This window comes from Gossypium arboreum, chromosome 5 (assembly GCF_025698485.1).
Source record: "Gossypium arboreum isolate Shixiya-1 chromosome 5, ASM2569848v2, whole genome shotgun sequence".
NCBI lineage: Eukaryota > Viridiplantae > Streptophyta > Magnoliopsida > Malvales > Malvaceae > Gossypium > Gossypium arboreum.
This window is the reverse complement of record NC_069074.1, coordinates 19,935,864-20,057,759: the sequence shown is the minus strand read 5'-3', so window position 1 is coordinate 20,057,759 and position 121,896 is coordinate 19,935,864. Positions and strand designations below refer to the sequence as shown.

Here is a 121,896-nt window from a genome sequence, read left to right as displayed (position 1 = left end):
TATGATATTATATTTATTTTATTTTATTTTGCTTTCCAAATATTAACTCTTATAGAATAAGAAAAGAATAAATAGATAATTTTGATTACTTGAGATTAATTTTAAATTTTCATGCCCATAATATAATACTCTTATAATTGGACTAAAAATTGTTGGCAAAACAAAAAGCAATTACAATAAATGGAAAATAATATTTTTTATAGTAAAACTAAAGTCATGACTCCTCCAAGGAAATCCCTCGATGATACTGTAAAGCGATAGCATTACATCAACTTACATTATCGCTTATATAGTTTTCTTAACAATTTCTTTCATTATATAGTCAATATAATTAAATGTTAAATAAATTAACCAGTATAAATATTAAGCAAAATTATCGTTTTTATTTATAACGAGATTGAAACTTGGTGTCTCAATTCCTTAAGCTTATTGGCTAAATATGTTTTTAATTATGAAAAAATGTTGGCAACACAAAAGAAAAAAAAAATGACAGGGTCACGTATAAGATTGACCTCATAAAGAAAACGTGAAAAAATTTATTTATAAAAAATATTTTAATTTATATTATTGGTAAATTAAACTCATAAAAAATTTAAAAATTATATCATCAAATTTTTAAAAAAAATTACTTTATTTCTAGATTTTTTTTTTATTTCTTAATGTATCCACTTGAGCAATCCCAATAATTAATTCTTTGCGTTCTGTAAACTTATTAAGAGGGTAGAAGTTGGCCACAAATTTTAAAGCTGTTCTATGTCCAAGAAAAGGATCGAATCCTCGACCATTGGTTAAGGTAAAAGAAACCCTTACTATCTCACCTAACCCTCGTGGTTTTATTTTTAGAATTTTTACAAGATAAGTGATCAATCTTTTAATACTTTTTTTTGTAGATCTCCCTAATTTGATAACAATTTTTTCAAGCTTTATTGATTAATTTCTAAAAAAATTAAGATTATAGCATTTCTTGTGATAGATGAAATTTGTATCCAAGATTTAATTTTTATTGATTGAATTGTTTTAGAATATTGATTTGTATGAGATTAATTTCCAACATATTAACGGGTAATAATTTTTAGAGGTTGATTAATTTAAATCCTTGAAAAATTATGTGGATTGCCTTTATAATTTTGAATTCTTGAATATTGAATAAAAATTTAATAGTTTTATTTAGAAATCGCTGTCGCTAGTGTGATTATCGTGTTTGTGTTCATATTGTGATTGACATATTGCCTTCTTATTACTTCAAAAAGCACTAAAGTAATTTTTTTTTTGATGGATGAAAATTTCTATTTATATGTTGCCTTTTGAAAAATAATTTAAAAGAAAGTCTCATAGTGAAGTAAAAAAAGAATAATAAGAAAAAAGAGTGAATAGGCAAAGCGAGATACAAATCAATTCAAAAAACAGCTAAAAGAATCAGATTGAGTTTAGTTTTAATACCTTCTAGCCAATCATTCACTGAGAACTAAGATTATAAATTATCATTCAAATGATAGATACAATATAAGAACGTATTTGCAAAAACTATACTATCAACCTTGCAATCACAACTTTATAAATAACTTCAACAATTTTATAATAGTCTTACATTTAACCATATTTAGCTTTATTTATCATGAGTTGATATTATGCATACATTTATGACTTTTATAAATATTTTAATTTTTCAAAATTTGATCCACAATCTAAATTTCCTAACTTTATCTTGGAAAATAGCAATGGGTAAACCCCTTGTTAGCACTCTAAAGATGGAGGTTTAAAATTTGTTATCTCATCCCCTCCCCTAATTTGCATTATGGATCAAACAAAAATTTTTCACATATTATTTTATCTATATTACATATAATTTTTTTATTTAATGTCACAAGTTTATCACACCAACTCAGTTATTTAATTTATGAAAACAAGTTTAACTTTTAAAAATAATTCAAAATAAAACATATGTGGGACATAATTATGTCATTTAAATTTTTATATATTATATTTCTTCTAAAATAATCGACTCTCTTACAAGAACTGTCTTAGAAAAAAAATATTTTTTTAAAAATCACATTATCTTTAAAAATAGTGTTTTTCTTAGAAATTTGATCATATATATTTTGTTTAAGACTTTTTTCACCCACCTAAGGGTTGTTACACAATCTAATTTATATAATTTGTCAATGTTAGAAAAATTAGTCTCAAAAAAAAAGTTACAAGTTAATTCAGTTTTATATATATAAATATCATCACATGAAACTATGCCAAAAATTTGTGCTAGAAGATAAAAGGTAAAATTATAACTTTTTAAAGGATTAAAAATATTTTCTATTAAAACAATCTAAATTAAAGTATTAATTGAAAAAAAAGTAAAAATGTAATTTCTTAATTTTTAAGTGGCCAAAATTTTTGTTTGCCGTCTTTTGTATTAACCGTATACCACTATACAAATTATTAGTTAAAATCTTACACACATGTAAATATAATATGTTTGTTAAAAGTGTGAATCGTATTCATTGTATTTAGATACTGTGTCATACATCATTGTATTTATCAATATTGCAGTATATGAAATTTATCCATTTTAAGTTAGAATTTAAAATTGTGTGTGCATTGTTAATGAATTGATCTCATCAAATATAATTATGATGCGTGATTCTTTAGTCTTAATATGTGCTTATGTAATAAATAAATTTTATTCGATTTCCATTAAATGCAATTTTATTGATTTGATTTTACGTTATAATTGTTTGAGTATAAATTTACATTTGTTAATGATAATATAATAGCGTTTTATATTTGGATTGATATTTTGAGTTGTTAAAGCAAGAAAAGGTTGGACTGATACTACCATTTTCGTGGAGGACAACAATTTTTTGAAATCTGTAAAGTTTTCCTTTTCTCAACAAGATATGCATGACATCTTTGCACACTCACGTGACCTAATCTAATCTAATGGATTAAGATTTTTTTTTAATAAAGTAATTAAAGAAAATTGATTCAAAAAAATTTTGGGATAATGGCATATTTGCCCCTGTACTTTGGCAAAATGTTCAATGTAGTAACTAAAATTTTTAAATGTCCAATGTGGCCTTTATACTTTGCTTCCATCTTCCAAAAAGGCACTTGAGTCTGACGCCGTTAAAATGCAACGTCACAGTACATGTGGACCTGTTAATTATTGACACGTGGTATTTTCGCAGGAAAAAGTTTGGCATTAGGCTTGCTAACAATTTGACCATTTTATTAATGAAGGCAAAAAAAAAAAAAAAAAAGAAAAGAGGCTGACAACTCTTAGTTCTATTTAGCATGTAGATATTTTCTTCTTTAAAAGCCTAAATCACATTCAATTTTTTCTCTGTTCCCTTCTTCTTCTTAAAAAAATTACACTTCTTCTTTAAAATAGCCCTTCTCAGAAAAAGGGCTGACAAAGGATTTTAGGTTTAGAATGGCTAATTTAAAGAAGTATAATTTTCTTAAGAAGAAGAAGAGAACAGAGAAAAAATTGAATTTGATTTAGGGTTTTAAAGAAGAAAATATCTATATTCGTAAATAGAACTAGGAGTTGTCAGCCCCTTTTTTTGCCTTCATAAGGTCAAATTGTTAGCAAGCCCCTAGGTTTTAATGCCAGAGTTTTTTCCACTGTAAAAATTGCCACGTGTCTATAATTAATAGGTCCACGTGTATTGCCACGTCGCATTTTAACGGCCTCAGAATCAGGGGCCTTTTTGGAAGACAGAAGCAAAGTAGGAAGGAAGCATTGGATAGATAGAAACTTTAGGTACCACACTGAACAGTTTATCAAAGTACAGGGGGCAAATATTGTATTATCCCAAAATTATTTTATAAAAATTATAATTTGTTTTTGTAGAATTTATGTAATATACATGTGTTGAATGAATGCCCTAACACCGGTTCATATAAAATTTTGGCCTCATCAATGCAGTGTCTCCTTGGTCTCGCATTTCTAATTCTCTATTTATTTCCAAATTCAGAAAAACTTATGATAATATATATATATTCATTTCAAAAAGTGTTTATTCTCCATATGTTTTTCATGAAGAAATGTTTCAAATATTATTTTGGGATTTTGAATAGCTGGATTGACATTCATATGAGAGATTTTACATTTAAACACTTCAATAATTATTTACATTAGTCAATTTCTGTATACTTTTGAAGATATCAATTATTCATTTTGCATATTGTATTTATTTTAATGTAAATTTAAATTTATGAAAGTACACTTGAGAGTGACAAAATTTTAAAAATTTATAAATATTTATGTAAAATAATTTTGATATTATATTTGCATGACACGGTTTATACCTTAAAAATTGAATTTGATTTTAAATTTTGACAATGACTTTATTTATCGAGAATAGATTAAATCATGATTCACATCCACCCAGAAAAATAAAAAGAAATTAATAGAAATGAGCTCAAGACGCTAGGCCACTAATAGAGGAGTTGTATAAATACGACAAGAATGAATACTTTTAGAGACAGTGATGAGAGCATTTAAGACCTAAGTTACTAGCTTAAGAAATAAATACTGATATTATTTGTAAGTATGCTACATTCTAAATAAGAAACAAAGCATATGCAAAGTTGAAACTTTTAATTTGTCTACAATATCTGAAGGAATCATACTAACGACAATTGATTGTTGGTATAGATGCTCCTGTATAAAAAAAAACAGGAGCATATATGATAATGGAGATATTAGAGCCTGAGCTGAAAATGTTACTCCACTATAAGCCGATTAAGACGGTAAAAAAGTATAATAAAGATCACACATTTTGATTGGTTTATTAATGGACAAAATCAATGTTATTTATTTTATTCGAGTTAGTATTGACTATTTTCATCAAACAATTGTTTTGCTTAGTAATTTAAATGGATTTATTTGGTTTTGCAGTTTTCTTTTTATTTGTTAAATCAAACTGAGTAATCCATAATTTAATCTATCACATATATATATTACTATAAAGACACAAAATTGGTAACTTGTATTTGTTGTCATAATTTAATGGTTGCCATTTGGCACCAGAAAATTACATTAAAATCTACCTTAATATAAAGTTTCCATTTTTCATTATTCTTTACCTAAGGACAAGGAAATTATATTAAACTTAATTAATATCCAAAATGCAATTAAGTTTTACTCAGTTTTTTAAAAACTATTCTATTATAATTGCTATATTAATATTTCTTTATAACTTAAAATTAAGAATAATGTATGACCTAATTTTCAAAAATAATATGCAAATATATTCAAATAAAATTATAAAAATAATCCTAGAATATTTATAGAATATACTATATATCTTTTAAAATTACCTTTGAATAAGAAATACCATATTAAAAGAGTTTTCTAAAATAAAAGAATAAGATATAATAAATGAAATAATGAAATTTTAAATACTACTACCTTAATGTTAGACAAATAAGTAATTAATTTTATAATACAAAAATAATATGAATTCATAATTGAGAATCCAATTTTAATAAGTAGAATAGATATTGAACCTCATAAATATCATATTATATATATAATAAAACAAGAATTTCTTGTTTTTTGGAAATATTAAATTCTGAAGCAAGGTGATATAGTATTTTTACTGTACTAAAAATATTATTTAAATAGTGCATATTTTACAATATTTTATATAGTATTTAAAATACATTATTTAATATTATTTGTCAAAAGTATTAATTTTTAAAATATATATAAATAAATTTAATATACATTAATTAATACATACAATCAACTGTTGCACGAGATAAAACAAACTAATTAAAATAAATAAATAAAACATAGTACATTTTTATTCATATTAACCATATCTAATCCAATTATCCTACCCACAAGAACGTTACAAATTGATGCATTAAGCCAAATCCAGAATGAACCAAAAAAAAAAGTGATTCAGATACAACCATGTTTGCCACCACAAAAGAAGCAATGCCTATGATTACTTGAACAAAGTGAACTGCAGAATAGATAGGATCCGATCCAATGCCTAAGATTATTTTTAATGTTCAAATGGCATCACAAGGATAGTAACTTTCACATTTATTTCTATTCCAATATATATTATTTAAATGTATGTACAAAATTATAGTACTTGGTAGCTCGTATAATCTGTTAATATTTTCTACCCAACCTACAAAATTTATGGATTTGAACCTGCTTCAATCACTTGGTCAAATGAAGCAGATGGTCGTAAAACAACAAACATGATCTAACCCAGCTTTCAAAGATCAATCACCATAGACTACAAGGGTACATCATCAACCAGTACCTGCACAGTCAATAACCAAGCAGGCATACCTTCATATTTCTCGAGCTCGGTGTTCTTCAACCATCTTTTTTTTTTTTGAAGATCAGAAACGAGTCTGTCTTCAAGCACTGTTACATTTTAGCAAAAAAATGCGGTTGCTTGTCATCAACGCTCTGAAGTAATTGGGCACATATTTGCGGACTGCATACTGTTTGCTCCATTCAAGGCCTAAGAATAATACTGTCATTTGATGAGAGACGAGTCTATTCATGAAAATCCTCATATGGTGAGGATCCACTAGAAGAGTCTGTTTCAAATGAAGTGATCTCCAACTCCATCGGTGATGATGGAAGTGATTCTCTCTGTTGAGAAGATGAACCTGAACCTGAACCAGAACAAAGTCAAGTTGGTCTAAAACTATATCCCTCAATGCCTGATAAGGAAAACCTCCAAAATTACTCAAGTGTTTGAACAATACTATAAAATGAGGAAATGCCACTTTTTTTCTTCTTTTTTTTTTCCATAAAAAAACAAAAAGAAAGGTGAAGTTAAAAGGGAGATAAACTCGTACATACCTTTTTGTCCCCTTGAACGGAACTTCTTTGTGTGCCGCCTAATAAGTCTCTTAGCTTTGGTTATGGTCAACTGCCTAGCGAATGGAGAGAATTCAGCTTCACTCTCACTCCACTCTCCATGGAAATCATTCTCCGCTTCACCTCTCATAGTTCGTAGCACGAATTGTTTGGCTTTACGCCGTTGAGTGTTGAAGAGGCCCCTAATGGAAGTAACAAATCCATCACCTGCTCCATCACTTGGACGCTTAAGAAAAGTTATCGGGTACGGGCCAGGTTTCTCAACCTGGTCATTGTCACTGAGATTGAGGTCACTATCAGGAACACCAGTTCCACTTGGCTGTTGAGTATGTGCCTTGTCTTTGAATTTTTTACCCTTACCAAAAACCAAATAATTAATAGGGAAGTCAGCAGATGTGCATTCAGCCAGCCTAGTGGTTTAACAAACAAATTAAGCTTCACCATACTTGCAAATGCAGTTAAGAACTATAAACTCTAGATACTAACAATGTTTGCCATCCCATGTTATTGCAATTATTATGATACTTTTAATTGTGAGATGAAGCATTACAATTTCCAAGTCATAAGCCAGGGAATAGGAGGGGGAACATGGAGACCAGTTACCGTAAAAGTAAGAGAAATTTATGATTAGGGAGATTTGCAGGTAGGTTCACATCCATATTCCTTACCTGCATTCCTGTTACAGACTTTAGGACTCCCCATATAATATGCTTCTTAACTCGAGAGAACAGTCTTCTCCAAGTCCCAGTGAACTCCACACGGTGAAATGTATCCATCAGCAACTTGAGATCATTTACAACAAATCTGGACCCTTCATATGTAACTAGCAGTTCAACCTAATGCACAACAGAAATATACAGGAATAAAAACCAAAGAACGGAAATACAGAACAAGAGATGACCAAATTAAAATTAACCAAAACTAAACCAACCTGACTTATCTTGATATTGTGAAATTCCATCATTTTCCGAGGCCTAGATTTTTTCTCTTCATTGGATTTTCCAACCTTCTTCTCTTCCTGAGATGATCGACCAGACTTAACAGATTTTGTGTCTTTCATTTTATTTTTAGAGGATTCATCTTGTTGCTCAGTGGAAACAAGTGGCCCACTTTTAGTGGAAGAAACGCTGGAAGAATGAGCCTGTAGGACAAGTTCATCAGCCACTGATTCTGCAACAGTCTCTTCCCATGTTCTGTCAAAAGAAGATGTTCTCCTCAACTCAGGGCCAGAACCAGAAACATGTGATTTTGGGTCTTGTATCTTAGATGCCTGCATGCAGGGTTCAAAAATGAAAATTAAAACAGAGAAATATAATGATCCAAAGCTTAATATAAGAATATGACTTAAATAAATCACTAAGTTGACAAAATACTACAAGGTAGGGAAACGATCCTCACTTGGGCAGAGCCAGCAGGAGCAGACTGAGTGGTAATGGATGTACAAGACACACTTGGCTTGGATGGTACCTCAGATTCCTTTGTTGAGTGGATGCCTGACGCAGAAGCATCATGGTTTAAGGCACCCTTCTTTAGACGTCTTGCAACAGATGTTGTGGAGCCCTTCCAAACTTCCTGCATCTCCAAAATTCAAGCATGAGGACATTCGCTAATTGTACCAGAAATATGCTTATGGACTTGATGATCTGAAGCCCAAAACTAACCTGCCGTCTTTGCGAATCTTGTTCTTCTTCTGGGAAGAAATACCCCCACATCATTCTGTACATTGTCTCTGTCAAATGAATCTTAAGGGGGTATATCTCTACCTACAGGGTAAAGAAATACCTCATCGTAATTTTTATAAATAATAGTAGTCACAAATGCTTCTAATATCTAATATAAAAATACGCACCCTAGATTCTCAATCATTAAACAATCAAACTCATTTGAAATATATGCTCAAGGAATCAAGGGCTGACAAAAAGAAAATAAGAAAATTGAACTTTACCTGAAAAAGATCCAGAGAGGAGTTTCCATCTTTCGGAGCACCCTGCTTTGCATCCACACGAAGCATGACTTTTCTGCAACACAGAAAGTTGATATATCAAGATTTTGTGGAGAATTATTACAACATAAGCTGAGCTATGTAGTCCAAACTCTTCACACTGAAATGTCCAAATGAAAATATATCGGAGGACATAATCCCTATTACACAACCACATGAAAAACCACAAGGAAATATTGGTGAAGTAAATAAAATTTATTTATAAAGAAACCATGTTCACAAAAAAAGTCAAGTTTCTGATAGCAGAAAGGTAAAGTACAGATTGGTGGCAAAACCAATCAACCATAAGATAGAAGTGAATATGTGACTAGGTTCCGTTGGCAGAGAACCACCAAATTAGGTTTAAGGAGGTTGAAATGAGGCATGTTGCAACTAAAACTATAATTAGATAAAACAACTAAAGCAACAGAGTCAAGCAAATAGTTTGTACTTTCCCCTTTCTGGAGGAGGATTCCATGCTGATAAAAGCATATCAGGTTTGTCATTGAGCAGGCAGTTTCTCACAACAAAATACTTTGTTGTAAACTGAGCAACACCAACATCTTTGTAATCGCGTTCAAAATCATAAATCTGCATGAACAGGAGAAAAAATAAACTGTAAGATACCAGCCTCAAAAGTAAACAATATTTAAGTGCAAACCCATATGGAAATTAAAAGTTTAAACCTCAATTAAACCATGATTCAACAAATAAATAACAAGAAAAAATCTGAAAATGATAATAAAAGCAATGGACAGAAAAACCAATATTGACTCCTAGCACTCAAAAGTGCAAGCTGCAGAAAAGGCAGATGCCTATGACAAGCAAGGCATTCAAGGCATTTCTAAAATGAGAAATCAATCAACAACTTTATATTTAATATGTCAAATATATAACTTTGGTTATACAAGTTAAGAAGTTGATTCCAATCAATTTCTAATGAAATTCTAAATACAGGCACTATCTGACCTAATCAAGAGTCCTCATCAAAATCAAAAGCTCTAAGTTCCCTTCACATCTATCTTCAACAAAATTATAGTATTTCACCCTTTTCTTATTCCTATAAACGATACATGTATTATCTCACCATCAAATAAAATTACAGCTCACAAAAATTCAAAAAGAGGAGGCAGAATTTCTAAGCAATGCCTTTTGCCTTCCAAGATCTCCATCTAGGCATAAAAATGAAAGTATACATTTCAAATAAAACAAATTTATTTTGGCTTGTTTTAGGCTTTCTTGATTTGATTCACTATTGTAAATGAGTTTCTAAAAACTTTTCTTGCAGATGATATATACAAAGAGGTCTGCATATCTTTCCAATGAAAAATTTTATAACAAAATGAATTGATCATATATTTCTTGAATTTAATATTTCATATTTTTATGATTACAGCTTTCTATCCTGATGCCTTGTTAAAACTAATATTTCTTCATTTCTTATGTAAAGACACCGCACCTGGAGGAGGTGCAATGAGCTCTTTATTTACTCTAGATTACATTTGGGAGTGCGGGAGTTTGCTTTGTGCCTAAGCACATGGCTTGAATAATCCTGATTACTGTCAGTTCAGGGCAACAAATGTATTTGGGAATATGGCCTCCATCAACAGATAAAAGCAGATATCAATTGATACTTCACTAGCATATCAAATCTTCAGGAACTCACCATGTCATTTATCTCTGCCTCAGCAAATGATTTACCATCCACAAGCATACTCCATACAACTTTGTTAATTTGCAAAGAAATTCGCATTGCATAGGATGGACTTTTGTTGTTTTCTTTCTCCATTAGCCGTAGCTGAGCTGCTTTCTGCAAAGCAACCCGTAAGGATAGAGATGCAGCTTTCCTCGATTTTTTTGCATTAATAAGTTCTCTCTTCAGTCCTTGCACCTATACATATAAAGTTCATGCTGCTTAAAATTTGTTGCGCGCAAGTGAATAACAACTAATCCACATGGTATCTTAGAAGACAAATAGGCATATGGAATCTTAGAAGACAAGTACACAAAAACAAAATCTATGCCCAGACAGTAATATGAAACCATGAATAAAAGATGTAACAAAAGGAGCAGATAAGAAGAGATTTAGTCATAAACAGAGAGCCTGCAGCATTTACTGTAAAATGCCTTATCAGAGTGCACTCTTTAATGTCCAAAAAGCATTTTTGAAATAAATGCCAGATCACAGAATTAAGTAAATGTAAATCGGTCTTTTCTAGTTTTGATGATACAGTAAGGGTAGGTGGAGTATCTTCCTACATTCGTGAAGTTATACTGACAAAAAAATAGCCCACCAAAGGACAATAGATTGCCCACATTGAATTTCACTTTCTAGTAAATTATCCTCAGTTCGTACCATTATAGTTTCAGATACACATGCTTTGAGTGATAGGTATAAACAAGCTGAGAGAACTTCATACAAATTGGATTTGGCAAGAAAGGGATGTTAGAGGAAACTTAAAATTCAGTCTTAAACCAGAAAGATAGTGTGCATCTTCTTTGAACCGCGTATTACTGATAATAATTTCCAATAATCACTGCATTTACTGCAGAAAGAAATTTATGGGATCCATAAGTTCCAAATCCAGTTTTTTTCACATTGCATATTAATATGTTGTTGATAAAGTAAAGCACAGAAAATTGCAGCTCTCCACTTTTCTTATATGAATTTGCTTATAATTTAGGCCCACTAACAACATTAATCTTTTAAAAATTCAACATGAGAGTAACTCCACAACCATGGAAACTTGATATTTAGAGATTGTTGACAAGGTTCTCTTTCTTACCAATATTGATCTCTCGCCATTTACCATCCAACAATCACCTTCCTTTTCCAGATGGTCTCCTGAAGTATCACAATGAAGAGACAGCTTCTTAATGTCATTCAGTAGCAATTTCTGCTCCCGCTCTTTCTGTTCAAGGGTAATTTTGGCAAGTTCCACCTCTTCAACACCATCAGGAACCACTTCATCTGCCTCCTCTCCTACATCTTCATCATCTTCACCAGGACAAGAGAGACTGCTTTTTCGAGGCCTGAATTAAACATGTTACTTGCATTAAATTTAGAAGAATATACCAGTATTAAATACCAAAAAAGTCTTTGGTGCAGTGCAAAGATCACACAACTGATTTCATTAATAAACTAAGTGATCATTGCTTCCATACAATATATGGTGAATGTTGAAGAATAGGTTACATTTAAAAAAGATCAATATAAGACTGTTAGGTAATAGGTGTAAAGCAGCTTTGAGTGACATATTAATAAATAATAATAAAACAATAAGTACAATTATAGCTTTTAATATGGTTTGAAAAAGAGGCCCAGTAAGGTTAATAAAACCCAACTGCAGATGGAAAATAAAAAGAAAATTTCACTATCATCAAGGTTAATAAAACCCAACTGCAGATGGAAAAAAAAACGAAAATTTCACTATCATCTAAGCACATGAAAACAAACACCAGAAGAAAGGAAGTAGAGTAGCTCGTCTAAACAAGGCAAAATTGCTTTACACATGCTTTTTAAGCAAAAGATGGCAACCCATGGTCAAATTGATCTTATCAAGCCAAATGCAACTGTTGGATTTGGATCCATCAAGGGCGTTTGCACACAGGTAGGCCCCACATTTGCAAATGAAAAGAAAATGCTATCTATCCAGAAACACTATTATAATAATGCCCATTTATCAAACTACTTGTTTCAAAAGATAAAAATGGAGAAACAAATATAATTTTTAAAGACTAGTATCTGCCAACAAATAGATTCAACAGGCCAAAGCAGATGAACATGTGGAAACTCCTACAATTAATTTCATTAAAAAAATACATTATTCTGAAAAAAAAATCAAAGAAACAGAAGGAAAATACTGTGGAATGTACTCACTTGGGAAGTCGAGCAAAGAGAAGATTGGTTAATACATCCAGCATAACCTGAAACTGGCGAGATGTCATGCTAGCTGTTATGTTGTCAGAGTTAAAGGTCAGTTCCTTTAATGGCTTCACCTGCAACAGAATTAAAAAGAAAGACATGGAAAATTAATGGAAGTCTACAATTCAATAAACTGCCAACCAGTAAAGTGATTAACTATAAAAGACAGCAACTTCTATGATGTGCATCAAATAAACAGTACTCTCCCGTTATTTCTCCTCATTATCTTTGGTATTGTTTTAAAAATCAACATTTTCCTTTCTTCATGAAATGTTTAGTTTAAATGCTTCACAATTAAATTACATCTCTTTTTACTTATGTTCAAATACTTGGAGATGGACATAGAAATCCTTACAGAAACAAATACCTCAAGAATATTACATACCTTCAAGTCTGGGGTTCCACCTTTATGTCTTGTGTACCGGAAGTACATATCACAAGGCATAAACACTCTTTCAAGTAGAGCGCCAGTACGTTTGTCCTTTGGGGAACTTTTACGAATTTTTGGAAGCCACTGTAGTCCAGCCCCAGGATCCACATCAGTTGGTGCAACATGAGCCTGTACATGCTCCAGCATCACAGAAAACTCCATGCGCTTCAATGTCATGTCATGCCCACCTTCGGGAATATGAACATTTCCAGTACCAAGTGCTTGCTCAATCAGCTCAGAGCCAACATGAAGAACTGAATGAAATGATCGAGCTAAAACACGACCACAAACAGCAGCAAGAAGAAATCTCCCCTGATAGGCATGAAAGGAGTAACTTTACTGAAAACATGACTAACATAAGATGACAACCCCCAACAAATCACTACGAGATGCAAAAATAAGATCATGCATGGTGAACTCAGGCAATGATTCATAAGTAAAAGAAATCTTCTGAATGTTTGCAAAAAGAATGAACAAGCATATAAGATGCAAAAATGTCACAACTTACATTGGCTTCTTCAGAGTGAAGATTGAATTGAGGTTCAATAACATTCACCATAAAACGCCGAGTCCCTTCCTCTTCCGAATCATTGACCTCATATTTTGCTAGTGCTACAGTAAAACATACTGTAATTTAGCAACATGATGATAATTATAACAATGTCTTTGATGCAGCTAACATTTATGGCGGTTGATGAATGAATTTGTAATTGCAAAAGCCACAATAGCATTAAATGGAATGCAAGCATCTCAAACTTAATGTGAAAAAACAAAATCTCAAAATCTCATACTAAGCTTGAGACATACCAACTGCAGCAGTAGATGAACTTTCCAATCCAACCGCATGTGATAGAAATGAATGTGATCCTGATGTCTCTATGTGCTGAGAAGGAACACCTTGATTGGTAGAAGGGGACTTTGAAGCATCCTCTTGAGGCATTTCAGGTTCACCAAGTTTCTGTTTCTCCTCAACTAACTTCCTCTGTGCATACTGCCGAGAAGGTGAAGGCTTTTGAGGTTCAAATGCTTTTGATATTCCACCAACAAATGACCACACAGCATCTCTATTTTCTATGGTCCACAAAAGTTTTAGGCCGTAAACAAAAATTCGCTGACAATTATCGGCTATAACCACATTGTAACCATCGTCATCACTAGGATCTGACCGAGCATGCTCATCACCCTCACTCCCGTTCTCAAATTCAGATCTGACATATGTCATTTCAAGATTTTTTCTTCCAGCCTCCTGCCATGCCAATAACCTTGCAGGATCAGCCTTTGGGGCCTGCCTCCTGATAGTAAAATAATCAGATGACAACAAAAATCCTTCATCACGATGCTTCTCTGTGCAAGCATTCACATATTTACTTTTTTCACTAGGAACTCGTTCCATGGATGCAGACTGAGAAGTTTTCCTCATTATTTTAACTACTTTCGTGACACTAGTGCAGTCTTCTTTGTTTAAATAAACCTTAGGCACATGAAGGTCAAGCCCCTGGTACACAAGATCAAGAGGATCACGCTTGCACTCAAAAGTATATTTTTGCTTACCCCTACTGTAACAGATTTCATATTTAAGCTTTGTCATATTAAATGTCAGTCCTTTTGCTGGATCATCATCGTCTAATGTCATATGCTTTATGCAAGTAGGTGTAGCATCTAAACGGAGCATAAATTCTGTCATCACCCTATCTAAGGACAAGTTTCCTGATCTAGGAACTCTTGGAACTCCAAAACGAGGCCAACGAGAAAATGAACGCAATTTATGAGGAGGAATATAGTTCATATTCCAGAACTTAATTATCCAAGCTAGATCATGTGCACCGACATTGAATGTTGGTGAAGCAATCGAAACATTCCCCGCCTTACACTGTGCCCCATTTACAGCTCCATCTAGAATAGTGCAATCTGAGGCTGAGGCGGATGGGGATTGTTTGTCTAATGGGGCAACAAGGGGTTTAAGAGAAAAGTTCCATCGGAGGGAAAGAGAAGTAGATCTGAAAGGATCGAATACTTTCTCCCTAGGCTTCCCTTCAATAGGAACTGCATATAAATAATGATTCATGGGATTGCCAGACTCACATTCCCAATCCATTGTAACCTCAAGGCTGAAGACTGGAGCTTCAAGGAAAGCACCAGATGAAATGGTGGGAAGTTTTAAGCTTCGACTATTTACCAAACTCTCCAAACTACTCAAGAAAAATTTAAAATCCTTAGCAGAAACATACACACGACCATCTGATTGCTGGATCTCCATAGAACCAGAAACAATTTGAAGCTTGTCAAGCTTTTCATAAGGATCAGTAGTCGCAAGAATGTTCCATTTACTTTCAGAAAAGAATAAGGTGATATTTCCATGGATGTAATTTCTCATTTCATCCCACCACGGTAAGCTCCGCTCCTTTTTTGGAACCTGTGGAAGACCAGGACTCCTTTTACTTAAATTGGCCCTACGAAGTGCAACGGTGAAAGCATAGCTTATGTCAGCAAAAACTGGTTCATATCCCACCCCAAACGACACTTCTGCTTTTTTAAAATGTATGGGCAAATCAGAGTATGTTTTCATCGGTGGAGTTGTACCACTAGCCGAACGAAGCATGCGGACCTTTCTCCATCTCCCAATGAAGACATCATGGGAAATTTGGGGCTGAAAACATGTTGCCTAATTTTCAAAGAAAATAATTTCAATCAGAGTAAGATCGGCAACGTTCCACCTTCCTTTTTTTTTCTCCAAAAAGGACATATAAAAGATAAAATTCAAAATATGATTATCTTTGCATTTAACGGGACAAGTAAAGAAAAAAAATTGGGTTGGGTTGTGGGGGAAGGCATTAAGCTTATGAGTTTACCTGCTGTGCTAGCACAACACGTCCTTCGCATCTACCAGAAATTGCAGAAAAAAGAGGAAATGTATAATCTCTTAACTGAACAACAAGACTGCCAGCATTTAAGAGAATATTACTCCCATATAGACGTGAAAAGGGTATATTGCTTTCACGACATACCGGATCAAGCTGCTTTAGGACCTCTATCATCCCGTCATCTCCACCATCAATCCTTGTCAATGTCACATCTAACTCTGTAGCAGAAACTGCAAGAAGAGAAGTTCTTGCAGTGCTTGGCTTAAAACCAGCCTGAAAACCTTCTCTGCAGGCACCTGAGCCTTCTGATTGTTTTAGCCTCTGACATGCCAGGTAATAGGATCGGAAAGACTGTTTATAGATCTCTTCTTGCATTTTTTGGATTGCTGAAGGATCTTGCACATCAATTTCAGCTCCATTATGGTGAATCCTTCTTTCAGAAGCAGAATCATTACTTTCTGCTGTTTTAGGACACGGGTTGGCGAGGACATAATCATCAAGAAATTTCAACCGAACAGCTAATTCAAAGGCCTCATTCTTCATTAAATGGTAATGCTCATCAAGCCAACCCTGGATTGGCTCTTCCTCAATATCAGCAGTTAACTTGCGTATGCCGAACTTTACACGTCCAAATTTTGTTGAACTAGACTTCTTAGGTTTTGAGCTTTCCTTTCTCATGGAAAAAATTAGCTCAGTTTTAGCTTTAGTTATAAGCTTTAAAGCTCGCAACATCTCCTCAACAGCATCATCAATGGCACGCAACTCCAGCCTGAAAGGCATGCAAATATGAACATCAAGTGCTTGAACCACCCAATCCCACAAAACAGCCGTTGATACTTTTGCATCAGATGAGATGGAAGTAGAGGGAATACGAGAAATCTGCATTCGGCTGCTTCTGAGTATCCGGGCCCCATTGAAACTAAGCATCAGCCCTTCAAGAAGTACTCCTATACGGGCATTCTCAGAGAAAATTGACTGAACCTGCACAAGTGCATCAACTCCATCTCCAACTTCAGCAGATATACTCAGCATCTCTACATCAACAGCAAATATAGATTCTTTTTTCTTTGTTTTATCAAGATTACCCACCTCAATCACAGAGACTTCTTTCTTCTGCTCAGTATCTTTTATACCAGAGATATTATCCATGTGTTCATTTCCAAGTCCCTCGAGCTTCTGATTGTGAACTAGTGCTTTCAGTTGCAAAACAAGTTCAAACAAAGACAGATGCACATCAGGCTCCCATCTGACAGAGATATCAGTAGCACTGAACAGAGAGCAAACAGCTATCTCCTTAAGGCCACCAGAGCGTCGTACAAATTTTGCGTTCTGCATGTCAAACAACGAAACTTTTGTCTCTGGTTTATCTTCTCCAAGACGTTCCTGATAAATAGATCTGGCCCTTTCAAGTTCCACCTGCGTGGATTGTTTCTCCTTGTTCACACACAAACTGAAGTGAAAGATGTCAAGCAAAACAGAGTATCTCAATTTCTTGCTCTGATCAGAAACTGTGGACATTATATTTGCATTACGTGGTGTACCATCAGCTGAAACACTAATAACAACTCGACCGCCCTGAGACCCATAATTTACACGCTTGGGGTCCTCAACAACAGAGTTTTCCAAGTAAGTGTCACCACAGAAACTAACTGAACAACGTTCAAGATTAAAGTTTAAAAGCCGAGTGCCCTTCCCTGATGGTTTTGAAGAACGTCCTGTCCGGCTCTGTGTTGCTTTCTTACCAGCAGAAAGATTTTTTAAGAGTGCTTGAAAAGACAAAGCTGTTACTATGAGTGATTCAACACGCTTAAAGGTTAAATAAATGCCCATTCCAGTCACATCAGCAGAAAGAGCTAATTTACATCTAGGGCCATCTTCTTCAGATGATTCCATGTCCTTTTTACCCCAATCTAGACTAACCTTTGCTATATGCAGTAACGAACCTGAATTGGATTCCACAGTGAAAAGGCTTTCATTCAAGCATTCTTGATATTCATCTGCCATATGCAAATTCACCTCACCAAGTTCCATGTGTACTGTGGTTCCTATACTTGAAATGTTGTTAGCAAACAGATGTGATGACTGTGAGCATCCCTGCATTTAGAAATCAAAGTCAAAAATTGGAGTCTCAGTGGTTGCTTCGTTCCAAAAGTCAAAACATAAACCAACAAAGGCATATTAAGTGAATAACAACAAAAAACAAGGAAACAAATTAACAACAAAAAACAAGGAAACAAATGAACATAGTCCAAACAGAAGATCATGCTACTCAAAATAGCAAATAAATTATAGATGTGACCATAGAATGTCCTACACCCACATATATAAAGAACTTCTTATGTCTGAAAACCAGCATAAAGAACCACCTGTCCATATTAAGAGTTTCATAAACAGTTTAAGTGGGATTCTTCTTTTAGCAATATGCTGATTTTAGTTGGCCTAATTTCAAGCGAACACAGATTGTTCATTATATAGACTGCCACCATGGTTCCCACCACCTGGTAGCAAAAAATTGGCTCCACAACACAACCACCCAGAAGAAAAAGGAACTTGACTAATGCTTTAGAAGTAATGTGCTAATGGCATGATCATCAGGCAAAAAACTTTCTGTTGGTGAAGAGCTGAAATTAAAACATAAGAAAGAACTAAAGACTACAATACCAACTATATTGGAAGAAAAATATTACAAGCGAATTATGCACCTTCAGATATAGAGTCATGTGCTAGCACAGCATGAGCAGCAAGATGAAGGCTCAATCATTTCCTAGATACCCAATATAAATGAGACACAGAATGTTGCTTACATGATACAGTGGCACACCACTTATACTATAAAGCACAATCGTCATCTCAGGGGCTGAGACAGTACATGTCCACATGATAGCTTTGGATCCAGTTGATTGTGGCTTCTCCAGAGTAGAATTTTCCTCTTGAAGAACCATTCCCTTCTTTTTGGAGAACTGCAACCTCAACCATGGCTTCAATCTACTCATTATAATGTTAAATTGAGTCCCTCCAAGTTTAACATCAACTTCAGCTCTAATAGGTGAGATTGGCTGAAAAGCAACAGCGCTAAAAAGAATAAGCCAATAAAGCAACCCGATAAACTATAACCACGACACTAACAATATATTTACCAAATCCACCTATTTTCGAAAATATACAGACACCAAACAAAAGTGAGATAAATTGGTATTAGAAGTAGATTGAAAAAAACAAAACTCCTCTTTCCCAAACAAGGTGGTGGTAAGAGTTAGTCTGTGTGCCAGGCAAGGTATCAGATAATGGGAATGAATAGAATAAGAAAACTAGAGAAGTTGGAATCAGTAAAGGTAGCTCTACTAGCAAATTTTCTTTTCCAATCGCCAGGAATCACTAAAAGAACCATAAACCAGTTAGTCCAACCAGTTCAATAGGGGGAACCATTCAGCTATCCAGGAAATTCGTCTCCCTTGTCCTGTATTGGGCCTCAAATGATCAAAACTAGTCCCTATTTAGGAATTGATAAGTTTTTTTTACTTCCAAAAAAACATTTCCTGGCAGGGTAATTATATGGTTTTTTTTTTTTTTTTTTTTTATGAAGTCATTACCTTTTAAAGGCAGGTCAAGTTGGGTCAAATTTAAATTTATCTTTTCTCGGCGAGCATGAGAGAGATGCTCAAAATTGTAAAGACTAAAGACCACAGTTGGGTTAATTGGGTCAGGTTTAGGTACATTGTGCATTTTCTATTTGGCTTCAGTACCTTCAGGTTAACCAAACAAACTTTGGAAGATGCACCAAATCACCCACACAAGGCCTAGCCATCCTAATATAAATGATTCAACCACCAATACCCAAAAAGAGCATAACAAGACTATATCAACTACTATTCATTTTCTACCGGTCTACAATGCTAGACATATGACCACATAAAATGCTGATGCCAGGTGGCCCAGGACAAATCCATGAATTTCTTATAGACAATAAATATGATAGTTTCTAAATTCATACTCATCTGAGATCACTTGGTAAAAGGCAGGAAGCCAAGTAATACAGAATAAAATGAAAACTTGATGCAGTGTTGTCAAGGCATGTCTGTGCGCCTGCCAGTGCCTGTGCCTTGCACCTTAGCATACGACAAAAACATCTCAGACCGTTTCAGGCGAAGCCCATTTGATCAGGTGCATGCCTGGTGCGCCTAAGCACACTCTTCTGTAAGGCAATAGGCATAAAAAAGAAACAGCTGCCTAATTAAATTTCTATTTAATTTCTTTTATTTTTCAATTTTTTCATTTGATATACCTTTACAAGTAAGAAAGGGAAAATATCAAACTCTATACTTCGCAATATTTGAGCATTTGACACAACATTGACCATAAGAAAATCATGCATATTGACCAATAAAAGAACCGCATGCTTTGTAGATAAGCTATACCGCACTTCAGAGTTTATCATATACCTTAAGCTTTATAAATATACACATAGACCTATAAAAACTCATATATAAATATATAGAGCTTTTTTTGCGCCTTGCACCTGAGGCGATATAAGGGTTCTAGTGCCCAGAACACACCTTGCACCCATGACAACACTGACTTGATGATTTGCTATTAAAACATATTTTACCTGTTGTACCACACTGAAAAAGTAAAGGGTAACAACCTGACAAAGACACCAACCTGCCATGATTGCACAGGACTTGCCTGTATCGGAATGTAGACAAAAGAGACAACATCCACTTTCATTATCTGCAATACGGAAGAGCCAGCTTCTCTAAGAAGCTGAAACAGAAAAACAAAAGTTAATAATGGGCCAAGTTGCAAGATTATGATTCACATTATAAAACAGAGAGCTGCAACATAAATAGTAATGGCTATACATGTATCTCACTGAAATCCAACTGAACATCAAGACGCGCACTCTCCCCCAAATCCTCAGTTGATCTTGATTTGATGCATTTCAATTGAATGCCCATGATGTTATTCTCAACAACAATATCATGTTGCAGATGCATAAATTTCACGTCTAGTTTTGGCAAGTTGAAGCAAATCTGTCTCAAAAAAAAAAACAAATGAATGAAATAAAATAAAAGTTCCCACCAATGCATGCAAATAACTGGACCACCACCTATCTTCTTAAATTTTAGCAAACTATTATCATGCATTCTAATAACTTCAGAATTGTCTCTGAGCTACACATCCAATTATTAGTTCTCACTGATCAACACAAGAAAATATGGGTTCATCAAATAAACATTCATCCTCTTTTATAGGGTTTAGAATCTCTATAATGCACTTCTTTGTCAGAATTTGTTGCTTATTTAGTTTCTTCCATTAGCTTCATTGTTACCTAAGGATGCTGGCAGTCTGTCCATAAGCTTGCCAGCACAAATGAAAAGCGCCATTTCAAGCAGGTTGGAATTACATCTATAATTGCTCAATCCAGTGGAAGATTAAAAATAACAATTTTCTTGATAGCTAAGGATGTAAAACAATCACGACCAAGCCCAAAAATAATATTTTACACACTAATAATGAAGTTGCCAGTGGATGCTTCTAATCTTTGAATTCAATAGTAACTTAAACAGATAAGGGCAACCAACCTTAGAAGACAGGAAAACACATAGCAAGCTTATCTCTATCAATGAGTAAAAGCACAAACCTTTTCTGGAAACATAGAAGTATACTTTGCCAATGCTAAAATTGCAGATTGTTTTTTCTGAGGCTTTTTAGTGGTTACAAAATCAGCAGTCGGCCCTGTAACTTTATCGGTTTGAGTAAAAACATCTGGCAATTTTTTATTCTTTGAGAGTAGCTCCTCATTGAGGTTCACAACAATCTCTCCACAGTTAATGTCCACATTTCGAACAACTACACCGGCTTCCCTGAACGAAGATGATACAAATAGAGGAGCATTTTAGCGCATAAAGTAAAAGCCAAAACAATATATATATGATTAAGCAGATAATATGTGTATGAGACAAAAATGCAACCCAAGGAGCGTAAAACTTACCATCATTAACAGACCAACAAACTTATGTCAAATATAATGGGTTGCAATGGTTTTGGCCACTGTAAAGAAAATTCCAGAAAGAAAAGAAATACCTATCATGGCCAAATTCACAAGAGAGAGAGAACTCTTCACAGCTAAAAGAAGCAGAAGGCTTTTCCATAAAGCCAGAGAGCATCTGAATAGCATAGACAGAAATGGGTAATATGTGTAGCTTAACAAACAGATTGTGTTTGGAGCCACCATCCTTAGATATGTCTACTTTAAGTTCCTTAACTTCAGCAGTTGCTCTGGGCGTCTGCATAGTTACAAGATACAATTGAGCGTAAGAACGTAAAAGAAAAAGGGCAACAGAAAAATACATAATTAATAAAAGCATACATTTGTCTAGGATCTATGTGAACTAGGGCATTCAGAGATTGTTGAACCCTAACTAGATGATAATGCACATATGATATTAGGTGTATGAACAAGATCAAATGAAGTAACAAATATGTCAATCAGAATCATACTCTAAGATGAATTGACTTCCAAACCGTGCAGGTGTGTGAATCATGCAGCAGCATAGGAACCAACAAAAAGTTATTACCGGATTTCCTATTCAGTAACTTACAATCAGAAGAAAGGTAGCAATCAAAAAGCATTAACAATATACATCATCCCCCACCACTCCCTTAGCTCCCCATTCAACATTACTCCAGAGCACACATGACAAAGACATGTCCCCCAAACCTTAAAAATTATGTGCTGAAAATGAATTATGCAAAAGTCAGATCACTGTTTAAAAGGGAGGAGAAAAAAAGGCCAAAGATCAGTTACCTTCATAACCAAATCTGTGACAGACACTGAAAAATATCTTGCAATGTTAGCTACAACCATCCACTTCCCCCTGCCTGAACTGCGAGGTTTCCGGGGTCTAGATTTCTGTGAACTTTTACTTGAAGGCCTTAGTACAACTTCCAAGTCACATATTAACACCTGCAGCTTTGGATCCTTAGAAATAATGCCAGCCCCAAGTTTAACCAGGGATTGGCGTAAACTAAGCTTGATTTCACCCACTAATATGGATTCAATAGCACCCTGAAAATTTTCCCAAGAAACAAAATATGTTCAACACCATGAACAGGCACATAGGTACCAAAATAGGAACTGGAACAAAAAAGCAATAAATTATAAAAAAATTAATACATACTGAAATAAATTCAAATTGTTCAGATAGCCTTCATGATTTTCAAAGGGGATTTTAAACTATTTCTAATGTGTTGGACTGGCTTCAAAAACAAACCTCCTAATCCACTTAAGAGTAGAAAGGTCAGTAATCAGAGTAAAACTACATACCAGGCCATAACTATATCATCCTACACATTATTTAACCCTATATTATATATATAAATATTCCAGTCAAAGAAGTTCAACTTAATGGCACACTTATCTCTTGCACGTGCCTCCTGAACATCCATTTAGATTTAGTTCCAAGAAACACGACTCACCCCAACTTAAAACAAAATAAAAAGACTTGGGATGGCAAGGTTCTCCGCAAACTAAACACAAAATGATTTTACTGAGGTAAAATGTCACCTCACAAACCAAATCCATGACAAAGTAATGCTTAAAGTTGACAGCAAGAAAAAAACCTATAGTTGCAGTAATCTGCCAATTAGTATGGCCCATCATATAAGAAACAAATACCAAGAACTTACCCAAAGACACAAAATGAGAGGAAACTTCAACTTATAAAGGTCCATGCTACTATTTAGGTGAAATTACTCCGTATTATTCTCTTAAACAAATCTAGATCTACTTTGTGCTTGATTGGAAAAGAAATGGAATGATAGAAAGGTGCAAGAGAAAACTGGCAAGAAAAGTAAAGACACTTCTGAGAAATAGGAGAGGTAATCTACTGGAAGCATTTGTGAATGAACAGTTTTTTCTATCCAATTTTAACTGAATTGCCAGGATTCTAAGTACTTAATCTCCCTTCCCCCTCTTAGATTGAAAGGAACATGGAATGGTTTTGGTAAAACATTGGATTATGGACTGACGAAAAACTCATGTAAGTGCAATAACTTTTCACTTTTCCCCCCTTGTCATTCAATCCTACCAAGCAAGTATGAGAAATATTTTATCTTTGCATCCACTTTTCTCTCCTTTCCAGGGAGGAAATTACTTGTCTTTCTCGCAAGTAATTTGATAAACACCAGAAGGAAAGTCAAGTTGTTCAAAAATATGACTCCTCTCGTATTAGTGACTAGCAGAGGCTTTAATACCTAAATTACATGTATGGACCCTAATTTAACAGAACATTGAATATGAAAACAACCAATTGAAGTACAGGAAAAACCTTATTGAACTTCACAACAACATCCTTCAAACATTTCCATCCACCAACACGGAATCCAACAGATGCTCCAACTATCCTGCTTAGAATCCAAGCTAGCAACCTTGACGCAAATCTGCAAAGAGAATAAAACATATGACAGAAGCTTGAACTATCCCTTGGGGATCATCAGCTCCAAAGTTCGAACAGAAAAGATGCAATAAATTGAGGAATAAAAAAGCAAGGTAATATGAAAACAGTTCCGATACATAAATATGTCATTGGAATTATTCTGCTTAAGAGAAGGATAAATACATTGACAATGCCAATTACAAGTCTGTAACAAACTAACCACGTATGAGACAGCTTCGTCTTAGAAACTAGAAATAACATCAAGAAACACTAAAGGCTAACAAAAGGAAGCCAATTTAAAAAGAAGAAAAAATCAAATGCATAAGCAAAAAGCTGATCGAAATAACATTCCAAAATTCAGATAATACACTAATAAAAGCATGCGTGCCGACAATTAGATAAACAACTTAAAACGCAACAAGTGAAAAGCAGGGGGACTTACATGAAAACCATCCACAATGTGATGGAAATCATAAAGAATCCGAAGAGAAACTTGACAGGAGAAGCCGCCATTTTTTTTCTAGCGACAAAATTGTAATTCTACGGAGCCGTAGAAAATCCGATCAAATCATCCAATTCAGAAAAAGAATACGAAGCAACGGCAAATGTAACAGCGTCCGAACATAATAGCATTACAAAGTAGAATAAGAAGGAGAAAAAGAGGACACGAAACCCTAAAGAAATTGAGTTTCCAAAAGATAGAAAGCGATCTGAGAGTTCAGTTGAAGCAATGAGAGCGACTCTTCGAGGATCAGAGATCGGAGAGGAGAGTGTCGACGTGAAAGAAGATCCGATCCATGATTTGCTCGATGATCAAATGAACTGACTGCTCCTGTTCTTTGTTTCCGGTTTTCTATTTTCTTTTTTAATTTGATTTGGTGAGTAGTGAAGGGTAGGATCTAGTGGTGTGAGGGTGCAAAAGAAGATGGGTGTGCTGGGGTGTTTTCTTGATAAACGTGAACGGGATGCCAATGCCGAAATTGTCCTCGGGAGATGAGTGGGGGACTAAGGAGAGTCAACGCCGCAACGGTGCGTTTTTTTGCGTCGGCAACTCAGCATTTTTTATTGGGCTAAATCACTATTTAGGGCCTGAACTTGATAATTTTTCTCATATTGGGATCTGAACTTTTTGCTGTTCAAGTTCAGTCCTTAATTTGGCAATTTTTTCCACATTGAGGCCTGAATTTTTTTGGGTCCAATTTAGGCCCTAAACTTGGCTATTGTTTCCACATTAGAGTCTGAACTTGGAATTGTTCCCACATTCAGCCTTGAACTTTAGGGTTTTTAAGGACTAACTTAGATAAAAAAAAAGTTGAAGCCTCAATGTGATAATATTTGCTAAGTTCAATGCCTAACTTAGACCAAAAAATTTCAAGCCTCAATGTGGGGATATTTGCTAAATTCAAGGCCTAACTTGGGTAAAATAATTTCAAGCCCAATGTAAGAATATTTATCAAGTTCAAGACCTAAATTGGACAAAAAAATTAGACCCACTATGAAAAATTTGTCAAGTTCAAGTCCCAAAACGTTATTAGTCCTTTTTTTATATGGTTGAGGATGAATTAACGTGGATCTGGTGCCGTGGCTGAATTTGATTGGTCCAGTCCAACAAGGTAGTTTACGATTGCAATTATTTCATGATCTTTTATTTTCTCTATGTATGAATACCATGGAAAGTTCAAGGGAATTTTCTTTTAAAGGATAATTTGGATAAAATCAATGACAATTTTTACACAATATTAAAATTTTGGATTTTAGTTTACCTTTCACTTGTATCAATTAAAGCCTAGAATTTTAATATTCTCTCAACTCAAGTTATATTTCATTTTAGTATTTTGTTTCATAAAAGTCACTTTAGTAACTTTAAAAAGTTCTATTGTAAAATTAAAATCAAATTGTTCTTTTGGAAGTTGATATTAGACCATACATGATTAGTACTAAAATATTTTGTTCGTTTAATACGAGTTCAATCACTTCTATTTTAAAAACAATATGTTTTAGTAACTATTTACTTTTAAAATATATTTCCTTAATAAAATTACTCAGAAAAGGATAATATTAAATTTACATTTATAATTAAATTATAGATGAAATTGTAAAATGCCTATAATTAAGCATCTTTTTAGGCTCGTGTTCAATTCTTAGAATTGTATGTTTAATTGTTTTATTTAAGCATTTTATATACCAATAATAAATGATAAAAACATCGTTATATTAATATTAAATTTTTATTAAAAGAGAGTTTCTAAGTAGTCTCGCATTAATTTAGTATCAAGTTAACTTGCCATACCTATAATGTGGGTGAAAGAAAATGTTTTATGTTAAAAGTATTTTTTTAAATTTATTCAATAATAAATATGAGTGACGTGATAATGAATTTGTATTTTAATACTATTGAATACGTGTTCAATGATATTTTAGTTTCATAAAAGTGACACAAACTTGATATAAATAATATAGGTATAGATATTTTTCCCTACACTAGTTGAATTCAAACTAAATCACTAATCCATAATATAATTAACTTAAAGAATAAAGTAACAAATCTATCTATTTAAAGAAGATTCCATACATTTATATAAGGAAGATTTTAAAGTTCAAGATTTTAACCTTTCCATTAAATCAAATTTTCATCTATTTAATAATTATTAATTAGGACAATGGTGAAGCACAAATAAGACTTATAATAATGCTTTTATAAAACTTCCATCCTAGCTAGTAAATAATCTCCTTTCGAGGAAAAAGAAAATCCTAAATGTGTCTTGCTTGTTATTAAATAAATGCAAGCGATTATGACTATGATAACTTACAAACTATGCATGAAATTTAAATTAAATGGTTTTATGGATCAAAATGGGGGATCACCATAATATTTGAAAGAGACATCATCAATCATGGATTTAGAGGATTTAATGAGTTAATTAATCAAAAGTCTTAATTTAAAAATTAATATCAAATATCATATTAGTTTTCTTAATAGAAGCACCAAAATTTTGAGCTAACAAAGTTAAAATTTTCATTAAAATAAGAGAAAAAGAACAAAGCTAAAAAATTAAATAATATACCATAAAGCACATAAACGCAAAAGTGATGACATTGGGAGGGCTAAAATATGTAACAGCAATAACACTGTTAAAAAGCTAGGTTAAATTATTAAAAGAGAAACTAGTTTTGAAAGATAACAAACTAACAGCAAGTGGAAAAAAACTATAAATAATAAATAATTTAATTAAATGAGAGTGGGCCAACTAAATCTGTCTATAAGTTGGGTTAAGTATGGTTCAAGTTAGGTTTTATAAAAAATTTAAGTCTGTTAGATAGGTTTGAGCCCATTTTAGTCTAAAAGATTGGCTTAAAATATTGTTAATGCCTTGTCATGATAAAAATGTTAAAATACAGACTTGGCTCGGCCCAATTGTATTAATTTTTTAATATATTTTTTTAAATATAATACATAAAAATACTAAAAAATTAAAATAAATATTTCCCAACAAATTAAAAATAATTTTAAAAAATTTTATACTTAAATAACACCAATATAAGTGCAACTTAATAATCAATTGCCTTTTAAAATAGTAGCAAATTTAACAATAAAATAAGAGTTATACAATATTCAAACAAAACAACAAAACAATAGCAACATAATAACAAAACTAACAACAAAACAGTGAGAAAACAGCAGGAAAATAACAAGAAAACAACATTTTTTTTTTTGCAAAATCGGACTAGGTTGGGCAAAAAAATCCTTACACGAGGCCCGACTCATTTTCTAAACAAACATTTTTTTTTTTTTGCACCAGCCTATTTTTTAAATTTATATTTTTATTTAAACATTCAAATTTTTTGAACAAACCTCCAGACAAAATAGATAAATCTAATGACAACAACAATCTAATACAATTTTATAGTTGAAAATAAAGTTAAAAAGACGATCACAAATTACCAAAAATTCAAAAATTATCAAATAGTGACGAAATGATGGGAATAATGATCTTTTTCTGGTTTTTAGTTTAGACCCATAAAAAATTAAGCATAATGAAAACTAAGCCTCACATACCATGCAACATTTAAAAAATCATTAAATATAAGAACAAGTAACTCAATAATATATCATTAATACATAATAAAAGCATCTTGCTCGTAAAAAGGTGTGAAAAGAAATCAATTTTAAAAAATAAAATAAAACAAAACCTCATATGGTAGGCTTTCACATTCTTTACATATTGATATTAGCCATAAGCATGTAAGTGCATGTAATTTAAATTAATATTAAAACAATTTTGCATGTATTTTAAGTCTATTTCACTGTCATCCCAAGTTGAAACATAACATTTCCATGAATGGACAATATATTATCCATAAATAAAAACCCAGCATACAATAAAGATCTTATGCTGAAAAAAACCCTACCTTTATATACTGCTTTAAATTTTGTCTAGCCAGAACTTTGACCTCATACGAAAAATAGATCAAACGAAATTAATTAAGATTTTTAATAAAAAAAATATTAGAGTCACGCAACATTCAATCTTAATTAAATTCGAAATTAAGATAAATCGAATATTTTAACAAAAATAAATATCTTTTAATGTTATATTTCTCGTTCATTAAATTAAAATTCAATTCATTATATGAATGATATTGAACTGTTTATTACTCAATCCAACAAATATTGATGAACATAAATATTATTGAATGCGTCTAATATCAATATCACCAACTCATTAATTTTAAAATAAACATATTTATAAGATTTTGAGAGTAAATAGCTACGAAATTCAACAAACTCAAAGTCGAGTTCGATGTTAGGACTGTTAGAAATGAGCAGAAGCTGGATTTGGGCTTTTTTATATCTATATAATTAAAACGCACCCAAAAAATAAAAATAAAAAATAAAACAAAGATTGCACCGGCGTTGCTGTGGTCGGAGACGGAGTAAACGCGTCGGATATTTGGATTCGCCTTTCTAATTAACATCCAATTCCCCATTTTTTTTCTTCTCCTCTTCTATGATGCAACAAATGACAATTTCTGGTGGAAGGAAAACAAACTTGAGAAGAAGCATAATAAGAGGAAAAGGGGGCAAAGCCTATTGCTCCGACAATTTCCATCTAAAAGTACATTTGACTGGCTAAAATTAAGGGAAACAAAAAGAAATTATTTGTTGTGAAAAAAAAGTAGCTAAAGAACAAGTGGAATTAGTTGGCTAAAATAATGCAGCGAAGGTAAGGTGGGATTGATTTGAATGAAGACTCTACTGTTATTCGAACTTCTTAAGAAACATTCCATTTACGAAGTAAGATTTGAACAAGAAAGAGTCAAAATGAAGCCTATCAAGGTGGGGGGTGGATTGACTAAATGTCCTTTACATATTTAATTAGGGTGTTAATAAATCTGTCTAAATAATTAGCCATCGGTGAATTAATCTCCTGCATCATCAATCAACCATCTCATCAATAAATAAAATAATGAAATATTTGATGACTTATATATAAATATTACAGAGTGAAAATATAGGGCCGAACCGATAAAAAAATAGTGCAGGTATCAAAGTGATAATTTAACTATAGCACAGGGGCTGAAAGTGGTATTAACCCTAATTTGAATGGTAACGGACCTAAACGAGCTAGTTTAGGTCAACGAATCCTGTTTGGCTCAACCAATTGATCCGTAGTCTGGCTTGGGCTGAACAGAATTCAAGTTTTGGGTATAAAAGGCCTGAGGCCCAAATAAGGGTTTAAAGCAATTTAAAATCCGAATGCTACTAAATTAATGGGGTCAGCCGACTAACCCTCCTCCTTTGTATTCCCTGCTCAAAGTACGGCGTGGCAGGTTCGTTCTTCGTAAATTGCCGGTGAAGTGAAGTTTAGTCGATAAACCATGGAAGAGATTAGCAACAGAAATGAGAATGAAAGGTTAAGAAAGTAAGTACTGTGTGATTGATTTTCGCATTTAGGAGTATATAATTTTATTTATTTATTTATTGGTTTTTTTGTTTGGATTTCAGGGAATCTAACCAATTAGCTATGGTGTTGAAAGAAATGAAATCAGGCTTAGATGTAGTGACTACCAAAGTACAGGCTTTAACTGCTAAGGTAACGAGCTTCTGCCATGTCCAGTCGCAGTTGATTTTTTTTTTTTTTTAAATCTTATGATGTTTTATATCAATAGTTTCTATTGATTTGAGTGACAGGTGAAAGCAAATAATTTCCCAACTGCGGATGGGATAAGTTATTTGGAAGCCAAGCATTTGTTGCTTCTAAACTATTGTCAATCACTTGTGTATTATTTACTTCGCAAGGCAAAAGGGTATTCAATTGAGGGACATCCTGTTGTTAGGAGTCTTGTTGAGATTAGATTATTTCTTGAAAAGGTTTGAAGGATCTTTCTTTCTCTTTGGCTATTTAGTTTTTGATCGATTTCTATGTTATGGTCTCAATAATTGGTTTTTTTTTTTTGTTATAAACAGATTAGGCCAATTGACAAAAAACTCCAGTACCAAATTCAAAAGCTTACAAGGGTTAGTGGGAGCGCAACGCAGCAACAAGGAGCTTCAAATAAAGCATCAGATGGACATGAGAAGACACAGGATCCATTGACTTATCGTCCGAATCCAGATATGCTTATTAGCAAAGCAGATATGATACCAGATGTTAGTTTTGCTATAAATATTACCCATTGAGTTGTTTTTGTTTTGTTTTGCTTTGTTTTTGTTCATTAAGCTTTTTTCTGTGTATTCTAGGATGGTACTGGTGTCTATAGACCACCCAAATTCGCTCCTGCGGTTGTGGAAGAGGATCAAAAGATGTCGAGAGAGGAGAGGAATGCTTTAAGGAGGGAAAAAGAAACTTTGCGAAAAGCTTCAAGGAGTGGTTATATTAGGGAAATGATGGATGATTTAGAAGGAAAACCTGAAGAGGTCCGTCGCTTGACTGTTTTTGTTTCATTACTTGGACTTATGAATTCAGCTAACACTTTTTTGTTGCTAACTATTCCAGGTTAGAGAAATTATTGGAACTGAAAGTAGAGAACTCACTAGATATATGGAAAAGATGGAAAGGCGCGCGCAGCAAGAGGAAGAACTTTTCACTCGTGCTCCCGTCACAAAGAAGGACAAAAAGATAGAGAAACACTTGAAGAAGTCAAGAAATGGGTATGCACTTTGACTTTCAGTGTCTATCAGTGATGATTTTCAGTGAATTATTTTCATGGTTATTTTTGGTTGTATATGTAATTCCCTCTGTTTGACCGTCTACCCCTTGTTTGTATCAGGTTGCTTGGTCTGACAGACAGTTTCTATGATGAAATTAAAACATTACCGATGGGGGGTGATACCAATGGGCAACCAACAGTCTTTGGTAATGGTAGCAGTGGAATGGGGAAGATCAAAAAGCGCAAGGTATGTTGTTTGAACATTCTGTTGTCGTCTTGTCATTTGCGCTAAATTTTCATTCCCATTACCACATGTAATATTATTGACCTGGATAGCACCGAATCATAGCATTTCCTGAGGCTAGTTATTCAGTTTTATGTTGGGATTGAAGTTGTGCATGTACTTTATAATTCTAATCGCAAGGTTAGGACTCGTTGTCTATGGGACTACTTATTATAGCCTAATGCCCGTTGTATTGTGGTTTGGCATGAAGCACCTCATATCTTGCAAGGAGCACGAGGTGGCAAATCCTCGCTTATCTCATTTGTAGACTGGACGTTAGTTTATCTTATACCAAATGGCACCTCTATGGTTTTCTTTACCTCTTTTGCTTTATGTAATAATTATGCTGTAATTTTCCTTCGTAGAACTTTTAGTCAGGCTTGGTAGTTAGTATATAGAAAATCAAAACGTTTCCCAAATATATACAACGTAGAGGCTGACATCTATTTTTTTTTTTTTTTTTTTGGCAGAGGAAACATTAAATGGCAACAAACTGGATGTACATTTTAAGCGGGGTGGCATGGCAATTTTGCATTGAAGTTTTCTATTGAAAGCATGTTCTAAAGTTTTGGATTGTGCGAAGAATTTATTATTATTATTTGCTTCCATAGATCAGCTGATTAGATTGAAACATACCATAGGGGCTAAGATTCGTCATGTTTCTGAACTAAAAATCTTCTTTTGCTGCCCCCTTGAGTTGTATTTACTTAAAAATTAACATAGGAAGTAAATGAAATGCTGTTCCCTGGCTGATCATTTAGGTTTTGTTTGGTAGGAAGAACCAAAAAGTTCAATCTTGGAAAACCGGTTGATTTAATGATTAAGCTATATCTAGTTTATCTAGTTCAATTGATTCATGTTCTATTAAAATTCTAATTCCTTATTGGAGTTTCTTTTGTAGTAACAAAATACTTAAATGCAAAGGCGCAGGCAATCAAGGCCATTCGATTCACAATTAATGTAAAAGACTGTCCCCATAGTAATAAAAGAATGCTGCCTTAAGCACATACTAAATCGTCGTATTTACAATTGAATCGGTTTGTTTGAAGAATCTCTGTTCAACTGAATTTTGTAATGTTAATCTCATTTTGAGCCAGCCTTCGAAGGTTGTGCAATGTTATAGAGAACAAGACCGGACATGAGAATTAAGGTACCAAACAGGAAAAAGGGACTTAAGCTTGCACCATTAGGAAGATACGGCAATGGAAGAGAGAGAATGTAAATCGAAAGGGGCACTGAAATGTGAACCAAAGAGGAAACGAGAAAAGAAAATCCATTAGTACGGTGTAGAAATGCATTAGCTTGGCATTAAATAGATTCAGCTATGTTACATGTTATGACATGGATTCATAATCATGTCCATGCATGCAGATCGCGAGAGTAAGTGAGAGTTGACCTGACAATGTGACAGTGAGCGATGCAACAATGGCGGAGGATACTTTCAACAGATTGAGCACTGATATGTTGAAAGCCATATTGGTAGCTATGTAAAGTAGTGGAAGTAATGGAGCTCCTTCACAACCTGTAGTGAAAAATGCAACTTGAGAAAAACCAAAACTTACTGCGAATCTAATTTATTTGACTGACTAATAGAAGCGTCCGTAGCATGATTGACTAAATGCTTAAACAGGAAACTGATAATTTTCATATTGTCATTCCAGCAAAAAGCCAATGGCTAAAATTTTTCCATTATTTTAATGTGCATAGTTCAGAGGAAAATTAGAGTCCACCAATAAGAGGTACTTAATTTTGCAGGCAGAAGAAAGGTTCATGCCCGCATTAACTTAAGCGACTTGCCTTAACTATTGTAAGTCCAGCAACATAGGGCAATTAAGGTAAAAACGGATAGGGTGCTAATTGGTGAAGTACTGTATTTTGATTCAATTAGGCTGAAATATCTAAAAGTAAAAGGTAAGACTCTTGACAGTGACTTGTGATGCCAAGGTCAAACTTCAGCACAAAATTAGAGTTAAAATGCTGACCTTACCGACAATCAAAATTCCGTAGTGTGTAGAGATATATCTCTTACCAATAATAATAATAAAAACCCTACAGGCTTAAGGTTTAAGAAAAAAGGGAAACTATTGATATATCCATTTGTATGAATTCTAAATGTGAGAACTTGCCTGACGTTTCACCTCCTAGATTTAGAAAGCATGCAGCACCACTTTTTAGATAAGAAGGAAGTTCCAAGAATGGTATCCCTTTCAAATTTGACAGCAAAGGCAGCAAAAGAAGCACAAAGAGAGCCTACATATCCAAAGAAACATTAAAATTCAACAAGGGGACACATGCAGCTCAACATGTAAGATCTTTTTGATTGGAATGAAGCTTTGCGAGTTGTTAGTAATGAATATCTATTACTGCAAAACATGATTAATAGAGCAGCTGAATCTGGTCATTGCTCAGGATTTCTTGAACCATCCAATATATACACTAAATGACCAAATCTTGGTGTGGTAAACAATTTGATTCCCTTTCTTTAGCACAAATAAAGGAAGAGCATGGATAGGAGTTGGTTCTTTCATGTTAAGTTTCTGTAAACATGGAAAGTTTTTACAGAAACAATCATCCTGTCAAACTAAGATAAGTTAGAAAGAGTTCCATTTTTATGCCATCAGAATGAGTTCCATCAAAAGGATTGAAAAGAAAGCACCTTTGACCAAGATTTATTATTATTGAAAGATCAATGAGCATGCATAAATAGGATTAATGGAATACAAGTGAAAGCTTTTACAGCACAACATCAGACATACCTGAAATCCAGATCCAAAAGAATTGACAACAAATATATCAAGTGACTTCCCCTGCACGAGTGTGTTTGATAGTTTGAGCATCAATGAGGAAATAAACTGAACACGCTAATATGGAAAGCCAGTGAGAGAAAAGGTTTACATGGAGGCGCTTTGCAGCATCAATAAAAACAAATTCCTGTTTCAAGAAAGAAAAAAATTGTTATGTTTGATTATACAATACCATAGAATTCATGACAGATTGGAATTGCTTTAACCTTAATAATAGATGCACCAGCTTGAAAAGCTGCTGATGCTATCATTACTCCTGGCCACATAAGCTTAATTCCAGATAGCACCTGGCTAGTTTCAGAACCGCTACAATTACAAAAACAGCAAACTCTCATCAGATCTTTACCCCAACTCAAGTAGCAAAGAGAAATGCATGTATGGTGACACTCAATTCTGGTTAGTGCTACCAAAGCAGCAGTGCCAAAGGGAAAAATACGTGAACCTGTTTACTCATGCTTGGCGGCTAAGAGGAACAGAGATTTATTCCTTTCCATCCAAGAACACCTAAGCATTTTAAGCTAAAATGCTATAGCACAACAGATGAATGATGTAGACTGGAATATTTCTATTATTTTCTTTCAGTATCTTAGACAATTAGGTAATTTTATTTTATTTTTATTTTTATTTTTGTTTTTTTGCATTTTTGAGGCCCTTTTTTTTTTTCCATTAGGCAGGTAAACTCTTCTGCTTGCTTTGCACTTCCACACACTACACGAGATTGAATGTGAATACCTACGGGTAGGATTATTGGCTATAGAGAACAGATAGCATTAGCATACCTTGTAACAGCCACTATTACTCCTACTGCTACAAGCAAGCAGCCAGCAATTTGGTTAAATGAATACCTCCTCCCCAGTAGAACGGCTGAAAATAGGAGCTGCCACACTAAAAAAGTCTGCAAGATGATAAGAGGCTATTTCAATTCCTGATACAACATACGATCAAACATCCATAAATTGACCATAAGCATCTAATCCAAATCCAATAATCATCTGTTTGTTACTATACATTTTCAAAGAAGTATCAAAGGCATATTCTATCACTTTAAAGAGAAAACCTGATTCAATATCGGAATGGCTGGTCCTGGAAGCATCGCTGTAGAAATTACAAAATATTACAGAAGCCAAAAGTAAACCCATCAAATCCAAGCACAAAAAAAATTGCATTTATTGAATCTAAATTCAGAAAAAAAATGAATCATTTGGAAAGATCTTTTCACTATTAACAAATTCAATTTTGCATATCAAGAATTCCAATAAACTATTGAAAAGTTTGCACCTGCAGAAGCCATTCCACTAGCAACTCCAAGAGCTTCTAGCATACCAATGGCAGCAAATCGAGATTTAGGCAAACTTAACATTTCATTAGCCACAATCCCCGCCCGGTAACGTAGAAACAGTATCGAAAAATAAATCGCCACGTACCTACGTTTTTCAAATACAATTATTTTTCCTTCTTCCTCCAACAAAATTGAAATTAAATTGTAGAAATAAATTTTACCCGAAGGTGGTGAATTGAGCTAAAAAGAATGGGTACTCCTTCATCGGAACAAGTGCGAGCTTGTAAAGAACGCGATTAGCAACGGCGAATGTTATGGTCACGGCGGAGCTAATTGCGATTAGCTTAGCGTCGGTCGCCTGGTTCGGCGTTTTGCTTGAAGCGCGAACTCTGAGGTTTGAGCGGAAGACGGCGGAGCTGTTGGCTGGAGCTCTGGTGAAGCTACGGCTAATATGGCGGGGAAATGAAGAAGGGTTTTGAGGGAGTGACATTAAGATGGGAGATTGGAGCTTAGCTGAATTGGAATTGACAAGGAAGGAAGCTGCAAAATGGGAGGGAAGCGAACGAAACGACGACGTGAGGGGGAAGGACATTGTAAGGAAGAAAGGTTGACTGGAGAAAGAAGATAATGCAGGAGGCAGACTAATGTCTCGTTTGGCTACGGGCGGAAACAATGATCCGTTTATAGTTTATCTGAACAGGTTTTTGACTTGAACGGAAATTTTTGTTAAACCAAAGTTAAATCGTTTCTTTTTCTACCATGAATCCATGATATAGAAGTTCCTCCCTAATTCGTGAACTAACCTTTGAATTGTAGTGATCTCTCTGCCAATACTAATTTGAGATAGGTTAATTTCTTTTGGCATTCGGTGACATTTACCGTCTACTCTTTTCCTAGCAAAAAGCTAGAAAAGAGATGTTGAACAAAAACAATCATTTTCATTAGAGCTTATTCGTGTATAAACTAAAGAATGAGAATTTATTGAAGGGTTAATTTCGTTAAATATATTTAGGTTAAAATTCTTTTTAAGTTTTATATTGTTTTATTAAAATTTTAAAATATCATTTTATATCAATTAAAATTTGTATCATCATAATTATTAATATGAGTATTAAATATTAGTTGAAATAAGTAGAGCATTTTTTGTCATCAATGTAGAACATATTTAAAATATGCGATTTTATAATCATATGTGTACCAATTGCATTAACAATTTAAATATGACATGTTAAAAAATAAAATTTTAAGAAATTTTAAAAAACTATTATTTTTCAAACTTATTAAATCAAATCAGTTCATATGGTAAATATACACTTTTTTTTTTTTATAATTTGTTTGGTACCACAAGGTTTTAAACTAAAGCTATACCTGAGGTAGGTAAACATCCAATTAATAGACATATTTTACATCATATTTGGGTAACAACTATGATGTGAACTTTCCTAATGCAAACCACATGCAAAATTGAATATGAGACATTGGATGAGTGATCAACTATGTGGTATATTAATATTGCCACGTCATAGATAAGTATTGCAAATTTACTATCGTTTCAATTAGGAGTAAGTGTTTGATTAAATCGAATAAAAAAATTTGAATTGACTAATCTTATTTTATTATCCTAATTCGATTTAATTTTTTTTAAATCAAGTCGAGTGAGATAGAATCTGATTCAAATTGAATCAAATATATTTGTCTGAGATAAATTTTAAAAATTGACCTTAGGTCCTTGTTGAGTAGGTACTTTCTATTACACGTAGCTCATCAACAGACCATCTAATGTTGTTTTGCAAATCAACTTCCAATGACTAAGATGCAACTGGTTCACACTAGTAAAGTTCGCATCGTAGTTGACACCTATATTTGAAATGATAATCAATATGTAAGATAATGACTATGTTGATAGAAGGTGGACATGTCTTAACTTAAAATCTTCACCAATATTTGAGAGGGTTTGAACAAAATTATAATGCTAAAAAATGGATTTAAGAAAAGAAAATAAAAACTCGTTTAAAATATATATTAAGTTTAGACTTCAACATTCTAAAACCAATTTTGGCTCAACCAATTTTTCTTTAAAATTTTTAATATATTATTTAATTGATACAATATTAATATTTTAATAAATCAATTAAAACATTTTAAATATTTGTTAACTAATTTAAAAATTAGAAACTAATATAAAATATCAAACATGATTCAATTCAAATTTTAAATTTTATTAGTGTGATAAAATATTCAAAATGTTATTTAAAAAAAAAGGCAGTAAATAGGACAAAGTAAATTTGGACCACAGAGATCAGACAACAGTACAACACATATGAAAACCCGGCCCACAAATATGACCCACAGGAGGGGAGCCTAAAGGACTCAATTAAAAAAGGAACAGACTAACGGTCCATCAAGTACAAATTCAAAGTTCAAACGCCATTTTAGCAATTTTAAATTTCGAATCAATTAAGGCCATGTGATATTATAATATCAATATACTCTCACTTTCCACAAAACATCAGTAGTTTTTATAGTTAGCAACATTGTCAAAAGGGTAAAAGAAACATAAGCAAGATTTTGAAAAACACAGCTCCACCTACGAATTCCCTCCTTTTTTTTTCCTTGTAGGTCTTTCTCCAATGGCAGAGTCTCAAATCCCTAAATCTCATCTCCAACTCTCCAAGATCCAAAGCCCAAATTCCAGGCCTTGCAGTTTGATTAACTGTGAACAAGATACTATGAATTCTGAGTTCGAGAATGAGAATCAAGAAGATGAAGTGGATTCGACACTCTGCTTTTCTGGTTCAAGATTGATTAAATCTGGTTTTGAAACCTCTGAATTTTCAGGTTTTTTTCTTCTTCTGTTTCTTTATATCTAATTTACTTTCATTTCCTGTTTTCTTCTATTCTTGTTTGCTATTTTGTTGCGGAGTCTAACGTTGTTGATGTTGTTGAGTCTGTTTGGTTGCTATGAACAATAATCTCGAATTATTTTGGAAATATCTTAAATAAAGTTGATGGCTTTTAAAAGTGGAAGCGACTGTGACTGTTCTGTTTTGATCTAGACACTGCTGTTATGTTTGTAAATTCTGGAGGAGGGGCTTTAAAGAAAGAAGGAACGAGCGGAGTTGATGTTTGTGGAGATAAATTTTTCGAAGGAGGGGATGTTTTGCGAACCATTGAAAGCATCAATGGTGGTGGCGATATGCCACCCATTTATCAATCAGCACGCTTTGGAAACGTCACTTACCGGTTCAATGATTTCCCCCCGGGGGACTATTTGGTTGATCTTCATTTTGCTGAAATTGTGAATACCAATGGACCTAAAGGAATGAGAGTTTTTGATGTCTTCATTCAAGAAGACAAGGCAAGTTAAAATTATACAACTTATAGTGTATATATTTAGTTTGGTTCATTGTTGTTAAGGAATTTCGCTTGTTCTTTTGGTGAAAACGGCAGGTATTGTCTGAACTTGATATATACTCTATTGTTGGAGCAAACAAGCCATTACAAGTGGTTGATATTAGAGCTTCCGTGGGGGCGAGCAGGGAGATTGTTGTAAGGTTTGAAAGTGTCTGTGGAAGCCCAATAGTTAATGGGATTTGCATAAAACGGGCAACAGAATTAGCTGGTATCTTTTTCTCTTTCATGTTAGGCTTCTGTTGTGAATTTTTCCCTGAGAGACTTGCTGATTTGCTTATATGATTATCTTCTAAACTAGATAAAGTGTCTCGACTGAATTGCGATTATCTTGTATGCAACAATTGTGATGCCGAAATAGAAATTTCATCACCTCTGGTGAGATACAAACTCTGGATTGAGACCGTCCGAAGTACAAAAGATTCTTGCTTAAGGTTATGTTGATTTATTGTTCACGTGGTTTGCAGAAGAAACATATGAAAATGAAATCTACAGTAAAGTATGAAAAGAAGATAGAAGAACTGAAGAACCTGTGCCAGCTCAAGACAGATGAATGCTATGAAGCTTGGATGTCATTAACAACTTCAAATGAACAACTAGAGAATGTCAGAATGGAACTCGACAACAAGTTCTTCCAGAATTTGAATTTAGGTAAGGAGGGTTTGGCTGAATGTCTCAGATGGAAGAACGATTAAATGTAGGTTGCTAAAGGGAAAAAAGAAAGAGCCTAAGAAATGTAAGAATTGTTCTGTTTGCTAGAAAACTTGAAATCTTTTGATCATGCCTAATGCTTATGCAGATAGGGCCCTGGAACAACAAGCTGCAAAGTTGAAAGACATTTCTACTAAATATCAGTGTGATAAGAGATTATGGGTTGATTCCATCATTGAGTTGGAAAGAAAAATAAAGGTAAACTATATTTTTTCTAACCACAACTAGTCCAAATTTTCTTGACAGACCTAGTGAAACATCAAAGAGATTGTTTAAAGATCACTCTTTTTTTCAGATCATAAAGCAAGAGCATTCTCTGCTATCTAATAAGGCACATCACTCTGCTGATTCAATTCCAGAATTAAACAAGATGATATTTGCAGTTCAAGCACTGGGTATGTATGTATCACCAGGCAACTTTTTTCTTTTTTTTTTGGGTAAGAATCTCTGCATCTTCATAATCTATCTAAACTGCAGTGGCACAGTGTGAAGACCTAAAACTAAAGCTCAATGAGGAGCAGGCAATGAGGAAAAAGCTACATAACCAGATACAGGAAGCAAAAGGCATGTTTTGATGTTCAAAATTTTAACATCGATTTTTTTATGTTTGCAGTGTGGATTGAATCTAATCCCAGCTTTGTTATTTTATCGCAGGAAAGATCAGAGTGTTCTGTAGGTGCCGTCCATTAAGTGATGACGAGGCTTCAGCTGGGCATACAACGATTGTAGATTTTAGTGCAGCTAAGGATGGAGATATAGGGATACTTACAGGAAGCTCCATGAAGAAAATTTTCAAATTTGATCGAGTTTATACACCTAAGGATGATCAAGGTATGGTGCTGCATTTGCTTTCTCGATAACAACACTAAAGAATTAGCTTCTCTTCAAGCATACCTGATCTGAGTTTATGCTATATTTAATAGCTTAATGAACAGCACATATCATAAATAAATTTAGTTTAGCTTAATTTTTTGTTACTATTTTGGAAAATTTATCCCGATAGGTCAGCTTATTTTTCCTCCTTCAGCTGTCTTTCCTGCTTAAATGTGATTACTGCATTTTATCGCCTAGTCAGAAATTTGCATAATGCATACTTCAGAGGAATTGATTTCTGACTGTGGAGGTTTGCAGCAAAAAAGAGAAGAAGTCGGTCCCCATAGTCTGACTGAGTTATGGTACGGTTGTGGATAAGGATATGAGAACATACTCTAACTCGAAACTTTTATGCTCTTACAGTTTCGGTGTTTGCAGATGCTTCCCCAGTGGTAACTTCAGTTTTAGATGGTTACAATGTCTGTATATTTGCATATGGGCAGACAGGAACAGGGAAGACTTTTACCATGGAAGGTACAGGACAAAATCGAGGAGTCAACTATAGGACTTTAGAGCAGTTGTTTAAATTAATCGAAGAGCGGAAAGAAATTTCTACCTTTAGTATATCTGTCAGTGTACTTGAAGTCTACAATGAGCAAATCAGAGACTTGCTTGCAACTGAACCAGCATCAAAAAGGTAAAATCAAAATCTTATTCTTATTGACGATTAGTTTGGCTTGGTGTGTTTCTGTTGTGAGTGTAAGAATTGCCATTGATTGGTCTGGTTTATTCAAGGTTGGGGATAAGGCAAGCTTCAGAGGGGTTTCATCATGTTCCTGGGATAGTGGAGGCTAAAGTTGAAAATATTAAGGAGGTTTGGAATGTGCTACAGGCTGGAAACAATGCAAGAGCTATAGGGTCAAACAATGTGAATGAGCATAGTAGCCGATCTCACTGGTTAGTACCACCAAAACTTTCCTTCTGTTATTATTAACTCTGGTTTTTGCTCAAGACAGCAAGCAAAATTAGTTGTCTCCGACTTTGCCATATTATGCAAGGGTCTGTAATAACCATTTTCGTTTCTGTTCTAGTTTTACAAATGTTCTTCGTATCTGTATAAAATGATAAAAGGAAAGAATTTATATGCTACAATAGAAGTTATCATTTGAGGCTTGCATTATGTATTGTTTTTGCAGCATGCTGTGCATCTTAGTTAAAGCAAAGAATTTGATCACTGGTGAGTGCACCAAGAGCAAATTATGGCTTGTGGATTTGGCCGGTAGTGAAAGGCTAGCAAAAACTGAAGTGCAAGGAGATCGGCTTAAGGAAGCCCAAAATATCAACAGATCACTTTCTGCTTTAGGAGATGTGATTTCTGCTTTGGCAAACAAAAGCAGCCACATCCCATATAGGTTTGCTGTTTATCTCATTGTATCCTAGATGTATATTACTGGTTTTGAGTACTCCAATATTATCTATTTGGGTTTTGCAGGAATTCCAAGCTCACACATCTACTCCAAGATTCCTTAGGTAAGCAAGCACATGGAAGGAGTTTCCTATTCGAATATCCTATTAGTCAACTCTGAAAACGTTCAAATATAGACTTCAGAAAGAATTCGTGACGTACTTGCATATGTATGAACACATTTAGAAGAATGTTCAAAGTTCAAAAGGGAATGCTTTTGTTATTGAATATGGTGCATTTTAACCATGATTGATGGGTTATTAGTTTTATTATATGGAAGTATCATCGACCTTTCTCAAAAGCCTTTATTAATCTGCTGTAGGAGGCGATTCTAAAACCTTGATGTTTGTACAAATCAGCCCTTCGGAGCAGGACTTAGGTGAGACCCTAAGTTCATTAAATTTTGCAAGTCGGGTCCGAGGAGTGGAGTTGGGTCCAACAAAGAAACAGGTTGACACCGCTGAGCTTCAAAAGTTGAAACAGATGGTAAGCTGATTACTAAATTTACCGAATCTAACACAAAACTAGAAAGTGAAGTGAATATCTTTCGGAACCAAAACCTAAATATGTACCTTTTTTTGCCTTGTCTTCCTGTTGAACTATTGAAGCTTGACAAAGCCAAGCAAGAATTGAAATCAAAAGATGACGCTTTAAGAAAGTCAGTGGAGAACTTTCACAACTTAGAGGATAAAGCCAAAGCTAAGGGTCAACTTTGCAAAACCCAAGAAGAAAAGCTCAATGAACTTGAAAACCATCTTTCATCCAAGGCAGAGTTATGTAAACAATTAGAGAGGCAGTTGTGGCAACTTTCAGAAAGAATGATGGAAAAGGAAGAAATTTGCTCAAATTCCCAGCTAAAGGTTGATTGTCATCTGAAAATTTTAGTTCTCTATCTTTTTACTTTATTTTGCTTTCAAATAAACCAAATGCCAGTTTTGACTTGTATTTTCACCGCAGGTTGTGGAGCTCGAGAACAAACTGAAAGAGCATGTTCAGAATCAGACAGCATCCTTGTCTCTACAGAGAAAGGTTTTGCCTAAAATGAAACTTTGACATTTTAACTTTGTTGAGTAACAATAAGTTCATTAAATTTGATATCCGATATTGAATATATGGAAAACTTAGCATCAATACTAATTTATCAAGAGGTTTTTAAATTCATTTGATTGTATAATTTCACAGGTGAAGAAGCTTGAAGACATTCTGAAAGAGAGAACACGGGAATTCGAGCTTCATTCAGGGACGCTTCAACAGAAGGTAATTGTAACTAGTGAAAATGTTTGTCTTAAATATCAAAATATTTTGGCTAAATGCTCAAATTGGAGCCAACCTTTTAGGGGTTGCTCACATAAGTACTTAACCATTCAAAATGATCATATAAAGGTCTAACCTTTACAAAAGTGTTCAAATAAGGGCCAAATATATTCGAAAATGCTCAAATAAGGGTGAATCATTTTCGAAAGTGCTCAAATAAGATTTTTTTTAAGCAATGTTGAACTCAACTTTTATGTGTTTTATTCTAAACACATCAATATTCATTTAATTTTTATTACAAATTGGATTGAAGTGTGTGGAAAGTCCTTATTTTGACACGTTTGTAAAGGTGAGGCCCTTATATGATCATTTGAAAGGTGTGGCCCTTATGTGAGCAACATAAAGGTTGAGCCTAATTTAAGCATTTAGCCAAATATTTTCCCCTTTCCCATTGTTCAATTCAACCACTACTGGCAAATGATGTTATTTATGGCAGTCCATTTCTTTCCTTGTATTAGCCATTATTGGCTCATCACTGCTCCCCGGCCATCTGATATGATTCTATTGATACAGGTTAAAGAACTCGAAAACAAGTTGAAAATGGAAAGAGAAAGTGGAGGATCACAACAAAAGGTCCTTTTTTCCATCTTAAATGTTTTCTTTTCTGAACTTGGGAAATAAAATTTAGGATATCCTAGAGTCAGAAACTAAACCCTTTTACGTGAAATTGTTAGGGTAATGAACTTGAACAAAAGTTGAGGCAACACCAGGAAGAGACAATGCGACCGGGATTATCATATTCTGCAGAGAAATCACAAGTCACACCCATTGAAACCATGTATGGCATGAATCCTCCAACTAGAAGGAGCTTAAACTCAAATGGGAGAAGGATGAATGAGATGGGGTCAGACTTATTGAAAGGAACGGATTCGCTTAGAGAGTTGAGAAGGAAAAGACAGATCGAGAGCAAAGGGATTGAGAACAATGTGTTGCTATCGTCTGCTTTGGTGGAGAAGAAGGTATGGAGTGAAACAAACAAAGCAAGGCAAATTGAGCAGTGGCCATGTAGGATTACAAGGAATGGGAAATCGGTAAATAGTGTTGAGAGAAGCTTCACCGGCAATAGAATCAACTGGGATCAGGGTAAAGAGCCCAGAGAGAGCAGCAATAAGTTGAAAATGTGGTTAAGATGATGGTCGGAAATGAATTTGACATGATTGTTCTATTTTTCTTTTTTAAGTGTTTTTAGTACTGAGAATATATAATCCACTATAATCATTTCTCTTGATTGATTGATATATATATATATATATATGATAAATATCAAATTTGTACATTAATTTTAGATTAATGTATTATTTGATATATGTATTTTGATTTATTTTCACATTTTCGAGAGATTACTGTGCTGATTTCTTTATTGCTTGGACGCTGGGACAAGGGTTTATAATGGAAAATATTAGGATTTCTCCGTACTCGTAAGATTAATCGATGAATTGGAATAATAAGATCAAGAGCCTATCATATCTAAGCGGTTAGCCACTTGTTTTCTCAACAAAAAATGTTTTTGCATAAAATTAAATTTCATATATATATCATACATTGAATCAAAATTAAAAGTTTTGATATTATCCATATAAGAAAAACAACAAGTGAAAGTATATATTTATTGAAGATATAAAATTTACTTTTAAAATGATTAGTAGATTTTAAAAAAATTTTTGGAGGTTATGTTATGCAATAATTTAAATGATTTTATTTAAAGATTTTTATAAACATTATAATACAAAATAATCTTATATATATTTAAAATTATTTTTGAAGTATTTTTAACTTGATAAAAATATTTTCAAATTAATATAAAATTGTTTATATAATCCATTTAACTTGATAAATATGTTTAACCGATGGACCAATTGAGATTTTTCTTCCTCTCTTTCCTTCGTAGATTTGTTCCAAATAATTGTTAGAACTTTAACAAGTTGATAATTCATAATATAATAGAATTTCAAAAAAAGCTTGCTTTTTTCTCAGTTTGGAGGCTAACGTGGTTTTAATAGCTCTTTAAAAAAAAAAAAAAGATATTTCGCTTTTGTTCTTTAATCATCCCTTGATCTGTTAAACCTGAAATTGCATCTTATTTTCAAGTAAATTAACAAATTTAACTATCTAACACATTTGATTACTTGGACTGCCCAGATTTTTTTTATTTTCCCCTGTTTGATAATTAGGGTCGGATCAATTTGGCATCTGGGATGTCATAAGCTGACTAATTTTTTGATAAAAATTCAACAAATTTTCAACTTTTAAGTGCCAAATAAATCCATTTATCGAATACAGGCACACAAGAGACCTTGGGAAGACTATAAAGCCGGAATCTAAAAAAATTCATTTATAGGTGTATCTGATCTAAATAGTCTACTTTATATTTTTCTCTAATATTTAATATTGGCTCACATTCACTGGTTGACATCACGAGTTCAAGGCTATATTAAGGCACAATTCGTCAATAATTTATTTTCAATATGGGAGAAAAACTAGAAAAAGCAAATTTCCCAGAAGCTAGACATGGCTTCATAAAAAAAGTTTAGCAATAAGAGCATTTTGACAAGACACATCGACAATTCAAACCCCTTCTGCTAAATTTAATCGCATAAAAAAACCCAAATTATAAAATATCCACTCAAAACAACCATAAAAAATCGTCAACAGCCAGATTTTAAAAAAAATAGATAAAAGAAAAGAACGGCTTAAAAGAGTATAATAACTGAAGAAAAAATAAATAAATGTGGGACTAAACCAGGCCCCCTCATCAAAGCCCCAATAGATATGAGGTTCAGAGAGAGCAGACATGTCGTCCCATCGTAAGATTCAGTTTCTGTGCACACTACCATGCTACCTTCATTTCTTTTTTCTTCCAGAGCATCGGCTTATTGTACACAGGACAAACGAAAACCATTTTTTGCCCAAATTTTCAAAAACTATCTAAAGCCTAATACAAACAATCATCAATGAACAAAGGATCAACAGACCTACCTCCTTTGTTTTACAACTTAATTAGGCCGTGCGGTAGGAGGAGACCCTTAGCGGATATATATAGGAGCATGAATTGCGAAGTGCTAATACTAGGGTTTTTTCTCCTCCACGTCGAAAAGACTAAAATGCTCTCATCTCACTTGCCAAATGACACAATTAACCCCCTAAGTTAACTTTCAAACCGAAGATTCCGCCTTTGGGGCTTGGGCCTTAATAGACTGCGGGTGTATATGTACTTAATTTTGAATGACAACTATTTAATTTATAATTAATTAATGATATTTAAAACAATGATATCTGTAATTAAAAATACTTATATATAAAAAAGTAGTTTAAGAAAATGTAAAAAAATTTAAGCCTCTATATTAATTTCACACTTACTTAAACCCTGTCGTTAACTTAAATAATTAATTAAAATTTTTCATTAATAGTTTTCATCATTTATCACATTGACTATTAAGATAAATTGACAAACTAAAAAATACTAACACGTGATAACTTTTAATTTAATATAATAGTTTTTGTATACAAAAATTAAAAATCATAAAAATAAGAAATATTATAAAAATAAATATTATAAAAATATAAAAATCTAATAAACTATATAAAACCTATTTAAAATAAAAAAACTTATTAGAATTCTTTAAAAATATTAACATCGATATAAATTTATAAAAATCATAAAAACTTGAAATGGACTGATTGGCTAGAAATCGACAAAGGTATTGGTTCAAGAAAGCCATTAGACCAAACCAAAATTTCATTATTCAACTATTAGCATATGTCAGAATGAAAAAATCTGACTAAAGTTTTCAGAACCAAACTAGTGGTTGAACCAATTAGGCCATCAGTTTGTCAATTTTATTGATTCGTTTTGTTCAATTAAGTAAAATATTAAATAATAATAAATAAATAAAATTATATTAAAAAATCAGTTCAATCTTCTGGTTTACTAAGTCAACTAGTCTAATGTCTTTATCTATATCGATACCTTTATCAATTTCAATCCAATCAATTAGTCCGCCTCATTTCATTTTTTATGGTTTTCTATAGTTATTATAAGTTTATATCGCTTTTAAAATTTTTGATATTTTTAATATTTTTTATGATTTTATAGAATTTTAATGTATTTTTATAAGTTTTAAAATATTTAAAATATGTTTTATTAATTTTATAATTTTTACGATTATATTTTCTTAGATTTATTTATATATTTTATAATATTTTAAAAGTTTATATCAATTTTCATATTTAATAAAATTTATTTTTTGATAATTTTATCTGATTATTTATAATTTTATATGGTTTTTGATTTTTATAATTTTTTATAATTTTTATAATTAATTTCATGGGGTAAAATATTAAGTTAAATCAAAACCTGTTACATGTCACCATTTAATTGATTTATCAATTTATTTTAACGATTAATGTGATCAATTACGAAAATTATTATTAAAGAAATGATTTAATTAATTATTTTAGTTAACTAAAATAGCTTAATTTAAAGCGAATTTAATATACGGGCTTAATTAATTTTTAAATGGATTTTTTTTTATATAAACGTTTAAGAAAAATCAGATAAGTTGTTATTGATGAAAAGTTAAATAATAAGAGCGACTTAATTAAAAATAGAATTTATCTTTCCGTGAAGCACTAAGTGGATATATTTTCTTTTAGAGAAATAGATAAGTTTTAAAGATTTTAAAAATATTTTAAATGTTATTTATCCCTATTTTAAATTTTTCTAATTTTAATTTTTAATAATTATATTAATAAAATTAATTTTATTATTTACTTCAAATTCGGATTAAACTGAATTTATTTGAAATAAAAGTATATTTTCCGAGCCCAATCTATGCCTACCAAATCTGATAGTGTACAAACTTGTGGACAAGTCAACAATATAACACCATTATAAAATCATATTTAATACATTTAAACATTTAAATAACATTAAAATCATTTTTAAATTTAATTAATATATTTAATATTAAAATCTATTATAATATATAATTTGGCATAAGGGTGAAACTAGAAATTTTTGAGGGGCTAAAATTAAATTGTATTTTTTTCGATAGTAAAAATATAATAACCTATATCTTTATAATTTTTAAAGGATTAAATCAAATTTTAATATTTTAAGGAATCAAAGTATAATTTTACCATTATAAATTTAAAATTTTAAATACTCTAAAGAGAAATTTCCATTTTATTCCCTTGAATTTGCCACTGTTTGTCAATGAGTCATTGGCTTGTTGGTTAAGATGGAGGCCTTGAGTCTTGAGACTTTTTTTGCGTAATTGTAAAGTGTGAATATTTATCCCACATTGTGTGATTTTTGTCCGATTCATCGTACTTTCTACTAAATTAATTTGATTGGATATATATTTATACTATAATTGTAATTCTCTTTGATATATATATATATATACTATGACTGGTGTTTAATGCACGCTCTCCTTTTTACCTTCTAGTGTGAATGTTTTTTTACTCTCCTTTTTTTCAATGGTTGATTCCTTTGATTTTTGGCTTCCAATTCTGTGATTCCGTCTCGTTCTTTTTATGATCTTCTACTCTCAAAGAGTTTAAGAATTTATAGAGAGTAATTTTTTTAGGCAGGCATTCATCATAAGCACAATAGGAATAAATTTCGGACCCGGACAACCTTTGATGGAGAATAAGGCTGCTTCATTGTTTCTCTTAAAAGAAAAAAAAAAGAACTTTATATTTCGTTTTTATTTTTTATGCTTAATGAGGTAAAGATTTTATACATTTTTTACTACCTAATTTACACTATTCTTTAATCCAAATCCAAATTCAAATTCTAAATACCAACTCCCTAAAGGATTTTACAGTCCTTATCTGACAACCAAAAATTAAAAAAATAGCCCTAAAATTACATATTGAACAGGCATCAGCCTCATCAACAACGTATTTATACTGGACGAATTAGAAAAAAAATGACCCACAGAAGTAAAGCGAAATATCCCTAAACCCTTCAGGACGCAAGATGCAAGAACCAGACAGGGAAAAAAACCATATCTGCTATCTTCTTTTGCATATACGACCACCAACAATGTAACAAGGGTATCGAAATCCCCTATACCAGTTGCTCACCCCCTCAACCTAATTTCAGTTTAGGTGGAAATGCTGTGGAGATTAAGAGCAAAAATAGTTTCGATTCACAGAATTTGGCTGAAGTAGTGGGCTGAAGGGTTCTTTTTGCAGTAAATTTTGCGTGTTTTAAGGATAAGGTTTAAGGACGAACTGAGAAGTATCAGTCAGGCTAAGAACATTTCTATCAATGAATAATTTAGTATTTCTCTTTTTCAGATCAAGGATTTGGGATCATGATATCTACTTCCTTTAGTTGAATTTAGAAAAAAAATTCATACTAGGATTTGATTCTCAAGGGTCAATTGATTGCTTCCTTCCTATTGGGAAGGAGCCCAATTAAGTATTTGTTTTCAATTAAGAGCTCAATTTATTATTAAATTACTTAGAAGACTTTTCATTACATGAAGCATCTTTTATTAAAAAAAATTAATCAAGCCAGTGATGTTTCGTTACCAAACCAATTAAACTCGTTTAACAAAACAAATAAATAGAAAAGGCAAGAGAAAAAATACTAACCAAAACATGGTAGCAATAAACTAATTTGATGCAATTATTGTACAACCTAAAATGTAATAGAAAGACTACCTGCAAAGAGGGTCTCAACAAAGGAAAGACTCAACAATGTGATGAATCGTTAACGAGCCTCTACTTCCAAGGCAGATTTAAATGGAACAACGGTGGCAAATTTAAAACTGCCAGAGCAATTACAGTAGCCAATATGCGACTGTACAGCATATAAAAATGTACTAATTCAGCGTTAGCCTAGCCCCTTATACCCTCATAACAGGATCTCCATATGCATCTTATGTATATATGTAGCCTTATCTACAAGATGACTCTGATCACTGCTTCCCATCTTTAACTAAATCCAAACCCTTCATTGGCCTCATGAATTGCGAGTAGCAATCTCTCTTCTAGATGTTCCTTAGATGGGTATTCGGGCAAATCCAATTGATTGAAACTGCAATAATCATGAAGTATAATGCTCCTTGTTAAGGAAGAAGGATCTAAAGCTGAAAATTGCAAAGCAAATGACAGAAAACTCGCAGAAAAGATAAAATCATTAAGTAGCAGAATTAACCAAATACATAGAATTACCAGGTATGAGCAGAAGGCAAGTGATCAGGGCTGCCATATGCTTTGTGTATCTGAAACTTATGAGAACCTGAAATTCCTTGAAGTGCACTAAAGCCTTCTAATGGCACCTGTGAAATTATATCGAGCAATGACTGAGATTTGAGACTGGTTATGAATCAAAAGCTACTACTATTATTGTTGTTATTATTTTTATACAAAGGAGGCTGCGGTTTGGAAATAAGAGAATGAATTGCAGATGGTTGCATGAATCAATCAGCAGCTAAGCTAAGCTCGGTTTATCTTAGTGAACTAATATAGAGCTATGCCACATGCTAGAAGAGTTAAACAGCTACAAAATTTCACATTAAATCGAAACCTGTTTATCCTATCTGAACCTTAGTTCAAGCATTTAATAACTTAATTTGTGTTGAACTGTAGATAACAACCTGAAATGCTAACTTTCAGGCGTTGAATTACCTTTGAGGTGCCTGTCACAAACTGTAGAAGCCGAGCTTTATCCTCCTTGCTGAACCCCTGAACAACCTCCCAAAACCACTGAATAACAGGCGATGCTGCACTATAACCAGAGTACTCCGTATTTGCCCTCATGTCATCCACTAGGAGAGAGTTATTGAGATCATGTCATATTAAAATAATGGTAGGCAAAATAAAGCATTCTATCATCAAGTAATTAACATTTAAATAAATTGGTTTATAAACACTTACGATCAATATCAGGAAGACCACTTATCAGTAACTCCAGCTCCTTGTCATTAAAAACAGAAATTAATTCCCTAGGAACTAATTCATTGAATCCTTCCAAAAATGCATTTATTTGAGGACGAATAGCTGTTGTCAGACGATGCTCAACAACCAAGTCAACGTATTGGTGTTTATTCTCCTCAGTAACTTTAATGTTCCGACCACCAGGGATCAGCTCATAGTCAGTCACCTGCACCATATTTCATAGAATATAAATCATAAATTTATAACCACAAAAGAGAGGTCACCACAAAGGGTTTCTTGAAAAGATAAATGAAAACCCTTACCTGTCCCCTTTCATACAATATCAGCTTCTCCTCATCAGCATCAATGCTAAAAGTAAGGCCCAGGACATCACTAATATCATTCTGGAGAAACAAATAAGGGAAGGAGAAAAAAAGAAATGCAAAACAATTATCTAATGGACTGAGAACGATAATAGCTAACAAACTAAAAGCTCCCTCCCTCTCCCTCATAAGAAAAAAAGAGGAAACGATAAACAGAAAAAAGACAGACCTCAAGCATCCACTTTAGGTTTTTGAAATAATCAGGATCAATTGCTTCAATGTCATGATAAGTAACTTTCGCCCCCAAGATATGCTTGTAGAAAGATCGAGTGAAGTGGACATCCAAGAGTTGCCCATCAAAAAGTGCTTTGCCAACCTTTAAAATTTTGATTAGGAAGTGAAGAAAAGTCAGACCCAAATGAAAAAGAGGAGTTGCATACTTTGCTTTTAGAAAAATGAAAATTACTTTATTCAAAAAATAAATCAATCCAATAAAAGCAACCAGAGAAGTACTCACAACTCGCCCAACAAATTTGAAGTATGAAAGATGCTCTGTTTGGTAGACTGAGTTCGGGTTAGGCTGGAATGTGGACTCATTACCCACAGTAGTGAAAAGCAAAGCTCCTTTGTCAAATATAACCCTGGACAAGAGCTGATACCATTCCTTTGTAAGCCCACCCGCATCAATACCTTCCTCTCCTTGGAAGTGAACAGTTAATCTCCCCTTCAAATCTTGAGTTGTCCGCATCCGCAGTTGGTTATATGAATCCTCAAGAATGTAAGCCCTTCTAACTGATATTCTCAGAGGACTGTGATGATTATCATGTTGATGCTTTATTTTAGACCTGAAGTGAGCACGTTTATTATCAAAATCAACAAAGCGGGGAACTTTCAGCATGAGTGAAAATGACTTCTCAAGCAGCCCAGGGTTTTGGCGGATAAAAGCATTTAGCAACTTCCGATGTTTCTCAGAGAACTTCACAAAGGCAACATGTTTTTCATCAAATTTTGAGACAGTTTTCTGCTGGCTAGAAGATGTGCTGGCATCCTCAGCATCGAAAAGTGTAGCCATGCTAAAATCTTGACCAGAACTTGGCTGTGCAGGATGTAACTTCTCACACATCACGAGAAAAGATTCAATATATGGTAAGATGTTTTGAGTGCCTGCAGGAAGGGGGGGTGTTACACCAGAATGAGTCGTGGTGGTTCTCGAAGGAGCTAATAAATCTGGTGCAGAATCTGAATAGCTCTCTATTTTGCTTATGCAAGTACTCAACTCTGTCCACAAAGGTTCTAAGGCGGCATTAATGTCCAACACCTTAGAAAGAGCAGTAGAACGCTCTATTTCAGGAAGCGGTTGCAGATCCTTCTCTCTCTCAGTTATTGAAGAAACAAGAGAACTCAGTGCCTGTAAGACCCTTAAAATTGCAGCTCCATCAGAAGATATTGAGCTGAGTAAAGCTTTCAAAGCTTCTCCAAACATCCGTAACTCATCCATGGCAGATTTAATCAGATTTTGTACAGCATCTGCTAGCTCAGAAATAAACAGATGACAGTGGCTCGGAGCAATTGCAACCAACTTCTTCATTACCTCAGCAACCAGGCCATATGCATTATCTGACAATCTGGGAGGGGAACAGAACATCAGACTGAGCAAATGGGAAAAAAGCACTAAATCATATTGAAATTTGACAGTGGAAAGATAATAAACGTAGCAAGTGCAAAATCCATAATTTCACAGGTCACAGAAAATGAAAAAAGAGGACCCTTCTTCAATTGAAGCATAATAAAGAAACAGAGGAAACACGAACTTCTCATTGAGGAAACTGCTAAAACCAATACATTGTTAGACATATAACTTACCCTTCCCGTGCAAGCAATGAGCATAAAAGTCGGAGCTCCACTTGTGGGAGATTGGTCAGCACACTGAGCGGATCACATTCATTACTTGAATCAGATGTTGAAGGTATGGAGCAGTCAACAGCCTTCAATTGTGATTCAACATCAGAAGGAGCCTTCTCCGCACGGGTGTCAGCATCAGACAATGAAATTTGTGAAGCAGGTACTTGTTCAGAAGAAGATGCTTTCAATTTCTCAGATGAAAGGGACTTCCTTTCCACATGGTCAACAATGACATCCAACAAGTTAAGCAGCTGGGGCAAAAACCAGAAATGAGCAAACTAAACAAAAAGACATAAAATTGCTTTACATATTTATAATAGGGTTGTCACATGTTACCTGTTCAAGATGGGCTATACTTCTCAAGTACAGGGGTTGATTGAGAAGGCTCAGAAGCAACGCAATAGAACTGAATCCTTCCAGCTGCACCTCATTCATCAAAGCTTTTCCACGTGTCTGATCAATATTCCTTTGCTCTTGTAAGATGGGAAGAGGCAATCTGAACTGAAGTAAAATCTTCGCAACATATGGATGGTTTCGAGCCAAGTAAGTGAGAGTTTCAAGCACTCGCCTAGACACCAAAGGAGGAACTCCTACAAAGAAAAGGATAAAACAGAAGAAAATCACTTCAAACTTGAATGCTACAAGTCAGATGATGACCAAACTATAAAACTATATATATTTAGCTGATGAAAAATGAAAGGGAAGCAAAATAGGTAGAGACAAAAAATGAAAAAGTTCTTAAGATAAGCCATATTGAATCACTAGGGATTGTGAATTCTTCTGTTCCAAATCTTACCATCAAAATGTTGAGGACGAGAATACATAACATTATTCTGGCAACCGTGAAGCCTGTAAGGAGGTTCAATTGCATTTGAATAATTGACAGGCTTTCTTGTATCAAGTATCAGCATGTCCATCAAGATTATAACTAGCGCTTTTCTTGTTTCATTATGAGCACATAAATTCAAGAGCAGCTTCTGCAACGAACCTTTATAGAGTGGCTGCAGGTTTTACCGTGTTAATGCATAGATCAAAATCAAGAACCAAAAGGAAAAATTAACCTGCTAAGGGAACACCTGAACTATGCGAAGTATCCGAACCATTGCTTGAAGAGCTTCTGTGCCAACCAGAGGCGCTCCTTCAGCTTCAATTAGCTTAGCAGTAACAGATCTGCGGGACACAATAGTTCCTGCCATTCTGTCCAGGCTGGATCTAACACCTTCGCCTCTCCTAGAAGATTCACCTCTGCGATTCCTAGGATACATTCCAAACAAGCTACGATTATGATAGCGATGTGCAAATCTCTCGCGCAACATGTTCGCCTCCGCAACAAGTGCAGGAGTGAGATTAGCAAGAATAGCATCAGATGATGTTAGGAGAACCTGAGGATAAAAAATAGCAAAAAGAAAATGTTTAGGCACACTCGACTTACAACTTAAAATTGAACCACAAAATAACAAAAATTATACCTCTTCTCGCAAATCTGAAGGAAATGTTGCAATTATTGAGACCGTGTCCATTTCAACTGGTTGCCCTTCAAGTTCGTGAGATTGATGAAGCCTTTGCGCTTGCTGTTGTGCTAGGACTTCAGCTCTAATATCTGGGGGAAGGGCTGCAAGAAATTCTGGATCTATATCTCCAGAATTCTGTTGTTCAGAATTTGAAGGCTGTGCCACTTGACCCTGCTGAGCTGAAAGAACTTCAGCACGCAATTCCTCAGGGAGAGCTTCTAAAAATGCAGGGTCAATTGATCCAGAACCAGCATCGCTATTTATCTGCTGCTCTGCAGCTGGACCATCTTGATCTGCCTCCCGACTTGAGTTCTCTGAAACCTCAGTGACACTATGAAGCGGGGCATCTCTCCCACTATTCACAATACCAACATTTGTTCTTCTTGCACGAGCAGCCTGTGGTTCAGGAGTTCTATCAGAAGATCCATGTCTCTCTCCACCTTCATCATGGCCATCTGCACTTCCAATCTCAACATCAAGGCTCCGAAGGCTTTCCCCTAAAGTAGCCCCACTACCACTACTTTCTTGGCTCACTGCTTCAACATCTCGAGCAGCTGCATCATTTTGCTCAAATTGCATTTCAACAGATTGTGAATGTACACTTGATGCATCTGTGCCTTGTAGAGGATCACTTACTGCAGGTCTCCTATCAGCATTGAGAGAGCTACCAATTGCTTCGGAAGATAGACATGCATTAGCATTTTCATTATAAACATTGCTTTCTGCAGGATTCTCAGGCGTTGTACCAGTCCCTGGTTCCTGCAACCGACTACCTTCAACCTCGTTCTGAGGTTCCACTACTGATGTCTTCTGATCAGGAGATTTCTCAGGGCCTGGTCGCCTCAATTGGGAGACAAGCAATTCTTCAAGACCTTGTGGTACAGTAGCCACACTTGACCCACTGCTTTGCTGGCTCTCATCAACCCACAAATTCAAACGATGGCTGTGACGCCCATTCCTAAGAGACCGGAAAATAGTATCCAAGCGTGTTGAGGTGCTATCATAGTTTCTGTCTGCGAGAATCATATCATGGGCATTTTCTGAACAGGAACAAAGTAAAGAATAAAGTGTTGTTAAAATTAGAGATGCACATAAGTACAAAATTAATAAGCATTAATTCGTAAATTACAACAAAGCTCAAAAAAAGTCGCAGAAAATAACCTGATTGCCTTGGAGAGGCTGATTGTAGTGATGAAGGGCCCAATAAAAGAGGATGCCTCGAGGGGGTTGAATTCTCACCACTCCGCCCCAAAAGACTGTAAATGGATGTGGTGCGTCCTTGTCGCCTGGAACCAAAAACTTCAATTGGCATTACACGAAGAGTTTCATCAGCAAAATTGTGGTCTCTGCCGAAAACCTCAATTCGATCAAACATATCCATTCCATTGGTACCCTCCTCCAACCGCAGAATAACACCACCCTCATCATCGCCATCGTCATCATCATCACCATCATCCTCCAACACTTCGTCATCAAACTCATCATCATCAATCTCATGGTCATCTTGATCTGTGTCTGGATGAGACAGGTGGTGTACATCATCATCCTCCAAATCGTTATGGTCATCATCATCATCGTCTTCATCCCCATCATCTCCGGACATCTCCTCATCCTCATCCTCATCCTCATCCTCATCCTCATCAAGGTTTTCTTGCTCATGTGGCTGGATTTCAAAATGGATCCCCACATTGTCTACATTTTCAAGAGCCCTTGCATCCTCTGAGGTTTCTTGCATATAATCATCCTCTGCAGCAGGAGCAAAACTCCCATCAAGATCCTGGTCATGTTCCATATCATCTGTAACAGCTTCAGAACCACCATAGTTTTGGACTCGGTTGAAAGATTCAATTCGGTCAGCTGCAACTGCATCATTGGACTGCGATGCCATTTCCATGGACTGTGATGCATCAACAATATTATCTGTTCTCCCAGTTTGATTACGATCAGCAGGTTTGACTGAACTCTCACCTTTAATAGCAGAAGAATCAACAGAATGAACATGCTCCTTGGTTACAAGTTCCAAAGCTTTGATGAGCCCTGTGATAGCTTTAGGTGACTCAGCATGATCCAAATCCAAAACTTCAAGGGTGCGTGTTAACGACGCAATCAAACCAACATCTATAAAAGTGGCAGAAGCTTCTGCCGAGATGCATGAACCAGTTGGGGTACGAGCAACTAGTATATCATTTAGCAAATCAACAAAATGCTGCATATCACCCCTTGGTGGTCTGAAACCAGGGCAGGAATCAACGAAGTTATTGAAAATACAATTGATCTCTGTGAAGACTCTCCTCTTTGCCTCTGCAGAACGCACACAAGATGCAACCAGGAATTGACTAGCTCTGGTTGCCAGTTTATGCCTCCAGTCACCATCAGTTTTCCTTTCCTTCTTTGAATTCTGTGAATATGGGATAAACCTGTGAAGAATGTGGTGAAATATTCCACCACCGGTTAAACCAGTTGAGCCCTTTTGATGAGGGGCCCTAGAGCTACCAATTTCACCATCTCTGCGAAGCAGCACATGAACAGATGCTGCGTACATTAACAGGATCTCTGTCAAAAGCTTAAAGATGAATACCATCTTTGCAAGTGAGGCAGACACATCTTGGCTAGAAACTTCATTCTCCAAAGACAAAGAAGCAATGGCTTTTCCTTTACCCTTAATGGCAGCAACATCAATTTCCATATCAGTTGATGGTGAAGCATCACCATGCACCTTCATGTTAATATCTTCTGTCAAGGGAGGTATAAAAGAAACAACCAAGTCCAAAAGAAGCTCAATCACATTTACAAAGCTCTGGGGAGATTTTCTATGCATTTTAACAGACTTTGAATTTAAATCATTAAATTTTCCATGTCCAATCCCAGGACCTGCAGAATTCACATTACACAAATTACCCTTTCCATCAATTTGCTGTGATTTATCTTTTTCTGATCCTTTTTCCTTCTCTTTTGATTTATCCTTGTCACGGTCTTTAATCAAAACAACATAAGGTCTGTCACCAACCATCTCAACTAGACAGACAGACTTAACAGCCTGCATAAATATCACTGGATCACGAGAAACAACAGAACTTAGGTTGACCAGGAAATTGCGTGGGCTAACCCTTCCATTCGAATGCCTGTTAGCCATAGCCACAAGATTGTGCTTTATCTCAGCTTCCATCGCGTGCTGCAAGGTTTGAGGATCTTCAAGGACATGGCGGATAATAGTAGCAGCAACATTGTCAAACCCAGGGAAGAGACTACTTGTCGGCAATGAAAGAAGTGAACTTACACCCCCAACATCAAGAAAACAAACAGCAAGAGAATGGGTTCTAGTAAGAGTAGAACACAGCTGCAGGACAGCATGCACTGTTTCAGATGGAAACTGGTTCCTTATACAGCCACAAGCAATCTCAATCAGTCTCTTTTGCTCATGGATATCTATATTTCTTGGAGATCCAAATGAAGAATGCAGCTTACTTTTCTTATCCTCATCAATACTGACAGATATCTGTTGGCTACTAAGATTATCCCCTTTTAACTGCTCAATAATTTCAGAATCTAATTTTTTATCCACCTGAAGAAGCCTATCAAGAGCAAGGAAAGCAGTTGTTACCCACTTTGGAACTTGTGGTTTCTCCTTATCTACTAAGCCAGAGTCCCATTCTGAAAGTAAATCAGTCACAAGTTTTACCAGTCCAGTCTTTGAGGCAATTTCCCGTGCCCCCACATCCTCTTGAAGAATTAAAGCAAGAAGATGGAAAAGAGCAGACAGCAGCGAATTGTTTCTGCTAACAGAAGCAGAACTAGAATCTCTCACTTGGTCAAGAATGAAATTAATGACACTGGACCTATATTGACCATCATTTTGGGAGCACATCAACACAAGAAGATCTCTAACTGGGAACGCTAGAGGTTCCTTCATCTGAAGCAGCTTTGTACATGTCGACAACAACTCCTCAATAGGGGGAAGTTGGGCCATCTCTTCTTCCAGTTGTTGGCTACTGTCAATTGTAACATCTACATTTGTGTCAGTTTCAGAGTTCCCAAGAGACATGGCAAGTGCACGGGCAAGTTCATCATCCTCTTGGATTTCCTCTGAATGGGAGAATAACCACTCCATTGCTAACTCCACACTGTTAGATCCAACTTGTCTCAAAGCCTCTTCGGCCCTGGACCTTGAAAATCCCATCTCTACAATTGTTGCTATGGCTGTTTCATTTGGAGGGGGTCCAGTAACACGGGCATTATTACCACTGGAAATATTTTTCACTTCAACACCAGAGTAAATGTGCCTAATGATAGATATAATCGTAGTGATGAAATCATAACTGCAATTGGTAAACTGTGGGTCTGCCCAAACTGGAAGGACTGCCTTAAGCACCATGGATTGAAGCACCTTCACAAAAGTTTCAGGATCCCTTGGGAAAGGGACATCTCCACTCAGAAGTGGTTGCACGAGCAGGTGTTTGGTAAATGGAGACAAAATAAAAGAAGATGTCACAAGGTGATCCATAAGTTTACCATAGCTAGCCAATGGACCATAAATCCATGCATGATCTCCATCTTCCTTTTCATCCTGCTTTACATTACCATCATCCGTATCCATTGGAGATGCTGGTGCCCTATTAACTGCAAATAGTAATTGACTGGTAGCTTCAAAAGTTGTCAAAACAGATTTAACAACTCCACGACCATATAAGCAATTTAGCATTATAGCATTGCAGGAATCGGGCCTGTCCAGAAGAATGCTGTCAATGAAATCAATAACCTTACCAAAGTAGCGACATTTTGTCGATATGGATGCTTCTGAGCCTGAAGATTTAACATGACCTACAAAGTTCATGTGATCCAATGCAATAGAGGCAAAAATAGAAGCAACCAATTTTGATGCAAGGGAAGCATTGACAGTATCATCCCGACGACGCGATGGAAGTAACATCACTTTTCCTACCTCTTGAAATAAATGGGTAATGTGGAAGGAAAGTGACCTCACCATGTCACAGCAAGAGGTGTGATTGGATCTCTTTCTGTCATGTTCCTTTTTACTGACAGATCCAGAAGCATCAGATGAAGTAGAATGATTGGCTCCAAAACGCACATTCGAACCATCAATGCGCAATCTCCGTTGAAAGCCGGTAGCACGGCCAAGGTCACGATAAAGGTTTATGAGGTCGAAGAACTGGGATTCAATACTCCATCCTGGTGTCCTCCTCCTTAATAATGGATCAAGGAAATGTCTAAAGGAGTTCATCCTTTGCTCTTCAGTATCGGTAGCACTAGAACCCTGTTGTGACTCAGGCTCAGCAGAACTAGCACTCACACCATCATCCTCAATTTCAACCTTGGCATCTTCAAGGAGAGCAATCTGCCACAAAATTTCACGATGGACACGACCAATATCTTCCAGAACATCTTTGCTGCCATTTCCAAATTCTGCAAGCAACGCACTAACCCAGCGGTTATCTTTGGAAGCAGCAAGAAATAGAAGGAACTCAATGAGGAAAAGGGGAGAAAAGATTCCATCATCAGGCATCACACTAGGATCCAGTAAAAAGGACCCTGAAACTGTACTAAATCCAGTCAAAGCTTTCTTTAAATGTTCCCTAAGAGAAGAACAGAATGCGCGGGCAAGAGGAGCAGAGTGATGCTGGGTGAACCCTTTAAAAACCACGGTGCTATGTAAAGCAATTGACATCCCCTCTGATGACTGTACAATACTGGGCCTTAAAAGAAGCTTCAGTAAAGCCTCAATTCCTGATTTCTCCACAAACAGGCGACATGTTTCAGAATTCTCTGTTCTATGAAGCAGAACCATCAGATGCAAGATGCTCAATTGGAGAAACTGCTCATCACTAATTCCATCAGTTACAGATTCCAGTTCACCAACAGGACAACAATGCTCTTCATTTCCTTTGTCTTCAGAATCAGTTTCCATTGCAGTACTCCCATTAACTTTTTCAACAAATAATGATGTGGAACAGGTACTGTTGTCTCCAAAGGAAGCAATTTTATTTACAATCTCAATTATTATATCAACACCACTGCTTCTCAATGAAGATACATGACGCAGAAGCTCTTCAACCGCATTAGCCAAAGGAACAATTCCTTCATTCATTGAAAGCACATACTTCTTGCTGGTGAAGATGTCAACCAAAAATCGCAATGCTGATGTTTCTTTCACGGCCTCCAAGCCTTTGGCATTAAGACAAATGGCACTAAGGCCATTTGGAATACATGTTATAGCCTTTGAAGATGGAAGCACTCCGGATAAGACAGAAGATAAAAAGGCATCTGGAAGACCAAGTTCAACAAGTGCAGCAAGACAAGTTGGATCCTTATGGATAATTTCACTCATAACAGTCACAGCTGAGTAGTAAATATCCCCTCCAAATTTTTCAGCATTGTCATATATGAGTGAGAGCATCCGGGGCAGAGAACTGTCATGTGGATTCTGTACTCTGGCAGAATTTGCAGGGGCATATGTAGGAGAACCAAGAGCTTTCAAAAGCACCTTGATAAGCCTCTTCTGGGAATGCAACTGATCATCATTGTATCTTGAGCATTCACCAATGACAACCGAATTATCATTTCCACCAGACATACCAATAATTCTATGCACTTCTATCTGTAGTCTCTGAGACAAAAGCTCCACCCCACCCAGTTCTCTAAGCAATGACACAGCTGAACTACTGTAATGCATGAGCTTTTGTAGAGCTTTTACAGCCAAATACACAAGATGCATATGATTTGGGTCAGAATCCTCCAAAAGAGGTAAAAAGGTTGGAACCATTCCTGACCCTCTAATATTACTCCCTGAAGCAGAGGATGACACAATATGAAGCAGATAGAACTGAAGAAGAGCCTCAATAAAAGCAAGAGATGATGAATCACTAGAACCTTTCAGTGACAGAACTGCCTTCTGAAGCACATTCAGGAGAATCATCCGATTTCCTACAGTAAAACTAATACTTGATCCACTCAAAATTCGTGCCCGGTCATGAGATGCTGAATATGCAGCTAACTGAGCCCCTAATGCAAGCATCGCAAGTGTTCTAATAGTTCCAGGAATCGTTTCCTCAGAGCGTACTATTCTGATCAATTCATTTGTATACTCTGGCTCATTTGCAAAAAATGATGCCAGCTCATCATTAGCATCATTAGACTGAACAAGCACAATAAATGCAAGAAGGCAAATCCTGCTGTACAGCCTGCATATCTTGGGTGACCGAAAGGCATGTGCATATCTAATTCTTGTTAGCAATGAAAACCGGAGCTCAGTCGGTATGTTGTACTGCTCAATACATTGCTTCATTATTAAAAGATCGTCCTCCTTCTGCAAATGTAAATCTGGCATGTGAATGACTCTTGAAGTAGAACTTGCATTCCCACTGCTTTCTTCATTACCTTGAGCATTGGGCCCGTGCAATTCAAAATAAATGCTAGACCCAATTCGGTGTTGAGACTTGTCATGGTCATTTTCCATGTCAGATGGAAATAAACTAAGCCCTTCATCATTTGTTTTCTCATTTGCCAAAACGCATGAATATAGACCCAAGCCCTCCTCCTTGCTCCCCCATCCCTGAGAAAGAGAAAGCAGATAGCTGTTTACTGAGACACATCCAATCAGTTTACCACTCCCGTGGACCTTAGATGGGTTTATTTTAACAAGAGCAGAAAGAGTCTCCAGGGTAGCTATGAGAACTTCAGGATCAGTGGATGAAAGCAGGAACTTGAAATTCTGAAAGGCAAATGTGAGAGTTATATTAGGAAAAAAAAAAGTATAGGAGAAGAACATAGAGCATCCATAAGTTAACAAGTTGCTAGGACCTAAACATGTTTGCAATCACCATCGTTAAAATAATTTATGGCATCATCTCAGCATACCTCCAAACCATCAAATGAACTTTTGTTGTGGCAATTCTCCAATATCATTTGCATAACTCGTAGTATTTGAAGAACTGAATGCTTTGGAAATGGACTATCATCTTCTAGAATTTTTTCTGATAAGAGAAGATCATTCCTACAAGACACGTAAGTCTTGAAATATGTATCAAAATGAAGAAATAGTGGCCTCCAATGATGAAAATTCCCCTGAATTAAAAGCAACAAGTGAGCGAAAGAACCAAGAAAGGAGGCAATCAAAGAGGAATAAGTAGAGCAAAAATCACCTTACTATACTCCCATCGAAAGCCTGAAAGAGGTATTGCTATATCCTGTAAAGGACTCTGGATCACTTTATCAATAAATGCTTTAATTTGAGGAGGCTGCAAGTGACAGTGCATGTTAGATATATTTCCCAGAACAAAAAGAGAACATACGTAGACAGAAATTTTCTGGACATTCAGTCAAGCTATTGAAACCAGTATATACTCCCATGGCAATCAGTAAACATACATCAATGTATATGCATAAGTTCCCTAAAGCATGTTTGGGAGTTTATGTTGGATCTTAATTACCTAAAGAAAGATGAGAATAACCAAATATGAGTAATGAAAGCAATAAATAATATTGGAAAGAAAATCTAAAAGAAATTTGAAAGCATAAAACTAATTCCAAAATTTGAGGCTCAATAATTGAAGGTCAAAAGAGCAAGAATAATAATTCCATGGGAATGCAAAACATCATCTCTTGCTCATTACATTAAAGCTAGCCAAGTATTGACTAGCTGGCACATCATAATTATCCATAAAACTATGTTTAAAATGAAATTTATGTAGTGTTCTTGTAAAATATGCCTAGACGTGAACCTAGATGACTTCCAAAAATTTCACACATAAAATAAAAGAGAACTATAAAACTCTTCTAATACTTCCACAATTATGTAGAAAGATAAAATAGATGCTCTCAAGGATATTCATATAAGCACTTTGCTAAAGGTCTAAAAGTCATACCAAGCAACAATTAATTGAGAGTAGAGAATGCCATCTTATAAAAGCTATTAATAGTATCGCAGAACAGGACATGCATACTGATTGCAGATGTATTCACACAGACATCCAATTACAAGCACCGGCAGTAAACACATGATAACAAATATTCTAAAAGTAGAAAGTAGGAAAAGAACTAGCATTGATCAGTTTGAAGTGCCTAAATTCTAGGCTTAAATGGCATTCCAAGAACTCCAATAAAAGAAACCAAAATGTCCTCTATAACCTTGGACAAAATATTTCATTCATTTATTGAAATTAAAGAAACTAAGTTATCAGCATATAAGCCCGGAAACATCTAGAACCATACAGAAAATTTCATACCTAGGCAAAATAACACAGAATGCACAATTTAGCAATTTACTAACATTATTTTTTATTCTAAAATGAAAAATATAGTGTAAAAAAATATCATAACATCCTAAGACAACTATCCACAATAAACTTACATGCTTCAATTTTCTAGTCCAGCATTATTTAAATAAATAAATAACTCTCTAAAACCTCCAGGATTCTTACTTGGTATGAATTATGAGAAGTAAAGGTGCATAATCCTGTCAGAGAAACAACATGAACCATAACAACTGACACCAACTATTGCCCTTACTGTTAGAGAAAACATTTGCAAATACGGAATGCTTACTCCAATGCACATTCTTAAGCAGGTAGAACAGAAAACATGTCATAAACAATATAAGGTCTTCAGCTTTAAGACATTGTACTAATTTTTTTTAAATATGCAGATAACAAATTCGTGACTACAACTAATAATGTAAGAATCAATTCGTTCTTAAAGCATTAATATCTCTCAGTTAACCGCCATATAGTGGCAGCAATCAATAGTAACAAACAAACAATCAATTATATTAACAACTAATAATAACATAGAAAACATAAAGGAACAAGCACAGCATTAAAATAGCAATCACTCCGAGAAAGGAGTACGAAAAAAGAGAGAGATTCCGATAAACCCTAATTAGACAGCATTTTCTCAGGAAACCTAAAAGAAAAAATAAAGAAAAAGAAACTTACGGGCTCAGAATCGAGTTTAATAGAAGGACCGATGTCAGTTTCACCAGACAAAAGCTGGCGAAGCCTCGAAGGCAAAGTCGATCTTATATTCGCCATCTCACCTCTACTCCTCTACTTCCAACTACTAAAAATACGAAACAATTTTTTTTTTAAAGCGAGAACATATGTTTTAGAAATCGAAAAAAAAAAACAAAACAGATCAGATATAAATTACATAAAAAATAGACATACTGAAAAGTCTAAAAAGAAAGAAAAGAGAGAAAACCTCTGAAAGGCGAGAGAGAGCGATTAGCGATGAATGCTTACACATCCAAAGTAGGCAGCATGAAACCAAAGAAGACTGATTCTCAAAGAGAGATTTATGAAAATGAAAGAAAGAAAGAGAAAAGAAAACCCCAAAAGCGAATAGAAATGGAGGTTTGATGAGAGAGTGGTGCTTGGTTTAAGTGTTTGTTTGATTTTTGGCGTTTTATACAATTTTGAGTTCTCTGAGGAATTTTCACATAATATTTTAACAAGGAAATCAATAGTAAAGGGGGAGGGGGGGTGTTCAATAAATAGGGGAAAAAAGGTTAAGGGCCTCTTAAAAGAGGAGTGAAATGAAAGTAAATGAAGCATGAAACAGTTAAAAAATATGTGTACATTTGCGGGTGTGTTAAGAGACCTACGACGACTACACCGCCACGGACTCCAGAGGTCGTTTTGAAACTATTTTTTCTTTTTTATTTTCATTTATTGTTTTTTTACTCTTTTTTAATAATAAATAAATGATTGTTTTTCAAAGGTATCAGTGTAGTTTTTTTATGATCTCCAAAAATATCTCCCAATTTGAGAAAAAATCCAGTTTTTGGCGATTCATAGTTACATACTACTATTCCTTCTTTCTAATTTTTTGTTCATTTTATTTTAATATTGACCAGAAAAATATTATTTTAAACATTATCTTTGTAAATTGCGTTTTTAAAATTTGATTTCAAGGTGTTTAAGAAATAACTGAAAGATTCACATCAACTAATTAATATTTAGAAAACAAATTTAAAATTGATCCAAGATGATTTGAAAAATATTTAAATTTATTTTTAGATTTATTGTTAAAATATTTTATGATAATATTTTAAAATATATAATTAAATAAAATAAGTAATAATAAAATACTCTAACATTTTTTAGTTATTTTATTTGGATATATATATAAAATTTAAAAATGTAATTTAGGTTGTGTTTAATAAATCATTGAAAATGTAATTTTCAACATTTAATTTTTAATGGTATTTAATAATTATATTAATTTTTCACGAATAGAAAATTTTTAACAAAATATGTTGAATATGATAAGTAGGTAGGTAGTTTGGTATTATGAAAATAGCCATTTTTTAGAGTTAGAAAGTGATCCTAACTTTTAGCATTTCAGTATTATTTATTTTCCTTGAATCTAATTTTCTTTTAGATATCATTTTCCATTATATGGCAATGTGATTTTCATGATAAACTTTTCCATATAGATTGAAAAGTTCTAAAAAACATTATGACAAATTTAACCTTATTTTATATTGGTCTAGGGTATTAATCTATTAATAAAGGTAAAAGAAAAAAAAAGCTATTGTAACGACTCGATAAGCACTAGTATCAGAAAGTATGTTTTCAGGTCTTCGTTTTTGTAAAATGGATTTGTAGATATTTATTAAAAATATTTACGAAATTAGTTATGTGGTCAATTAGTTTTGGTTAGGTGAATTAGCTTGAATAAAGGGTGAAAGTTTAATTATATGTTAAAGAAAGTTAAGGGACTAATTGAGCAAATAAACTATAAATTGACAATTGTATGGTAATGGTAATTTACATGTGTAATAATATTATACATATACTTGTAATAATTATATATACTTATTATTTAAGAAAATATTATAATATTATATTATTATAATTAAAATACAAAACAAAAGAAGAAGAAAAGAATAGAAAATTGAACAAGAAGAAAACGAAAACAAGGGAAGAAAGAAAGAAAAGAAAAAGAAAAAGAAAAATTAGATTTTCAAGTTCAAAGCTTAATTGGTAAGTTAATTTAATCCATTTTCTTATAAATTTTATGTTTTTAGAACCCTAGAACAAAATATTACTTGATTTGTGTTGAAATTTTAGATATTATTAGATTTTTAGATGATGTTCATGTTGAATAATTTAAGTGTTTGGGACTAAATTGATAGAATTTTAAGTTAGAAATGGAAAAGGGATTGAATTGTAAAATAAATTATAAGTTTTGAGTAATAGAAACTAAATTGGGAAATTTTTGAAATTTAAGGTTTTATGGTTAAATTAGAGAGTTAAGTTTAGTTTTAAGTGGAAATTGAATGAAAATATAGAATAAATTGTGAAAAAAATAAAGTTAGTTTTGGTTAGGGACTAAATTAGAATTTAGGCAAAAGCTGAATATAAATTTAAAATTTTAATGTGAAATTGTGTTGTATTGGTGATTTTTAAATGGTTAATTTCCGTAACTAACGTTGTACCTGTAACATTCCGAAATAGGGCCTAAACAGAACAGTGGTTGCAAAACCACAAATTCAGGGTAAAAAAAAAATATATATATATATATATATTATTATTATTTTGAGGTTCATGGTATGATTACATGATTGTGTGAAAATTTCGTGATAAAATTCTATGCATAAAGTGCTTAAATTGAGGTTAGGGACTAAATCGAATAATTTGCAAAACTTACATTCTAGAAGTTTTTAGTATGAAATTATTTTGGAATATTAATTAGGAGATCTTAAATGGTAATTTGACCAATTTTAAGTTCATGGACAAAATTAGGACATGGAAGGAATTTTTGAAAGTTTAGTAAGGAGGGGCATTTTGGTCATTTGGTTATTAACATTAATAAAAGGTGAAAAAGATGATAAAATTGTATCATCTTCTTCAAGTTACCAGCAGAACCTTACCTCTCTCCATAGCTGGGGTTTCTTCAACTTTCAAGCTTCATAGTAAGTGATTCTAAGCCCCGTTTTTAATGATCTCTACGTTTTTGAAGTCCCGGTAGCTCGATAAAGCTTATGCTAGCAATAATTTAAGTTAGGAATCAAATGTGGAAAAATACCCATAGGTGAAATTTGTGTATTTTGATGTTTTATGATGGAATATGAGGTTTTAAATTATGTTAGACAACTTGTGCTACTTGGTTTTAAGTGAAAGCAGTAAAAAGGCTTAATCGGTAAAAATACCTAATAGTCATAAGTACATGTTAGTGTGTGAATTTGATGTTTCCATAGAAGGAAAAATGATCAGCATGTCATAAAACATAAGAAAATAGGATGAATTTTAATTTACGAGCCTTGGGGCAAAAGTGCAAATATGTGAAAGTTTAGGGGCAAAATGTAATTTTGCCAAAGTTTGAGTAAAGGGTTGTTTTGATAAATGTTGATATTAAATAAGCTAAATTTGCTATTATAGATCAAGAAGAGCGAAATTCGAGAGTAGATCGGGAAAAGAAAAGTAAAGGACTAAATTGTAAAGTTTAGTCACATTTTGTATCGAGGTAAGTTTACAGTAAATAAATGCAATATTCTTTTATTTTACATTATTATTGTCAATTTCAGCATTTATATATTTATGTTATGAAAATATTTAAAGTCGAATTTAAGGTGAAGTGACAGAGGAAAAGTGTTAGAAAGCCGGTTGAACCCTAAGAATGTTAGGATATTAGGGTTGTGAGATGAAACGAAATGAGCCATGTAAGTCCATATTAGAAATATGGCTTTGGAGACAGGATTGAGCCATGTAAGTCCATATTATATATGGCATTGGAGCAGAATAATTCATGTAAGTCCATGTCAAAGACATGGCATTGGCGAGATATTGATAGACAGAAGCGACCCTAGTATCCTTAGTATTCCGAGTGGTTCAAGCGGGTCAGGATACGAGTTAAATTACAGTGAATTAACAGCAAAGGAAAAGTAGATTATACTTATGAAAAGGAAAGGTCGGGTAAGAAAGAAGGTAAGGGAATAAAGAAGAAGATAGAAATTGAGAAGTAAAGAAATTTATGATGTTAGATGATATTATGCATAATTATCCATTATGTTGAATGTTGTGATTTATTTGCTTGTAAGCTTACTAAGCCTAGTGCTTAATCTCTTTATTTTCTTCTTCTTATAGTACTTATCTAGCCACTCGGGGATCGAAGGAAAGCGTCGGAGGCCGATCACACTATCAAAGAAATAACTCGGTATAATTAGACGTTTTGTTTTGTGTATGGCATGTATAGAAACTTAGCCACTTTTGGTATAATATGAACAATGAATGATGTTAAATACTTGCTAGTGATTAGCTAATAAAAATGGCCGATGATATGCATGTTTATTAATATGTATGATTGAATGGTGATTATCACATGAAAATTATGAAAATGTGAAAGTAACCTAAAACAGATTCAAGTAACAGCAATGACGTAACTTTGAAAAATCACTAAAATTTTATAAACATAGTTTGAATATGAATAATATATGAAATTAAAGCTTATTATGTCTATTTTCTTATGGAATAAGAAAAATAGGTAAAGGTATTATATTTCATGATATATCTGAGTTTTAGTGAAACAGGGTCAGAGCGATTTTTGGAACCCCTATTTCAACTTTGGAAATTCACCATAAATTGTACAAAACTAATTAGAAGGTATACTTTATATGGTTATAATCCTTGTTGAGTCTAGTTTTAAGAGAAACAAACGGCGTAGTGATATGAATTTTGTACAGGAAGAAACATGGTTCGGAGTAACAAGAGGTTAGTGCAGTCGAGTTTTGAAATAGGGGAAACTTTAACTAATAAACTGTACTAATTGGCCTAGTCAAAAATCTATGAAAAAAATTAGTAGATAGATATATGAGTCTAGTTTCAGGAAAAATTTACGGATCTTAATTTCGAGTTTCGGAACTCAAGATATGAATTTTAGGCGACTACAACGCAGAATGGCAGCACATTCGAAATGCTTAAATAAACAATTTAAACCTATTTAAGGGATAGAATAAGTTTAGTAATGCCTCGTGCTCGATTTCGAAACAGTCTCGGGTAAGGAGTGTTACATTTATTGGTATCGAGCAGGTTTAGTCGGTTCTCGGAGCAGTTAGTGTGAGAAAAGTCTAGCTATACATGCCATACTTGTATTTTGATAGTGTGGCGACTCGGCGATTTTTTAAATATTTTGTTTTATAGTAATGGATCCCGGCGAGCCAGTGATGATGATGTAGAAAGTCGCTGCTTCCACGAAGGGCAGCGCCATCGAGAATAGGCCAGCAATAGTTGATCGGGGAGGAGTGACTCGAAGCTCTCTTTAGAGCTTTGAATGATTTGTTTGCGAGTTCGTTCGCACGAATCCGAGTTAGACCTCCATCCCTCATGATTCTCGGGCTACCCATGTAGCTCAAGCTTCCCGATCCACAGTGCAGTGGTAAGAGAAAAACCACCAGTTGATAGAATCAGAAACAAGGCGCGAAGAGTTAGAGCAACAAAAGATGATGATGCAGAAAAAGCGAATTTTGGTTAGAAAATACTATCGAGTCTTTGACGAATTATCTTGTACACGAGGAATGTATGAAATGTAGTATCACTTCTTAGAGACTCGACCTACTCTTGGTGGAAGACACTTGTATCGGTTGTCTTAAAAAGAGAGGTCACTTAGGATTTCTTTCGGGAAGAATTTCGTAAAAAGTACATCGATCGAGGTTTATTGACCGAGAGAAAGGAATTCTGGAATTGAAACAAGGCAATATAGCGGTGACCGATTATGAGCGTGAATTTGTCGGGCTCGATAAATATGCTCAAGAATGTGTGTCCACAGAGGCTATCTGTGTAAAAGGTTTGAGGATGGGTTAAATGATGATATCCATTGTCGTTGGGTGTCCTAGAAATAAAAGAGTTCGTTATTTTAGTTGAGAAAGCACTGTAAGGTAGAGGAGCTATTAAAAGAAAAGGCAAAGTTGAGACAGAGACACATGATAAAAGAAGAGCGGATGAGCAGATCATTTCAAGCTACATCCAAGAGGCCAGAGAGTTTTCTACGGATCTAGCTTTTCGGCGGGCAATCTAGTCGAATAGAGGTAGCAGATTTAAGGATCCGAAGGCTCGGACCACCTCGACTACGAGTGTAGGTAATGTCGACAGGTAGATCGAGGTGTCCACGGTGTGGTAGACTTCATTATGGTCCTTGTCAGGCGGCGAAAATGTTTGCTATAAATGTGGTGCTCAGATCATTTTGTGCGAGAATGTCCGAAGTGGCTAGCCGAGAGGTAACACAGAGTGCTAGATCCTAAATGCTCCTACTAGAGGCGGATCACCGAGGCAACCGGGAGTAGGAGCAAATGTGAGGTACCTCTAGAGATTAATTTGTGAGACGGATGTTAGAGCCCTGCAAGGACTTATGCTATTCGTGCACGCGAAGAGGCATCCTCCCCGATGTGATTACTGGTACATTTTCTCTACATGATATTAATGTCATTCTTTGTGATTGATCCGGGTTCAACTCATTCTTATGTTTGTATGAAATTGATGCCTAGTATAAGTATGCCTATAGAATCTCTGAATTTGTGATTAAAGTATCGAATCCATTAGGCTAGCATGTATTAGTAGATAAGGTATGTAGAAATTGTCCTTTAATGATTAGAGGCTCTTGTTTTCCTACCGATCTCATGCTATTTCCATTTGATGAGTTTGATGTGATTCTTGGTATGGATTGGTTGACTACACATGATGTGATAGTGAATTGTGGAAAGAAATTCATTGAGTTGAAGTGTGAAAATGGTGAAATTCTTGGGTTAATTCGGAAGAGTCGATAGTTCATTTCCTATAATTTCATTATATGCGCTCGAAATACTTGAGAAAAGGGTATGAAGCTTATCTTGCTTTTGTGTTGAACACTAAAGATCCGAATTGAAAATTGAATCGATGCTGTAGTATGTGAGTTTCCGATGTGTTTCTGAAGAACTACGGGTTTGCCTCTGTTAGAGAAGTTGAGTTTGGTATTGAGTTGATTCCAGGTACCACGCCCATTTCTATTGCTCCTTATAGAATGGCTCTATTGGAATTGAAAGAATTGAAAGCTCAGTTGCATGAATTAACAGATAAAGGCTTTGTAAGACCCAGTAGTTCACCATGGGGTGCACCAGTGCTATTTGTGAAAAAAAAAGACGGATCGATGAGATTGTGCATAGATTATCGGCAACTTAACAAGGTAACAGTAAAGAACAAGTATCCATTGCCTAGAATTGATGATTTGTTTGATCAATGAAGAACTCTTGTGTTTTCAAGATAGATTTGAGATCCGGATACTATCGATTGCGAGTTAAAGAGTCGATGTCCTAAAGGCGCTTTCCGGACTAGGTATGGTCATTATGAGTTCCTTGTGATGCCATTTGGCTTGACTAATGCTCTGCCATTTTATGGACTTAATGAACCGAATTTTTAGACCATACTTAGATAAGTTTGTAGTTGTGTTCATTGATGATATTTTGATTTATTCTCATGATGAGGCCGAGCATGCAGTATTTGAAACAGTTTACAAATTCGAGAGATAATCGGTTGTATGCCAAGTTCAACAAAAGTGAGTTCAGTTACGAAGTTGGTTTTCTTGGACATATTGTCTCGGTGAAGGTATTAAGGTTGATCTGAGTAAGATTTCAACCATTGTTGATTGGAAGCCTCCTAGAAATGTATCGAAGTTAGAAGTTTTCTTGGTCTTGCCGAATATTATAGGCGATTTGTGGAGGATTTTCCATGATAGCTACCCAGATTGTGAGGCGCTACGGAAGGATGTTAAGTTTGAATGGATGAGAAGTGCCAACAAAGTTTTGACAAGTTAAAGGCATTGTTGACGGAAGCTTCTATCTTAATACAGATCGGAACCGGGTAAAGAATTTGTGATTCTGATGATGCATCCTTGAATGGGCTCGGTTGTGTACTCATGCAGGAAGGAAAGGTAATTGCTTATGCCTCTAGACAATTGAAGCCACATGAGAAAAATTATCCGACACATGATTTAGAGCTAGCTGCTATTGTATTTGCATTGAATATTTGGAGACATTATTTGTATGGTGAAAGGTCTGGGATATTTACCGATCATAAAAGCTTGAAATACTTGATGACTCAAAAGATTTGAATTTGAGGCAAAGAAGATGGTTGGAATTGCTTAAAGATTATGAGTTAGTGATTGATTATCACCGGGTAAGGCAAATGTAGTTCTTGGCGCTTTAAGCGAGAAACTTTTATTTACATTGCGAGCTTTGAATACCAATTTAGCCATGTCGGATGATGGTTCTATTTTAGCTGAATTTAGAGCTAAACCGTATTTCTTGAAGAGATTTGTGAAGCTCGGAAAGATGATAATGAGTTACAAGCTAAAAGAGTTCAATGTGAGTCGGGCATAGAATCGATTTACGGATTGGTTCGATGGTTGTTTGATGTTTAGAGACGAATTTGTGTACCAAAGAATGATGAGCTTATTCGGAAGATTTTACGAGGAAGCACATAGCAGTTCTTTATCTATTCATCCAGCGGTACAAAAATGTATAATGATTTGAAGAAATTGTATTGGTGGGTAGGAATGAAAAGAGATATTTGAGTTTGTTTCTAGATGCTTGATTTGTCAACGGTAAAGGCGAACATCGGTACCCTCGGGATTATTGCAACTTGTGCTAGTTAGGAATGGAAATGGGACGAGTTACTATGGATTTTGTGACAGGATTGCGTTAACTTGAAAAAGAAAGATGCAATATGGGTTGTGATTGATAAGCTAACTAAGTCGGCTCATTTTATCCCAATCCGTATGGATTATTCACTTGACAAGTTGGCGAGTTATACATTTTAGAGATAGTTAGACTACATGGAGTGCCATTATCGATCATTTAGACGAGAGATCCAAGATTTACTTCACAGTTACGGAAGAAGTTACAAGAGGCTTTAGGTACGAAGTTGAGTTTTAGTACGACTTTTCACCCTCGAATCGATGGTCGATCGAGAGAGTTATTCGGTACTTGAAGATATGCTTAGATGTTGTGTATTAGAATTTCAAGGTAGTTGGGAAAAATACTTACCATTGGTAGAGTTTGCCTACAATAATAGTTATCGATCAAGTTTGAAGATGGCACCTTATGAAGCTTTGTATGGGCGTAAATGCCGCACACCTTTATATTGGATGAGCTTAAAGAAAGCCGATTCTGGGGTTGATCTAGTTAAAAAGCGGAAGAAAAAGTGAAAGTTATCGAAATTGTTTAAAAGCGACTTCAGATGCGTGAAGTCGTATGCTGATTTAAAAGAAAAGAGATCGAATATCAAGTTGGTGACAAAGTTTTTTGAAAGTATCCCGTGGAAGAAAGTTCTCGATTTGGCAAGAAAGGCAAACTAAGTCCACGTTTTATTGGACCGTTTGAAGTGATTGAGAGAGTCGGACCATTAGCATATCGGTTAGCTTTACCGATTGAGTTAGAAGATTCATAATGTATTTCATGTATCTATGCTACGTCGTTATCGTTCAGATCCGTCACATGTGATTTCTCAAATAGAGGTTGAGATTCACGGACATGACTTACGGTGAAGAAGCAGGTAAAGATTCTAGCTCGAGAGGTAAAGCAATTAAGGAACAAAAGTATTGTACTTGTGAAAGTACTATGGAATAGACATGGGGTAGACGAGGCTACATGGGAACCCGAAGAGGCTATGTGAAAACAGTACCCATATCTCTTCACAGGTAAGATTTTTGGACGAAAATCCTAAAGGGGAGAAATGTAACATTAGAAATAGGGCCTAAAGGAACGAGTGGTTGCGAAACCACAAATTAGGGTAAAAAATATATATATATATATATTATTATTTTGAGGTTCATGGTATGATTACATGATTGTGTGAAAATTTCGTGATAAAATTCTATGCATAAAGTGCTTAAATTGAGGTTAGGGACTAAATCGAATAATTTGCAAAACTTGCATTCTAGAAGTTTTAGTATGAAATTATTTTGGAATATTAATTAAGAGATCTTAAATGGTAATTTGACCAATTTTAAGTTCATGGACAAAATTAGGACATGGAAGGAATTTTTGAAAGTTTAGTAAGGAGGGCATTTTGGTCATTTGGTTATTAACATTAATAAAAGGTGAAAAAGATGATAAAATTGTATCATCTTCTTCAAGTTACCAGCAGAACCTTACCTCTCTCCATAGCTGGGGTTTCTTCAACTTTCAAGCTTCATAGTAAGTGATTCCAAGCCCGCTTTTAATGATCTTTACGTTTTGAAGTCCAGTAACTCGATAAAGCTTATGCTAGCAATAATTTAAGTTAGGAATCAAATTTGGAAAAATACCCATAGGTGAAATTTGTGTATTTTGATGTTTTATGATGGAATATGAGGTTTTAAATTATGTTAGACAACTTGTGCTACTTGGTTTTAAGTGAAAGCGAGTAAAAGGCTTAATCGGTAAAAATACCTAATAGTCATAAGTACATGTTAGTGTGTGAATTTGATGTTGCCATAGAAGGGAAAAATGATCAGCATGTCATAAAACATAAGAAAATAGGATGAAGTTTAATTTACGAGCCTTGGGGCAAAAGTGCGAATATGTGAAAGTTTAGGGGTAAAAATGTAATTTTGCCAAAGTTTGAGTAAAGGGTTGTTTTGATAAATGTTGATATTAAATAAGCTAAATTTGCTATTATAGATCAAGAAGAGCGAAATTCGAGAGTAGATCGGGGAAAAGAAAAAGTAAAGGACTAAATTGTAAAGTTTAGTGACATTTTGTATCGAGGTAAGTTTACAGTAAATAAATGCAATATTCTTTTATTTTACATTATTATTGTCAATTTCCAGCATTTATATATTTATGTTATGAAAATATTTAAAGTCGAATTTAAGGTGAAGTGACAGAGGAAAAGTGTTAGAAAGCCCCGGTTGAACCCTAAGAATGTTAGGATATTAGGGTTGACAGAGATGAACGAAATGAGCCATGTAAGTCCATATTAGAAATATGGCTTTGGAGACAGGATTGAGCCATGTAAGTCCATATTATATATGGCATTGGAGACAGGAATAATTCATGTAAGTCCATGTCAAAGACATGGCATTGGCGAGATATTGATGAGCGAGAGCGACCTAGTATCCTTAGTATTCCGAGTGGTTCAACGGGTCAGGATACGAGTTAAATTACAGTGAATTAACAGCAAAGGAAAAGTAGATTATACTTATGAAAAGGAAAGGTCGGGTAAGAAAGAAGGTAAGGAATAAAGAAGAAGATAGAAATTGAGAAGTAAAGAAATTTATGATGTTAGATGATATTATGCATAATTATCCATTATGTTGAATGTTGTGATTTATTTGCTTGTAAGCTTACTAAGCCTAGTGCTTAATCTCTTTATTTTCTTCTTCTTATAGTACTTATCTAGCCACTCGGGGATCGAAGGAAGCGTCGGAGGCCGATCACACTATCAAAGAAATAACTCGGTATAATTAGGCGTTTTGTTTTGTGTATGGCATGTATAGAAACTTAGCCACTTTTGGTATAATATGAACAATGAATGATGTGTAAATACTTGCTAGTGATTAGCTAATAAAATGGCCGATGATATGCATGTTTATTAATATGTATGATTGAATGGTGATTATCACATGAAAATTATGAAAAATGTGAAAGTAACCTAAAAACAGATCCAAGTAACAGCAATGACGTAACTTTGAAAAATCACTAAAAATTTTATAAACATAGTTTGAAGATGAATAATATACGAAATTAAAGCTTATTATGTCTATTTTCTTATGGAATAAGAAAAATAGGTAAAGGTATTATATTTCATGATATATCTGAGTTTTAGTGAAACAGGGTCAGAGCGATTTCTGAAACCCCTGTTTCAACTTTGGAAATTCACCATAAATTGTACAAAACTAATTAGAAGGTATACTTTATATGGTTATAATCCTTGTTGAGTCTAGTTTTAAGAGAAACAAACGGCTTAGTGATATGAATTTTGTACAGGAAGAAACATGGTTCGTAGTAACAAGAGGATAGTGCAGTCGAGTTTTGAAACAGGGAAACTTTAACTAATAAACTGTACTAATTGGCCAAGTAAAAATCTATGAAAAAATTAGTAGATAGATATATGAGTCTAGTTTCAGGAAAAATTTACGGATCTTAATTTCGAGTTTGAACTCAAGATATGAATTTTAGGCGACTTCTGACGCAGAATGGCAGCACATTCGAAATGCTTAAATAAACAATTTAAACCTATTTAAGGGATAGAATAAGTTTAGTAATGCCTCGTGCTCGATTCTGGAAACAGTCTCAGGTAAGGAGTGTTACAGTACCGGAAACTTTAGCTAAGAAGGGAAAAGAAAAGGTCAACGAGGAGTAGCTCGAAAATTACGGTTTATATTTCTATAATCTGATTTTAGTAAATATTAATTATTTTATTTTTTATTTAATGTTTATGGTAAGTAATTAAGGTAAGTGTTAATATTTTGATATTGAGTTGAATATCACGTGGACATGTGATTGATATGGATATTAGATATTGATTGAGAAATTGAAAACCCTATTAATTGTATTGAGCTGAGTCGGATATAGATGGCATGCTATAGGATTAGAAGTGTTAAAGGATACTTCGACTTCGAGTCGATGAGACATTGGGTGTCACAATATTACTTCAGATAAATTCGATGAGGTACTGGGTACCAATTTACTTCGACAAGACCGGTGAGACACTGGGTGTCAACTTATTGCTTCGAATTATCCAATGAGGCATTGAGTGTCAAACTGGTGTGTTTTGATTGGATTCGTATATCAGTCCGAGTCTGAGTCGTGTTAATAGGGGAAATTAAATGAATAATATGATTATTGAAAATGGAAAAAATTGAATGTGAAATACAAATGAGATACATGGATTGATGGATTGTATTGTGAGAAACTATCTGGGATAGCAAATGTTAAGAACTGAAGGTGTTATGAATTCATATTTATAGATTGTTTAATTGAAAAATTATAGTTATTGCATGATTTATGTGTTTTTTTTATATTAAATTTACTTTTAAGCATTCAGATTATAAAAATACCACTGAGTTCATACTTAGCGTACAATTTGTTTCCGTGCGCAGGTTAGGTGTTAAAGTTGATCATTGATTTAGCATCTATCTGAGATCCCGAACTCAAAAAATGGTGAAGTATATTACTTTTTGGTAATAGCATGTACCTAGGTTGTTTCGTGTAGGTCATTTTGGGAAATGATTGTAAATGATGTTATAATATGAAATTGGTTGAATATATATCATATGTGTTATATTCAATGTTATCAAATGGTATGTTTTGGTTTAAATTAGTGTGAATATAGAATTGATTTAAATGGTGTACTATTAGATTGTTTAGATAATATGTGAAGTACTTATGAATATACTTTAAATAGGTCATAAGATTGAATGTTTTGATATGTTTTAGATGTATTTGAATGTGTTTTGGATTGGTCGAATGATTGGTTTTTTGAGTTGCTTGTTATTTAAGATTGCAGGGTTGGTAAACTTGATGCTTAAGATTCATTTTGAGTCTACACGACTAGGCACACGGGCTTATGACTTGACCGTGTGAGATACACGGCTAACACATGGGCGTGTGGTTTGGCCGTGTGTTCCCTGCAACTTAAAATTTTCAAAACAGAATGCTCAGGTAATTTCACACGCCCCTATACCATGTTCGACTCAAATAACTTGATATAGGAATATTACATTTGGTGCCAAAGTAATTCTTGGCTAATTACTATTATATTTGAACATAAAAACGGACAAATAATAAATTTAAATAATTTATATTTAAATTCATTACTACTACACTAATTTTTTTTAAGTACATGCCATTCTATTCAAAATTTTAAAACGTACCTTCTTGTTGCTTGAAGATGTGATGAGATGAAGACTCGTAATCTCAAATACAATTCTTCAAAATTTCTGTACTTAATCTGCGCACAGAAACAAACTGTACGCTGAGTATGCACCCAGTGGTATTACTCTAATTCAAATACTTAAGGTAAAAACAATATATATACACATTAAATCTTACCACTATTTTACCTTCAATAAATCATTCATGCATTTAAACTTTAAATTTATTCTAATAATTTGTATTTTAAATAGCTTTTCTTTATTTTAATTTATATATCTTCATATTATATCAATATCCATTTCATGCATTTCATCAATAACCATTTCATTAAATCATTATTTCATATATTTCATTTTATATCCTAATTCAATAACTTATTCTATTCCATATCTAAAACCTTACAACATTAGTCTTTCAATAATTATTTAAACCAACATTTTTCAATAAAAATAATTATAGTTAATTCATAAGATTATATTCAACTAACTCATACACTATTTCATTATTTCCAATTCATTATATTTTCACTTCTTATTTCGATATCTCAATTTCAATTCACATTTCAATTCATAATTTCACTTTCTCATACTTTCAATAGTTCAATCAATCAATTCATTTGATTTTCTCATTTCATTTATTCAACTAATTTCAATATCAATAATTCGATATTTTAGCAAATTCATGAATCTTAAGTTCATGCTTCAAATCTCACATTTTAATTTCTTTCACGATTCAACTCATAATTTCTTTCTCATATATTTTAATAGTACGGTCAATCAAATTTATTTAATTTTCTCATTTCAGTTATTCACCCCATTAACAAAATTGGACTTTGACGGATACATAGATTCTAGCCCAAACACACCAATACGGCACATTGTGCCTAAAACGGTACATAGTACTTGATCAGTATACGACACATAAGTGCCTAAAATGACACATGAGGTGCCTGATATGACACACGAGGTGCCTGAAATACGACACATAAAGTGCCTGATCGGCAAAGCCGATATATCCCGTACTCTTCCAAATCCTATGGCATGCCAATTATATCTGACTCAGCCCGACTAGTTAATAAGATATTTTAATTCTCAATTCACTTTCATTTCCAGTTTAAGATCACTTTTCAATTACAATTTCACATTCAAATCAATATATATTTCAATTATACATGCACATTTACCGTTCAATTCAATTCTCATTCAATTCAAATTCATTTTTCCACTTTCTAATCAATAAACAATTCAATACCAATATATACTTTAGATAATCACATATAATCATATTTCGATTCAATTCAAACCAGTTTTCAATCAATACACAATTCACATATTCACACATATTCATAAATTAATTCACTTTTATTTAATTCATATTTTAATTCATTTTCCAATCAAATTCAAATCACTAATTACTTTTCAATCAATATATATTTCAAATACTCACATATTTTCTTCATTCAATTCAATTTGATTCAATTCAAATCACTTTTCCAATCAATATACTTTCAAATATTCACATAATTCATAATTCAATTATTTAATTCAAATCACTTTTAATTTCTAATTTATTCACATTCAATTTCAATAGCCATAAACATTTTTGAATCAATTTCATTCAAATCAATATCATCATTTCAATTGCTTACTTAATTTTACTTGCCATGCATTTTAATTAAAATATAACAATTCATAATAAATAGATTTGAATTGTAGTAATACAAACCCGGATTTGTTTGATTACTCCTCGATAACTTTTCCTTTCCTTTCGTGTCGATGCCTCGGGTTCTTTACTAACTACGAAAATAATAATAATAATTTACACTTATTAATTACAACACTAATTTATAATAAATGATGGAATTTCTATTCAATTTATACCCTAATTCCAATTTAATCCTAATTAACTCATTTACTTTTATAATTCAATTCATACTTCATTTCTATTCAATTTCCTTTCATATTTCACTTAACTGTCTAATGTTCATAATAAAATTATAATTTAAATTTCTTTCAATTTAATCCTTTAAGCACAAAACTTATAGCTTCTTTTACAATTCAATCCCTTACTAAATCTAACTTGAAATTTATTCAATTAAATCCCTAATTCATCTTTTTGTTCAACATGAACTATACTTATAAACCTATGAACTTTCAAGTATCAACATAATTTCATCAAAACCTTATTCTAAAGCTTCTAAAACATCAAAATTAAGTAAAAAGAACTTAATTAACTTACCTATTAAAACTGTAAATCTTCAAACCCTAGTTTTCCCCTTTTTCTTTTCTTTCCCTTTACTTTCTTCTTGGTTTCGAATGGCTTCTGCTATTCTTTCTTTTGCTTTCTTTCTTTCTTTCATTTCTTTTATATCTTATATATATATTAGTTAATAATGATAACAATTATAATAATAATTATAATAAATATCTTTTAATAACACATATTTACATTACATTTGTCACCGCTTAATTTGTTTATCATACACAAAAATCTCATAATATAATTATTTAATTAATAACTATCTTTCACTTAATTTTCAAGTAAATAAATAAATATAATAAAATATATATTTACATTATTACAATTGTCACTATCCAATTTGTTTATTATACAAAATCTCACAATTTAATTATTTATCTAATAAATATCTTTTACTTAGTAATAATAAATAATAAATATATATTTACTAATTAAATATAAGTATTACAAATGTACATCTATATTTTTTACAATTGTACATTATCATCACCATCCATTTGACAAATTTTTATTTATTCATATAATATAATATTTTAATTTATAACTAATATAAATTACAATATAATAAAATAATTATATACATTATAATTTAATAATAATTAAACAATAAAAATCTTAGATTTTTATCAACATTTGCCGCCTCATTTATGGTGAATGGTATATTTTTTGGTCCCCCTTTCTTTTTATTAATCTATAATTCTACTTTTACCTCTTATTCAACTTAGCCCTTTTTTCCTAATTTCTCTTAATTAAGTTAAATTCACTTAATTAAAGCCTAATTAAACACACAACTAGCCTCACAAATATTCCTAATAAATATTTACGAACTCGGTTCACTAAGATGGAGGCCCTATGACTCGCTTTTTCATTGCCTGTGAATTTTGGGTCATTACAGGTAGAGACACGGGCGTGTGTTTCAACCGTGTAAAGCACACGGCCTAGCACACTGGTGTGTGGCTGGCCATGTAACCTAAGTTAGTGGGTTACACGGGGTTGAACACGGCCTGAGGAACGGGCATGTTTAATAGCCACACGGACGTGTCCCTTGATCACACGGGCGTGTGACCCTTGCACCTAAGAAAAATTTTGAAATTTCATGAAAAATTTTCGAAACATCTAATTAAGTCCTAATTTGTTTCTAACACGTGTTTTGGGCCTCGAGGGCTCATAAAAAGGACGATATGATTGAATTATGATGTTTATGTATGGATGATTAAGTAATATTCGTATTTGATCTGAAAAGTCCAGTAATGCTCCGTAACTCTATTCCGGCGACGGATAAGGGTTAGAGGGTGTAACAACTATTACCTTCTTTCGTTGTCCTACTACTTGATTTTCTTTATTATTTTAACAGATTGTTCACAAGTATTATATATACATAATTTTTAGTTTATTGCAAAACAAATTTTATGTACACTTGATTTTATCGTGCATTATTATATTTAGAAAATATATGCAAGACAAATTTAAAATAATATTATTTCCAATTAAAATTATAAATTAAAAATTAAAATGTCAATTAAAATTTATTATTAAATATTTAATCCAAATATTTTTAAGAATAAAGTTTAGTATAGAAATTAAATACATAAATATTATCTTTTATTTAATAAAAGTAAATTCATAAATTAGCATTACATTCCTAAGAAAGTATTTAGTGAACCAAATGCGATAGTGTAAATTTCATCGTATTTTAGAATTTTAATCAATACATTCCAATATATATCAAGCGTTGTAAAGTAATTTTCTTGAAAATCACATTCACAACAATTATATTTCAACAATTACATTCCATTTTAATCATAACATGGAAAAACACTAGACGCTACCTTAATGTTGAAAATGTTAAGTTTATTTTTATTTCAAAATTGTTCTTAATAAATCATCTCCTTAGTTTATTAAAATTAACATATTATAATTATTAAGAAATAAAATAAAATATAATATTAATGTAACACCCCCTACCTGTATTCCGAGCCTAGAATAGGGTACAAGGCATTACCAAACTTAATATGATCAATCATGTAAAAAAAATCAGCCATAAATTTTTTTCTAAATTAAAAACTTTTCATACATATGTTTAACGTCCTTTATATGGGCCTAGGGGGCCCAAAACATACATTCAGGGTGGTTCGGGACCAAACCGTAAACATATGAAACTTTTGCAACACTTAGAAAATTTTCACACTTTGGAGAGTCACACGCTCGTGTTTTCAACCCTGTAACTCTCTGTTTATAACTTCATCACCCTTGTCATCAGTACACTTCATATAAATAACAAGAAACATGTATGGGCTTAATTCTCATTCAATTTCTCATATATATACACAATTTCACGTTATGTAATCATACAACATATATTAGCCATATCTCCGTAATCTAAATATATTTTCATAACAACTTATCTTGATTTTAGACTATTTCATATTTAAGCTTAAATAACCAAAGTATTTGAAATATCATCTTTATGCAAATAGTACACATGAGGTATATAATTCTATAATTATAAATAAACCCATTTATCAAACATTTTCCATATTCATATATCAATAACCGTCATTTTCATGAATTCCAAATTCAATTTCATAATTATTTGTCTCGTGTTCAATTTATTCCATATCGGAATTTTATTCATTAAAACATTTGAATTATCAATACATATGGGCAGTACATTCAAGATGAACAATTATATAATCACAAATGAATTCATTTATCAACCAAGTTCTATACTCGTATCTTATCAACTCGTACTTCCTTGTATCACATAATTCCATGTAACACTTACCAAACTTTGTCAAATTAGTGAACGTATTACGAAATTGGTACTTCGTTTTCTCGATGCCATAGTTCAACTATGGTCTTACACATCTTCACATAATGATGCCATAGCCCAGCTATGGTCTTACACAAATTCATATATCGATGTCATAGACCAGCTATGGTCTTACACGAATCACATATCTCACTGATGCCATATCCCAGATATGGTCTTATACAGTAGCATATATCACACCGATGCCATATCCTAGATATGGTCTTATACGGAAATCACTTGTCACTTGTCACTTGTAGCCGAAGCTACCACTATTCACTGATCAGGTAGCCGGAGCTACCATTTTTCACTGATCAGGTAGCCGGAGCTACCACTTTTCACTGATCAGGTAGCAGAAGCTACCACTTTTTGCTGATTAGGTAGCTGAAGCTACCACTTTTCACTTGTCATTTGTCATTGATCAGATAAGTGTAGCCGAAGCTATCACTTATCACTTTCACTTTTCCTTGATCGAATAAGTGTAGCCGAAGCTATCACTTATCACTTGTTGCCATGGTCCAACCATGGTCTTTTCCTTCAATTCAACTTGTCACTGAACTGAAATGCTCAATTTGATCATTTATTCAATTTTCATGCTTTTACATTATTCACGATTTTATCATCAATACATATGAAATAACACATCATGAAATTCATAAAATTAACAAATAATCACTAACATTTAGCTATATAAACTCACAAGTTCAATTTTTGTATTATAACGATAACCATAATTTCATAATAAATATACCAAATAAAACATTATATCATTTCTAATCCAACACTTATCGATTATAATCGGGCATGTGATCAATTTATACACGAGTCATTCATATATTTTTGTATATTTTCCTCCTCCTCCTCTCCATCCACATCCTTAGTATAAACAATACACTTGTAGGTAACATTATCCATAATTTTCACTATCTACTTATGTGAATATTCAAGCTGTCCATCTGTGTCATAGTCACTAAATTATTTTTATCTTGAGATACAGAACTCAAAATTAAGATCCATAAATTTTCCCAGAAACTAGACTCATATTTATTCTTACCATAAAAATTTCATAATTTTTAGTTGGGCCAATTAATACATTTTATTCATTGAAGTCTCCCCTATTCTGCTGTCTGATAGTTCCGACCCTTCTTCACTAAAAATTAATTATCTTCTTGTAAAAGATTCGAATGATGTCCTCGTTTGTTACTCTTGAAAATAGACTCATTCAGAATTCTAAACATATAAATTTAAGTCTCTAATTATTTTTATCCAATTTTTTATGATTTTCCAAATTCAGAACAGGGGAACCAGAAATCATTCTGACATTGTCTCACAAAAGTTATTTTATCTCATGATTTACAACTCCATTGCTTACATAATTTCTTTTATAAGAAACTAGACTCAATAAGCTTTAATTTCATATTTTATTCATCCTATAATTCGATTTATACTATTTTTGGTGATTTTTCAAAGTTAAACTACTGCTGCTGCCCAAAACAGTTTTAGTGCAAAATGTTGATTTCCATTTTACCCCAAATTTCACAATTCATACAATTCAGTCCTTGCTCAATTAACCCCTCAATTAAGATAATTTTCTAAATTAATACTTTTTATAGACATTATAAGTTATTTCATAACTATTGAAATTCAGAATTTCCACATAAAACTCTAACTTCAAACTCTTTTACAATTGGCTCCCAAACATTCACTTTCTATTCAATTCTTTCAATAAAATCAGAATATAAACAATTTAAAGCTCTAATTCCAGGCCAAATCATCATATACTTCCAGAAATCATCCATAAAAACTTCAAAAATTAGACATGGAATCAAAAACTAATGAAATAGTAAGTTGGACCCAATTGTAAAAGTCCAAAAACATAAAAATGTCAAGGAGAAAGCAAGAATTAAACTTACATGAAGCTAGAGTATGAAAACCAGCTTGAACCCTCCTCCATGGCTATTTTTCAGCTGATGAATATGAAGAGAAAAGAAGAGAATTCTAGATATTCCAATTTAGTCCCATTTTTATTTAGCCAATTTTGTCAATTTTCCAATTTTGCCCTTATTTCACCCATTTCCTGATTTTTCTCGGCTATTGCTGCCCAAAATATCTCCTTTGGGCTTATTTTCACTTTAGGTCCTTACTCATTTGAAAATTGAGCTATTTAATCATTTTAGCAACTTTTACACCCTTTTCAATTTAGTCCTTTTTATTTAATTAATCACCCAAACGTCAAAATTTTCTGACTAAATTTTATTACTACCTCACCAACACTCCATAAATATTTCTAAAAATATTTATAGCTCGATTTATGAAGTCGAGGTCTCGATACTTCATTCTCGACCCAATTTACCTAATTAATTCTTTTAAATCACCAAATTCACTAATTCAAAAATGCTTTTATATTCACATTTGACTCATAGATATTAATTTATTAAATTTTCAACTCACCGTCAGATTTAGTGATCTCAAATCTCTATTCCGATACCATTTGAAAATTAGGTGTTACAATTAATAATATTAAAATTATAAATAAATAAATTTTCAAAAATTAAGATTTATTAGTCTTAAACAAAATAATTATAATTGGTATTTAATTTTTAAATATATCAAACAATTTTAATATATTACAATTAATTTATATATACTTAATTATATATATGCATTATTATATTTAAAAATATATGCAAGACAAATTTGAAACAAATTTTCTTTCGATTAAAATTGTAAATTCAAAAGATTAAATTAATCAAATATTTGTTAGGAATAATGTCTATTATATTTTATTTAATAAGAGTAGATTCGTAAATTACAATAATTTTTCTAAGATTTTAATCAATTCTTCTAATGTATATTAAACGTTGTAAATTTTTTTTGATAATTACATTCTAAAGAATCACATTTCATGGAAATCATAATATAAAAAAATTATCATAATCTACAATATAGATTTGTTTTTGAAAGAAACTAAAATGTGGATTTAAACTTTAAATTATAATTTTCTTATAGAGAAGTAACAACTAGAGTCGTTTCTTTTAGGGTTTTATTCAAAATAATTTGAACTTTATTATTGAGTTTTAGTTGTATGAGTTAATATACATATTATTAAGTTCAAATAATTCGCTCTATATGTTAACTCAAGTTGTATTAACCTAAGTAGATGTAATTTTAAAATATAAAAAATTAATTAAATGTTAACATTTCATTCACGTGGATATCATATTAACAAAGTTAACTAATATTAATTTTTAATATTTTTGGTGATTTAAAAATACAAATTTAATAATTAAAAATAAAAATTAAATAAATAACTAAAATTAATTTTTTAAGTTGGTGGGAGAAAAGTGCCAACTATAAAAGCAATCGTGAAAATCCAAAATGGAGAAAAAAGGACCGTTCGAACTCAAATAATTATGAAAATGCCGTAAGTGATTTAACCATAGAAGGTGACATTGGCTAAGGACATTCACATATAAACTCTACGCTTTAGCCATTGATTGCACGCGCCACAAAAATGCCGTTCGAGGGCGACCCAAGCAAAGGAAGTTACACCTGTTGTGCGAAAAACAATCATGTGATTTTGCCTTATTGTTCTCAATATCTCAACAAATCCGGGGAAAATACGTACCAAACATTTGAGATAGCCAAAGATTAACTTAAAGAGACGACTTGAGAAATTGACCAAATCAGAGCTAAAACATGCGAATATTCTTTTCTTCGATGATGACTTTCTTTTTATCTTTTTGTTTATTCATTGATTGGTTGGACTGTTTTCATTCTTTTGGGTCTTCAATATAGCTGAAAGTGGACTGCAAAGTAAACAGTCCCATCTATATAGAAAGTAGTAAGTATTCAAGCAAAAGTGACTTACCAATATATATACACCCACGACTTTTTTACCAAGTTCGTGGAATGTTTTCTTGACATGTTTGACAAGAAGGAAAAGTGAAAGCTCCTAAAATTTCTTTGTATTTTTATAATTTATTTCATAAATTTTGATACATTTATATTTCGAATTATAACAATTGTATATTAGTATTATATTTGTATTCTATATACTATACATCGTTTTGCTTATATATTTTCAAATAAAAGTATCGTATTTTAAATTTTCTTATCGTATCGTGTTTGATAGTATCGAATTTTTTGTTAGTATAGCAATCACGAGTGAAATTACAATTTTATTTTAAAGACAAGATGAAATAAAAAAATTAGGAGCCAAAGCTAAAAAATTGAGTTAAATACTTAAAATTGAATTACAAAAAAAAAGTGTGTTTACTTAATGAGTAAAAAGAATTAAATTGTATTATTGATTTTATCAAAGGCTAGTAAAAGATATTATACCATCAAGCTAAGAAATATAGGGACATAATAAAATTAGTCCCTCCACTATTCAATGGATCAATTTAGTTTATGTACTATTAAAAAGAATTAAAAAGACCAAATTAGATTAGAGTTAATATTTCTTTGTTTAGAAATAATATTTTAAAATTTTTATGGTTCAATAAATAAAATCATTTTGTTTAGTATTGAATTGCAATTGAAAACAACAATTTCAAGGCATTTTTATAATGTTAACTTTGTTACAATTTGAACTTATTTAATTCTTTTGAATGATATAGGGACTAATTTGATCTAGTCCCTATAATACTGAGGACCTTCTAGGTACTTTAACCCTATATTTTGTACTGATAAAAATGGAAAATTTCAATGCATTTAGAAGTTGTTGAACAAATCAAGGAGGAAGTAGCGATATCCATTTGTGTTAGAATTGAGTGACCCCAATTGTAAAATAAAATAAAATAAAAGTAAAATTCATATAGAACTACACTTTTTTTATTTTATTTTAGAATAATATTTTTTAAACTTAATCCACTTCATCTATTTAATATTGATTAGAATAAGTTGTTTCAACCTTACTATACTCCTTCTATTAGAATATGCTTTTACAAACCTATAAATAGACATAGTCTACCGCTCTTGCAATCATTCGAATTAGATATACTGAATTATCTTCTCCTCTACTTTTCCCGAAAGGGTTTTTACGTAAAAATCTGTCTGTTCTTTATTTTTCTTTCTTTTTTCTTTGCAATACATTGTCATTATCGATGTTCTATTTTTCACAATTTAATTACATTTCATGACATTAAAATCGGATATTCTAAAGTTCAATGTCTATAACAGAAGCTGAAGGAATTTACATATATATATTTGTTCAAATGCCAAGGAGCATATCAGACTTGTGGTCTTGCCTGAACAACATATATCATCCCATCTTTCACTACTCCTTCAATATCCTGTGGACATCCATACAGGGTTTCTATTATTTTCCCTGCCTCTGCAACTTTTGACAAGATTGAGGTCTGGAATGCTTTGTTAACCATCATTGGATCATTGGAATAATCCAAAACCATGCTTTCTTCTTCATCCATAAGTACACTGAAAATATTCAAGAAATGCAGATCAAGAGTTCTTTTTCTACTTCTAAATGAAGATATATACCAAAATTAAACCTTGATGAGCTACTAATCAATAATATATCATCTTGCTATTAATCAGCCATTTGAATAATCATGGTTGGATTTATTTGAATTGTTCGGCATCAGAAGGTGACTCTTTAGCATTGATCATTAACCACTTGTAATCCTATTATTGTTTGGAAAATACTGTCCAAAATTTAAGATTTCAGAATCAAACCTGTCATAAAGTCCAGCCCCTGCGTATCCCTCGAGATCTTCACCATTTGAGTCGGAACGAAAGATGATAGTCGGCTTACAGTAGAGCCCTATTTTCTTGCTTGCATAACAAGTAACCTGGGAGTTCATTACAAATTTTCTTTGACTTTAGCATTCTGAGATTCTAATTAAGGAACTTAGAAACAAAAGTGAATTTTGCATATCAATCAGGTACGTTTATCCTGAACTAAGTGATTGGCTAGCGGTGGATGAGAAAAAAAACTGCCTTACAATAGGAGATTTTAGGTTGTTCTTTTTCGCAATGAAGCTCATAGCGCGGCCGGGATATGCACCCACCAATGTCTCTCCCAAGCCTTTCACAATCTATTTTAAACCCGAGAAGATAGATGAAACATGTTTCTTAGACCATAAATTCATATAAAATCAAAAAGAGAGAGGCTTACCTCTGCATATATTTCTGAGGTGTCCCCTGATAATGGGTTTTTTGTATGAATAACAAAAGCATAATCGCCACAAATGACTTCTTGAATCAGTACTGCCATGCGAAGATCCTCATGATTAAGTTTAGCTTTCTTACAACTAATATATGCTCTTTCATTCCACTTGGAAGCCCAAACCTGAATATGGTGGGAAAAGGTGACTTGTTGAAAGGAAGCATATGATTAATGCATTATATGCCAATAGAAAAGTCCCAACCTTCTTTATTGCTTGCCAAGCTCGGTTCCATTGGTCATCACCCCCTTTATCAGGCCATGGCATTCTAGCACTTTTCATTTTGCTCGTAAGTTCTGTGGTCTACCACAAAGTTCAAAAACGGAAAACTATCAGTTTGAAATATTAGTAAATACGACATCAACTATCTTGCTATATATAAAATATACATAAACATCTGAAAGTTTTTGGAAATGGCTTCAATTTTAGGATTGCTATAAAAGCAACTATAATGTAAGATCTGTTTGACAGCACCATGCTATAACACCGTTAAATCCCCAATGGCTTACCAAAGACACAGGAATACTCATTTGTAGAATAGCTCCTTTTATTTCTTGAATTTTGGAAACATCGCCACCATTTACTAATTTGCGAAGAAACATAATCTTGGTCGATATATCCTGAAATACATGAAGTTTAGATCAGAGAAAGTGATAATAACTTGCACGTTCATCTGAAACACAGATTATAGAACCTCGGAATATAATTAACAAAAAAATTGAAAAAACGAGTGCTTTTAGAGAAGTAAAAGCTTAACTAATAAACTGTACCTTATTAACATCTAGTGATAGCACAGTCTCAAATGCTCCAAATGGTATTGCAACTGACATTGGGATCCTGATCCATGATGGCACCTTTCCTCTTAAAAATTTTATATTACAAGATTTGGCGCCAACCTGAATCAAAGATCATTGGTTTGGCTCAAATATATTCTGAAAATCAGTCATTCATTCTATCCAGAATAATAAACGGAACGAGCTTACTGTTTCAGTGGTGAATTCTTCGAGTGAAAGAGCATATCTCCCACAGAAGATCTTTCTTTTAAGGGTCACTCGTCGAGAAATTGAGGGAACAAGGGAACTTAAAGGTAAGATAGAACCACCGATGTCACTGCAAGTGAGTGAAAAACAGTTCATTAGAATACGGGCGAAGAGGTCTGCAAGATCACTGATCAAACAGTTATATAACAGCGTGCCTGACTATCAAATTTGAGGACTTCAGTTGTATAGATACCGCACGTCCTTCCTTTGACTTGAGATTCCTGAAAGTATTTTGATCAAAGCATGTGGCGAAGCATATCTGCACCATGATGCAGTAAGTAAATTTAATATGTTGACTTTCTCAACCTAAGCACTGCGGGTAGCTTTGAACTTTTCATATAAGGTGAAAATATCCACTCTTTGTTGAAAATGACTTTAAATTCTGATAAGCTATCCGAAGGACACATGCCTTACTATTTCTTGCTCTAATAGAGACATGAGACAGGACATCTGGCGCATCAGATGTTAAAACTGCAACAACTCCGTCTGGAATCTCCTCCTCTCCTGTTACTCTAGTCACAATAATAATTGTTGGCTTTCGGTAAACTTTGTTCTGAACAGTAATAAGCTCGTTCACTGAAGATACAAATCCACTAACTTCAACTGGACTGATAACCTGCCAACTGTTGGAACACAAATCTCAGAAATATGACAGCAAACACCATAGACTGCCATAAAAAAGGAGACCATAAAATAGAAAGCAATCTCTCATTAATTGAAAAAAACAAATACAAGCTGAAACGAAAACCTCAGTTCGAAAGTAAGCATATCACAACCTGGCTTGGACCAACTACATGCTATTTGCAAACTCTTAGGTTTCATTTAAAACTTACCATCCTAAATTTGCAACTTTTCTAAGAACGGGGTCAAAACGAGTAATGAGCATAGAAAGAACAGCTGCAGATCCTGCTCTTATTAATTCTTCGGAAAATGTATCAATCTGATAGCAGAACAAAAGAAAATAACTAGTAAACTGGTCTGCGACTGAGAAATAAATAATACTCAACCTTGATCACTAAATATGTTTCAACGTTAATCATGTACCGTTGTTTTCCCAATGCCAAGCAATTTCCCAAGATATTCAGCACTAGGCTGGATCTTAATCTGGAGATCAACAGCCCTGTCAGAAAGTATTATTTGCAGTCGATCAAGAATAGCCTTTGTTTGTAATGCCCACTGGGCATCACCGGATTTGTGTGATTCAGAGGCACGATACCAGTCCTATGAAGGTCAAAAGAAACAACAATTGCTGACGACTATTATAAGCATCAAGTATTACTTAATCATCACTTGAGAAATTATGGAAGGTTATCATTGTAGGCGAGTAAACAAGAATGTTGTTATCCAAAACTTGATGCCTCAAAATGGAGAAAGGTTAATTTCAATAAAGCTCAACAGATAATATACCTTAGTACAGTAAATGAGATCTTCATTCTTGACTGTGGACAGGCACAAACTTTCAAGCACCAAGGAAATGAAGAACATAATTTCCTGACTCATAAATTTGACAGAAGAAAAAAAAAAAAAAAGCTTGAATAGATTGGTTGCCTTCAAGGTAATTTATTTCCTGGTTTGCAAATATTAGGACTTACTGGCGGGTTTGCAAAGTTAAGATCTTTAAGTCCCCTTTCCATGGTTGTTCTAACAGCTGAAGCCAAAGCGAGATCAAGGAATAGCAGCTCTTTAGCCAATCTATGAGGTGTTAGCAGAAGAGGGCGGATCTCAATGCGAGATTCCAGTAATTTCTGCAATGGAAAAAAGAACAACAAATCAATCGAAGAAGATGTAGCTAAGAAGTTGGATAAAACAAGCTCCATCTTATTTCAAGTACCTCCATTAAAGGGCCAATGCGCTCATCACCAATATGAGTTTTGACAAAGTTTAGGCAGTCCTGGAATTTGACAACAACAATGAAAAAAAGTCGTTCCTTTCTAAAATTTTTTTGGGTGAGAAATGAGAATAGTTTTCAAGAAAAAACTGGACATCATACAAAAAACTATGATTGTCCATAAACAGACTTATGATCCATAAGAGAATGCTGATTTACTTAGTTACCTGTAGCTTTAGTGATAAACCACCATACACATTAACTCTATCTGCTGTTGCAAAACCTTGATTCTGAGCACCAGTAAGAAGATCAAGATTTGATTTAGTGAAAACTCAAAATTAGTAGTTAAGGTAATGGAAAAAGCACAACTTGAAAGAACTGATTGTCTGGTATTGCTGCAACTAACGTTTAACGAGGGAGCCAAACAACTATCAATTGCAGATTCAAGTTCTACACCTGAATGAACAGCCTGTCACATGTTATCGCAAACAGTAAGAACTTTTGAACAATAAATCCAGTTTTTGACATATCTTAGAGAAAGAGAGAGAGAGTAAATCTAATGCAGCATATAACTAAATTAACATCAAAATAATAAAAAGGACTAAACTAAAGAGGAATGTTATAACAGAAAGACTGCAGTTATTATTGACTTAAAAGATACCATATGGTCTATCTTGTTACTTAGGTCATACAACTAAATTAACATCAAAATAATAAAATGGACTAAACTAAAGAGCAATGTTATAACAGAAAGACTGCAGTTATTATTGACTTAAAAGATACCATATGGTCTATCTTGTTACTTAGGTCATACAAATAAATAGTGATCAATGAAGGATAAATTCAAAAGACATTGCGGGAACATGGTAATTTGTTTGATCTCTTTGAAGATACTCAGAACTCTGTAAATTTGGTCAGATAGAGGATGATCAATGAAATATAAACTCAAAAAAGGGAAATTTTCACCAAAATATTCCTTTGTCAAAACAGGATTGATACCTTCAACGTCTTCAAGTACATAGTGAGGTCACGAATAAGACCTTCTTTTGCACCCATCCTGAAACAAGGCTCTGACACAATCGGACGGTCATAACTTGCAAGTTTTTCCTTTGTGAGACCATGGGCATGCAATGTTTTCCAATAAACATCAAGTTTAAAACCAGCTCTCAAATAGTTTAATAGTGCCTGTTACAAAAGAACACAACATTCCATTAACAGAACCTATATCTATGAAAAACAAATTTAGCCAATCAAAAGTAATAGACTGACTTAGCTAGTGTGACATGTATCCATGAAAGATCATTTCTTCAATTGATTTACCTCATCTGACCTAGTAGCAGTTGCTTGATATTTAATCACATACCTCACAAATAACCACATCATCTGGGCTACTATTATTGTGCAATTTTTGGTGCCATTCCTCCATCATGCCCCCTTTGCAATCATTATTTCTCTAATGAACAAGCAAGAGAATTAGTTTTGTAAAAATGATGCAGCAGAGTGCATCTCTATAGGACATAATTTATATATACCTGAACCATTAGTATTTCATCACGAATTCTCTGCCCAACATCACCTTGACCTCCACGGCCAACAAATGACAATATTAGCCTCACAATTTCTCTGTCATTTGGCTGGTTCAAATATATTCTTTGCAGTAAATTGGTGAATCTGTCCTGAGCTTCACTAATTTCGCTGCAGACATAGCAGTGAATGTCAGCTTAATAGGCTAATATTACTTGCATATGCTGCAGATAAATATATTTGATATCAACTTTTCACATTTTAATTTGTATAACAATAAATTCATAGATTTGAGTTTTTGAAAAAAGAATACAATTTTTACCGTGGTTTCACATTGTAGTTCTTGTTCCATGTAAGATGTCTGCATCTCATAAGCCTCATCCAGACTAATATACCAACAAGCCCTAATTCTCCTTCAGCTTTACAGCGTTCTGTCAACTCCATTGCAATATTGAACCTTTGAAAAATTTGAGCATGTAATCAAAGCTTTTTTAGTGACAAAACCAAGGTAAAGAGACATATTAGATAGATCCTAAAATCTCAAATGTTATAAGATGGCTGAGACATGGTCCCAGTGTTTCCAAATTGATATTACTTGTAAAAGATAGATATGTTTAGACTCTTTTATAACGCGTTTGGCTCATCTCTTATTTACCTATGCATTAGGGATCTCTCAGCCTCCTTTTCTCTTTGGGATATTTCATCAAGCAACCATTTGACAATTCCATTACTGTATCCGTTAACCTGCAAAAAAGGGCCCCCTAAGGTCACTGATGACTAACATGAGATAACTCAAACAAGGAGCATAATAATTCCCCTTATTTTTCAGTGTGAATGTGTAACTATTTTATCAGAGTTAAAAAAAAAGTCACAAAAATAAGCATCTCTTAACTCCGTTTTTATCCTTAACAAAATAGTCAAATCCATAAATATTACTTCATTTCTTCCAACAAATTAGATAAAGATTCTGTTCAAAAGCAGTCAGCCTCCAATAATAGTTTTTGTAGCAATTGTCAACTGCTCATCGTTTAAGTTTCATTTCCATATAAATAAAATATCTATGAATAACATCATCAGACCATAAGATCACACAGTTTAAAGTATCCTTCGACCAGATGCTTTAAAGGATGAAATCATTTTCAATGGCATCTTTGGTAATGAAACATGTCAAGTGGAAATATACACCAGTAAATAGTAACAGGTCCTTGACAATTTTTTCTTGTATCATTTTACTGGTTTCCTGATAAAACAAAACCCTGAAATTGAGCAAACTAATTTAATAAATGGGGGAAATTAAGCATATTAGCCTTACTCCAATAATTTTGCTTCATTGAAGACCAGAAAACTATTTTGATGTGAAAAAACCTTCTCAGAGTGCATAGGCAGTTTGTATATCCATACATCAATTGCAAAAGCAAGGTACCTTGTACAGTATAATAATGTTACCTTCCGAATTGGCAGCACACGTTGTAGGGCTACAAAGAAGTTACCCCCATTGTTTTTAATCCAAGACCCGCCGCACCATATTACAAATTGAATACCGACAATATTCCTCTTCTGCAAATTAACATCTACCAACTTTTTTTCCAGGAGCAGGTGGGTTAATCAACTGAACATGTTAATAAGCACAAGAACTCATGAAAGCTGCTTTGAGTAAATTACCTGGAAGGGTCTTCCCCCTACTGTTTTTTCTGTAAAATAAGTCTGACATGCTCCGACAACCATTTTTGACTTTTCAGGCAACATATCTGATGGAGGAGCCTGAAAAATTAGAGATGAAAGCAGGCAGTGAGTTGAAGTAAGATTTGCAAGCATTCCATAGGTAGAAAATTCCAGTGTCAGTGCACACGATGAGCATGTATTCCCCACTAAATGAACGACCAAGTATCTCACCAGCCATTCACTAGCTGATGACTTTGACACTCCCCAGTGAAGAATTGCAGTGCCTCTCACGTTCAAAGCAACAAATATGTGATAATCACCACTTAAAACTTTAGAAAGGACCTGAAAAAACAAAAAAGAACTTGGTACAGAGATGTTGGAAGTCGGTCTTCTGTAGATATGGAATAGGTAATAAATTCAACAATTAATGGCTAAAAGAACATGAGCTGACTGACTGATCAGGAAAACTAAGTCCCTCACGGAATTAAATAAATGGAAGAAGCTGATACAACCCTATCACCATGTTTACTCTCATGCAACAAATAAAATCTTGCAGGAAACTAACCACTATTTCGTAGATGCCAACAATATAATTTTGCTTTGAGACCACGTTATTTCCTCCAGCTGATTTCTCCACAAGATCCATCAAAGCCAAAGAAGACTGACCAGCCTTGGTCTCGTTTGGCCCCTTAGACTGCCTTTGCAACCACTTTTCAACATCATGTCTTCTAAGGTAAGATGATGGTGTTACAGGCCTAGATGGCTGTACATCATCCTGGGCTTTTATTTTTGTTCTTGCATTCATGTAGCTGCTCTGTAACTCGTTCAAGGATATTCCCTTGCGCAGCTGCTTTTGCAGCTCTGTTAAAGCATCCGCATAATCTTGCTACAATGCACACAATGATATATATGAGTACCTAGACTGGGAACACTCAATTCTGATTGTTATAGAAATAGCACCCAACTCAAGTACAAGCTACATTATTATCAAGCATTGGCCTTATAAGCTAAACAGCAAATAGTTGAGAGAGCAAAGGAGGAAAAGAATCACCATGATCTACAAACGAGAAAGGAAATGATAGTCCTTGCATGAAGTGAGAAAATTTCCAAACACAAGATATTGGTCGCAGAAATATCTTCAGATAGTAAAAATGGTTTCAAGTTATGGTCTGAACTCTGAATGTAACATAAACAGTGGAGAGTATCTGGAAAATCAGAACATGCATGATAACGCATATACTAGTTTCGATAACTTAATGATGTTTATGAATTTCCTCAAACTGATTTTCACTAGCTTGCAAAGAAAAGGGAAGTTAGACAGCAACAAGCATATGAAGAATAGAACTGTTAGGCTTGAACAAATGAAAAACAATGCATAAATTTAAAAGGAGACTGAGAAAATAATTCATCTTTTTGCACCATAACACACCTTTTGCTGTTCTGGCGAGCTTTGGGGTCTACCTCTACTTTCCCAGATTAGATATGCCTTCCGATCTATTAGTTCTTTCGGTATAGATGGAAGTGGATTACTTGCATCATATTCCGGAACCTCAACTCTGAAATTCCCGTGATTTAGTTTCAACCTGGGAAGGAAAATATATAATTTCAAACACCTCAAAAGCCTAGCCAGAAAAAAAAAAGGGATGGCCCAAAGGGGAAAAAAAAAAACAACCATCGGTCTTGACTTCCATCCTTCAACAAAAATTCAATAGCATGTATCTTGGGGTCTCTCAACTCAATAGTTACTACATATATGTCTCCATTCTGCAGTTTAAGACCGATTTCACCAAATTAAAATAATTTAAAATTGCAAACGAAATCTTGTTTCTGATCGACAACTGTAAAATCCAAATAAACCATGAAGCACAAAATGCAAAAAGAAAATACACCTTCACAAATGGTGTCTGCAGTGCACCTTGCTTGTAAGTTTTTGCCCCTGATGAGTCTTCACCACTGGGGATATACCAGTTCCTGTAGAAGGATATAATAATCTCAAGATTCAAGTGATTGTTTGATGTGCAAAGATACCATGTAATATATAATTCATATTCATGAGAAGTTTTCAGTGCAGGCTTGACCGGTTCCCAAGGTAAAGAAAACCCCAGTGAAGAATCCAAGTTCTTGTGCAGTTTTTAAGCTGAAATTCAACTCTTGCATTGCGCTTATTTGAACATCCAGAGACATTAATCTGCATAGAAGGCAAAGGATGAAAAGAAAAATTATTGTAGAACATTAATCTACAACAATAATAAAACCCATGCAAAATCAAAAGTCAAAACCTGAAGTTGCATCCCATCAATGAGCTGAAAATGAAGAGCACGAGGAACCTGTACACTACCGGAGGCCGCCATAATAATCAGTCACAGCAATGAAACTCAATGGGTTTGAAAGACCATATCTGATAGACAAGCAACCAATTTTATACACATTTAAACGCTTCTCTAAGCATAGTTACATAAAAGCTGGAGTATCTTTAAAAGCGAAAATCTGATGAATGAGATTCCTGAAGGGAATATTAAATTACCATCGCTAACAAAGCTTCGAAGATGATTCCATGGTCCATAGTTGATGTGAGCTGAAGTCTACTTCAAAGCAATTCAATATCTATCTGACAATTGCCTTGCAGCATGGTATCAACCAGGGCATATAAGCATGCATATGTGATGCATCTAAAGGCATCTTTAATTAAACCCGCTGTATATATATTTATTAACAACAGGTTTGAAAACCTTCCCGTAAAATGAAAATAGGACACCAAATTGACTATTTTTTCTGAAAAGTTAGTTACCCTTTGCATGTCTTTTCTTTATAGTGGAGTAAAGGTTTTCTTATTGGAACTTGAAGAGGAAAAGGGAACTTGGGGAAAAAGACGGAACAGAATCGGATGTTTGGAACCTGCCAGCTTAGGTTAGAGCCCATGCTTTGGAATTTTAAAAGCAAAAAGCTCTGCACTTGGGCGAGTGATGCGTAATGCGAATATAGATTCTCCCAATACGTGCTTTGAATGGCTATTGCCATTTTCGACGATAGAAACATGTCGCAAATAAAATGGAAAGATAATACTGGAGAACTTTTTGTAAACTTTTATATCAGTTCAGCACCTCATTCCTCGTCTTCTGGACCATAAGCATCATGTGAATAGGACAGTACATTTCAATAGAAAATTACGCCTCACCATTTCTACATAGTATCTAAATATATATACGGACACCATACGAATGTTTTCAAATAAAAATATAAAGATTATGACATGACAAAATACATAAACACAATATAAACATACAAATTGTCAGGTCGGGAACAGATGTTCAGAATAACCAGAAGAGAAAAAGAATCAATAGAATCAAGGGAAGATGAAAGGCGCAACTAATTACATGGGCATTTCAATGTTCAAACACCGCCATATCCTATTCAAGCTGGTGTAAGACTGAAATAACTCAACAGTGGAATAGAAATGATTCTTGTCATAAATACAGAGGTTCCATTGTTTTTGTCCGAAAACTTTCACCGTTGTACATTATGTTATCAGAAGGAAAAATACAATTAAGTACATCGAAAAATTCATCCAATAAAGGTCGATGGCTTTGTATCGTATGTCCAATCTCAATCAACCGTCCCCTTCCACCATCGTCAGAAATGATTTCATTGTAAGAGTAGCTTTGAATCACATGCTACTATTTTCACCCGACCGACAGTTTCCTGAGAATCCTCTTTCTTAAACAAAGCATCCTGTAAAATGAAGGTCCATACATTGTCGCAGAATCTATATGTGTGTAGATGTCCCTGTAGCACAGTTCAAATATGAATAGCAACTCGGGTTGCACATTGCGATGCCAGAAGGTATGTTTGATTTGTAAAGTTTTTAATGAGAATATATCAGATAACAAATTTAAAATCGATACACCAAGACAGGTAGCTGAAAGTTCAACTGTAGCAGAAAAGTACCACAAAACAAATACTAATGCACAACCAGAGGCATTTTCAACAACCAGTCTTGAGTGTTATTGGAAACCGAAGAAATTTTTTTACCACAAAGGACAATACATTATCATGTAATATAAAGAAAAGCATTATCCAAGAACCAATGTTGAAGCACATCTATATTTTCAGGTTCCTGATAAGGTTTCTCTAGCAATGATACCGAAATGTAAATAACCCAAAACTTTTCATAAGAGTCTATGGGAAAAGAATTGAGATATGTTTACCCTACTCTCTTAACCATCAAGAGTCTTTGAAGACAAGAGGTAGCTTTGGTTTAACAAGAAGTAGAAAACATTACCCACTCAAAAATTTTAACCAATTCAAATTGTGTCAGAAAACACATTTCTCCTTTTAACATTCCTAAATAATTCATAAGTGTCAAAAATGTCTTCTAGGCATTACTTAATTTAAAAGATTCGTGTGTTTTGCATGTTAATCTTTCTTAATTCTCGTATGTGTGCAACACAGGTATATTTTGACAAAACAATAGCCAATCACCACAACCAGGTACAATTAAATGAAACATTCAGCTAAATATTGATCCTGCACTTATATGTAAGGCAATAAACGTGTCCTTCACCATGCATAAATTGTCATAATCATTTTTATCTTTCTTCAAGGATGGGGAGAGCAAGGAACCATATCAAAATAATATCAGCTTCCTTTATAACACAGAACTTATTAATAGGCACTCCATAAAACAAAAATATCTCACCGTAGCTATTCATAGAAACAGCTAATCACTGCCACAGAATCACCGTCAATTTAACAATCAATGAACACATATAACACAATCTACAAAAGAAAGAAGGTTCTAGAAATACATTAGCACCTTAACAAGCACAAAAATCAACAGAAATCTTACCTTTTTTTCCCTTAAAAAGAAGGAACATACCTTAATGGTAACCTTGCTCTTCACCTGACTTTCCAGTGCTTCGGTCATAGACTAACAAAAACATAAACCAGATGAACAAATAAAATTTAGATAAAGAAAGGCCAAACAAGCCAACAATATATTTAACAGTACCTTATCGAACTGGACGAGAACCTGAATAGCGAGCTCGGGGCTGAGAGTACCGTTTGAAACCATCTCATCTAACGCCTCCGTCAAGCACATTCCGATCGTTGACCTCCGGTAAAGCTCAAATGTCGCCATAATTCACCCGATCTACCCAAAAAATGGAATAAGAAAACGTAAATCTCGAATCTCGATGTTGAAAAATTAAAAGAATAAATAAATTACAACGAGGAAAAAAAAGTTAATTTATGAATTGAATTTGGAGGAAGAAATTACGAAAGTTTAGAGGCGACGTTGAGGGAGATTGTAGATGTTCGTAAATTGTAGAGCTTTGAGGATTTTAAGAGTTTTAACGTTCAGTTCTTGTGAAAAAGCTCAGAAAAGGAAGAAGAAAAAATGGCGCAAGAAGATTTGGGGCTTTTTATACCCTAGAATTTGTAGATGAAGGTATATATAGGAGAGACAATTTGAGATATATTAAATGACGTTTTTGCCCTTCTATTCTTTCTCCGTAGTCAGAAGAGGATGAATTGGTTTGGGCCGAGTCTTGTGCTTTGACGGATCTGACCCAAACTACTACCTCCAAATTGAGAATGTCCTTCTAATAAAATAAATTAAGATAAATTGTTATTTTTTTATTATTAGAAAGTAGTCTTATGAAGCACCAAAAAACAATTTAATTTTTTAAATAATAATTACTAATAATAAGTAAAAAAATTGTAGAATGCTGAGAGAAAATATATAAATTTATAGAGTTATTGAATTTGTGAAAGGAAGTGCTTCTTTTTTTTTTTATGTTAGTAACTTTTTCTTTAATTTTGTCAAAATGGTGGGTATTTGTTGAAAATGTGAAAAGTGATTTTTTTAACTTTTGTAGTTTTTTGCTAGAAAATATTTAAGAATTATTAGATTACTTTTTATTTTTCAGTTTTGTAGGAATATTTTAAACTGAGTTAATATTTGATTAATTTGTGGCTTTAATTAGAAATATGTTATGTTATTTTATATTAGATTTTATTACACCCATAATGTAGGTGAAAGAAAATATTAGATTTAGTCCATATTCACTAATTGAATCATTTTTAATAGTTATATTTTTTAATTTAAAAATTTTAGCCTTAATACAAATGACAGTCATTAAATCTATAAATTAATTTTTATGAGCAATATGTGAAAATAACAAACAAATATAGCATTATACATGTGATAATATTTATGACGCATTAAATTTTAAAAATAATGAACTTAGCTTAATGAATTTAATAGTTATCATTTAATTAAGAGTAAAATTTTAAATTCTAAAAATACAGGTGCTAAATATACAACTTACGCAAAGTATAAATTTACTAGAAGAATTTAAACTTTTTTTTACCAATATAACTTGATGGGGATTGTCTATTGAGTTTTAATTTGATTGACACATGAATTGTTGTCAATGCAGGAGGACGTGAGTTTGAGTGCGCTGAAGCGCATTATCCTCTTATTTATTGTTGAGGAGAGCCTATGGATAATTTTAAGAATTGTTTCAAAAAAACAAATATAATCAAAATTTATAATGTGATTATTAAATTAAAAAAATTTTTGTGGATTGAGTCATCAAGGGCCAGATTAGATATGGACTCTTATCAGGCTTAGGGCCCATCTCGTGGTGCGAGCCGAATAAGCCGATCACGGAACTAAACAGAAAAGACGGACAACTAACCATGGCGTGTTCGGAAGCTGCCACGTATAGGCTCAGACGTGTTAAAATTTTCCATGCCCATCAGGCTGCCTAACCTCTTCGTTTTCAGTTTTCATCACTTGCCGTTCTCCAACGGAGCTTCGCCTTTTTAATACAAACCGCCATGGAGGAGATGAAGTACTCGCCACTGTCAAGCACTTCGACAACCACCACTACTGCCGACGGCAACAGAGAGCAAGGGGCGTCTACGATGTTGTCGCGAATCAAGAAAGATTGCTTTGCTTTTGGAGTTTCATTGCAAGAGGGATTTCGATACGTTAAAGCAACCTTAGTTGGTCTGGTAGAAAAGCAAAACTTAAAAGCCTTATCGAACCACCCTTTTTATTTTCAATCTTGGTGAATTCAACTCCTTCTTTCTTTTTTTTCCTTTTTTTGGATGCAGGCAAAAAAGCTGAAAGCAAGAGATGAGCAGGAAGCGGCAATAGCTGATTTACAAGCTCAAAAAATGCAGGTTAAAGCAGCTGATGATGCTGAAGATACCAAGAAAAAAAAATACAAATCCACGTAATCGAAATACATAACAATACATTCATGTAACATGTTGCTTTCTTTTCGTACAGTTGTAAATAAAACCTCTTCGTTTATGAATAATAAGTAGATATAAAAGAATTGGCTGTGTTTTTTTTTTCAAACAAAAAGGATTGAAATGGGCAAAAAGGGTTTATATGTACTGGGATTCGAAGTTTAGTTGAATATTTGATTATATGACCTTTGAAAGTAAATTTATATGGTATGAATTTTTCTAGGATGCATAAATGAAACAATCATCTTAATAGAAGCACACCCAAACCTTTTTTTTTTTTTTTTGTGAATACATTTCGAGAACTCAAGGATCTAAAGCTATAATTCATACTCTTAGCTGGAAGTTGAAGGGGGACATTCAAGCCTTATATAGTCATACATGATCCCCTGAAGAGGGTCAGTGTTCATTGCTTGTGTGAGAAAAATGATATTTTCCCCTTCAACAAGCTCAACTCCAGCCACATCTATGTTGTAAAGTCGGTAGAGACCATGAATTCCATGCCTTGCAATTGTGTTGTCATGCCCGATTTCTCCAGTTGTAAACAGAGGAGGGTCTGATTTCGGATCGTTGACCCGAACCTGTTGTTGTGGAATTGAAAATGCAGTTCAAATTCTAGCTACAAAATGAAAATGGCTAAGGCACATATGTAAAACCGATTACTTGTTCTGCATATATATACCTGCAATTCAGCAAGATGAGCAGTTGCTAGGGCCAGCCGCAATGTATAAGTTCCGGTATGATCAACATCTCTGAGCATGAACTTGATCTGCCATGTAGTTCCTTCATATGTACCATCTTCTTTCTTCCTGTTATGCGGTTAAACATACTTTAATGATTCTTTTAAACTCCGGTGTGCCGGTTATGGATATGGATATGTATTTGTTCATTGTTTAAGGTTTTTTTTAATGTATTTTTGAGGTTTCCAGAGCGTTATGCGATAATATTCTTATATCAATGACCGGATATGTATTGAATATTTTAAGAGATAAATAAAAAATGGAAAATAAAGCTTCAATAGGTCAACCTGTTAACTTGGGCAAAGAACCAATCATTTTTGTAGTCACTGATTCCAACTGTGAAAACCAAGTCTCCATCTGGATAAAGATCAGCATATCTTTCCCACAACCCATACTGTCTATACCTGTCCATCACATACATTTAGAATTTTCCAATGAATTCCAAGAGAATTCAGTTCTTTCAATTCAATAAAATGTTTTGTTTATGACCAAGAAAATTAATCCGGTTAACGGTTCACACTGTCATTTTTAAGACTTTAATCTAAGTTCTCTCTTTAAAGGTGCAATGTACTATTTTATCACAAGTTCAAAGATACCTTAAATAAACCAACGTAATTCAACTAACCTGTCAGGATGGTTGACATAAAGTTTATTAATGTACTTGAGATCAGGATCCGGAATGTAAAACTCGGCTGCCGTACGGTCCGGGATGCCTATTTCCCATAACGTAGGACCGTTTCTCAGAGGCTCATATATCAGATCACCCATGTTAATGTCACAGCCTGCATTGCATATCATTGGATATGAAATAAAATACACAACAACAATTCAGTATAGTTCCTTATTGTTCATGATAAATGAAAAACCTTCTGTAATGTTAACCACAACATCATATTTATAATCTCCAATAAAACCAGGGACCCATGCATAAATATTGTATTCCCCAGTCCTTATATTATCAATTGTGAAGTTGCCATCTTCATCTGCTTTGGTCCAGAACTGATAACCCTGGCCAAACATTTGATATGAGATACCATTTTTTTTACATATATAATTAGAAGCTTGTGAAACAAGTAATGAATTTTTTTTTGGTTTAGAGCTTGATCACCTTGCATTCTCTTTGCCACGAGCCGACATCGCCCAGTGGTGCCAAGCCTATATAAGCACCATTTGCTGGGATGGGTTCATAGCTAATATACCTGAATAATGTTGATTTTCATATAGCTTTATAGAACTTCAAGTGATATTAGTACAAGCAAATGACAGAAACTAAGAAAATGGAACCTGTCTTGAACTTCTAATCTGCCGCATACTTTACCCCGTTGATCTGGCTTTGGAAAATCCTCTGATGCTGGAAAACTGTAGGGCCAGTTCTGGGTTTCCCTTCGCATCTGAAGGTCTAATTGTATAAGTTTTCTTTTTTTGGTACCAACAAAAAAGACAAGGTAAGATTCAATGTTTTTTCTTATTCAAACCTGGTTTTTAGCATCTTCCCAAAGGGAAAAGGCATTGTCTTCACTTGAGACAGAGTTCAGATACAAGAAAACTGGTCCAAAAACCTTTTTCCATGGCTCTCCTGGATTGAGCTTCAGCACTAAATCTTCTCCAGCATAGTGAGCACTGAGAAACATCTGGTTTGAAACAGAGTTGATGCAATTAGGTATATCATCATTAAGGACCAAATAGAATCCAATCTATGGTTCACTGTAATGTTCATTGACTTGAGATCAAATCCTACCTTTGCCAAGATCGGAGGGATTTATGGAACATTAGAGGGTAAAAGTATAATGGAGACACCCATACTAAGAGTGAGAATGCATTTTTCCGCTACTAAAAAAATGAGCAAATTAATCCATGTGCGTTAAATCAGGAGCAAATTTGATCGATGTACATCAACATGAGGTACATATGGCATGTGATTTGCACATGTCATTATCAAGTTATTTTGTCAGCCAACTCAATTTTTAATAGTACAAATTAATGAAATTTTAATACAAATGACAAATTTATTCTTTGAATTTACATATAATGACTATTTTACCTTTTTTTTTAATAAAAAGAGCAAAATGCAATCAGAGTGTTAATATAGGGACATCTATTGTACTTTTACCAACGTTGGAGAACTGTGTTGTCATGTCTAGAACATTAACTAATACTTTACATAGCTAATTGATTCACTTACTGCAAGACAATAGGGACCAACATGGGATGTCAGGTTCTGTTTGATAGGTCCACCAGACCTGAATTCACTGCTGGGAGTAATTTGCCAAAATCCCACAGGGGGGTTCAATGATATCCACCCATGAACTTTTAGATCTTTGTTCTCAGATGAATATTGGTATTTGTCGTCAACCTGCTCATATACGACATTGACCAAATATATTAATCTAAATGAATATCTAATGATGTGAGACTTTTAAGGCCTATCGATTTTTACCTCTCCCTTGAACTCCGGCTCCACCGGATTGACAAGCAGGACAGCTTCCGGGGTTGCCAGAGGTTGACCTCTGTCTAGTAACCGGTCTTCCGGCAGGGGCATGAATCTTTGCCTGTTGTCTGCTACGGCCATGTAATGAAATCTAACATTTGAGTACCAAAGTATGCAATATTTCAGATGACAACCATAGCTTTTTTTTCAAACATATCAAACTAATAACATTTGAGTCCATGTAATGGCCTCCATCTTTTTACTTGTCTTTTCTGAGCTTGAATACAATTCTGACTTGCGGAAGATTGAACGGAGGCCATTCCTCTAAGTGTTCGAAAACTGCGTACGAGTAGAATCCCGGCGAATTTCGAAGCATTATGAACCTGAAAAGCCATCATTACAAATCGTTTTAGTTTGCCTTTGTTGATTGACAATGCATGGCCTCAAACTATATTTGGTGCAAGCACGGACCGTTTGTCTAAATTCAAAGGCACAACACCGCCCTCGAGAGAGATATCCCACGTTCTAGTGAATGAGACCTCAACTTGATCCTCGGTTTCTACTACAACCTTAAAACTTGTTCCTTTAAACCTGTATTTGGACACATATGTGGGACATATATAGAAAAAAATAAAGAATCGGGATAACACTGCATAAGAACGGGATAATGGGCGTACACATCGAATGTTCCTGTTGTCCCTGTACTTCCTGTTTTACTCCAAACTAGATCCCAATACCTGCCAATGGCATAGGGAAATAAGTTGTTTGTAACAAGAACAACGTTTAAAAAAAAAAAAAAGATAATGGACGACAAGAACTAAACAGAGCAATGGGTGATGCTATGAGGCAATGTTTACCCTCTATGAACTTCCTCATCCTCAACTTCAAGCAAGTTGTCGATGCCATTATACTGTATCCCGGTGACAATTCCATCAGGACTCGATATCGTCACTTGTATTATTCCATTATCCATCACCACCTGCAGCAATTATCTCGTTTATAACTAAACAGCACTTTATTCAAACTTTTCAAGTACATTGGCTATGAAGTTCTTTCTTAGCCTCTAAGGGGCATTGCTAGTTTTGATCAAATTACCCTTGTGACTTATGTTGCTCTGATTTTTTATTTTTTCTTGAAATATTTATGTCTGATGCATATTTGGATTTGGATAGAGGAATGATATTACCTTCCAAATCATACTATTTTAATACCTAAAAAAGAAACATAAAAAAAAATTGAACATATCCATGTGGAACATATTCTCGTATCTACACTTATACCTAAATCCACATAACATAGTTTGTACCTTTATTCTAACCATTTTCAAACTGGCACATTGATCAGAAGAACTATGGGTGCTTGACAAAGTAAAAATTGAAAGGATGGAAAGAAGAGAGCGGAAAAACGAAAAGAAAATTAATTTTGAATGTCTATTTTAGAAAAGAAAAGTGAGGAAAAGGAAAATAGGAAAATTTTTATCCGGAGAATAAAAATAAATAATTCCAATTTGAAGTGACTGAGAAAATGTAAGACCTAAGTGTACAAAGTTATGCATATTTAAAAAAATATTTTTAAATAGTACTTTAATGGAAAGAAATATATATTTTCATTTTTATTATTTTTATATTTTTAATTTTCTTTTCACCCTACCTAAAAGATAAAAAAGTATTACAATAAAACATTATAATAAAGAAAGAAAAATAATTAAATTACGTAGTGATCTTGAATATACAGCTGCACCCCTGGTGATGACATGGTTTTCTTTGTCTTAGCTCTGGAATTTACTTCAGCAAAGCTTTGAATTTTCCGAGAAAGAAGAGGAAAATGCTAAACCATATATATAAGCGCTAAACATTGGTGAAACTTCATGCCTAATGGTACAATCAGAAACCCTCCTGGATATGTTAGTTGGTAAATGCTTAAAGAAATCTATTTCACCTACTTTTTGTTTTTGACTTTGGGAAACCATTATTTCTTTCCTTCATAGCAAACTGGAGTTGGTAAGTTTTTTATAATGATTTTGAAGAAATCAGAAATCGAAGCATACTTGCAAGTTTTAACATGATTGGGAGATATCCCAATGTTTCCGTGTGAGGTTTACCTAAGGCGACAAACATGGTAACTGTTTAACAAGCCAAGCTAATGTAGGAAATCTGCGCATCTTAAATTATCAAAAACCTCTTTACGTGACTCAACATGGACCTATATGTTATTTGGGAGCTCAAGGAAACTCTGTGTATCAGCCAATAATCAAGGAACCATTTGAAGGGGCAAAAGATCAAATCCATAAATGAATGCTTCAAAAAATAAATGGCAAGCAAAAGTGCAATGATATTGAAACAATTTCTTAAGTAGCTCCTGTTTACATGCCGCAGTTGGGTACCATCCTTTCATGCAATGAAAATAGAAAACTTTGGAGCTCCTACGCGCATCATGGCTCTATATTCTTTTAAATAAAAATGAGATTTTACAATTTGAAAACAACAACAAGAAGGAATAAAGATTATAAATACTATCGAGTAATTACAAAAAAAAAAAAAGTTCTAGTTTTGCTTTGAGACTTGAGAATTTAATTCAAGTATTTAAACTTAATTTGAAACAAAAATAAAGTGCTCGAGTCATCTCAATTTTTAATTAGAAAATAAAGTTATATTTATTATCTTATTATTCTTATAATAAATATATTTAAAAAATCTGTTCAAGTAAATTCAATTTTTTGGGTACAAAATTAGTTCGTAGTTGAGGACTTTGATTATATTTTGGCATGGCTGGTTTTTCAAAAACATTAAGAAGTTTAGACCGCAAAAGAAATCCAGAAAAGAAACCAATCTTGCCAGAAACATCAGCACCTGCTTATTTTCTGATAAAAGGAACTATTCTTTTACATAAAACAAGTACATTACATATATGTATAAAATATTTTAGCTACGGACAAATCTGGCTCTCTTCCATCAATTTGTAGTTTATTCCTTTTCAATACATCACTAATCATCATTCACAAATATAACATTATACGGATCCTACATATATGAATGGTAACGATGAATATATAGAAAAGTGTGTAACAGAATCCTGAATTAACATGGAGTTGAGGGACCTTCTAACCGGATGTAGTCATACATGAATCCTTGGAAAGGACTGTTGCATCTTGGTTGTTTAAAGAAGATGGTATTTTCCCCTTTAACAAATCGAGTACCAGGTATGTCCACATTGTACAGCTTGTAGATCCCATGAATCCCGTGTCTCGCTATTGCATTGTCCCTCCCTATCAGTCCAGTTGTAAACAGAGGCCGATTTGAATTTGGGTCCTTAACCCGAACCTAGAGTGAAAGAAAGATTTTGATAAAAGAAAATAGTGATTTCATTGTATAACTGAATTAAATGACCAAAGATTTTCACTGGCATCACCCATCAGCAATGTAGTGTAGTTTTTTACCTGCAATTCAGCTAGAGTAGCTGATGCAAGTGCCACTCGCAATTTGTAGATACCATTCCGATCAACATTATCGAGTTCAAACTTGATTTGCCATGTAGTTCCTTGATATGCATTATCGCCTATCTTCCTGAAAATTTTCAAAATAATTCTCTAATCTTGAGAAAATGACAGATAACATAAAACAAAAAATGATGTTAAAAGCTGTATCAGTGTACCTGACCACCTGTGCAAAGAACCAATCTTTCCTGTAGTCACTAACCCCAATTTTGTAAACCAAGTCTCCTTCAGGATATAGTTCTGTATATCTCTCCCACAACCCGTACTGCCTAAACCTACCAGTGGAGGAAAAGAAAATGATAACTGAGAACATATTGAGTTCGCATAGCTGCAAATTCTAAGGACTGTGCATATCAAATAAGTAAACTCGAGAGAGGATATCCATAAGGGAAGGTTCCAGGCAGGAGACTTTTCTTCCCAAATCTGGTGTGATCATACGCAAAAAATTATTTAAAAAACAGATAGGACAAATACTATTGAGCCTTTGAAAGGATAAAGCAAAAGAATTGGTTCTGCTCAACGTAAAAACTTTTGAGTTCATAAAATAGATTTGAGATTGCAAAAGAGTGCAGCTAACCTGTCAGGATGGTTGACAAAAAGCCTATTGATATACTTCGGATCAGGATCAGGAATATAGAACTCTGCAGCTGACCGATCAGGGATGCCTATTTCCCACAATGTTGGTCCATCTCTTGGAGGTTCATATATCACATCACCCATTTCAATGTTACAACCTGTACTACGTATTATATAAAGCATATCATGATTGTGATATTGGCAAACTAATTACTAAATCAAAGTATGACAAACATTTACCTGAGATTATGGTAATGACAGCTTCGTGCCGGTAATCTCCAATAAACCCAGGGACCCATGCATACAGATTATAGTCACCAGGGCGTATATTTCTAATGGAGAAAAAGCCATCCTCGTTTGCTTGGGTCCAGAATTGATAGTTCTAATCAGAAGTATAATAGCAAAAATCACTATATTGAAGAGTGTGGCATTTTCAAGACAAACTACAAGCACAAATCTTAAATGTCAACAGAAAAGGAATGAAGGACAAAGGTATCAGCTACTTTTGCATGCTAAATGGAATTATAATATGAGTTCAAGCAATCTTACCTTGCTTTCCATTTGCCATGATCCTGCGTCTCCTGGAGGAGCCAAGCCAACATATGCACCACTAGCTATTACGCAGTAATTGCTGATATACCTAGACAAAGTAATACGTCATATGTTTCAGGAGCTAGATTAGTTGCTGATGAACAAGTAAGAATTGCCTAACAAGAAAAAGTAGTCATTACATTTTCTTATAAAGAAAAACTAGAATAGGAATCAATATTTCATTTTGATGGTGCAAAAAACATGAGTGGATAAAACAAAAGAGGAACTCTTGAACATCAAAGCATTTTAGCTATTTTCGTACTTTACAAACTTGGAAACTGCAGTAACAGTCACAGTGTGACTATTGCAGTTATTCTTGATATTACATGACTGCTATGAATAATCTTGTCACTTTTCTGATAAAGAAGCATCTATTGAAAAGTCTGTCCATCTAAATCATGTTTCTCGCATGAGCTCTACGAACCTCTGATAACTAAGTGAATGAAAAGGTAAAATTTAATTTGCAGCATACCTGTCTTGGATTAATATTCTGCCATTAGCATTACCCCGTTGTTCAGACTTCGGGAAATCCTCCGAAGCAGGGAAACTGTATGGCCAGCTTTGAACTTCAACCATCATCTGTAGATCAATTATACAATTATCTTCTCCAAAAAAATGGCAATACAAAAATACAAAGCATTTCAGCTTGTTTCGCAGAAAAATGTATATGGAGGTTCCAATATTAAACCTTGATCTTAGCATCCTCCCACAGCAAAAGTGGGTCATTTCCATAGGCTGCGGAATTAAAATACATAAAAATAGGGCCAAAAACTTTCTTCCATGGCTCCCCAGCTTCAAATTGTGGAACCATATATTTCCCAGCATAATGTGAACTAAGAAACATCTGCAGATTAGGCCAAGAGTTAATGTAACTTGAGTTTATGATCATGGTGGTGAATAACATGCGAGATAAAAACAAAGTGATGTCAAAATTTTACTAAATACTGTTGTCCAAAACAAGGCACTTACAGCCAGAGTGGTGGGTCCTACATGTGAGCTTAGGTTCTGTTTAAGAGGTCCACCAGATCTAAACTCATCACTTGGTGTGATTTGCCAGAACCCAACAGGTGGATCAAAGCAGATCCAACCATGAACCCGAAGATCTTTATTCTCACATGAATACTGGTACTTGTCATCCACCTATAAATCAAGAAGTCATATCAAACAAGCACACACATATGGAAAAAGCAATTCTAATATCTAACCATGCTAGGGCTAGAAATCTCGAGTTAACAAGGACAAGAAACATTTAAACTTTGCCAAATTGGACTAAATTGTCTAACAATTTAATTGAAAAGCGGTTACTGAAGATAATGGAGAAAATAGCCTAGACAAATTACACAAGGAGAATGAGGATGGAAGAAATACCTCTCCTGTTAGCCTCTGATCTAGGGGATTGACAAGTAGGACTGCTTCTGGATAAGCCAAAGGTACGCCTCTTCCATTTGATTGGTCATCAGGGAAGGGCATGTATCTTTGCCTGTTATCTGCTACAGCCATGTATTGAAACCTGTGATAAACTCAGAAGTCCATACAATCAACCAATTTTTAGTTAGTCAAAATTACTTCACTTACAAACCATACATCGATGACTAAAAGATTCTACTTATGTTTGAATCAAACTGAGGTCCCATACAGCACTTCAATCCATTTCAAAACCTATCTAGGATTAGTGGCTTGCATCAGCATTAAACAATAACTGGAAGTTATCTATAACATGCCATGGAAACATAATTCTTAAAATGGAAAATTATAGTTGAGCGAGTCAATCAATAGAGTCAAAATAAATTCAAGAAAACTAACAACTAAGTTTTGTCTATAATTGAATCAAACTCCAGATTGACAGGAATAGAAGGCATATTTCTTACAATAGCATTTCCGGAATAAGAAAAAGAAAATTTCAAATTTTCACTTGAAATTGTAGGTTTTTTTAAAGAAATCCATCATTTAAGCACGGTAATTATTAAAGGGAAGAACATGCTATGAATTTGTTACTTGTCTTTTCTGAGCTTGAAAGTAATTCTGGTTTCTCCAAGCTCAAAACCAGGCCATTCCCTGAAATGCTCATAGATGGCATAGGAGTAAAAGCCAGATGAACCACGAAGCATTATAAACCTGGAGAAAGATTATCAAAATTTATAATTTTGTTGCAGAAAATCTCAGTAGCAAACCAATATATGGTTTAAGCAAGGACCTTTTATCAATATTTAGGGGAATGTACTTGCCCTCCAGGGAGTGATTCCAAGTTCTTGTGAATGAGATCTCAACTTGTTCCTCATTTTCCACTATAACTCTAAAACTTGTTCCTTGGATCCTGCAATGCAATAACTCTTGCTTCACACTTTAGCTAGCCATGATGTAATTATTTTATGATAAAAAAATCAAGTGTACTCAATCAGAATTAGTTTTAGCTGATCCTAATGAAAAGACCTAAAGGGAAATGGTAGGAACCAAACTTCGTAAGCAAAGAAGAAATAGTTGTCTGAAAGGGAACCGCAAGCTAACAATAATGACAAAACTCTTGAGATATAGAGAAAGAAACCATGCTATGCAGAGAATGTTGTTAGCATGAAAACAATTATGTATAATTTCAGAATTCTTGGATCAACCAATTTTCTCAGTCAAATATATATAAATGCTATTGCAATGTAGTTCCTATCCATCTTGCTTTGAAAAACAAATATATGGGAAAGCCATTTGGCACTCCAAATGGTAAGAAAAGCATTTCTTGAAATCAAAATCTGTCCTAATGAAAGGAGGTTGAATTGTTACATTATGTGTCACATATGCAGACAAGAGGAAAATGTACATACACATCAAATATTCCCTTGCCTCCTATTTCATTCCAGTGCAGGTCCCAGTACCTACAATCAGAAATTTTTAGTCAAATAGGAAGAAAAGGTCTGATTAGCTATGATTTAATTAAGAAAGAAAATTAATATAATACACAAGGAAGTATGTAACAAACCCTCCATATGAGGACTACGGAAAATTGCTTATAATATTCCTGAGATGCCTAGAAGTTCTTTGCCCTTAAACTGCATAGTCTAACTTAGTATCTTGATTTAATTACATTAATTCCATGTTCAGAATTTCCTATTAATTAATTTTTTATATTGTTATGCTCCAAATTACTTCTATGTTTATAGATCCTTAACCATCACAAGCAGAAACAACTAGGGGAAAAGTAAAGTAGCTATAATACTACACACCCTCTATTAGTTTCCTTGTTTCGAACTTCAAGCAAATTGTCAATCCCATTATACCATATTCCCGTAACAATACCCCCTGGTTTTGATAGTGAGACTTGAATTATGCCATTATCCATTACAACCTGCACAAAGTACCATTCACAATCACAACCAACTCAAATCAATCAAATGTAAATTTCCATAAGATGCCAACCATTCATGTGTTGACGCATATCCAATTCCATCAATTTCTGGAATCCAAGTTGAAAAATCAGACAACAAAATTAACTTACATAACGGTCTTGAATATGCAGTCGGACTCCCTGAGTCAGCATTGGGTCACAATTTGTATCCTGATTCATGTTCAACATATCTGGAAATACAAAGGGTAAAGAAACAGCTTTATGACACGATTAAAAATTTTATCCAAATAGAGAAATAAATCGATGAAAAAGATAGAAATTTCTTGAGGCTTTTGATTAGAGAACAAACCAATATCTTCTTAAACTAGGATAAGCATGTAAGAGTAACAAGCCTAAAGCAAATATATCATAAATAGAAATGTCTAAACATAAATGTAAATTTTGAATATAGGATCTTTATCAATAATCAAGACTTGGCTTTGCTGCTTTCACGTCGAGCATTTACTATTGCCACTCCCTTTCTTCATTGAAGATGTACCTCATTTTCATTTCAAGGAGTAGTTTTGAAAATAAAATAAAAATCTCCAGTCACGATAAAATTGAAAATAAGAATTTTAAATTTTGAATTACCTTGCCTTGCATTTCCTTTACATGTTTTACAGCCACTACAGTCACTGAAACAATCTATGATTCTCCGCACTTTGCTCGTCATGGACGATCAGTCTGTCACGGAATCAGGCGGTTGTAAGTTCCATCGTACGAGAGAGAAACGGCGGTGATGGCGGTGATCGGTTGATCGGAATTAATTTCAACGTTGAAGCGACCGCCGTAGGCGATTGAGAGAGCTAGCGGTTGCTATAGCGATTGGTCTCCGGAGACAGTTACGTAGCGGGTAAGGGTTTAACCTCTGAAGGCGCGTGTTTGATTTCACGAAGGAAATAGAAAACGAATACCTTTCTGTTTCATTAAACGCTTAAGTTACACATTGCTCCAATTTTTAAAAGAAGTTAACAAAAAATTATGGTTGTTTTAGCCGATAAACTGTGACGTTTTTTTTTTTTGGTAAAATATATATTAAAATTTCCTTCTTCAAATATATATAAACTTTAAGAAATTATAAAATATAAATCAATATGTAAGAGATACATAAAAAAATATAATATATTTAGTGTTTTTTTGGTTAATATAGCCACCATTTTAACTTACCTTAATAATTAGACTAAAAATTATAATGAAATAATACTTTAAATATTAAAATGGGTCAAATGAAATTTATATATCAAAGTGAGAAATTAAGTTTCACTGAGTTCGGCCAAATACGAAAAGGAAAATTAAATAAATAATATTACATTATATGATAGCAATATTTATATATATATTTAGAATGCACCGCGAATACTCATAAATTTTTTCTTATATTTATAAATATTTTTAAAACTAAAACTTAGGAGATGGTTTAACACATTGAATATGGGAGATTTTTTTTTCTTTTTTTAATTGGAGAAAATGCCATGACATCATATTAAGGGAAAAAGAAAAAAAATAAAAAGTTCAAGTTTAGAAAAAGTAGCAAGAGAAAAATAAATAATGGCGATTGGTATAATTCGATACACAATCGCAACGAACCATCTTTCTTCTTTACAAACAATACTGGTGCATCCTAAGGTGATACATTGGGTCGTATAAAGCCTCGATCTAATAAATCTTGCAATTGTACTTTCAATTCTTTCAACTCTTTTGGCGACATGCGATAAAGGACAATAGATACTGGAGTAGTTCCCGGATAAACTTCAATTGCAAACTCCACCTCTCGATCATGCGGAAGTCCTTGTAATTCTTCCAGAAACACATCTGAAAATTCACACACTGTACGAATTTCCTCCAATTTCGGACTTTTCGCAGTCGAATTTATGACATAAGCAAGAAATGCTTCACAACCTTGATTAATCAACTTATCTGCCTTTATTGCTGAGATTATTAGGGCAAGACCAACTGGTTTCACACCTTTCACTTCCATCTCTTCACCATTTAATCCTGTATCTGAAACTTTTTCTTCCGACAATCAGGAATTACACCATGCTCTGATAGTTAATCCATTCCCAAAATTACATCAAATTCATCAAATGGCATCAATAGTAAATCGGCCAAAAATATTTTACCCTGAATCTCAATAGGGTACCGCCTACATACTTGGTATACTTTCACCGAATGTCCCATCAAATTTGAAACATTAATTCTAACCTCATATATCTCAACAATTAGTTTCTCTATATTAACCAATCCAATTATCATATATGAATGTGTAGAACCTGGATCTATCAATGCATGAATAGATACAAAAAATAGAGAAAAAAATTAGAAACAACATCGGTGGCATCACTGTAACAACCCGATTTAGACCCTATTCGGAACGGTGATTTCAGGACCCCGAATTCGAGTCAGAAAAATATTTTAAAATTATTTTCTGTATTTATTATGTGTGAATTTATATCTGTGAAATTTTTATTTTGTCGTTTGAGTGCCCGATTTAATAAAAGGGCTTAATCGCATAAAATGTAAAATTTGCATGCTAATTGTTAAAGTGTCTAATTGCTTTGTTCTTTTAATGTGGGGTATTTATAATACAATTCTACCATTGAAATTGGCATGGACACATTCGGTCACTAGTTAGTGGGTGAAAATAATATTATAATGATTAAAATTATAATATAAGTAATAATATGTATATATTAAAACATAAAATAAAAACAACCATGCATGTTCTTTGTTATTGCCGAAGCAAAAGAAAATAAGAAAGAAAAGAAAGCTTTAAGGGTGCGGCAACTTGCTAAGCTCAATCAAGGTATGTAATTAGCTCGGTTTTTTATATTTTTTACGTTTTTGAGATCGTTGTTAAGTTATCTACAAGACCCATGCTTGAATTTTTTATTTTGGTGAATATTTTGAGTTATGCCATTGTTGAAATCTTGTGATTTTTGTTGTTTGATGGTAGAAAATAAAAGATATGTGATAGATTAACATGTTTTGTATTGGAATTTTTGATGATTTTTAGTAATTAGGACTAAATTGCAAAAATAATAAATTGAGGGACTAAAATGTGAAATAAATGAAATATATGGACTTATATGAATATGGGTAAAATTCGGCCTAACATGGGTGTATTCAAATTTTGAATATTTTGTGTTTTGTAAAATAGGGACTAAATTGTGAAAAATATGAAATGTCAGGGGTAAAAGTGTAATTTTCCCATTTATGTGTTTTTGGATGAATTTAATTGAATATTTGATTAAATAAATTTAATTTATATTAATTTAGATCAAGAAAAGAGAAAATCAAATTTGGATCGGGGGAAAACTAAAGTTGTCGACTAACCGTCTCATTCCGTTTTACATCGTCCGAGGTAAGTTTATAAGCAAATAGACGCACTTAATTTTAATTAAATGCAAATTATATGTGCTGAAATGAAATGTAAGAATATATATATGCAAATGTTGAATGTGTACAAGCTTGGTAACCATGTTCATGTATTCGTTTCGACCGAGTTACGACGTCCGAAAGCCCCGTATGAACCTTAGGAATAGCTGGGATACATATGTCATGACATAGGATTCTGATATGTGATGTACGAGTAAGACCATGACATCGATATGTGACTCCGATATATATGTACGAGTAAGACCCTGTCTGAGACAGTGGCATCGATATGTGATTACATGTAAGACCACGTCTGGGACGTTGGCATTGTATTATGTGTGAATATCCGAGTGTCTTATCCAATTCTGAATGGTTCATCAGGCAAAGATAAGTTGTGATCGAATGTGTAAAATGACCTAATAACCAGGTATGAATTAGCTTGTTGTCTACTTAAAATAAGGTAAGTAAGTAACTTAATACTTGCTACAAATTATGTGTAATGCAAATGAATAATATATGTGAACTAGGTAAGTGTATTTGGCCTTGTAAATATTATTGAAATGAATCTTAATTATGTGCATGAATGATCAGGTGTATTTGGCCACGTAACTAGTATATGTATATGAAGTTATATTTGAATACATGAGCTTATACATTTGAGTATATGTGGACTAGGTTTTATAACGACTATTTGGCTTTGGAAGTTGAATGATAATATGTTAATTTGGCTATATGAGCATTCGGCCAAGGTGACATTTATGAATGAAGATATATATATAATAATTATGAACTTTATATGTTTAAACTAAATGTGATATTGATAATATAATTTGGTTTAGTTTAATTAAGTTGATAATATCATTGGGTTGTTTATTTGCTTATGGCTTACTAAGCTATAAAAGCTTACTTTGTGTGTATGTGTGCTTCTGTTTTATAGATTTTGGATCAAGTTACGAGCTCGGGGATCGTCAGCAAAGTCTATCACACTATCGACTGTTTTTGGTACATGATAAGTTTAAACTTGGATCTATGGCATGTATAAGCTAGGTTATATTTGGATAGGTATAACATGTGTATATATTAAGCCATGCAAAAATGGCTAATATGATAAGTGAATATATGAATTTAGTCATGATCATATATGTTATATGCATGGAATATGGTTGATGGTTTTGGATGTGATTTGGTTTAGTCGGTATTGGTATATACATAATTATAAAATATATTTGCTAGGTTACTCATGATAAAAATGATGTGCGTATGTTTTGCATTAGATATTAATAGTTATTTTGGATTGATAAGTGAATTCGGATAAATGCTGGATTTGGATAATGAATATGTTTCATTGATGATTCGGCACTTGCATATATATGTTTTTAGGCATACATATATATATAGGTATGTGTGAGGTGTTTGATATATTTGTTAAGTTATATGTTTAATGAATGACTTTAGTTGATCATGTCTAAAGGTAATGTGTGTTTTATTAACATAAGAAATGTGTATGAAATGTATGACATCATGAATAGATGAATTCGGTAACTAAGATTGAAAATGGATTAATGTGTGATATTCGGTACATGTTTTGGTTAAGTTATGTGATAATTTTGCTATATAGTAAAATTAGCTATTTGGTGTATCGTATTGACACAAACCTTGATATATAATTTGACTTGTGAAATTTGCTTGGAAATTGGTAAATGGCATGTATGTATATTCGCTAATGATATATATATTTATATATTTATACTTTTGCGTATGATAAATTTCGATATGTTTTATTATTAAAATTGGTATCAAGACGGTCTAGAAATGAGTTGATAATGAAATATCTATATATATTTGAATGAGATTTATTATTTTAATTCATTTTCATAACGAAGTATGTGTTTATATAGATGCACATAGGTCATGGTTGTTAACATATTGAAATAGACAAGTAGAGTTGACTTGGTATATTAATTAGATTTATTAAAATGTTAGATTTGTGATTCGGCAATTGTATTTTAAATTATGTGCAACTAATTAGTAAGTAGATAAATTATTTCACATGTAAATCATTCAAATGCTAAAAATATTAAGTTATTTATATGATTTGAATATGAAATGAACACAATGGATTATGAGTTGAGCATTTAATTTCTATGATTAATTGTTTGTATTGAGTAACAGTAATTCGAATAATTACAAATATGGTATAATTGAAACATTTTATTTTGGTTTAAAAAAAATTATTAGATGATTTACTCTGTAATGAAAGTCTGTTCTGAACTGTCTATGTCGATAATGCCTCGTAATCCCGTTCCGGTGACAGATACGGGTTAGGGGTGTTACAATCACCTTCCCCTCTGGTCCTGACAGTATAGACTGTGGCAGGAATGGTAGTCTCTGCACGACTCGCAGATGAATCAGTGACTCTCCTCTGACTGTTTATGCCACCAACACGACCTCAGGTACTACCACGACCTCGAAGTGTAGAAGTTGATCTCTGAAATGACATAGAAGTAACATCAATCGACTTCAGACAATCTCGAACATAATGCTCCATCGAACCACATCTAATACATGCTCCGGTCATATGCCAACACTCTCCTTTATGACTCTTTCCACAATAATCGTACTGTGGTATCCAAATAGTACGACCAGGCTGATCTGTTCTCACTATTGGAGTGTATGACTGCCTAGATCGGCTTCTACCACCTTAACACCAATTTGAAGTGTAGTGGATCTTCCTTAACTTCTAAAATCTCTAGCTCATTTAGAATGTGTAACATTCCGAAATAGGGCCTAAACGGAACAGTGGTTGCGAAACCACAAATTCAGGGTAAAAAAAAATTTTATTATTATTTTGAGGTTCATGGTATGATTACATGATTGTGTGAAAATTTCGTGATAAAATTCTATGCATAAAGTGCTTAAATTGAGGTTAGGGACTAAATCGAATAATTTGCAAAACTTGCATTCTAGAAGTTTTAGTATGAAATTATTTTGGAATATTAATTAGGAGATCTTAAATGGTAATTTGACCAATTTTAAGTTCATGGACAAAATTAGGACATGGAAGGAATTTTGAAAGTTTAGTAAGGAGGTGCATTTTGGTCATTTGGTTATTAACATTAATAAAAGGTAAAAAGATGATAAAATTGTATCATCTTCTTCAAGTTACCAGCAGAACCTTACCTCTCTCCATAGCTGGGGTTTCTTCAACTTTCAAGCTTCATAGTAAGTGATTCCAAGCCCGCTTTTAATGATCTTTACGTTTTTGAAGTCCCTAGTAGCTCGATAAAGCTTATGCTAGCAATAATTTAAGTTAGGAATCAAATTTGGAAAAATACCCATAGGTGAAATTTGTGTATTTTGATGTTTTATGATGGAATATGAGGTTTTAAATTATGTTAGACAACTTGTGCTACTTGGTTTTAAGTGAAAACGAGTAAAAGACTTAATCGGTAAAAATACCTAATAGTCATAAGTACATGTTAGTGTGTGAATTTGATGTTGCCATAGAAGGAAAAATGATCAGCATGTCATAAAACATAAGAAAATA

General features: G+C 33.6%; 10 protein-coding genes and 1 non-coding gene across 13 annotated transcripts; 3 read left to right on the top strand and 8 right to left on the bottom strand.

Moving 5' to 3' along the window:
* Positions 1-5,807: 5,807 nt before the first annotated feature.
* On the bottom strand, positions 5,808-25,560 carry LOC108452893 (protein SABRE). 2 transcript variants are annotated; one of them, XM_017750679.2, is made up of 23 exons: positions 24,937-25,560; positions 24,387-24,498; positions 22,865-23,125; positions 22,141-22,343; positions 21,698-21,920; positions 20,916-21,086; positions 20,716-20,817; positions 18,861-19,112; positions 16,045-18,150; positions 14,003-15,857; positions 13,704-13,807; positions 13,151-13,507; positions 12,721-12,839; positions 11,627-11,873; positions 10,507-10,731; positions 9,292-9,431; positions 8,805-8,877; positions 8,521-8,622; positions 8,258-8,431; positions 7,791-8,129; positions 7,528-7,695; positions 6,842-7,214; positions 5,808-6,651 (listed from the first exon to the last, which is right to left on the bottom strand). In XM_017750679.2, the coding sequence occupies exons 1-23, from the start codon at positions 25,005-25,007 to the stop codon at positions 6,530-6,532; spliced, it is 7,899 nt and encodes a 2,632-aa protein (XP_017606168.1). In that variant the 5' UTR covers positions 25,008-25,560; the 3' UTR covers positions 5,808-6,529. The 2 variants fall into 2 exon arrangements, with proteins under 2 accessions (XP_017606168.1, XP_052884999.1); XM_053029039.1 differs by having other exon boundaries at positions 5,808-6,645.
* Positions 25,561-30,240: 4,680 nt separating this feature from the next.
* Positions 30,241-32,782, top strand: LOC108451791 (uncharacterized). The gene is made up of 8 exons (XM_017749474.2): positions 30,241-30,418; positions 30,502-30,589; positions 30,688-30,867; positions 30,964-31,146; positions 31,237-31,413; positions 31,493-31,647; positions 31,767-31,893; positions 32,400-32,782. The coding sequence occupies exons 1-8, from the start codon at positions 30,375-30,377 to the stop codon at positions 32,409-32,411; spliced, it is 966 nt and encodes a 321-aa protein (XP_017604963.1). The 5' UTR covers positions 30,241-30,374; the 3' UTR covers positions 32,412-32,782.
* Positions 32,783-32,841: 59 nt separating this feature from the next.
* LOC108451790 (protein CLT2, chloroplastic) lies at positions 32,842-36,895 on the bottom strand. Its single transcript, XM_017749473.2, has 10 exons — positions 36,234-36,895; positions 36,012-36,157; positions 35,791-35,828; positions 35,513-35,628; positions 34,940-35,039; positions 34,825-34,860; positions 34,686-34,736; positions 34,056-34,179; positions 33,326-33,451; positions 32,842-33,164 (listed from the first exon to the last, which is right to left on the bottom strand). The coding sequence occupies exons 1-10, from the start codon at positions 36,602-36,604 to the stop codon at positions 33,013-33,015; spliced, it is 1,260 nt and encodes a 419-aa protein (XP_017604962.1). The 5' UTR covers positions 36,605-36,895; the 3' UTR covers positions 32,842-33,012.
* Positions 36,896-38,489: 1,594 nt separating this feature from the next.
* Positions 38,490-45,006, top strand: LOC108451789 (kinesin-like protein KIN-14R). The gene is made up of 19 exons (XM_017749472.2): positions 38,490-38,850; positions 39,069-39,370; positions 39,463-39,634; positions 39,725-39,801; positions 39,891-40,074; positions 40,223-40,332; positions 40,430-40,529; positions 40,612-40,698; positions 40,789-40,965; positions 41,371-41,644; positions 41,743-41,904; positions 42,144-42,359; positions 42,440-42,477; positions 42,735-42,898; positions 43,021-43,272; positions 43,370-43,441; positions 43,595-43,669; positions 44,240-44,299; positions 44,401-45,006. Exons 1-19 carry the CDS (start codon positions 38,643-38,645, stop codon positions 44,857-44,859), a joined length of 3,189 nt encoding a protein of 1,062 aa, XP_017604961.1. The 5' UTR covers positions 38,490-38,642; the 3' UTR covers positions 44,860-45,006.
* A 1,444-nt stretch (positions 45,007-46,450) lies between these two features.
* LOC128293638 (small nucleolar RNA snoR100) lies at positions 46,451-46,573 on the bottom strand. Its single transcript, XR_008283818.1, has one exon. It is a non-coding gene; the product is annotated as a small nucleolar RNA snoR100 (small nucleolar RNA).
* Positions 46,574-50,328: 3,755 nt separating this feature from the next.
* LOC108451788 (E3 ubiquitin-protein ligase UPL2-like) lies at positions 50,329-66,008 on the bottom strand. Of its 2 annotated transcripts, none has more exons than XM_017749470.2 (17): positions 65,571-66,008; positions 65,306-65,426; positions 63,515-63,610; positions 63,231-63,437; positions 56,520-63,084; positions 55,317-56,398; positions 54,924-55,229; positions 54,644-54,848; positions 54,184-54,437; positions 53,809-54,098; positions 52,463-53,570; positions 52,175-52,321; positions 51,946-52,026; positions 51,623-51,848; positions 51,374-51,513; positions 50,918-51,024; positions 50,329-50,780 (listed from the first exon to the last, which is right to left on the bottom strand). In XM_017749470.2, exons 2-17 carry the CDS (start codon positions 65,399-65,401, stop codon positions 50,678-50,680), a joined length of 11,013 nt encoding a protein of 3,670 aa, XP_017604959.1. In that variant the 5' UTR covers positions 65,402-65,426; positions 65,571-66,008; the 3' UTR covers positions 50,329-50,677. The 2 variants fall into 2 exon arrangements, with proteins under 2 accessions (XP_017604959.1, XP_017604958.1); XM_017749469.2 differs by having other exon boundaries at positions 65,306-65,429; positions 65,571-66,007.
* A 23,302-nt stretch (positions 66,009-89,310) lies between these two features.
* LOC108453377 (alpha-glucan water dikinase 2) lies at positions 89,311-99,307 on the bottom strand. Its single transcript, XM_017751448.2, has 32 exons — positions 99,038-99,307; positions 98,793-98,911; positions 98,592-98,701; positions 98,403-98,484; positions 98,186-98,277; positions 97,943-98,096; positions 97,079-97,399; positions 96,745-96,855; positions 96,514-96,612; positions 96,298-96,429; positions 95,507-95,595; positions 95,174-95,308; positions 94,860-95,022; positions 94,691-94,780; positions 94,327-94,512; positions 93,734-93,796; positions 93,555-93,617; positions 93,331-93,390; positions 93,092-93,244; positions 92,907-92,990; positions 92,544-92,720; positions 92,333-92,439; positions 91,909-92,122; positions 91,655-91,758; positions 91,443-91,569; positions 91,230-91,355; positions 90,969-91,079; positions 90,664-90,762; positions 90,411-90,584; positions 90,238-90,330; positions 89,969-90,084; positions 89,311-89,710 (listed from the first exon to the last, which is right to left on the bottom strand). Exons 2-32 carry the CDS (start codon positions 98,862-98,864, stop codon positions 89,506-89,508), a joined length of 3,912 nt encoding a protein of 1,303 aa, XP_017606937.1. The 5' UTR covers positions 98,865-98,911; positions 99,038-99,307; the 3' UTR covers positions 89,311-89,505.
* Positions 99,308-99,894: 587 nt separating this feature from the next.
* Positions 99,895-101,960, bottom strand: LOC108453378 (transcription initiation factor IIA subunit 2). Its single transcript, XM_017751449.2, has 4 exons — positions 101,789-101,960; positions 101,522-101,662; positions 101,390-101,440; positions 99,895-100,296 (listed from the first exon to the last, which is right to left on the bottom strand). Exons 2-4 carry the CDS (start codon positions 101,648-101,650, stop codon positions 100,156-100,158), a joined length of 321 nt encoding a protein of 106 aa, XP_017606938.1. The 5' UTR covers positions 101,651-101,662; positions 101,789-101,960; the 3' UTR covers positions 99,895-100,155.
* A 1,295-nt stretch (positions 101,961-103,255) lies between these two features.
* LOC108453380 (uncharacterized) lies at positions 103,256-103,862 on the top strand. The gene is made up of 2 exons (XM_017751450.2): positions 103,256-103,533; positions 103,636-103,862. The coding sequence occupies exons 1-2, from the start codon at positions 103,357-103,359 to the stop codon at positions 103,759-103,761; spliced, it is 303 nt and encodes a 100-aa protein (XP_017606939.1). The 5' UTR covers positions 103,256-103,356; the 3' UTR covers positions 103,762-103,862.
* Positions 103,644-108,918, bottom strand: LOC108453381 (probable rhamnogalacturonate lyase B). The gene is made up of 15 exons (XM_017751451.2): positions 108,655-108,918; positions 107,799-107,920; positions 107,619-107,678; positions 107,413-107,532; positions 107,205-107,324; positions 106,951-107,092; positions 106,696-106,866; positions 105,989-106,144; positions 105,798-105,904; positions 105,622-105,712; positions 105,380-105,521; positions 105,139-105,295; positions 104,801-104,917; positions 104,456-104,582; positions 103,644-104,354 (listed from the first exon to the last, which is right to left on the bottom strand). The coding sequence occupies exons 1-15, from the start codon at positions 108,694-108,696 to the stop codon at positions 104,109-104,111; spliced, it is 1,920 nt and encodes a 639-aa protein (XP_017606940.1). The 5' UTR covers positions 108,697-108,918; the 3' UTR covers positions 103,644-104,108.
* Positions 108,919-109,771: 853 nt separating this feature from the next.
* On the bottom strand, positions 109,772-115,977 carry LOC108450076 (uncharacterized). Its single transcript, XM_017747521.2, has 16 exons — positions 115,566-115,977; positions 115,086-115,165; positions 114,814-114,935; positions 114,415-114,465; positions 113,796-113,915; positions 113,597-113,716; positions 112,970-113,111; positions 112,571-112,741; positions 112,290-112,445; positions 112,074-112,180; positions 111,560-111,650; positions 111,251-111,392; positions 111,012-111,168; positions 110,593-110,709; positions 110,378-110,504; positions 109,772-110,261 (listed from the first exon to the last, which is right to left on the bottom strand). Exons 1-16 carry the CDS (start codon positions 115,645-115,647, stop codon positions 110,019-110,021), a joined length of 2,028 nt encoding a protein of 675 aa, XP_017603010.1. The 5' UTR covers positions 115,648-115,977; the 3' UTR covers positions 109,772-110,018.
* Positions 115,978-121,896: the final 5,919 nt, after the last annotated feature.

Excerpts from the sequence above, each read along its gene's own strand:
- LOC108453377 (XM_017751448.2), bottom strand. The coding sequence starts at position 98,864 with ATGGCGGCCTCCGGTAGTGTACAGGTTCCTCGTGCTCTTCATTTTCAG. Across the intron at positions 96,856-97,078 it reads TTGGCATCTACGAAATAGTG|GTCCTTTCTAAAGTTTTAAG; the intron begins GTTAGTTTCCTG and ends TTGTTTTTTCAG. Across the intron at positions 90,585-90,663 it reads CTTGGCAAGCAATAAAGAAG|GTTTGGGCTTCCAAGTGGAA; the intron begins GTTGGGACTTTT and ends CACCATATTCAG.
- LOC108452893 (XM_017750679.2), bottom strand. The coding sequence starts at position 25,007 with ATGGCGGCTTCTCCTGTCAAGTTTCTCTTCGGATTCTTTATGATTTCC. Across the intron at positions 24,499-24,936 it reads ACATTGTGGATGGTTTTCAT|ATTTGCGTCAAGGTTGCTAG; the intron begins GTAAGTCCCCCT and ends TTCTCTTTGCAG. Across the intron at positions 6,652-6,841 it reads CCGTTCAAGGGGACAAAAAG|GTTCAGGTTCATCTTCTCAA; the intron begins GTATGTACGAGT and ends GTTCTGGTTCAG.
- LOC108453381 (XM_017751451.2), bottom strand. The coding sequence starts at position 108,696 with ATGTCATCACCAGGGGTGCAGCTGTATATTCAAGATCACTAC. Across the intron at positions 107,533-107,618 it reads ACAACAGGAACATTCGATGT|GTTTAAAGGAACAAGTTTTA; the intron begins GTACGCCCATTA and ends GTCCAAATACAG. Across the intron at positions 107,093-107,204 it reads TTCAAGCTCAGAAAAGACAA|ATTTCATTACATGGCCGTAG; the intron begins GTAAAAAGATGG and ends CTCAAATGTTAG.
- LOC108451791 (XM_017749474.2), top strand. The coding sequence starts at position 30,375 with ATGGAAGAGATTAGCAACAGAAATGAGAATGAAAGGTTAAGAAA. Across the intron at positions 30,419-30,501 it reads GAGAATGAAAGGTTAAGAAA|GGAATCTAACCAATTAGCTA; the intron begins GTAAGTACTGTG and ends TTTGGATTTCAG. Across the intron at positions 31,648-31,766 it reads TTGAAGAAGTCAAGAAATGG|GTTGCTTGGTCTGACAGACA; the intron begins GTATGCACTTTG and ends TGTTTGTATCAG.
- LOC108453380 (XM_017751450.2), top strand. The coding sequence starts at position 103,357 with ATGGAGGAGATGAAGTACTCGCCACTGTCAAGCACTTCGACAACCACC. Across the intron at positions 103,534-103,635 it reads AAGCAACCTTAGTTGGTCTG|GCAAAAAAGCTGAAAGCAAG; the intron begins GTAGAAAAGCAA and ends TTTTGGATGCAG.
- LOC108451790 (XM_017749473.2), bottom strand. The coding sequence starts at position 36,604 with ATGTCCTTCCCCCTCACGTCGTCGTTTCGTTCGCTTCCCTCCCATTTT. Across the intron at positions 34,737-34,824 it reads ATGCTGCAAAGCGCCTCCAT|GGGAAGTCACTTGATATATT; the intron begins GTAAACCTTTTC and ends ACACTCGTGCAG. Across the intron at positions 33,165-33,325 it reads GCTCACTGTCACATTGTCAG|TGCCCCTTTCGATTTACATT; the intron begins GTCAACTCTCAC and ends TTCACATTTCAG.
- LOC108450076 (XM_017747521.2), bottom strand. The coding sequence starts at position 115,647 with ATGACGAGCAAAGTGCGGAGAATCATAGATTGTTTCAGTGACTGTAGT. Across the intron at positions 114,936-115,085 it reads TGCATATTCAAGACCGTTAT|GTTGTAATGGATAATGGCAT; the intron begins GTAAGTTAATTT and ends TACTTTGTGCAG. Across the intron at positions 110,710-111,011 it reads TTTGTCAACCATCCTGACAG|GTTTAGGCAGTACGGGTTGT; the intron begins GTTAGCTGCACT and ends CTCCACTGGTAG.
- LOC108451789 (XM_017749472.2), top strand. The coding sequence starts at position 38,643 with ATGGCAGAGTCTCAAATCCCTAAATCTCATCTCCAACTCTCCAAGATC. Across the intron at positions 39,371-39,462 it reads TCTTCATTCAAGAAGACAAG|GTATTGTCTGAACTTGATAT; the intron begins GCAAGTTAAAAT and ends TGAAAACGGCAG. Across the intron at positions 40,966-41,370 it reads TACACCTAAGGATGATCAAG|TTTCGGTGTTTGCAGATGCT; the intron begins GTATGGTGCTGC and ends ATGCTCTTACAG.
- LOC108453378 (XM_017751449.2), bottom strand. The coding sequence starts at position 101,650 with ATGGCGACATTTGAGCTTTACCGGAGGTCAACGATCGGAATGTGCTTG. Across the intron at positions 101,441-101,521 it reads TTCTCGTCCAGTTCGATAAG|TCTATGACCGAAGCACTGGA; the intron begins GTACTGTTAAAT and ends TGTTTTTGTTAG. Across the intron at positions 100,297-101,389 it reads AGAGCAAGGTTACCATTAAG|GGACATCTACACACATATAG; the intron begins GTATGTTCCTTC and ends ACTGTGCTACAG.
- LOC108451788 (XM_017749470.2), bottom strand. The coding sequence starts at position 65,401 with ATGGCGAATATAAGATCGACTTTGCCTTCGAGGCTTCGCCAGCTTTTG. Across the intron at positions 54,099-54,183 it reads GTATAGCCCATCTTGAACAG|CTGCTTAACTTGTTGGATGT; the intron begins GTAACATGTGAC and ends TTTTTGCCCCAG. Across the intron at positions 51,025-51,373 it reads TTGTGACAGGCACCTCAAAG|GTGCCATTAGAAGGCTTTAG; the intron begins GTAATTCAACGC and ends ATAATTTCACAG.